The following is a 142,925-nucleotide window of genomic DNA, read 5'->3' as shown; positions in this document are numbered from 1 at the left end:
CTCCTGCTGTCACCCCACCCCCATGTGCTAGGATTACAAGCATGTGCTACCCTGCTCAGTTTATGTGGTGGTGGGGAATCAAACTCAGGATTTGTGTGAGCTAGAAAAGCACTCTGACAACTAGCTTACATCCCCAGGCCTTGTCCAACCCTCTTGAAAACAAGCTTTTCAACACCTATGACTTTTAAGTGTCTGGTTTTACATTACCATCATTTAAACGCACACAAAACTTTTGGCATATCTCAAAATTCCTCTGAGAATCAGAGAACCGAACTTACCAGAGCACAAGCATCTTCATCCTTACTCTCATGAAAATCGATGGCTGTTAATAAAGAATCATTTTTCTCACTGCTTTCTTGGTTAATGAGCATGTCTGCATAGTTGGGCTGAGGAAAGATAATGTGGCTTGTCCGGGAGCCTGAAGTGAGGGAGACTTCATGAGAATAGGTTTGCAGAAAAGCTTGCACCCCGTCAATGCCCACAAAATGTGAGGGAGGTGCAGGGGCCAATCCACCTCTGGAGCCCTGGAACTGGCGAGACTTCTGCCAGCGCTGAAGTCTGAGGGCCAGGAGGACAATGACAAAAGACGAGGAAGACACAGGAGACCACAGCCACTGCCACCACCAGGTGGAGCGTGAGATCAGAGTCCTCTGGGGCCCCAGGGGTCCTGATGCTGCTCAAGTCAGCCAGCACTTCAGGGATGCTGTCAGCCACCACCACCGTGAGCGTCACAGTGGCGGAGAGAGGCGGCTGGCCGTGGTCCTGCACTGCCATCACCAGGTCTGTTTGAGGGCATCCCTGTCCAGCAGGGCCCGAGCAGTGCGCACCTCGCCCGTGTGCAGCCCTACGGAGAAGAGCCCTGGCTCGCTGGCCTTGAGCAGGCGGTAGGAGAGCCAGGCGTTCTGTCCCGAGTCTCTGTCCACCGCCACCACCTTGGTCACCAGGTAACCGGGCTCTGCAGAGCGGGGAGCCAGTTCCACGCCAGTGGAGCCATCAGTGGGGAGGGTGGGGTACAGGATCTCAGGGGTGTTGTCATTCTGGTCCAACACAAACAGGCTTAGCGACACATTGCTGCTGAGTGGAGGGTTCCCACTGTCGCTGGCAATAACCAATAACTGCAGGTCTTGGATCTTCTCAAAGTCAAAAGACTGTAGCGCATACAGGACGCCAGTGTCTGAGTTGATGGAGACGTAAGCGGACAAAGGCACTCCCTGTACGGTGTCCTCAGACACAGAGTAAGTGACCTGGGCATTTTCCTGGCTGTCGGGGTCATGTGCAGTCAAGGAGAAGATGGAAGCCCCTCTCAGGTTGTTCTCTGGGATGTAGGCTGTGTAGGAGGTGTGAGGAAAGCGAGGAGGGTTGTCATTGGTGTCCGCCACAATCAGGGCAATGTGCGTTTCAGTAGACAGAGGTGGAGTTCCTAGATCTGCAGCTATCACTGTGATATTGTAGAGTGAGACCTTTTCTCGGTCCAAATATTTCCATGTCACCAGTCTGTAATAGTTGTCTATTGACTTTTCTAATTTAAAAGGTAAGTTCTCGTGTGTGGAACAGACAACTTGGCCGTTCTTTCCAGAGTCTCGGTCATGCACGTTCAGGAAGGCAATCACTGTACCAGGAAGAGAATTTTCCAACACTGGGCTAAACAGAGATGTAATGGTCACTTCCGGCCGATTATCGTTTACATCTTCTACCATAATTATCACTTTGCTCCTCCCCAGAAGCGCCCCCACATCTTCGGCCTGAATCTCCATTTCATACAGTGAACATTCTTCATAGTCCAGAGTTTTCGCTACTGTCATTTCTCCGGTGTTTTCATGAAGATGGAATAACAAGGACTGTTTGTCATTAATTTTCTGGAATTTGTATGTCACTTTCCCATTGGCATCCTCATCCGGGTCGCTAGCTCTTACCGTGAGCAGCAGGGTGCCCGGGGCCACGTTCTCAAGGACTTTCACGCGGTAAACCGGTTGGTCGAAAACAGGGGCATTGTCGTTTGTATCCAACACTGTGACCTGGATGAGCGCTGTGCTGGAGCGGCGAGGGTCGCCGCCATCAGAGGCCGTGAGGACCAGGTGGTGAATGGGCTCTTCCTCTCGGTCCAGGGTGCGCTCCAGCACCAGCTCTGGGTTTATAGCCCGTGGTCTCCCCTTTGCATGTCCAGAGAGAAGTGTTTGTTGGGGCTGAGCTGGTAACTCTGGAGGGAGTTCATGCCCACATCTGGATCAACAGCCTTTGGGAGTGGATACCGTGTTCCAGGGGCAGCGATTTCATTAATTTTCACTTCCACATCTTCAACATGGAACTTCGGATTATTATCGTTAATATCAACTATTTCGATTTCTACCCCAAAGAGTTTTCCTTTGTCCTCAACTAGAATGTTAATATTTACAAGACAGGGCGCGCTCTGAGCGCACAGCTCCTCCCGGTCTATCCTCCCTGCGGTGACCAAGCTGCCGCTCCGCGGGTTCAGGGAGAAAAGCTGCGACCTACCTCTGGAGACGATGCGGACCCCGCCCTCCGCCAGCTCGCGCGACTCCAGTCCTAGGTCCTTGGAGATGTTACCCACGACCGTGCCTTTGTCTGTCTCTTCTGGCACCGAGTAGCGAATCTGTCCTAGCCCGATCTGGCACAGCGTCCCCATCAGCGTACACAATAGGACCAGCCCGCCGCGCCGGTGTTGATTCTTGGAAGCGGCCATTGTTCATTCGCGAAAGAACCCCTTCAGTCTTCACAGGGCATAGGCGGCTGGTTTACCTTTCTTTGGTTGTGGTGATGGAAACAGTAATCTTATGGAAAGCTGGAGAGCCACAAATCTAGGGACGGAATTTCACCGCAGTCCCGCAGTTGGACTCTGGAATCTGCCAGTCTGATTTTGTCAGCGCTGAGAATTCGATGGCTTTTCCTGTGCATTGCTCTCCCAGCAGGTGAACAGCGGCGCTCAGAGTCCTAAATTGTTACTGCACTTAAATGCAGTTATTTAAGCCTTACAAGTTAGGCGCTTTTCATTACTTTTAAGTTTAAATTTGTTCCTAAATACATATTTTAGAAGAAGGTGCAAGTGTGTGTGCGCGCGAAAAGGTGTGGATATATTAATTATTAGATTTGTGGGTTAGCATTACATCAAATGACTGATTACTTTACATCAAAAGAACCTTCACTTCTAAAAGCAAACAGGGCAGTTTTAATTCCCATTGTTTTTTAGCTTTGTGCGAATGTTTTCATTGTATATGACTTAACTAAGAACTCTGTTTTTAGACTAAAACAGACCCATTAGAGATGATTATTTGGAGATTGTTTTTATCTGGTTTAAACTAACCATCGTAGTAGACTTCCACAGAGTTGGTGATTTTATCATTCCTTTCTAAATTCTATTTTAATTACACACCGATAAATTTTCAGATGAACGTTGTGAAATTTTAACAGGACAAACACTTTTACGATTCAAAAATTTTAAAACAGATTATACTGACTTGTTATTTTATTTAAATCACTGATTTCTTCCTAGTTGAAAGATACTTGAAAGGAACAGATAAAGACAACAATTAAAAGTAAAACTCTATCCCTCCCTTTGGTGGGGTAGCTTTTTTGAGACAGAGTCTAACGATGTAGCTTTGATTGTCCTGGAACTCACTCTGTAGACAAAACAGAGCTCCATCTGCCTCTGCCTCCTGGTGCTGGGATTAAAAGTGTGTACCACCAAGCCTGGCAATAATTACATTTTAAACCAGATTACTGTTTAAGGGACACACACACACACACACACACACACACACACACACACACACGGTTTTCTCCACTACTATACCTTTCATCCAAAGAACAACAAAAAGTGAGGAACATATAATTTTCACAAGAAGCCAAACAGTAAACGCCACTACAAAACGCTTTCCATCAATAGTTTGAAGTGGTCAGTAACTGAAGCAGGTGCTACGGACTGCCCAGCAAGAGTGACCCGATGATGACCTTTTGTATACATTATTATTTTTTATATACACATCAGATTGGCAAGTTTGCCTGAAAGTTTAAAAACTTCAAGACTATTTCTCTCCTAGAGGTAGTCTAATTTGTGGAAGACCTCTACATATCTTGGTTTAGGAGCACAACGAAAAGACAGTGAATTTTCTGTGAGAGTCCATCCAGAGGGCTCAGCAGACAGAAGCACTTGCCTCCCAAGCCTTGTGACATGCGTTCTATCCTTGGAGGCCGAATGAGAGGTGGAAGGAAAGAGTGAAATCTACAAAGTTGTCCCCTGACCTGCACATCTACCCCCACACCATGTACATACAGACAATACTAGTCATTCTTAAATACTGTGTTGGAGCGTGTCAGGGAGGAACAGAGGGAAAGCATTATTCTTCTCTTTTTCTGTGGGGGAGTGCACTGAATGAGCATCAGTACAAAGAAACTCTCAAAAACCTATGCTTCAAGCAATGACAGTCTGCGTTTGACCTTCTGGGTTTTTAGTTGTTTGTTTAGAAAGGGTCTCATATAGCCAGGGCTGGCTTTGCCATTTCCCAAATGCTGGCATTATATACATGTATTATCAAACCTTTTGATCTTCTGATGAATACTGAGCCTCCTGCTAAGTAACTGACCACACATAATATATTGCACAAAATTACAAGGGACCATGTACATAAAGCTAAGCTTAAGAGATCTTATTTTGGGAGTCTCTGGTGGGAAAGGAATTAATCACAAGAAACAAAACAACAGATTATAGAAACTGTAGCAGATACATCAGTAGAAAATATTTTTTTGTTTTTTGTTTTCCTTAAGGATTATTTCAGTGACTTTTTTTTTGAGTATAGTATTTTGTTTGAATGTATGTCTGTGTACCACTTTCATGCCTTGTACCCTTGGAGACCAGAAGAGGGCATCATATCTCCATGTAACTGGAGTTACAGACAGTTGTGAGCCACCATGTGGGTTCTGGGATTTGAACCCAGGTCCTCTGAAAGAGCAGCCAATGTTCTTAACTGCTGGCCCTCAATGACCTTTTTGCTGTGGACTAATCCTTCTGTACACTGTGAATATGTATTACTCTCATTGGTTAATAAAGAGCTGACTGACTGGTAGCCAGGCAGGAAGTATAGGAGGGACAGTCACACTGAGAACGCTGGGAGGAAGAAGGGTGGAGTCAGAGGAGTTGCTGGCCAATGCAGAGAGGGAGCAGGAGATGAATGTGTCACACTAATAAAGGTACCCCAACATGGCAGAGAGTAAATAAGGAATATGGGTTAATTTAAAATGTAAGAGCTAGTTAGTAATAAGCCTCAGCTATTGACTGAGCATTTACAATTAATATAAGCCTCAGAGTGGTTATTTGGGAATAGGCTGCTGTGGGATTCTGCATGATGTGAATACATGTTGCTCTCATTGATTGGTAAATAAAACTGTTTTGATCTATATCTAGGCAGAAAAGGCAGGGCACAAAAGCCAAACTCAGATACAGGAAGAAGGAAGGGCAGAGTCAAGAGAGATGCCAGCCAGCTGCCAAGGAAGACAGACATATAGAAAATGAGGTAATAAGCCACGGATCACATGGCAAATCATAGAAAAGAAATATGGGTTAATTTAAATGTAAGAGCTAACTAGTATTAAACCTGAGTCATCAGCCAAACATTTATAATTAACATAAACTTCTGTGTGTTTATTTGGGACCAGGCAATCAGGACAGAAAGGCTCCACCTCCAGTTACAACAGGCAGATGGGATAAGAAACTTCCAATTACAACTTTCTTGTTTGTTTTGATTTTGGTTTTTCTAGACAGTGTTTCTCTGTGTAGCCCTGACTGTGCTGGGATTCACTCTGTAGGACTAGGCTGGCCTCAAACTCAGAGATCCACCTGCTCTGCGTCCCGAGTGCTGGGATTAAAGATGTGAACCACCACATCCAGCTCAATGACTGCTTTTATACTTACAGTATGTCCAAGCTACAATAAGTCTTCATCTTGTATTAAGCAACAGGAAGGAAATTCATGGAAAAATCTCATTAAATTCTAAGGAGAGTCAGTAGATTTTTCACACTGTAGTTAAGACCACCTACTGAACACCTGAGGTTGGTACATTATACTTACAAGGCACAGAAGTGCTCATACCTTATTATTTGAAGAATTATATGGTCACTGTTCAAGATTATTTATTTATTTAATGAGTATTGGTTTTATCTGCATGTGTGTCTGAGCATTGTGTGTGCCCGGTACCATCAGAGGCCAGAAGAGGGAGTCAGATCTCTTGAGACTCAAGTTATAGCCAACTATCAGCTGCTATGTGAGCGATGGGAATTAAACCTGGGTCCTCTGGAAGAGCAGCCAGTGCTCTTAACTGCTGAGTCTCTCTCTAGCCCCCATGAGCGCTTTTTTAACCCACTAAAACTTTTCATGGTGCTCTTAGGGACTGAGTCAGCATACTAGGCAGGTGCTCTAACATTTAACCACACCACTAACTCTTCACTGTTATTGCCTTAAGAACTGGCTCTATCTGGAAAGCATATATTTCCTGAGAATGCGGAGAACTGAGTACAAAGGAGTACCTTATGATCGCAGGAAACTCACCTGATGGGAGGTTGACTCACTGGAATTAAGTGGAAACAAGGCCCCCGCTGAATCTCCAAAAAGTATATCTTGTCCTGAATTCAACTGATCATTACATGTCAGGGAGTTAAATTCTGCCTTCCCCGTAGGTGGAGCACACAGGTTGTAGGAATACGACAAAGTACCATCACTGTAGTTGGGGGGAACCACAACTTCTGCCTGAAAGCAGCCCCAAGCCTTGCTGCTGGAGGAGTGTCGCAGTCGAAGTGCGATGGCTAGAATCACAGCCAGGAGGAAAAGCACAGAAATCAAGGCCAAGGCCACCACCAGGTAAAACTGAAGCTCGGCTTGAGGGTCAGGGGGCAGAGGATCATCGCTGAGGTCTGGCAGGACCTCCTGCAGGCTGTCAGCAAAGATCAGGTGCAGCGTGGCTGTAGCCGAGAGCGGTGGCTGTCCACCATCGCGCACAGCGACCAGAAGGCGCTGCCGCGCCGCATCCCTGTCGCCCAAGGCACGCGCTGTGCGCACCTCGCCAGTGCGCAGCCCCAGGCTGAAGAGCCCGGGATCGCTGGCCTGCAGCACGTGGTATGACAGCCAGGCGTTGTGTCCCGAGTCTGCGTCCACAGCCACCACCTTAGTGACCAGGTATCCGGGCTCGGCAGCGCGTGGCACCATGTCGAAGAGCGCGGAACCGTCGGGCTCGAGCGCGGGGTACAGCACGCGCGGCGCGTTGTCGTTGCGGTCGCCCACCAGCACGCGCATGCTCACGTTGGCGCTGAGCGCGGGCGAGCCCTGGTCGCGCGCCTGCAGAGTCAGCTGGAAGGAGCGCAGCTGCTCGTGGTCGAAGGCGCGCTGAGCGAACACCACTCCGCTCTGCGCGTTCACGGTCACGTAGGACCACAGCGATGTAGGCTCCAGGTCGCTGGCTATGATGGAGTAGGAGACGTGGCCGTTGGGCCCTAAATCTGGGTCCGAGGCGCTGACTTGAGCGATGGAGGCTCCAGGCGGATTGTTTTCCGAAACTTGGACCACATATGAAACCTTTGTGAAAACTGGAGCGTTATCGTTCACATCGCCAATACGCAAGATGACACTAGAGCTGGAAGAGAGGGGCGGGTCACCCTTGTCGGTGGCTCTGATAGTGATGTTGTATTCTGGGTTCTGCTCGCGGTCTAGAACCCCGTCCGTCACTAATTTATACGTGTTTCTAGAAGAAGTGAGTATTTTAAACGGAGCGCCGCCTTCTAATTTGCAGATAACTTCTCCATTGCGTCCAGAATCTTTGTCTCGCGTTTTAAACAGAGCGACGTGTGTTCCTGGTTCGGCGTCCTCCATTATGAGATCCGGTAGAGATTGGAATAACACTATAGGGACATGGTCGTTTTCATCCAAGACTTCTATCTCCACTGTACATTGTGCAATCATCCCCCCGCCATCCCTTGCTTCCAAAACAAGGGAATATTCTTTGACTTCTTCGAAGTCTAATGTATCCAGAGTGGTAATTTCCCCGGTATTAGAATCCAGGTTAAATTGGGTGATCTGGCCAGCTTCGCTAAAAGAGAACGTGATCTCGGAATTGACACCCTCGTCCTGGTCTGTGGCAGCCACCCTAAGAACCGTGGTTCCTGGGTGCACGTTTTCTGGAAGGCTCACCCTGTATATATCTTGGCTGAACACTGGAGGATTATCATTGGCATCAGTCACTAGGACTTGTATTTGCGCAGTGCTGTTGAGGGGTGGATGCCCAAAGTCCAAAGCAGTCAAGGTCAAGTGGTAGGATTTCTGCCTCTCCCGGTCTAGAGGTGTCTCCAATACCATTTCAGGGTATTTACTACCGTCGGACTTCTCTTTATTCACCAGTGAAAAATGATCATTGGGACTCAGCTGGTAATTCTGCAGAGAATTGGTTCCAATATCTGCATCATGGGCGGATCCTAAGATAAATCGTGTCCCTGGTTTTGTGGACTCACTTATTTGCAATTCAAAGGATGTGTGCGTGAATTTTGGCATGTGATCATTAATGTCCTCAAGCTCCACGTTCACATGATAAAAGTTCAACGGACTTTCAGCAACAGCCTCAACTTCCAGAACGCACACAGGCTTCTTCCCGCAAATCTGCTCCCTGTCCAGCCTGCTGCTCACTAGCAACTCCCCGCTGGTTGCGCTCACACTAAAGTAAGGCTTCTCAGAACTGACACGCAGCTTTCGCGTCGGTAGCTCCTGGACACTGAAGCCCAGGTCCTTGGCGAGGTTCCCCACTACAGAGCCGGTGGGCATTTCCTCGGGGATCTTGTAGCGGATCTGCTCAGAGAGCGCGGGGCAGAACAAAGACAGCAGGAAGGGAAGGAGCATTGGCCGCCTCTGCACCCGGCGCCTCTCGGCAGCGCCCTCCCGCATCCTTCTGGTTTCCCTTTGCTTGCTCACCAGTCTGGAGACGCCGGGTTACAAGGAAGCTCCGTGCTGCGGATATTCCGGGCTCCAAATGGACTCTTACGACAATTCTAGTCTACGAAACAATTCTTTTGCTTGGAAAAAGCGGTGTGAAGGATAAGGCGGAGAAAGGGCGACAGGAAAGCGCTCTGCGGCTGCGCGGGAAGTGGAGCTTCAGGCTCTCCAGTCTGTCCAACAGCGACACCCAAAGTCCACAGTAGGAAACTGCAGCCTCTGCTGTTTGAAGTTTTTAATCAGTAGTTTCCATATATTTAATAACATTCAAAACCTATTGTTGGAAACGCTTTTTAGCACAAATTTCCAGGTTTTTATCTCTAAAGTAATAATATCTGCTGACATAAGCGTACTTTAATCTTTAATACTCCACTAGTGAGCCAAACATGACTGTAACACAGTCTTGGCCTAAATAATCCCAGGGAGCAACAACATTGCATGTTTATTGAGCAGCAATAAGGTGGGATAATTTTCCTTCTTCCTTTTTTATTCCTAGTGTCTTATCTCCTTTTAAAGGCATATCTATTCTGATATACTTCATTACTTCATTTTCTAAGAGTGTCATTTCCTTTCTTCTTCTTCTTTTCTTCTTCTTCTTCTTCTTCTTCTTCTTCTTCTTCTTCTTCTTCTTCTTCTTCTCCTTCTTCTTCTTCTCCATTTCTTCATCCCCTATCCCTTTTTCTTCTTTTGAGATAGGGTCTGTCTACATAGTGTGGCTGTCCTGGAGATATGTCCGCCAGGCTGGCCTTGAATTACAGAGATCCACCTGCTTCTCCCTCCCAAATGTTGGGATTAAATGTGTTTTTCCAAAGGTGCAACTCGTACTCACCATCCAACTCATTTCGTTTTGAAAAATACTTGGAACAATTGCCTTACAGTAGTATTATGAGATCTTCACCTCCACTATCTCAGGTAGAGAAACGATACAGGCTGATCTGTTAGGCCACCCGTCTCCCATTACAGTTATTCTCATTATAAACTATAAAGTCAATATTCAAATCACCGAGGGAGCAGCAGTTTACCTTGTGATACGAAGGACTAAAGTCTGTAGAACACTAGTATTCCTTCCTATGCACTTGCTTTATATTTCAAGATAACTTCAGACCTGGAGGGGAACCTTCCTGGGAAACTTGCTTTTAATAGCTCCCTGAGTTTAGTGATGACTTCTCCTCTTTGTTTAAGAATGTATTTGAGAATCTAATATGTGTTGATTAGGCCAGTTTCTTCTCATTATACCTGGAAACCCTATTACACCAGTGTGTCTTTCTTCACAAAATGCGATATTGTTCTTTTTCTAAATGATTACACACTGGAACACCACAGGAGCGAAATATTCTCTCATACTACCAAAAATACAGAAAAAACTTTATAATTAGCACTCAGAGGGTCACAGTAGTCATTATTACCTTGTCACGTTCCTCTTACAGATAAGTGTAGTTTAGAAAACACTCTGTGAAAGAATATGGAAGTAGTCAATCCCCAAACTTATTATTTCTAATCTTTTGTCCCCCAGAAGAACGGATAAATGAAAGTGAATTTGATCTTGGGTTTGACAATTTGAGGTGGTTATTTTGTAGAACCAGCTTTCCCAGTATGTTCACAGACACTTCAGCTAGAGTACTACCAAAAGAATACGTTGGAGTTGTGTGTGAAGACATGCAGTTGTCCATTTTTCAAATAGAGTTACAACACTTGAAAAGATTCTGGGGTGGTAATAGAAGAGGCTGGCCTAGAGGCCTTGCTTCTGTCTCCTGAGTGTTGCAATCAAGGGAAACCACCACACCTACCCTGCGCTGTCCTCTTATGTGACATACTTCATCTATTTTGACTAATTAATTTTAGTGTGGTATTAGATACCATGTCTATTTTTGTACAGATCCTAGTGATGCTTTACACATTTCATTCTTTTGTGTGAACTGTGTATGGAGGTCAAAGCAACATATCAGGCATTGTTCCTCAGGAGCCATCCACCCTGTTTTTTGAGTCAGCATCTCTCACTGGGACTCGGGCTTCACCAGTTAGGTTAGGCTAGCCAGACTAATCCCAGAGATCTGCATGTCTCAGCCTCCCCAGCACTGGGTTAAAAATTAAACTCAGGTATTCATGCTTGTGCAGGAAGCATTTTACTGAGTAAAGGTATCCACCCAGCTGGACACATTTCATCCTTAAGCATCTATCTAATATTCTACAAGCAACCCAACTTTAGTAGATGAGCATGCTTTACATAGCTGAGCTTGCTTTTTTAAAAAATATTTATTTATTATGTATACAGTGTTCTGTCTGCATGTGTCCCTGCAGACCAGAAGAGGGCACCAGATATCATTACAGATGGCTGTGAGCCACCATGTGGTTGCTGGGAATTGAACTCAGGACCTTTGGAAGAACAGTCTGTGCTCTTAACCACTGAGCCATATCTCCAGCCTCCGCTGAGCTTGATTTTTAAGGCCACTAAGTTGAATTACATGGAGATAGAAGCAAAGCAGAGAAATGCTTCAGGTTGAAAAGACCATTAACACGCCTTTACAGATGTGAGTTCTAGGAAGAATCCCTGGAAAGTAGCCAAAGTGAAAGACTCAACAATTCATTTTCACTTAGATGACATTTGAGTTAAGAAAGTGAAGTGGGCCGGGCGGTGGTGGCGCACGCCTTTAATCCCAGCACTCGGGAGGCAGAGGCAGGCGGATCTTTGTGAGTTCGAGGCCAGCCTGGGCTACCAAGTGAGTTCCAGGAAAGGCGCAAAGCTACACAGAGAAACCCTGTCTCAAAAAACCAAAAAAAAAAAAAAAAAAAAAAGAAAGTGAAGTGGAAAGTCAGTAGACAGCACAAAAATGTGTTAGCCTACTTATTCACATTCTTGTCCACAGGGTTTAATTAAAAGATATCACAACCTGTGCTTCTTGCCAAAGTACAATCACTGAAACAAAATGGTAAACTTTCCTGCAACATTTTAATGGTTTTAAACCTACATTTTTGAAGTTCTTGTTTTTGCAAAATGATAGAAATATTTCACTCAAAATATAAGTCTTGTGGAAATAAAGATAAGGGAAGACGGACCTTTGGAGATGGCTCATGGATACATTGCTAGCCCTGCCTGAAAGCGTGAGTCACGGTTTGGATCCCAAGAACCCATGTAAGTACCAGGTAGGCATGGTGGCCCACCTGTGATCCTAGGACATGAGAGATGAAGACAGGGATCTCAGAGCAAGCCGACTAGCCACATGAGTCAGATTGGGCAGCTCTGGCTTTAAATAAGAGCCCCTCCCTCAACAGACAAGGTGGAAAGCAATAGAAGACAACATCTGGCATTGTGAGAACACCGCACACACAGGTACACAGAAGAAGTAAAGGCGAGAACTCACCTGCACACTTGGGGCTTCACCCTTACATTCTTGAAAATCTATGGATGTTAACAAAGAATCACTTTTCTCACAGCTGTCTTGGCTGATAAGTGTATCCACGTAGTTGGGCTGAGGGAAGATAATGTGGCTCTTTCGAGAGTCTGCCGTGAGTGAAACCTCATGGGAATATGTTTGTAGGAAAGCCTGAACCCCATCCAAACCTACGAAGTGCGAGGCAGGCATATCTTCCAGCCCACCACCCGAAGCCTGTAGCACGTGTGACTTGTGCCAGCGCCACAGTCTGAGAGCCAATAGCACAGTGACAAAGACAAGGAAAACACAGGAAACAGTGGCCACCGCCACCACCAGGTAGAGAGTGATGTCTGAATCATCAGGTTCGCTGGGGGTCCGGATGCTGCCTAGGTCTGCCAGAACATCAGGGATGCTGTTGGCCACAGCCACAGTGAGCGTCAGGGTGGCTGAGAGTGGGGGTTGGCCGTGGTCCTGGACAGCTACCACCAGACTCTGTTTAAGCGCATCTCTGTCCAGAAGGGCCCTCGCTGTGCGCACCTCACCCGTGTGTAGCCCTACCGAGAAGAGCCCTGGCTCGCTGGCTTTGAGCAGACGGTAGGACAGCCACGCATTTGGGCCCGAGTCTTTGTCCACAGCCACCACCTTGGTCACTAGGTATCCGGGCTCTGCTGAGCGGGGAGCCAGCTCCACCCCCGTGGAGCCATCAGTGGGGAGGGTGGGGTACAGGATCTCAGGGGCGTTGTCATTCTTGTCCAGCACAAAGAGGTTCAATGACACATTACTGCTGAGAGGCGGGTCCCCGCTGTCGCGTGCAGTCACTCTGAGTTGTAGATTCCGAAACTGCTCATAGTCGAAGGATCCGAGCGCATATAGCACACCAGTGTCAGAGTTGATGGAGACATAGGAAGACACTGGTACCCCCTGGATGGTGTCCTCAGCTAAAGCATAAGTGACTTGGGCATTCTTGTCACTGTCGGGGTCTTGAGCAGTCACTGAGAAGATGGAGGAGCCTCTCGGGTTGTTCTCGGGGATGTAGATGGAGTAAGAGGAATCTGAGAAGGTGGGTGGGTTGTCATTGGTGTCTGACACATGAATGGATATGTGAGTTTCTGTGGACAGAGGGGGAATTCCACCATCCGTGGCTTTCAGTGTGATGTTGTACATAGACGTCTTTTCCCGGTCCAGGTTTTGTGCGGTGACCAACCTGTAATAATTATCAATTGATCGTTCTAACTTAAAAGGCAGGTTTTCTGGAAAAGAGCAGGTCACCTCACCATTTTTTCCTGAGTCTTTGTCTTGGAGGTAGAAAAGAGCCACCACTGTCCCAGGGGGTGTATCTTCCGGGACTGGGCTGCTCACAGATGTGACAGTCACTCCTGGGGCATTGTCATTCACGTCCAAAATCGTGATCAGTACTTTTGCCTTGGTCAGACTACCAGCACCATCTTGAGCCTGAACTTCCAGTTCATAGAAGCTGGATTCTTCATAATCCAGACCTTTTAAAGTAGACAATTCTCCTGTAAGGGAGTCCAGTTGGAATATTTGTAGAAGTTCTGGAGTTATTTTCCGGAAAGAATATGTCACTTCCCCGTTGACTCCCTCATCCAAGTCGACAGCACTTACTGTGAGAAGTCTTGTGCCTACTGGCACGTTCTCAGGGACTGTCGCTTGATATCGGGGCAGAGAGAAGACTGGCGTGTGATCATTCACATCCACCACTGTCACGCGGATGCTGGCGGGTGCCAGATCGGGGTGGGTTCCCACCATCATAGGCTGTGAGAACCAGATGGTGAACATCCTCTTCTTCCCGATCAAGAACCTTCTCCAGCACCAGTTCCGGGTACTTAGTCCCATCGTCTCCACTTTGCACAACCAGGGAGAAGTGGCGATTGGGGCTGAGCTGATAATTCTGGAGGGAGTTCGTGCCCACGTCTGAATCTGTAGCCTCAGTTAGTGGAAACCGCATCCCAGGAGCTGCATTTTCCATTATTTTTACGTTTATTTCTTCTGTTAAGAATCTGGGAGCATTGTCATTAATATCCATTATTTCCACCTCTATAGGGTAAAGATTCATTTTGTCTTCTACCAAGATGTTAAAGCTTATGAGACACCTCGGGCTCTGGGCGCACAGCTCCTCCCGGTCTATCCTGCCTGCAGTGACCAAGCTGCCGCTTCGCGGGTTCAGAGAGAAAAGCTGGGTCTTACCTTTGGAGATGATGCGGACTCCGCGCTCCGCCAGCTCCCGAGGCTGCAGTCCCAGATCCTTGGTGATATTTCCCACAAAAGACCCTTTGTCTGTCTCTTCAGACACGGAGTAGAGAATCTGTCCTGCCCGGGCTTCCCACCAGGTCCCCAGGAGGATGGAGAGCAGCACGAATCCTCTGTAGTCCGCGCCCCTCTGCCCAGTCGCCATTGCTGTCCTGCGGATCTTGCTCAGACCCCAAGAGATCTCGGAATGGGCTTCAGGACCCAGTTGTGTCCGCCCGGACCCCCAGTGTGCGGAAGAGAAGCCGGGAATCCAGCTGAATAAAGGCCTGAGTCTGGCGCAGCTCGGAGGAGGGAGAGTATCTGTTTGTCCTCTCTTTGTGCTGTATGTAAACTCGGTGGTTCTGTGCTCTGGCACCACTTTCTCCTGGTTGGTGAACAGCGGCACGCAGAGTCCTTTCTAAGTTACTGCACCATCTTGAAGCAAAATGAACTGATTTTACATAAAGCTGCTTAATTCTTTAAACTTCTGTTTACTTAAATTTCTTCACTCCAGACACCACGAGCACACTTTAAAGATACATTTTAAGGTATAGACTATTTGATAATCCAAATACTTAAAAAAGTATCTTTCACGAAGCAACTTTGAAGTTACATTCTTGAGCACCAATTCACATTTTAGTCAGAAAATTAGGCGTTTGCAGGCAAACATGTAAAGGTTATTAAAATCTATACGGTAATTCTACACTGCAAATATATCTTTATATAATATTTTACATTCTCTGTGAAATTTTCTGTTGATGAACCATTTGTTTGGAGCTCTATTTAGTTGACTTCTTATTAAAAATGTAGGTACTTTACAACGACTCTCTGACAGTTTATTTTTTCCCCTTGACGACCGTCACCTCGACTGCTGTTTGATTAGGAATGGATGATTTATGCAGGTGATAAAACAGCCAGGTGATCTTGAGGATTTGTTTCCATGAGGATTCAAAACCCAATACATGGTCAAACTCTCTGACACTTAGCTTGGTATTAATTATTTGCATGGTAAGTTGATCAAAAAGTTTCCTTTAGTTCATGATTTCCCGATGTTTAATAGTTGATCAGCTCACATGAATAAATGACTGCTGTGGGAGTAGAATCTGATAGATTTTTCTACAGTGAAATGTTTTATTTGTTCAAATTATATGGCCGCAGGAAACTCAGGTGAAAGACTAAAATAAACAGGCATTTACCCATGAAATCCAGTTAGCTAGCTTTGGCAGTGTTGATGGATATTCAAGATGTAATTAAAATCACTCAAAATTGATGATACAGTAAAACAGCTCTGGTTCTCTCAGAGCTTATGAAACAAATAACCATATTTGTGTAGGAGGCTATTTAATTCACATGACTAATACACAGGATATAGATTGTTTACAATTAATACTGAATTAAAACAAAATCAAAGAATCATATTACCAATGTTCAAACGAACAGATTTGAAAAGTTATGATTGGAAACAAACACTTCCATAATAACTACAAACAGGTAAATGGCACGTTATTGGCTTAGGAAGACATGTACTACTCCTATCTTCTTATTTAAAACACAAACAGTCAAGTATGGTGGGAGTCTAGCATTTGGGGGTGGATGGAGGCAGGAGGATCACAAGTTTAAGGCCAGCCTGGGCACACAGGGAGTTCTAGATCTTGTCTAAAAAATTAATCTAATGTTTTGTTTTTCTTCTTCTCTCTTTCCCTGTCCATTTTCTTTTCTTTTTTCTCTTCCCTCTCTTCTTCCCTCCCTCTTCCTTCCTTGTAGTAGTGTTTAAACCAAGGGCATCAGGTAAGCAAGGCAAGCTCATTGCTACTTAGCTCTGTCGTACTGAAGACTGATGTGGGTGTTTTGTGCATTGCTGGAAATACTGTAGCACAGAGCTGGATTTCAGCCTCTTAACTTCATTATGTCAGCATCAGGTTACAAAGGAGAGCATCGTACATTTTCAATACATATTCTAAGATAGGTTTTTATTACACATGAACACCAAATTCAGTTATATGATAGTCAGCCTGTTCTACTGTTGGATCATGAAATCTTCTAACTCAGGATTGGGAAAAATTAATTGTTCGACAACTTATCAAATTATCAAAGCTTCTGAATTTTATTAATTCCTTGGCTATCAATTTTACCCCCTACTCTTTTGAGGCAGTTTCTCACTATGTAGCACAGGCTAGCTTCAGACTTCTCCCACTTCAGTCTCCTAAGTTCTGGAACTAAGATGTGCATCACCACACCTACCTAATCATCATCAGCTTACTTTTGAAGAGCGCCAATCGTAGACTCTCCCACCTCATTAGGAGTCCCTTTCTTGTTATTCCTGTTAGAATAACTTTGACAATGAAAAGATTCACCATCTTCTGCTTGGTAATCCATAACATTATTTGTATCTTTGGCCATAAACAGTAAACCAACTCCTCTAAATGATAATCCCCATTTTCTTCAAACACTTAGATACAAAGTTCTTTTGTATTAAATATAGAGTTCCTACATGACAGAAGCTTATTTTCTTTAAATGCTAAATTATGTAAATTTTCATTGTATCTGTTAAGCCTTTGTCCTCCAATTCATCAGTCAGTCTGTATTTTTAGAGGTATTTCCCGTAAGTGATTTTATATTAAAACTCATTTTCATTATTAAATACTATCAAGTACCTAATACACACATGCCACTGTAATTTACTTAACAATTCAACAATTATAATAATGGTGATGTCAACACTTGTCTACTATACTAATTTACTGATGGAGAAAGAGTCCACAAAGTTGTTTTATTTCATCTTCCAGAATTGTGTGAGGTAGATAAAGCAAGGTTTAAAATTTTAGTTTCAATTGGAAGACCATAGAGATTTTCATTGGCTCAAACAAGTGACAAATGGTTCTAAGCATATCATTCAGTTGTGGTGTTTTTTTTTTTGTTGTTTGGTTTTTTGAGACAGGGTTTCTCTGTGTAGTTTTGGTGCCTGTCCTGGATCTCGCTCTGTAGACCAGGCTGGCTTCAAACTCACAGAGATCCGCCTGCCACATTAAAGGCATGCACCATCATTACCCAGCTTATTCAGTTTTTTAAGCACCAAAGATTAGGTAGTCCCCTCCACAGGCACCAGTGATTTTTAAATTTAATTCATAAGAAGTAAAAAGGACTGTTTCTTTGCTACCATCGAAGTGGCAGCAGCCAAAATGAAGTCCAGTACATTTGTGACCTCTGACCGAAGCAAGAACCATACAGGGGTTTTCAATGGCCCTGACAACATTTGGAAGGTTATGTGTTTTCCTCTTTTCAAAGATCTGAGACAAACATGTGATATTCAAACTATGCCCTGTGAAAGAATGAGACTATAAAGGATGGCAGATCAGCAAAGCAATCCAGCTTTGAAAGTAGTCTATACTCAACCTGTACAGCAGGAATCGGTTTATCACCAAGCCAAAATTAGTCAACGCTCACAAAAAAAATTCTGGAACAGAAAGCCAACTCCCACTAAGTAGTACAGTAAAAGGCAAATATGGGAAGAAACAGCCAAGATTCAGAGATAAAGAATGTGCACATAACTTTCACTAAGAACTGGCAAAAGTTGGTAGAGTGCTTGCATAGCATGCACAAAGCCCTGGGTTTGATTTTCAGCACTGTGTAAACCAGGTGTGGTAGTGCACACCCCTGAAGCAGAGGCAGGAGGATTAGAAGTTCAAGGTCAGCTAAGTGAGGACAGTCTGGGACACAGGAAACCTTGTCTTAAAAAAAGGAAAATGACTCTCCAGTGACACATCTCCAATCTCCATCATATTGGAAGACATCTGCAATTATTATGTAATACTGAGGGAAAATAAAAGGCTAAGATCTTAATTGGACATAGTAGATTCTTTAATTCCATTTTCAGCTTAGAATAGAAATTGTTTAACTGTCCTATAATAGGAAAAACCCTTGAGAATGAGATGTACAAAATCAATGATACAGAAAAAAGGAGCAAACAAGTCTAGAGTATGAAATAAAAGCTTTTCCCAATGAAAATCAAGAAGAGACCGAGCTCTGCTGATAAAAATGGAGAACATCAGAATTATATTATTTTAGTTGCATTTTCATTGCTGTGATGAAAACATCTTAAATTCATTTGAAATGGAGAACGATTTGGTTTTGACTCAGAGGTTCAGAGTTTCGTTCACTGTACCCTAGCTCTGTTGCTTTGAGGTTGCGGTGAGGCTGAACATCACAGTAGGAACATGTGGTAGAGCAAGGCTGTTCACCTTGTGGTATCAGTACACACAAGTCCAGGGGTAATATTTACACCCTTCAAGGATGTATCTCCAAGAAATGAGCTTTCTCCTACTGGGGACCCCCCACCCTTGAGAGCTTCCATCACTTCCCAATAGTCCACCCAATTATGAACCCATCAGTGGATCAATCCATTGATGAGATCAGGATCCTTACAATGCAATACCTTTCCAAAAGCTCAAGTCTGACTACTTTTATTGGAGAGCAAGCCTTGGATCTCTGGGAGACAATTCATAAGCAAACAATGACAAATATCATTCATTGCAAAAGAGAAAAGACTTCACCGCTGTTTAAAGAGAAAATTACAATTTCCTGTTTCTTTTTTTTAAAAAAAATAAAAGCAATAAACTTACCTGATCAAGAGAGTCTTCCTCTTTGCAAAAAGTTAAATCTTCCTGTGTCAGTAAGGGCTCATTTTTCTCACAGCCCTCCTGACTGATGAGTGTGTGGGCATAGTTGGGCTGGGGAAAGATCAGATGGCTCTTCCTTGAGTCTGCTGTGAGGGAGACCTCATGGGAATAGGTCTGCAGAAAAGCCTGCACCCCGTCAATACCCACAAAGTGTGAAGTGGACAGATTTGACACACCTTTCCTTGTGGCCTTCAGCAATCTTGACTTATGCCAGTGCCACAGCCTGAGTACTAGCAGCCCCATGACAAAAGCAAGAAAGATGCAAGAGACGGTGGCCACGGCCACCACCAGGTAGACGGTAAGGCTTGAATCATCAGATTTGTGTGGAAGATCAAGGCTGCCCAAATCAGCCAGGATGTCAGGAATGCTGCTGGCCACAGCCACAGTGAGTGTCACAGTAGCTGAGAGAGGAGGCTGGCCGTGGTCCTGCACAGACACCACCAGACTTTGCTTGAGTGCATCTCTGTCCAGCAGGGCTCGAGCAGTGCGCACCTCACCTGTGTGCAGCCCCACTGAGAAGAGCCCTGGCTCGCTGGCCTTGAGCAGGCGGTAGGACAGCCAGGCATTCTGTCCCGAGTCTTTGTCCACTGCCACCACCTTGGTTACCAGGTAACCAGGCTCTGCAGAGCGGGGAGCCAGTTCCACACCAGTGGAGCCATCAGTGGGGAGGGCAGGGTAGAGGATTTCAGGTACGTTGTCATTCTGGTCCAGCACAAACAAGTTTAGTGACACATTGCTGCTGAGTGGGGGTGTCCCTCTGTCGCTGGCCGACACCAGTAGATTCAGTTCTCTAAACTGTTCATAGTCAAAGGAACACAGTGCATACAGGACACCGGTGTTGGAGTTGATAGAGAGGAAGGAGGACAGAGCTGCGCCCTGGAGGGTTTCTTTGGTCAGAGAGTAGATGATTTCGGCATTCTCTTCACTGTCGGGGTCCACAGCGTTCAAAGAGAAGATGGAGATGCCCTTGGGGTTATTCTCAGGGACATAAACCGAGTAGGACGATCGGGAGAAGACTGGTGGGTTGTCATTAATGTCTGCCACATCTAAGGAGATGAGCCTCGCGGTAGACAGAGGTGGCGCTCCTCTGTCCGTGGCTGTCACAGTGATGTTATAGGAGGACACCTGTTCCCGATCCAGTTCTGCATTCGTCACTAATCGAAAATAATTGTCTAATGATTCTTCCAATTTAAATGGGAGACTTTCTGCGATAGAACATGTTACCAGGCCATTCTGTTCAGAGTCTTTATCGTAAACTTGAAAAAGAGCAACCACCGTCCCCGGAGGTGCGTTCTCAGCAATTGCTCGGCTACCAGATGTAACGACCACTTCTGGAGCGTTGTCGTTCACATCCAAGATGGTTATTAAAACTTTTGCTCTGTCTTGAAGACCTGGCTGATCCCGGGCTTCAACATCCAGCTCATAAAATTTCGAATCCTCATAGTCTAGAGTCTCAGAGGTGGAAATTTCTCCAGTTAAACGATCTAAGCAGAAAATCTGCGAGATCTCTTCTGTGATCTTCACAAAGGAGTATGTTATTTCTGCATGGACTCCTTCATCCTGGTCTGTGGCATTAACTGTTAACACCCGTGAACCCACTGGCAGGTTTTCAGGAACACTCACACGATAGACAGGCTGAGTAAATACTGGAGCATTGTCGTTCGCATCTACGACAGTTACCAGAATTCGTGCCATGCCTGTTCGGACAGGGTCACCACCGTCCATGGCAGTGAGGATCAGATGGTGAACCGCTTCTCCCTCCCTGTCCAGGGTGTGCTCCAACACCAGCTCCGGGTACTTGGGCCCATGGGCTTGGCTTTGCACATGTACTGAGAAATGACTACTACCGCTGAGCTTGAAGCTCTGAACGGAGTTCACTCCCACATCAGGGTCATAGACATCCATTAGTAGAAAACGAGAGGATGGAGCTGCATTTTCGGGAATTTTCACTTCCAAGTCTTCCTTTAAGAATCGCGGTGCATTGTCATTAATGTCTACTATTTCCACTTCCACGGGATACAGACTTAGTTTATCCTCCACAAGGACGTTAAAGCTCACCAGGCAGGGCGTGCTCTGAGCGCACAGCTCCTCCCGGTCTATCCTCCCTGCAGTGACCAAGCTGCCGCTTCGCGGGTTCAGAGAGAAAAGCTGCGACCTACCTCTGGAGACGATGCGGATCCCGCGCTCCGCCAGCTCGCGGGGCTCCAGCCCCAGGTCCTTGGCGATGCTGCCCACGAAGGAGCCTTTGTCCAGTTCCTCGGGAATAGAGTAGCGAATCTGCCCAGCTTCGGAACCCCACAACCACCACAGGAGATTGAAAAACAGAAGCAGCTCGCCGCAGGGCGGGCGCCTCTGCAGAGCCGCCATGACTAGCTTGTTAAAGACTTCCCAGCGATTACTGGTAGGACGAACAGCTCCGCCCCACTTTGTAATGCAGAGGTAAAGGCCAGAGGTAAAAAAACCAGAGGTAAAGGCACTTAAATGAACAGAGACCAGTTGAGAACCATTTCAGGTTAGAATTTCTGCACAGCGTTTGGTATCTCTACAGGACACAACCCAGTTCCCACTGATTTTCTTGCTCGGGTTAGGGAACAGCGACACTTAGAGTCTTAAGTTCATACTGCACCCGTTTTGTGACACTGGTAGAGGATTTTATTTCTGTTAAATATGCAGGTATGACATTTATATTTCTCTCTATAAGAGAGTGAATAAAACAGAAGAATCATATATTCAATTTCAAATGATCTTAAGTGTTCCCTGAAAAATACTCACTTATTATTATTATTATTATTATTATTATTATTATTATTTTGTGTGTGTGTGGAAGTATTTCTTAGAATCTTGTAGAATAGAAATGGTATCACACTTTTCTGGAAGTCTTGAATCATCACCTGCATTTGCCCATTTTCAGTAAGGCCATTGATAACTACAAACTCATTCTGAAAGTATCTACTACAGTGTCAGGAAGTAGAAGAGCTGCCGTTTTTAGATGTCATTGTCTGTTTCCATTAATACTTAAAGAACGGCTGTAACAGAGGCTACATTTGTGTATGCTTTTTAAAAAATGCAAAGGAAGTGAAAATGTGTAGGCTACATAAAACATTTTTATTGTAAAGTCAAAGTCAATAATTCTTCTCTCTCTCTCTCTCTCTTTAGACAGGGCTTGTTTGTGTAGCCCTGATTGTCCTGGAACTCACTTTGTAGCATAGACTGGCCTCAAACTCAGAGATCAACCTGTTTCTGCATCCTGAATGCTGGGATTAAAGGTATGCACCACCACTGCCTGCCAATAAATTTTTATTTGAGGGACTCCATGTGTAATTTCTTCACTGTCCATTGAGGTCACCAAAGTTCAAGACTTCTGAAAACTCCCCTTCTCAAGAAAGATGCTTAATCCAGTTATGATATCAGCCCCAAATTCTTTTATCTCTCCTTGAATTAAAGACATGTACTCAGGACAACTTAAACATTCTCCGCCAGAGCATCTCTGGCAATTTCTTCAAACAACTCACTTTTAGAACCTCTCACATGCTGACACTTCACATCTGTTAAGAACAAATTCAGATCATATTCATTCCCATCGCCTCAGAATATTGACCTGTATTTGGATATGCCAGGGCTACATTGAAACGAACATCCATTCACAGGTATTTTTAACACAGACCTCATGTTCAAGACACGCCTCATTATCCATGCCAGCATCTCTTTGAGTTGTTTTGCATGTCATATTCCTTCTTGGATGTATCAAACTCATATCGACAATGAGTCTTTGGTTGAAAATGAGGACTTATTTTTGCGCCTGTCTTCCATGCTACATAAACATTTTAATACATTTATTTATTTTATTGTACACAGGATATTTGTGATTGACTGCAGGTAAAGTAAGTGGATCATTTAATTGTATAGAGTCCTGTTTAATTCAGGAGATAGTGTCTGGGGTTGGGAATTGTGGTTTGAATGAGAATGCCCCCCATAGGCTCATATATTTCATTGCTTAGGGAGCGGCACTGTTTGAAAGGATTAAGAGCCGTGGCCTTGGAGTAGTTGTCTTGTTTAAGGAACTATGTCACTGGGGGTGGGCTTTGGGGTTTCAAAAGGCCAAGCCAGTTCTAGAGTCTGTCTCTTCCTGCTGCCTGCTGGATCCAGATGTATAATCTAGCTATTCCTCTACTACCATGCTTGTCTGCATGCTGCCGTGCTCCCCACCAGAACAATGGACTAAACCTCTGAAACTGTAACCAAGCCCAATTAAATGCTTTCTTTTATAAGAGTTGCCACAGTCATGGTATCTCTTCACAGCAATAGAACAATTACCAAGACAGGAATATAATCCAGTGTTAGCATGCTTCTTTAGGCATTTTTTAGGCCACAGAGAGTTATTATTAATTATGAAAGCTTGGCCTTAGCTTAGGCTTGTTTCTGACTAGCTCTTATAGCTTAAATTAACTCATTTCTACTAATCTATGTGCTGTCATGTGGCTCATAGCTTTTTACCTCTCCTCCTGAAGGTCTTGCTGCCTCTGCTTTTGGCTGGCAACTCTGCCTTTCTTCTTCCCTGAAACCTCTCTGGCCCCAGAAGTCTTGCCTAATCCCTTCCTGCCTAGCTACTGGCCATTCATTTCTTTATTAAATCAATCACAATGACATATCTTCACACAGTGTAAAGGAATATTCTGCAACATTCCCCCTTTTTGTTTTAAAAAGGAAAGGTTTTAACTCTAACATAATAAAACTATAAGCAATAAGAAGAATTATCAGGTTAGAATTACATTTACAATGTCCAGTCCATTTGTATTTGGCAAATTTAGAGAAAATACTCCAGTATCTATCCTCTCTTGATGAGTCCAAAGTTTTATACCTAATTTACTTTCTATCATGACTAATGGAAATTGTAACTATAACTATCTAGTCTTCAACTAATCAAAGACCTGAGAAGGATATAATATTACCTGAGTAAACAGGAAGTGCAGAACAAGTAACTTTCAAAACTAAGAAATGACAGAGACATCTGGCTGCCTGGACAGTCACCCAAGGTTCCTCTGTAATGTTAGGGTTTCTATCTTTGGTCTAAAGGCCTAGAATATCTGACAGACTTTTTTGAAAAGCAGGAAGTTTTGAAGGACTGTCTTACTTTGTCTTGGCAAAGTTATACAGTTGCCTTGTTTTGTGTCCTGCTTGTCCAAAATTGGACAGCATAGTGTCAGCAGTCAAGGCAAGGGTAGTTTCTTGCCTAAATGGCTAGCTTTTACCACAAAGAAGGCAAACTCCATATGAAGGTTCTTCAATGATCATCATCCTTTTTTTGAAGTAGATTGGTGCTGCCAGGGGCACACATGTCTCACTGTCATGAAAAGCCTTATGTTATTATAACATTTTAAATGCCATATTCTCTAGGTCTTTGGAGTATTTGAAGACCACCTATCTATCTAAAATATATCTCCATATAACCTTGAAAACATATCTAACAGGACTATAAGTTTGATTGTTATAGATGACTATTAACCTGTATTTATTATCCTAAATAGCTTTCAAGGACTAGAAATTTACATTACTTTTTAAAATGAGCTGCATAGGTACAATACCTTAAACAAGAATAGAAACATATATACAGTATAACAAAAATAACCTTAAATTTGTATCAATATACAAAAATCCATACCAATGTAAAATATTTGAGACTAGTGGTTGTTCAAAAGTAGACTCAACAATCCATCTTTATCCTATCATTTCTATGCTACATTCCCACCTTTTCCTTTCAGAAAGAGATCCTTGAATCTAATCTCTTTTGTTCAGCCTTTTTCCTGACCATAACCAATAACAACTTGTAACCAACCCTCCCAAATGATGAAAAACATCCATATCCCATCGAATGACCAAAACCCTTACACCCCACCTCTTGGGAATGTGGACATCATGTTCTCTAGACTGCTTCCTGTTGTCTGGAGGTGATGGAATCTTTAGGGAACTCTGAGAACACTGAGATAATGGTGAAGTCCTGGAAACACTAGCCATAACATTTGCTGTCCATTCTCTGAGCAACGAGAAAGCACAAGGATTATCTGGAGCCCTGGCTAGAATAGTCTGTGAGGTTAGACCATCTCAGCCAGCAGCCTTGAAGCTGTTCTGAATACAGAACTCTGAGGGAACTGAAACAGAGGCACTCTGAGAGGCTGGATCACCTGGGCCACCCATTTTTTTTATTGGTGTCTGGTCCCCTTGCTCTGAAAACACACAAACTTTTAAAGATAATAACATACATATCTGCATTAACACAATTATGGACTACATATTGTACACAATCCAGCCAAAGATTATTTTTTTTGTTTTATGTTTGATCAGGTACATCATTTTTCTTGTAGTTTTTGTAGGTATATTTCTTCATATCTATAGTCAAGATCTTTTAGGTGCTCCCCCCCCAATCAAACCTGATTCTCTTTAACCTTGAATGAATCCACAACCTTTCATTTCTTGTGGAAGCAAAATCATAACCTCTTCCCCAACACAATACATTTTTTGAATTCCATTTTAAAGTTAAAGTATCTAGGCTGGTTAATTCAGCAGTCCCTCCTACAATCCCATGTCTCTCAGTATTTATTGTTCACTCATCAGTATAGAACTGGTGGCTGGCTCCAGCCCATAAGCAGCAGCCAGTAGCTTTATCTCTGTATGCTCCTCCAAATCATGACATGGAGACTTATTAATTATAAAAGCTTGGCCTTAGCTTAGGCTTGTTTCTAACTAGCTCTTATAACTCAAATTAACCCATTTTGATTAATCTAGGTGCTGTCACATGACTCATGGCTTTTACCTCTCCTCCTGCATGTCTTGCTTCCTCTGCTTCTGGCTGGTGACTGCCATTCTTCTTCCCAGAGACCTCTCTGTCCCCAGAAGTCCTGCCTAACCTCATCTTGCCTAGCTGTTGACCATTCAGCGCTTTATTAAACCAATCACAGGGACACATCTCCACACAGTGTAAAGGAGTTTTCCACAACAAAACACTAATAAAGGAGTAGATAATATGTCATAATGATAGTGTGATATATTACTTTGTTGAAATGATTTTTATTGCATTGTTTTAGAATTAACAAAATTTTAGGACCATTAGGAGACTTTCTACAAAAGAGCAGTTGCAACACAGATAAGCTTACAAAGGATTTCCTTACTGCATGCTCCACACCCAGAAAAATTAGTAAAACACAACAGAATCAAGGAGTACTTAATCTGCAGTATTTTTTCTCTAAGTTAATGAGTTCCCTTCTAGTTACACATGGGAAATATCTGAACAAACCATTTGCAAGTTGATTGAATCAAAATCACATTTGGATTGCTGTAACTGGCTGGCATTTTCAACCCCAAAGGCTTCAATTTTGTGGTAGAACATCTTCGGGTTTTGGACTGAGAAAATTAAACTCAGTATCTGAAGAATGTTAGGCAGTCCATCCAACACACTGTATGATAAATTCCCTTATCATAGTTGGGGAAAAGGAAAACTATGCAGTCTTGGAGCAGAGCTCAAGCTCAAACCAGACTCCAGTGTTATGCCTATAGGAAAGTCACAGACGCAGGGCAATAGCCACAACCATGCAAAGAGGAAGAACACAAAGATCAAGGCCAAGACTACTACCAGGTAAAGCTGGAGCTTGTCGAGGGGTCAGAGGGGAATGGGTGAGCACTAAGGTCCAGAGATATCTCTTGCAAGTTGTCTACAAAGATTACACACAGTGTATAAGGGACTGAACAGGGTAGCTGACCTTCATTTTCTTATTAGAGTCAGAAATTGGTGATGGACTTCATCTTGTCATTCAAACTATGCCCAGTACAACTTCTCCCATGAGCAACTCTAGGCTAAAGAGTCCCACAAGGCAGGAGAGGCAGGCATTGTGTTCAGAGATCATGTCTATAACCACTGCTTTGATAATCAGGTAACCAGACTTTCTGATGGGCAGTATAATGTAGAAGAGCCCAGGATTGTTGTGCCCTAGCACAGGGTACAGCCTATGTTGGATGCTGTCACTGAGGTGGCCCACCAGCATGCACATGCCCACCTTGACATTGGGGACTGGAGAATCCTGAATGTGGGACTTCAGTGTTAGCTTCAAAGAGTGTAGCTTCTTGTGGTTGTACAAGCCCCACTTGGGGCATATGGGACAATAACCTTAGCTCTAGGTCACTGGCCAAGATGGAGTAGGCTACATGGTCAATAAGCCCAAATCAGGATGTGAAGGACTTACTTGCACAATGGAGGCTCTAGAAGGGGTTGTTCTCAGTTATATGTGCCATATATGAGGTTTTGTGGAAAACTGAGTGTTGACACTGATGTTTGAAATTTACAGAATGAAGTCTGTGCTGGAAGAATGGAACAGATTGTTTTTGTCCATTGTGATAATGACCCTATACTCTGGAGTCTGCTTCTGGTCGAAGACTCCATTTGTTACCTACCTATATAGGTGTGTTGAATCTTGGACTATTATAAGTGGAATTTTCCTTTTATTCAGCACAGGATTTCCCCATTATATTTTGCAACATATAGTGTGACTTCCACCATCATTTGCTTGTACCCCAATTATGTAGCTCTTCATTCCTTCAAAGGCCAACTATGCATCAGTGGTGAGTTTCTCCCTTTACTGTTCACCTTGAACGTTGTCTAACTGCCCTATCAGCACTGATAAAGAAGCAGAGGATCTGTTCACTGCTGCTCTTGTCATCACTGTTGGTACCTAGGAGTTAGCAAAGGGGTTCTCTGAGACACTGATCTTACATAAGTCTGGGTTAAACATTGGGAGAATGTTATCCTTTTCATCTACCATCATGCCCTGATCTGCGTGGTGGAGCATCTGGGTGACCTGCTCCTGTCCACAGTGGTGAAGAGCAGGTAGTGGCCGGAATGTCCAACTCTGTTCAGGAACACTTCCTGTACGAGTAACATCTGCCATCTGGGTTCTCTTTTTGAAAAAAAGTGAAATGTGATCAGGGCTGAGGCAGTGTGTGGCAGTTTGAATGAGAATGAACTCCACAGGCTCATGTATGAATGCTTGGGAAGTTGGTAGAATTGTTTGGAAAGGATTAGGAGGTGTAGCCTTATTGAGAGGTGTGTGCTGTGGAATAATCCTCTTGTACAATGTAAAGATTTGTCACTCAAACTGATTTAAAAAAATGCTGATTGTCCAGTAGCCAGGCAGGAAGCATAGGTGGGGCGACCAAACCAAGAATGCTGGGAAGAGGAAGGGTGGAGTCAGGAGTCACCAGCCAGACACAGAGGAAGCAAGATGAGAATGCTATACTGAGAAAAAGAACCAAGCCACTTGGCTAAACATAAATAAGAGTTATTGGTTAATTTAAGTGTAAGAGCTAGTTAGTAATAAGCCTGAGCTATCAGCTGAGTATTTACAATTAATATAAGCCTCTGTGTGGTAATTTGGGAAGCAGCTGCTGGGTATTTGGGAACAGGCAAGAAGGAGAGAAATGTATGCCTACAGGTGTGGCCTTGTTGGAGGAGGTGTGTCACTGGGGATGGGCTTCAAGGTTTCAAAAGTACATGTCATTCTCAGCTCTCTCTCTCTCTCTCTCTCTCTCTCTCTCTCTCTCTCTCTTTGCCTCATAGTTGTTATCTCAACATGAAATTCTCAGCTATTACACCAGTGCCATGCTGGCCTGCCAGCCTGCTGGCCTGCTGCTGTGCTCTCACCATGATAGTCATGGACTCACCTCTGAAATTATAAAACTCCAATAAGCTCTTGCCTCTATAAGTTGTCTTGGTCATGGAGTCTCTTCATAGCAATAGAAAAGTAACTAAGACAGGCAGAACTATCACAACGGACTGACCCCAATATCCGATATCAGTATCTTGCAAGGGTTCTAGGACAAAGGTAGGCCCAGGTAGTTCCAGTTTGATAATTTCCAGCTCGGTGTTACTTCTGCTAATGGCAGTTGGTTTTTGTTAATATCCTTGATCAGCGCACTTATATTATAAAAGTTTAACAGCTTCCCACCAATCATTTTGAATTCCAATACACAGGTCGACTTCTGACCACAAGTCTACTCATTATATAGTTCAGGCTGACCTGGAACTAGAACCTGATATAGTCTCAAGTTGGCCTAGAATTTGCCATCTTCCTCTTGCCTCAGTCTTCTCAGTGATAAGATTACAGGCAGGTATAAAATATTATCTTTCTCATCTTCCTCCCAAAAAGTAAGCAAAAAACATTGATAGTTTCTAAAAATAAAACTGTATAGTAAGAAGAAAGAGCTTATCTTTTCCTGTTTCCAAGTACTTATATTTAATTAAGCAAGTAAGATTTAAAATGAATTTACCAGAACTTGAGGGTAAGACCATACTGCTGAAGATGTCACATACTTGAGTTGTAGGAGATGACAAAAACCAAGCTGGTACCCACCTGGAAGCTTCATCCCTACTGGCTAGTTGTGAAATGGAAGTGCTGGAAGGTTCTATGCACACTATCCGGGAGAAAAGTCATCAGCATCCTTCGCCAGCTATGAACCCCGTAAGCTACAATAACAACTTGCCTAGCAAGAGAATATCACTGATGCAACAGTGGCATGAATGTTATGGGAGACACCAACAACTTCCTGGTTGAATTTAAAACCTGCTCACAAGAAAGAACTCATTTTCGGTACCACTAACTAAGCCAAAACTCTATGGCTGGCTAAAGTCATTCATGCTAACAGGACGTAGTAATTATGAGCCCTTAACTATTTATCTTTATACTCATATATTAGTTCCTCTCTCAGTCTTCATCAGAGAAGCTTCTTTTTGTAGTAAATAGTGAATAACACAGTCACCCATAATGGTTAACAAGCAGAGATTAAGAGACTGTGGAGAGTTCAGCTATAAATGGAATGTCTACACTACATCCCCTCCCTCCAAAGCTCAGAAGTCACCACAGAAGAGGATATAGAAAGAATGTAATAGATGCAGTAGACATCTGTAACAAAAAAGTATTTGTTGGGCATGATAGTCATGAGACACATGAACTCACAGCAGCCAGCTGAACAGCATGCACAAGACCTTCACAAGATCAAGCCAACCAAAATACTGTCATGGATGAGGAGGAGCTCAAGAAGTCTCATTCTTATCTGACTCCTGAGTTTTTATTAATAATAGAACAATTTAGATAAATGCCTTGACTGATGGTTCTTGGGGGAAAGAGAATTTTTGGGGGGGATGTGGGTTCTGAGATGCTACCCATTCTCCAGTAGATTACTTTGTATACACATACATTACAGGCAGTACTAAATGGACTCTATGGAGTTATTTTTAAAAAGATCACATAAAGTTAGGAGGGAAAAGTGGGGGTGATTAGAAGAGGAATTGGAAGGGGAAGAATGGGGGTTTTGATCAAAACTCATATGTTTATATGAATTCTCATGCAATAAAAAATAATTCACAAATAGTATTGTTCATCACCTCATTACAATTGTCCTCAATGGTGTTTTTACCAAGTAGATTATCAATGGTAAATTGTCTGAGCTTGGGAGGTGAGATATGAATCCTTATAACTGAATATATGAAAGAAAGATATTAATGTAGATTTTTCCTTGGTCCCCAGTTTAGCATATAATCACTTAAACACTTAAACAGAGTCTATCACATAATTCTGACTGTTTTGGAACTCATTGTGTAGATGAGGCCTTGAACTCACAGAGATCTGCCTGCCTCTGCTTCCTGAGTACAGGGATTAAAGGTGTGCACCATAAGGCCCAGATCATATAAGCATTTCTAACAGACATTCTTTGATAGTCAATAAACATGCTGTTTCAATAGTCATGACATGTGTCTTACAGTTTTTTTTCTGAGACAGGGTTTCTCTGTATATTCCTGGATGCCCTGGAACTCACTCTGCAGACCAAGCTGGTCCCAAACTCAGAGATCTTCCTGTCTCTGCCTCCAGAGTGCTGGAATTAAAAGTGTGCACTCCCCAGCTAGTGTCTTATAGTTTTAATTAAATTTCCAAACTAGAAAACCTACATGAATAAAAATATCTCTAACTTATGTAATATATTGTTATTTTAAAACCTGTCAGGTGTACAGCAACACAATCCCAGTTTATAACACAAAGCATTAGAGCATCTCAGATTGTTCATTATGCCCAGGATTCTAGACATTCACTGCCATTTTTACCAGTATCATTATTATTTTGGTGGTGGTATGCAGAGGCTAGAGGTTGATGTCAGATGTTGTTTTCTATCACTCTCTTATTTTTGAGACAGGGTCTTTCATCGAACCTAGTGCTCAATGATTGGTCAGTCTGACTGGACAACAAGTCCCAGGGATCTCCCTGTCTCCACCACTCCCACTTCCCCAGCATTGCGGTTATAGACACATACCCAGCTTTTTTGTTTGTACATCAGTTCTGTGGATGGGTTCTTTTAAAATTATTTATTTTTATCTTATGGGTATAGGTGTATTATCTGCCTGTATGTGTACCAGGTGCATGCCTGGAACCTGTGGAAGCCAGAGGAGGGTGCCAGATGCCCTGAAACTGTAAAGTTATAGACAGCCTTGAGCTGCCAAATGGGTGCTGGAAACCCAACTGGGGTCCTCTGCAAGAGCACAAGTGCTCTTAACTGCTCAGCCATCTCCTCTACCTCAGCATCTGTACTTTCCAAACATTAAAATAAAATCACTGAAACAAGACTTTCAAAACACATACAAGCAAAGTGCCTTCCCACTACTGTGTGAGTACCACATTCTTATGGGAAAGGAATCTTTCCTAACACACATACAACTAATACTTAAAAGATTATAATGTATGCAGGGTACATATACTTACAGTGTATAGAACAAGCATTTTATAATGTAACATCTATTAGTTGTTTATAGAGATTTAAAGGATGTTTCTCCATTGCACAAAGCTTATTTCAGGATACACAACCAGATATAAAATTTTTCTTTAAAAGTAGTGGAAAGGGGGATAGGGAGATAAGCTCAGTCAAGGAAGTGCTTGATTTGCAACTGTGAGGAGTTTGCTAAAAAGCTGGCATGCTGGAAAGTGCTTGCAATTCCAGTACTGGGGAGGTGGAGACAGGAGATATCTGGGGACTCCTGGACAAATAACTAGCACACTTGGTGAGCTTCAGGCCAATGAGAGATCCTGTCTCAATAATAAGGTGGATGGCACCTGAAGAACAACACCTGAAGTTGTCCTTGACCTCCACAAGCATTTGCACACACACACACACACACACACACACACACACACACACACTCACACACACACACACACTGGAAAGGCATATTTCTGTGAAGACATCAATGACACCTTGAATATGTTGGGATAATCTTTTTGTACACTGTATGAAGATGTGTCTGTTTAATCTCACCTGCCTAAGGCACCTTCTGATTGGTTTAATAAAGAGCTGAATGACCAATAGCTAGGCAGGAGAGGATAGGTGGAGCTTCTGGAGAAATATAGGAACTCAGTCAGAGGTGTGGGAGATTCGCCAGCCAAATGCAGAGGAAGTCAAGCCATGTGGCAGAACATAGATTAATGTCTTAAGAGCTAGTTGGGAATGAGCCTAAGATACGGTCAAGCTTTCATAATTAATAAAAAGTCTCCATGTCATTATTGGGGAGCTGGTTGTCCAAAGAAAGGCCAGTGACATGCACAGTTTTTTCTCTTAGTTTTCAAATGCATTAGTTCTTCAGCAAGTCTGCTGTTCATACTGTTATCTGTTCTATAACAGTTAATACTGCTATCAGAAGAATGTAAATATGTAGATACCCTGTATATCTTTTAAATGTTTAAAAAATATCGATCAAGTGTTTCTGGGTTTTAAGTGTGTTAATAAACCTTTCATGAGTCTGAAATAACAACTCATAACCCCACCACTAATATCTATTTTAATTTTTAACATTCATTTCTAATTGAAAGTTCAGTTAGCAAAGGGTATATGAAAAGGTGCAGAAAATGAATTGAGTAGCTTATTCCCTTAAACGATCCATGCTCCTGTGAATGGAGACTCATAAACAAGAGTTTCTTTTAAGAAAAGTCTATTAACCTAAAACAAGGTCATCCCTAAGAAATGAATTTTAAAATGTAAAGCATTCTTAAGTCATGTTGATCTTCTTGAATACAATTCTGATACTCTTGTAACAAATCAGATTTGCATTTACACATGGGAGTGTGTAAACATTCTGAGAGATGTTGATTTTGATAAGTGAATTGGCAGAAACCAGCAGATGCCAGGGGCATGAATCTTTCATACTGGTTGAAAATAGCACATATAACTCTTTGGACACTTTAACATATGTCACAGAATATAACAGAATTCTATGGTTATTTCTCACTGGTTTATTCTCCCAATGAAGACACATATGCAATAATTACATGGATTAGTTAACACAGACTCTTCTAATTTTAGAATATTGTGATTTTATCATAAATCTAATCTACTCTTTCTTTTTTCTTCTTCCTTTTTTTCTTTCTTTCTTTCTTTCTTTCTTTCTTTCTTTTTCTTTCTTTCTTTCTTTCTTTCTTTCTTTCTTTCTTTCTTTCTTTCTTTCTTTCTTTCTTTCTTTTGAGATGAGGTTTCATTGTGTAGCCTTGGCTGTCCTGGAACTCGCTCTGTACACCAGGCTTGCCTCCAACTCACAGAGGTCTGCCTATCTCTGCCTCTCAATGCTGGGATTAAACACATGCTCCACCACCATCCAGCCTAATCTACATTTCTGGTAGGAATTGAGCTAATGTTTTTCTTAGTGACTACTGATTTGTTGAAGTACTGTAGATTCTTATATACATGTATACTAAAATATAAAGCACATATAATATCCTCTACTGTCTTGTTACTGTTATATTGCTGTGAAGAGACACAATGACCAAGGTAACTCTTATAAAAGAAAGCATTTTTTTGAGACAGTTTCTCTGTGTAGCCCTGGCTGTCCTGGAACTTACAAAGTAGACCAGTCTGGTCTCAAACTCAGAGATCTACCTGCCTCTGTCTCCCAAGTGCTGGTATTAAAGGCATGTGCTATCACTGTCTGGCTAAAATAAAGCATTTAATTGGGGGTGGCTTGCTTACAGTTTTAGAATTTTAGACCATGATCATCATGATAGAAAGTACACAGGTATAGTGCTGGAAGAGTAGCTGAGAGCTCTACATCCTGATCGAGAGAGAGAGAGAGAGAGAGAGAGAGAGAGAGAGAGAGAGAGAGAGAGAGAGCTTGGTGTGGGCTTTTGAAACTTCAAAGCCCACCCCCAGTGACAAACCTACTCCAACAAAGCCACACCTCTTATTCCTTCTCAAACAGTTCCATTCTCTGGTGATGAAGACTCAAATATGTGAACCTCTGAGGGCCATTTTCATTCAAGCCACCACCCCTACAAAACTTGCCCACTAACGGTGTGTAGACAAATATCCCAAAGGGAACAATACACATAGACAATTTGAACTAATATAACTCTTCTAGTAACAAAATAGGTACCCTTAAACTAGCAACATTTTAAAGGGAAGTGATTACGTTTATGGATTTCCTTTAAGGTGAGTCTACTGTTATCAGTTAGTTTTTGTAAAATGTCCACACACCAAGAAAAGATATTCAGTCCCAAATATAATTTGAAAAAGTATCCATTACTGGACAAAATTGAGTAAAACTCCAATACTGCAAACGATGATCCACTATATAACTGTCTGATTTTGACTCTACCAGAAAAATGAGTGAGAAGATAAATGAAGGAAATACTTTGGTTCTTAGCGAAAGAGAAAACTGACCTGAACAGCTCCAGGCTCTCCCTTGTTTTCGTGAATATTATCCGGTATCAGGAGAGGCTCACTCTTTTCACAGCTCTCTTCACTAATGAGCCTGTCGGCATAATTGGGCTGGGGGAAGATCAGGTGGCTGTTTTTGGAGTCTGTAGTGAGGGAGATTTCATGGGAATAGGTCTGCAGGTAAGCCTGTATCCCATCCATGCCCACAAAATGAGAGGCGGGCATGCTGGCCAATCTGCCTGTGGAAGTCTGAAGCAGGTGTGACATGTGCCAGTGCCTAAGCCTGAGGGCCAACAGCACAGTAACAAATCCTAGGAAGACACAGGACACCACTGCCACTGATATCACCAGGTAGAGTGTGAGGTCTGAGTCCTGGGGCTCTGTAGGAGTGTTGCTGCTGCCTAAGTCAGTCAGTACGTCCGGGATGCTATCCCCTACAGCGATAGTAAGGGTGACGGTGGCTGAGAGAGGGGGCTGGCCGTGGTCCTGGACAGCCACCACCAGGCTCTGCTTGAGGGCGTCTCTATCCGAGAGAGTCCTTGCCGTGCACACCTCCCCTGTGTGAAGGCCAATGGAGAAGAGTCCTGGCTCACTGGCCTTGAGCAGGCGGTAGGACAGCCAGGCGTTCTGTCCGGAGTCTCTGTCCACTGCCACTACTTTGGTTACCAAGTATCCAGGCTCTGCAGAGCGGGGCGCCAGTTCCACCCCAGTGGAACCATCAGTGGGAACAGCTGGGTACAGGATCTCAGGGACGTTGTCGTTCTGGTCCAGCACAAACAAGCTCAGGGACACATTGCTGCTGAGTGGAGGGTTCCCGCTGTCCTTAGCTGTCACCAGTAGCTGCAGGTCTCTCAAGTGCTCATAGTCAAAGGACTGCAAGGCGTACAGGACACCAGTGTCCGAGTTAATGGAGACGTAGGAGGACACGGGAGCTTCCTGAAACGTATATTCAGCCAGGGAGTAAGTGACCCGGGCGTTATCACCACTGTCAGCGTCATAGGCAGTCACCGAGAAAATGGAGACACCTCTGGGGTTATTTTCGGAGATGGAAGTGGAATAGGAGGAACGAGAGAAGGTGGGCGGGTTGTCGTTTATGTCTGCTACTCTCAGAGAGATGTGGTTTTCTGTAGACAGGGGAGGCGTCCCATGGTCAGTGACGGTTACCGTGATGTTGTAATCCGAAGTCTCTTCTCTATCCAGTGCTCTTGTTGTTAATAGGTGATAGTAATTATCAACTGACTTTTCCAGTCGGAAGGGCAAGTTCTTGGGAATAGAACACGAAATCTCTCCATTCTCCCCAGAATCAGCATCGTGTACGCTAAAGAGTGCAATTATGGTTCCGGGTAGGCAGTCTTCAGAAACGGAACTGGTGAGGGAGGTGAGTATCACTTCTGGGGCATTGTCATTCACGTCCTGGACTGTGACCAGCACCTTAGCGCTGGCAAGAAGAGCGCCTCCGTCTTGGGCTACCACCTCCATGAGATAGAATCTGGATTCTTCATAGTCCAGAGATTGAATAGTTGAGATTTCCCCCAGGTTAGAATCGAGTTGGAAAGTCTCGGAAATTTTGTCTTCTTCGTTGCGAAAAGAGAAGGTCAATTTCGCGTTGATTCCCTCGTCGGCATCCGTGGCGGTGAGGGTGAGGAGTCGAGCGCCCACAGGTGTGTTCTCTGGGACACTCACTCTATATTCGCTTTGAGTGAACAGGGGTGCGTTATCGTTTGCGTCGAGGACGGTCACGCTGATGCGGACCGTGCTAGAATGTACTGGGTTTCCGCCGTCCAACGCTGTGAGGACCAGGTCGTGAGTGGACTCTTTCTCACGGTCCAGGGGCTGTTCCAACACCAGCTCTGGATGCTTTTGCCCATCAGATCCGCTCTTCACGTCCAGAGAGAAGTGCGGGTTGGAGCTGAGCTGGTAGCCCTGGAGGGAATTCACACCCACATCCCCATCTCTCGCGAAGGGGAGCACTAACCGTGTTCCTGCAGCCGCGTTTTCATTAACTTTTACTTTTAACTCCTCATCGCGGAACCGGGGGAAGTTATCATTAATATCAAGGATTTCCACTTCTACTCCATAAATTTTCATCTTATTCTCAACCAAGATGTTAAAGCTGAGGAGACAGGGCGCGCTCTGGGCGCACAGCTCCTCCCGGTCTATCCTCCCTGCGGTGACCAAGCTGCCACCTCGCGGGCTCAGCGAGAAAAGCTGCGACCTACCTCTGGAGACGATGCGGACCCCGCGCTCCGCCAGCTCGCGGGGCTCCAGCCCCAGGTCCTTGGAGATGTTGCCCACGAAGGAGCCTTTGTCCAGCTCCTCCCGTACCGAGTAGCGGATCTGCCCCTTTCCTGGCGCGCACAGCGTCCCTAGCAGCATGAAGAACTTCAGCAGGTCGCTGCAGCTCCAGCGCCTTGGTGGATCCGCCATTGTCTTTTCTTCCTTCCCTTTCCTCTTAGTCCTGGTTTACCTGCTGGTTCCTTGTTTTTCTAAAGCTGATGAGAGCAGGAGTTGAGATGGGTTGCTTTCCCCAGCAGCTTGTCTGGTCTCTGTTTAGTGCGGAGGAAGCTGGGAACTGGTCGCTTCTATGGCTGCTTCTTTCCCAGTCTGGTGAACAGCGACGCTCAGAGTCCTAACCAGTTACTACACCAATTCTATTTTTAATTCTCCTTGGTTCAGTGATTATTTTCATTTCCAAGGTTTTTGCTGTGTATTTAATATATTATTGTGTAGCAGTGTTTATATTTAATTTTTAATTCTGACAATAAACCCTCCACAACCTAAATCAATATAATTAGTTTTATTTTACTTCTCCAGAGAAGTCTGATTTTATGTACCACTGAGTCCTTATGTTTTACCCACATCGAATCTGTTTAACCAAGAAATTGAAATTTTTACCTTTGCTGATGTCCAGGCTTCATTTTTTTAAAAATCAGGATAAGTTTATGAAAATCTGCCTAAAATTCCCTTAGTGTGCCAGGGAAACAAACCCAGCTCTCAATGTGTCTTTGCAGAATGGCCTATATTTGCTGTCACATGCAGAAAAATAGACAGTGTACTTGTGAAGTTTTTGAGAACGTCTCCAAATTTCCAACCTAAGGCTATAAGATCTCCACTGTCTCAAGACAGTTGGGTTACCTGCATTACTTATGTCTTCCCATTACTATATTCACAATACTTGTAGACATTTCACTGGGACAAGATCTTGGTAGCAGCTGGTATATAGTGATCGTGAGAGATGGGGCTTCATTTAGCTCTCATGGGGGGGAAACATAGGTATCTGGTTAGCAGTAGCCAGTGGCCTATTTGTTTTTAGGCAGATATTTAATGTCATCACTCTTAAGAATAACAGATGAAAAGAAAAGCCATGGCAGAAAATGAGAGACAGTTCAGAGAGCCCCTCCTGTGGGAAAAACAAATAGTTACCTAATAACTCATCAACAGGAAAAGATTTTAGTTGATACCTGTAATTTTTTTATTTGTTATTCGAGAGGGTTGATACCTACACTTTTACAATCTAGGGCTTGAGACATGGTTCAGTTGGTAGACTGCTTGCTGTGAAGGTATGAGACCCCACATTTGATCCTTAGTAACACCAATAAGGAAACACATGAGTAAATGAGCAAACAATCCAAACCATACCATTTCAGATCTTTTTGTAGAAATCGACACAAGGACAGGTTGCAAACTTGTCCTCACTGTGCATTTTTCTTTTTTTTTTTTCTTTCTTTCTTTCCTTTTTTTTTTTTTTTTTTTGGTTTTTCAAGACAGGGTTTCTCTGAGTAGCTTTGGAGCCTGTCCTGGATCTCGCTCTGTAGACCAGGTTGGCCTCGAACTCACAGAGATCCACCTGCCTCTGCCTCCCAAGTGCTGGGATTAAAGTCATACGCCACCACCACCTGCATTTTTTTCTTAAGAGCAAGTTATTCATGAAGATGCGCTCTCACATTTATTAACAGAATTCACATGTCCTAATGAACACTTCAAGCTTCATACTTTGCCCATCCTTTAAAAAGAAACTTGGGGACAGCTGGGAAGATGGCTTAGTAGTTAAGAACACTGGCTGCTCTTCCAGAGAACCTGGGTTTGATTCCCAGCACCCACACGTTGGTTCACAACCATCTGCAACTCCAGTTCGAGTGGATCCAGGATTCTTCTAGCCTCTGTGCGTACCAGGTGCACAGACGTACATGTAGGCAAAACACCCATACACATAAAATAAAAGCAAAACTTAGAAAAAGCTTCCAGGAAACCCAAGACAATTTGCTTGTAAGACATTCACAATGTTTGCCAACAAGTCAGTTGAACAGTACCCTACCCACCATGCTTTGTTGATAACAAGCCACCACCCTGGGTGATGTGTTTCTTTCATATTCAGTTTTCACAAACTAGTAAGATGAGGACCATGTTTACTCTGAATCACTACAAATCTAAGAGGAAGCAGAATCAAAATTTGAGTATTAGAGATCTGACATGGAAAGAACCTCTCAGATTTCCAATAGCGATGAGTTTTGCAGGGTGGAGAGGAATGTAGAGGTGAAGAAAAAGATGTATCTCACGCTGTGAACATTTGTAATTACAGGCAAGTAAACTGCACATCCAAGGTAGAAACCCTTCTGTAAGCTGTGATTTGGATAAGGTTAACGCACTTAAGGCAGAACATCGTTCAAAGCTGATTAAGTCACAAGACAATGAATTAGGCAACGGAACCACCCAAACCACTTAGTGATTTATTAAAAAACACTGAAACCAAAACAAAACAAAACAAAAACAAAAACACTGAAACCCTAAGTAGAAAGACGAATTAAATTGAAGCTCACCTTTGAGGCAGAATCTGAGACAAAAGGAACCTCAGTGTCTCCGAGAGTATCTGGTATCCAAGAAGTGTCGTCACAGAGGAGGTCCTGAGGGGCTACTTCCGGAGTCACATTGAGAAAATTAAACTCTGTCTTAGCTGACTGTGAGGCAACGCACACATTGTAGGAATAAGGCAATGTCCCCTCAGTATAACTGGGGAGGACTCCAGTGGCAGGGTTGGAGCTGAGACCAGGCTGAAAGCAACCCCAGGCAGCTGAGCTGGAGGAGCTGCGCAGGCGCAGGGCTATAGCCAGAATCACCGCCAGAAGGAAGAGTACTGAGATCAGGGCCAAGGCCACCACCAGGTAAAACTGAAGCTCACTCTGGGGGTCAGATGGCAGAGGGTCATCGCTGAGGTCTGGCAAGATCTCCTGCAGGCTGTCAGCAAAGATCAGGTGCAGCGTGGCTGTAGCCGAGAGCGGTGGCTGTCCACCATCGCGCACAGCGACCAGAAGGCGCTGCCGCGCTGCGTCCCTGTCGCCCAAGGCACGCGCTGTGCGCACCTCGCCAGTGCGCAGCCCCAGGCTGAAGAGCCCGGGATCGCTGGCCTGCAGCACGTGGTACGACAGCCAGGCGTTGTGTCCCGAGTCTGCGTCCACAGCCACCACCTTAGTGACCAGGTATCCGGGTTCGGCAGCGCGCGGTACCATGTCGAAGAGCGCGGAACCGTCGGGTTCCAGCGCGGGGTACAGCACGCGCGGCGCGTTGTCGTTGCGGTCGCCCACCAGCACGCGCATGCTCACGTTGGCGCTGAGCGCGGGCGAGCCCTGGTCGCGCGCCTGCAGAGTCAGCTGGAAGGAGCGCAGCTGCTCGTGGTCGAAGGCGCGCTGAGCGAACACCACTCCGCTGTCCTGGTTCACAGAAACGAAAGAGGATAGTGCCTTTGGCTCTAGGTCGCTGGCTATGATGGAGTAGGAGATGTGACCATTGGATCCCAAATCGGGATCAGAGGCGCTGACTTGAGCGATGGAGGCTCCAGGTGGGTTGTTCTCAGCCACGTGGACCAGGTAGGAGGCCTGGTGGAAAACAGGTGCATTGTCGTTGACGTCTGAGACATGGAGGGTGATGATTACGTTGGAGGAGAGCGGCGGCTTACCCCTGTCGGTAGCTACGATGGTGACGTTATATTCTGGAATCTCTTCCCGGTCTAGAGTTCTGTCTGTCACTAGCTTGTAATAATTCTTCGAAGACGATTTCAATACAAACTCTGCATTTCCCAAGACGTTGCAGTAAACGTCTCCATTTCCTCCGGAGTCTTTGTCCCTTGTTTTTATCAAGGCAACGACTGTTCCTAGTGGAGAATCTTCCGGTAGGGGGGTAAATACTGAAGTCACAATTATTTCGGGTGCACAATCATTCTCATCCAGAATTTCCACTTGGATACGGCAATGGGATGCTAGGTCTCCAGGATCTTTTGCTTCGACATTCAGGGAGTAACTCTTAGTAGTCTCAAAATCCAAACTACTCTTTGTTGTGATTTCTCCGTTTGCTTGTCTAAGTTGAAAAAACGTTCCACTTGTTCATCCACATTGTGAAAAGAGTAAGTGATCTCTGCGTTGACACCCTCGTCTTGGTCAGTGGCTGTCACCTGAAGCACGGAGAAGCCTGGGGGCACATCCTCCCGAAGGGTGACCCTGTACACGTCCTGACTGAACACTGGAGGGTTATCATTGACGTCTGTGACTTGGATTCGGATCTGGACAGTGCCACTTCGGGGAGGATCCCCTCCATCCACAGCAGTGAGGACCAGTTGGTGAAAATTATGCTCTTCTCTGTCCAGAAAACGTTTTAGAATCAACTCAGGATATTTACATCCATCTGAACTCTCATTCTCTGTGACTTCAAAGTATTCATTGTCACCGAGGTAGTATTTTTGCAGCGAATTAGAACCAGCATCTGAATCGAGGGCTGGATCCAATGGAAATGCTTTCCCTGGTCTGGTGGACTCCCCAATGTTTAAATCCACCTCGCTCTGTTTGAACTGAGGGGCGTTGTCATTTATATCTTGAAGAATTACAGCTACATGGAAAATATTTAATGGCTTCTCAGCGACAATATCGAATTCCAGAACACACAGAGGCTGCTTCCCACAAACCTGCTCTCTGTCTATTCTGTCACCCACAAGTAAATCCCCGCTCTCTGGGTTTACAGTAAAATATTCCTTCTCTGCGCTGACCCTCAGCTTCCGGGTGGATAGATCCTGGACACCCAGCCCCAGATCCTTGGCGAGGTTTCCTACCATCGAGTTCTTGGCCAGCTCCTCGGGAATGGAGTAGCGGATCTGATCCGGGAGAGCTCCGCGGAACAATGGCAGAAGGAAGGGCGACAGTACCTGCAGCCACCGGGCCATTCCGCTCCCAGAGCCCCGCCTCATCCTCCTAGCTCGCGCTGCCGCTGTGCTCCTTAGTCGGTGCGGGTAAGCCCTCCCTTAGTGGCCGAATCCGGCTAGGGCCACTTTTCTTTGGGCTGTTTGCTGTATCCTAATGTGCACCGGTTGCTCCTCTAAGGTTGGTTTGCACAGGAAGTTACTCTCCTAGTCTCCCAAACGCGTCTGGGAAATGGTCTTTCTCTTCTTTTGACCTACAGCGACGCCCAGAGGTCTTCTCAAAAATTGCACTGAAGTTTGCAAACGTTTGAATTTTTGTTGTTGCTGGTTTAGATTTATGGTGTATTTATTTGTTTTAAATTTGGTAATATATTGAAATTGTTCCAAACTCAGAAGCTACATATGGTATGGGTCCTTATTATCATCTATGAGTCGTGTAGCACATCTCTCATTCTCAAGTGGAATGAGTTCTGTTTCTTGTTACGCTTGTTAGCACAGCCGACCTTTAAATAAACGTTGTCCCCGTCCCTCCTCTTATTCAAATGGAAACATTACACCATAACGTTCTCCTTCTCACTTCTTTCATCCAGTAATAAACCCACACATGCACCCCCCGGACTTTCAGTCAAATATTTTGTTTCATAGGAGTACATAAAGCTCTGCATTTATTTCTCATGGAGTAGTCCACTACATGGAGAAACAGTAACTTGTCCAATCAGAAATTGTATTTTCTTAAGGAAGCCCAGTACTCATTTATACAAAAATATTTTTCTATTATAGCTTGTGATAGCAAGTTATAAATATTTACTGTTCACCAAATCATTGACATGTATCACTCTGGCTGAATATATTCTTGATGCCAATATCTGAGTGTGTTTTACCCAATTTTAGGCCAACCGAACAAACACATCTGAGTTATATTTTATCACCATAGCGTTTGGAATAATGTGTCCCCAGATAGTCTCACCCAGTATTCATTTGTATCTCTTTCCATGCCCAGGATCAGCTTGTTAACATGTAATCTTATTCCTACCTAGTCTGTGTATTGTACACAGCTTCTCATAAACACAAAGTCACATAGCATCAACTCTCCTTTCTGAATCACAGTATTGAGCCATATCCAACAATCCTACTATGACCCCATTTATAGAAACCCAATGAATTTGTGTATAGATTTTCATTTATTCTGGATTAATTCATAGAACTATAAGAAAACTTGGGAAATAAAAGTGTTGCATATCTCTGACACACAAAATACTTTGTCACGTCAGGGGATAGTTTTTGTCATCCCAGGTCACATAGTGGTAAATCTTCCAAGAATAATTTCAGGGATTCTGACAGATGAGAATGAGATCAATTGACTAAGCAGTAAGAATAATATCAGTCCAGAATCCAAGTCACCCAACCTTACCTGATGAAAACCAGAAAGATTTAAGCAAATTCTGTTTTGCTGGGACTTAATGGTGATGTCATAACAGGGAAATTAGAAATTATGAAAATTACTCTTACAATTTATTTGCATGAATGAAATAAAATGGTCAATATTTTTGGGCAATAGCCAAGTTGTATCAAAGGAACCAGATACTCTGGTGTACTTCGTATCAGCAACAACAAAATATCTGAGTTGGGCATCGTGGCACACACCTGTAATCCTAGCATTTAAAGAGGATTGTGAATTGCAGGTCATTTGGATAGTCTGTATAGTGAGTTAAAGGCCAGCGTAAGCTAGACAGTCAGAATTTGCTTAAAAAAATGTTTGAAATATATCAGTCCACAAAGAAGTTAATGTCATAGCTAAAGGTTAAATATTTTCCTCACTACACATAAATTGTTGTTGTGGGATAGTCCTTTACACTGTGTGAAAATGTGTCACTCTGATTGGTCTAATAAAGAGCTGAATGGCCATGGCTAGGCAGGAAGAGGTTGGGTGGGACTTCTGGGGACAGAGAGGTCTCGGACAGGAAGAAAGGCAGGGTCACCAGCTGGATGCAGAGAAGGCAGGACACACAGGAGGAGATGGAAAAGCCGTGAGCCACATGATAGCACATACATGAATAGAAATGAATTAAGTTATAAGAGCTGGTTAGAAACAAGCCTAAGCTAAGGCCAAGCTTTCATAATTAATAAGAAGTCTCTCTGTGTCATTATTTGGGAGCTGGCTGTTGAGACAGAGAAAGACTCGCTACAAATTGTCATTGTATAATTATAATAGAAAAAAATTCTTTCAAGGAAGGGGAAGTAAACACCAAACAAAGAATAATTGAATGTAATAAGGGGAAATTAAAAAATTCAGGTTATGGCATGTAAATTGGCTCAGTGGCTAAAAGCATTGGGCACACACCTTTCCATCTGAATTTGATCTCTTGGACCCACATAGTGGAAGGAGAGAACTGATTCCCCAAAGTTGCCCTCCAACATATAGATACACACACAAAATAAGTGAAACTGTAGTTAAAATGCTTTAAAATATTCAAGTGAGATTTCCCCATTAACGTAATGAGAAAAGTGATGAAAATAGAAATTTGTGCAATTTCCTTCTATTCACAAGTCAATTCTAGCCTTCAAATGTACATAGAAAAATGACATTTAAAATTTGAATGGTTTAGAGGTAGAAAATTAAGGATTTTTTTTTGGTTTTTTCAAAAGGGTTTCTCTATGTAGCCCTGGCTGTCCTGGAACTCACGCTGTAGACCTGGATAGCTTCAAACTCACAGAGATCTGCATGCCTCTGCCTCTCCGAATGTTGGGATTAAAGGTGTGTGCCACCACCGCCCAGCTAAATTAAGGAATTCTTATCAAAATCACTACTGAATGAAGACTATGAAGGATAAATAATAGATAATCATGGTTTGGGATATAACTCAGTAACATAGGACTTGCCTATATGCCCAAAGCCTGTATTCAACTGCCAAAATTACAAAAAAAAAAAAAAAGGTTATTTTATTAGTCAACAAATGACTTTTGATGTGGTGACTACCATTAATCGTTATCCCTTTTAAAGCAAAGGGCTGTTAATAAAGAAGTGTATATGTTTGATACAACACACATACAACTGGAGGCACTTTATGAAACGCCTTGCCTGTGGTTTAGTAAGGTAAGACCCATTACAGGCGTGACTCACTCACCTGAGGAAGGCTGGAGTCTCCTTTTATTTCAAGCAAGTCTTGAGATACCAGGAGAGGATCGCTCTTCCACAGCTCTCCTGGCTGATGAGTGTGTCTGCATAATTGGGCTGCGGGAAGATCAGGTGGCTCTTCCCAGAGTCTGCTGTGAGGGAGACCTCATGAGAGTAGGTCTGTAGGAAAGCTTGTACACCGTCTACACCCACGAAGTGTGATGCAGGCATGGAGGACAACCCACTACCTGCAGCCCGAAGCAGGCGAGTTGCCTGCCAGTGACGGAGCTTGTGTATCAGCAGCACAATGACAAAGGCCAAGAAGACACAAGAGACCACAGCCACAGCGACCACCAGGTACAGTGTGATGTCTGCATCTTCCTGGTCAATGTGAGTGTTAATGCTGCCCAGATCTGCCAGGAATGTCTGGAATGTTATCTGCCACAGCTATGGTGAGCGTGACCGTGGCGGAGAGAGGGGGATGGCCGTGGTCCTGCACAGACACCACCAGACTCTGTTTGAGGGCATCCCTGTCCAGCAGGGCCCGTGCAGTACGCACCTCACCAGTGTGCAGCCCCACCGAGAAGAGCCCTGGCTCGCTGGCCTTGAGCAGGCGGTAGGACAGCCAGGCATTCTGTCCTGAGTCTCTGTCCACCGCCACCACCTTTGTCACCAGATATCCAGGCTCTGCAGAACGAGGCGTCAGCTCCACACCAGTAGAACCATCAGTGGGGAGGGTGGGGTACAGGATCTCAGGGGTGTTGTCGTTCTGGTCCAACACAAACAAGCTCAGGGACACGTTGCTGCTGAGTGGAGGGTTCCCACTGTCCCTGGCGCTCACGAGTAGCTTCAGGTCTTGAAACTGCTCATAATCAAAGGAACGCAGTGCATAGAGGACACCAGTGTTAGAGTTGATGGAGACGTAGGAGGACAGAGGTGCCCCCTGGACAGTGTCCTCGGACAGAGAGTAGATTACCTGGGCATTCTCACCACTGTCTGGGTCCTGGGCTGTTATGGATAAGATGGAGGCTCCTCTAGGGTTGTTTTCTGGAATGTAGGCAGCATAGGAGGCCTGGGTGAAGGTGGGTGGGTTGTCATTGATGTCCACCACTTGCAGTGAGATATAAGTCTCTGTAGACAGCGGTGGGGTTCCCTGGTCGGTGGCGGTTATGGTGATGTTATATTCGGAGACTTCTTCCCTGTCCAGAGGTCTGTGTATCAACAGCCGATAATAATTTCCATAGGTTTTTTCAAGCCTGAATGGAAGATTATCTGGAATATAACAAGTGACAAGGCCATTCTCTCCGGAGTCACTGTCATGCACATTGAAAAGTGCAATCACTGTGCCTGGGGAGGAAGCTTCTTGGACAGAGCTGGTGAGAGAGGTAACGGTGACTTCTGGAGCGTTGTCATTTACATCCAGAACTGTCACCAGTACCTTACTTCTGGCTCGGAGACCAGGCCCGTCGTGGGCTTCTACGTCAACGTCATAGAATCCCGAGTCCTCATAATCCAGCTCCCCCAACATTGTTATGTCCCCACTCAGAGAATTCAACTGGAAGAGCTGGGATATTTTGTCTCTTACGTTCCGGAAGGAATACGTCACTTCTCCATTAGCTCCTTCATCTGGGTCAGTAGCTTTTATGGTGAGTAGCCGGGTGCCTACGGGCAAATTCTCCTTCACACTAACGTGGTACTCTGGCTGAGTGAACACAGGAACATTGTCATTGGTGTCCACCAGGGTTATCTGAATTGTGGCAGTACCAGAGCGAACCGGGTCGCCTCCATCGAAGGCGGTTAGAACCAGGTGATGAACTGCTTCTTCCTCGCGATCTAAGGCGTTCTCCAGCACCAGCTCCGGGTACTTAATCCCATCCGCCCCACTTTGCACGTCCAGGGAGAAGTGACCATTAGAGCTGAGCTGGTAACCCTGCAAGGCGTTCACCCCTATATCCGGATCAAAAGCTTCAGGAAGAGGAAATCTTGTCCCAAGAATTTCATTTTCAGCGACTTTTATTTCCCTCTGCTGCGCTCCAAAGCTGGGGGCATTATCATTAACATCGATAATTTCCACCTCTACAGCAAGAATCCTCACTTTATCCTCTAGGAGAATCTCCAGATTTGCGGTACACTTTGGGGATCTGTCACAGAGCCCTTCCCTGTCGATCCTCTCTGCTGTCACCAAGCTGCCGCTTCGCGGGTTCAGAGCAAAGAGCTGGGTCTTACCTCTGGAGACGATGCGGACTCCGCGTTCTGTCAGCTTCCCGGGCTCCAGCCCAGGTCCTTGGCTAGGTTGCCCACCACAGAGCCCCTTTCCAGCTCCTCTGGCACAGAGTACCGGATCTGTTCCGCGCGGATGTCGCACAGGGATCCAAGGAAAATGCAGATCCAGACTAGTCCCCTGCGGTCTGCTCCGTAAGGAGCCGCCATTGCAGTCCGGCCGGCCGCACAGAGTCCTGAGCTTGGGCGTTGAGCCTGTCTGTGCAGGCCTGAGGAGCCCCACAATCTTTGGGTTTCAAGATAATGTACTTGTACCTTTGGACGCTGGCGCTCCGGGGAGTCCAGATTGATGCTTTTCTTAAGACCAAAGCCAGTCCTTTGTGCTCCGGAAACCTTGCTCTTATTTAAAATACCTGATTTTCACCCCTGAGTGGTGAACAGCGACACCCAGAGTACTAAACTGTTATTGCAACTAATTCTTGATAAAAACATCACATACTTTTTCCTTTCCTAATCCTCCTTTTCTAAAGGAGCATAAAGGTCAAAATCAAGTTGTTTAATTTGCAACAAAAATACAGGAATTATCCAAAACTTCCTATGTGTCAAACTAAGTTAATTTATTATAGAATAATATAGTGATTTTGGGGAAAGGATTGTTTTCTACCTCTTTTTAGTTGTTGCATTGTTTATCTCCCTACATCATTTTCCGTACTTTGTATTGTATGAGGGTCACATTCGTTCCTCCAGGGATGGATGTGACAAGCGGAGGGACAATGGAGCCTGGAGGTCCAGCTCTAGATACAACCTATGCAGAAACCAATTTCCTCACATGAGTTCACCCTCTGGATTCTGGGATAATTTTCCAATTCCACTGTAAGAAAGGTGTTGGCTGCTCAGGAGATAATCTTCCCCTTGTGCAAATGGGTTTAGCGAAGAGATTCTAGGTGTGGGGTAAAATAGCTAATGTGTACAGGACATTCTAGGCATACACTGTATCACCAATGTCATATTCACAGTGTGCCCTCAATCTTTACAACAACCTTCATAGCCTGAAACATTTGCAATATTTAATGAGTCAATTACCAATACAAATCAAGCTCAAATAATGGGCAAACAAATATTAAAATAAATGATAGCACCAAAGCAGAAAACTTAAGCTGAAGATATTTCAGGCCAGGCACGGTGGCACACACCTTTGATCTCAGCACTTGGGAAGCAGAGGCAGGTGGTTCTCTGTGAGTTTCAGGCCAGCCTAATCTATGTAGTGAGTTCCAAGATAGCCAGAGCTTTGTAAAGAGACTCTGTCTCACCCCCGCAGAAGATATTTAGGTTTTTTTCTCATATAAGACACATCCAGTGGTCCCATTTTACCATCATCAAGTCTATTATTTTTTACCCACTGTTTTAAATTGCTTTACCACTGATTTCAGAAACAGTCAATGAAAGAAACTATTTTAATAGTTGTGGATACATCACTATCATCACATATTTCACACCTTTCTTGGGAAATCTGAGAAATTTTGAGACAAATCAAAAAGTCATCACTACTTAAACTATTTATTGTTTTACAATTAGCACGTGCAAACAACCAAACTTTTAAGGAGTCATAAAATCCTATTTGTGGGGACCCACAGAGATCCCAGCTTGTGGCTTGTTTTCATCTTGACTCGAGGTCAGAGAGTCCGAGCTTGTTTTCCCCTGCAAGGTGGCATGATAGGATGTTTTGGCCAAAGGTGTGGTTACCAGGTATCTTATATCTCAAGGCCTATTTACAGGATGCTTTGCCATAAAGCGTGGTCACCAGATGTCTTGAGTACTAAGGAGGTGCTTACACTTAACTGTATTTTGTACCTTGAACCCTGATGTCCTTGAAAGGAGGAGATCTTTTTGCCCTCCTTGCTTTTGGGTATAAAAAGGCTGTGAGTAATAAACCCAGGGTCTGTGGTATTGACTCAAGAGCCCTCCTGAAGCTATCTTGTGTCTTTGTCTTTTCCTTCACCCATGTCTATATTTCATAGCTATTATTTCCCAGTTCCACACTTCCCGCTTCAGAATTGTTCAACAGGTTGAGTGGGACTCGATACCTATTAATTATGCAGAATTAAAAATCCTTAGTCTTTGAAAGAGTAGGTTAATTTTTTTTTTGTTTTTGCAATCCTTAACAGATTTATTAAGTGCTCAGGACTTGGAGATTAAAATGATGTCTCAGGCTGGGTGGTGGTAGTGCACACCTTTAATCCCAGCACTAGGGAGGCAGAGGTAGGAGGATCTCTGTGAGTTTGAGGCCAACCTGGGCTACAGAGCAAGTTCCAGGAAAGGCTCCAAAGCTACACAGAGAAACCCTGTCTCAAAAAACAAAACAAAACAAAACAAAAATGATGTCTTGAAAAGAACCGAAAATATGCATAAAATGTCAAAATGTTTGCAGATTCGACTCACAGGAATTATATTAAAATAACAGGAAAGATATGATGTTTCATAAATAGATCATCACAGTCCTTACTACAGTGGTGACAGAGTAGAACGAGCATAAAATAAATGACTAGACAATAGTCAAAAGATCCGTGGAGGGGTCAACACGATGGTTCAGGTGGTAAAAGCTCTTACAGGCAAGTCCGACAATCTGATGAGTTTGATCCTGGGGTTCCATGGGTGAGAGGAACAAACTGACCCCCATATTGTCCTTTAAGCTCCACATGCTTGCCATGGCACATGTGTGCCTCACTCCCCACAAGTAAGTGTTAAAAAGAGAAATTTGGGTGAGATTTTAAGTGAGAATAATATTGGCCCAAAGTTAGTGATTCAAATACAAAATGTGGTACTCTTTGGTACTCGTGGTAAGACAATAAGGGCTAACAGACTTACTTACAGATGTGTTGAAATGAAAAGTTGTTCAAGTGAGAAAAGGTAATTGGTGAAGATGACCATAAACTTTAATTTAGGCAGAAAGAAATACCAATATGCTTATGAAAAGTTAAAGATTATTTTTTTTTAAAAAAAAGCAGCCTCACAAATCAAGTAAGAAAGGGAACTAATGTTATTAAGGATGTTGACCTATAGGAAACAGTCTGCAGCAAGATTTGCTAGTTACGCAGAAACAACCAATAGTAAGGACTGGAACTGGTAATCAGGTCATTTCCAAGATGACCAGGTAACCAAAAACTAATCTTTATGTATCCACAACGCTTCTCTCAATAAATAGCCCCCAAACTATGAAAAAAGACCCAAACTGATTAATTTGTGCACGACCAAGAAGCAAATACAAGAAATAATATTTAAGTAGCTCGGCAGAAACTTACCTGAAGAGAAGAAGAGTCGTACGAGATTTTAGGATCTTCATTATTGCCACATACAGCCACAGAAGGATCATCACACAGGAGATCCTGAGGGGGAGCAACCTCTGGTGCCACGTGGAGAAAATTAAATCCCGCTGTAGTCGTAGAATGCGAGGCAACACATAGATTATAAGAATAGGGCAATGTCCCCTCGCTGCAGTTGGGAGGAACCACAGCTTGAGACTTCCAGCTGAGACCAGGCTGAAAGCAGCCCCAGCCAGCTGACCTGGAGGAGCTGCGCAGGCGCAGGGCTATAGCCAGAATCACCGCCAGAAGGAAGAGTACTGAGATCAGGGCCAAGGCCACCACCAGGTAAAACTGAAGCTCACTCTGGGGGTCAGAGGGCAGAGGGTCATCACTGAGGTCTGGCAGGACCTCCTGCAGGCTGTCAGCAAAGATCAAGTGCAGCGTGGCTGTAGCCGAGAGCGGTGGCTGTCCACCATCGCGCACAGCGACCAGAAGGCGCTGCCTCGCAGCGTCCCTGTCGCCCAAGGCACGCGCTGTGCGCACCTCGCCAGTGCGCAGCCCCAGGCTGAAGAGCCCGGGATCGCTGGCCTGCAGCACATGGTATGACAGCCAGGCGTTGTGTCCCGAGTCTGCGTCCACAGCCACCACCTTAGTGACCAGGTATCCGGGTTCGGCGGCGCGCGGTACCATGTCGAAGAGCGCAGAACCGTCGGGCTCGAGCGCGGGGTACAGCACGCGCGGCGCGTTGTCGTTGCGGTCGCCCACCAGCACGCGCATGCTCACGTTGGCGCTGAGCGCGGGCGAGCCCTGGTCGCGCGCCTGCAGAGTCAGCTGGAAGGAGCGCAGCTGCTCGTGGTCGAAGGCGCGCTGAGCGAACACCACTCCGCTGTCCTGGTTCACGGAAACGAAAGAGGATAGTGCCTTTGGCTCTAGGTCGCTGGCTATGATGGAGTAGGAGATGTGACCATTGGATCCCAAATCGGGATCAGAGGCGCTGACTTGAGCGATGGAGGCTCCAGGTGGGTTGTTTTCAGCCACGTGGACCAGGTAGGAGGCCTGGTGGAAAACCGGTGCATTGTCGTTGATGTCTGTGATGTGCACAGTCACACGTGTCTTGGATGAAAGGGATGGCTTGCCACTGTCGGTAGCTGTGATAGTGATGTTGTACTCTGAGGTCTGTTCCCGGTTTAGGGCCCTGTCTATCACCAGCTTGTAATAATTCTTGGAGGTGGGTTGTAATTTGAAGGGAAGTTCTTCCTGAATACGGCATGCCACCAGACCATTTTGTCCAGAATCCTTGTCTCGAACTTTAATGAGGGCTATTACTGTTCCAAGGGCTGAGTCCTCCGGAACTTGGTTAGAAAAGGACATGAATGTCACCTCTGGGGCGTTGTCATTCTCGTCAAGAATTTCAATCTCCACATTACAGTGAGCTGTGTGCACCCCTCCGTCCCTGGCTTCTACACCCAACATGTATCTGCTCTTTTCTTCAAAATCCAGTGTCCCGTTAGTTGTGATAGCTCCAGTATTTGGGTTGAGACTGAAGATGAGGTTAGTACTTGCCGGGCCATTAAGGAAGGCATAGGTGATCTCTCCATTAACACCCTCATCCTGATCTGTGGCTCTCACTTGCAGCACGAAGGTTCCCCGGGGCATGTTTTCATGGAGGCTAGCTTTGTAAATGTCCTGGCTGAACACTGGAGCATTATCATTGGCGTCGGTGACTTTGATCCAGATCTGGGTGGTACTGCTTAGGGGTGGGTCTCCGCCATCGATGGCGGTCAGGATTAAGTGATGGGAGCTCTGATGCTCCCTGTCTAGAAGTTTTTCCAGCAGTAATTCTGGGTATTTACTTCCATCCGGACTTTCCTTCGTTGACAAGGAGAAGTGTGGATTGGGGCTGATAGTGTACATCTTCAGTGAGTTGCCTCCCACGTCTGCATCTCGTGCAGAGTCCAGAGGGAATTTTACTCCTGGTAAGGCAGACTCACAGATCTCCAATTCAATGCTTTTCCCAAAGAAATGTGGTGCATTATCATTAATATCTTGGATGGCAACAATTACGTGGAAAATATTCATCGGGTTTTCAGTAACCGATTCAAATTCTAGTGCACACTCAGGTTTCTTCCCGCAAATCTTCTCTCTGTCTATCCTGCCACTCACCAACAAATCCCCACCCTCTGCACTAACGCTGAAATAATCCTCTGCACTAACTCTCAGGTTTCGAGCTGGCAGTTCCTGGACACTGAGCCCCAGATCCTGGGCGAGGTTCCCCACCAGGGAGCCCTTGGCCAGCTCCTCCGGAATGGAGTAGAGGATAGGCTGGGAGATGGCGCCCCAGAACAAAGGCATCAGAAAGTGAAGCAGTACCTGATTTGCCATCGTTTCAACGCCTCTGGGGTTGCTCTGCCGTTCTGAGCTCGCAGGGAAGCTTCTTTTCGAGGTTTTAAAGAAGACAGTCTGTGCCCTAGATGTTTGTGATTTTAAGGCAGGATTTGTCAGGCGCTTCAAGGGTGCACAGGAGCCGGACGTACGTTCTCATAGGTGCAGGAAAAAGCAGGCAAAGCCCTAGCTGGACCCTGCGGAACAGGGAACCTTTCTCTTCTCTTTGGTCAACAGCGGCGCCTAGAGGTTGTCTTGTAAAACTGCGTATCGTGCAGCTATGTATCCCCAGAGCTCTTGTTTGGACTTTTAATTTGCTTGAAGGAACCAGGTATCCACATTTTCCTTTAGTTTTGTTATTTTCTTGTTTATTATCATTTCATGAATGTTTCATCGTTATTTATTCATATTTTCCACTTCACAAGACGTACTTTTTTCCTTTTTCCAGTTTTGGAGAAAAATGCTACCAATGACTTCACTGTATGGCACTACTAAACTCAGGCCTGACTGTTGTATCCAATAAGTGAGTGCATTTTTACCCTCATTAACCAGTGGACTCTGATCTTTACCTTTCTGCAAGTTTATTGAAGTAACTTCTTTATTTGGTATTTTAATTTCTCTGTGTATTTTATCAATTCAGCAAAACTTTTCAGAGATAGTCTTTGCAAAAGAGAGGAGAGTGTCGCCAGAGATTTTTTAATGCACTGATAGTCTTTGCAAAGCATACTGTTTTCAGTTAAGTACACGGAGCCTGATAGACTATTAAAGGTACCAATGTAGCGTTTGGGGCTTTTATAATGGTGAATCTTGTGTAAGCCACGTTTATTTTTATGAAACAAATTCTTTCTAAATATGCAATACTCTATAGACTGAATTCTTACCGTCAACCAGTTTAATACCATTAATCAATAACATGTTATTGACTGCTAGTAACTCTTGGTGAGACACTGACAGTCTTTAAGCAGTTAATGTTATTATTTACACTTTATTATATTTATTTATTTTGTGTTTAGGTGTATGTGTATATACATGTGCACTCATGTGGAGGTCAGAGGACAATATACTGGAGTTGGTTTTCTCCTTCCATCATGTAGGTTTCCAGGATGGAACTCAGGTTGTCAGGGTTGGAAGCAAGAAGCCTTACTTTTCCTAAGCACTCCATTTTAGAACTTGATCCTGTATTTGGGTAACTCAAATAAGCAAATCCCTTTATTTCTAATGTACCAACAAATCAGATGACAATGTCTTAAATGCCCCTCTTAAATTTCACATGTTAGAACCCCAATATCCCAATCCATGGTATAAAGATGTCTGGAGGCAGGATCTTTAGGAAATGCTTGAGACAGGAGGGCTTTGCCTTTATTGGTGAATCAATGATTGGTTACTGGATTATCATATAAGTGGCTTTTTTTTTTTTGTAAAAATAGCAGTCTCTGAGACACTTGCTTTGTTTTGTCATGTGATGTCCCTGATATGTGATTCCCCTGTCATGTGATGACCCTGAAAGAAAAATCTCCAAGTGGATGCCGAGCAGATGAGAATGCCATGTTCTTGGAGTTCTTAGCTCCCAACAACCAGATAAATAAATCTTTATTTTAAAGATAAATTTCCAAGTCTCAAGTATTTTCTTACAGCAGCAAAAATTAATGGAAAGGTGTCAGCTCACTGATTTATTTTACTGTTTTGAAGTGCTCAAACATCTCCAGTAGAAATGCAACATTATATTTTCCTAAGATCTTCTTCTTCTTTTCTCTACTTCCTGCCTTTATACTCCTCTCCACAAGATTCCATCACATATATAGATCTTGAATGAGAATATAGTTTTATATGCTTACAGATACTGTCTTCAGTCTCTGTTGACTCACACATTTCTTTCTTTTTTTTTTTTTAATATTTATTATGTATACAGCATGTATGACTGCAGGTCAGAAGAGGGCACCAGATCTCATTACAGATGGTTTGAGCTCCATGTGGTTGCTGGAATTGAATCAGGGCCTCTGGAAGAACAGTCAGTGCTCTTAACCTCTGAGCCATCTCTCCAGCCCAACTCACACATTTCAGTTATATTTTCTAACATATTAGGGGAAAATTTGTTCCTTGAGATGCAATAAAGTACATTTTGTTTCATTTTTGGATAACCCTCTTTTGTAGCTATAGGAGTAAAATAATTTCATAGATTTGAGAACGGATCCACAACTTTGATCAGAGAAAGTTCCAGAACACACTCAGGATTCCCATTTCACTGTTGTAATGGATGGTCTGGGGGATCTCTTGCAGAAACAGAGAAATATTTTCCTGCTAGTTTGAAATAATATTTTTGTGTTGGCATATATTCATTGTATGTGAAACTGGGTTTCACAGGTCACTTTTATACAAACATATATTGTACACTGGGCATATGCGCCTGTACCCCACCCCATAGCCTCCTTTTTCTCTCCACTTCCCTCCTGCTAGTCCACTTTTCCTAGCAGTTTCACTTTTACTTTTACTCCACACACACACACACACACACACACACACACACACACACACCATTTTATGTATCTCTATAAAACTTAGGATCCACGAATGAGAGAAGACATGGTATTTGTCATTCTGAGATTGACTTAATTATCTTAATATTAATTAATGAAACTTAATTATCTACAGTTGGATTCAATCTCCTGCAAATAACAAAGCTTCATTTTTCTTTATGGCTGAAAAATTCCATTGTGTATACATATATATCACATTTTCTTTATTCATTCCTCTATTGATAGACATCTAGGTTACTTAGTCAGTGTGAACAATTTTGCAATTAACATTGATGTGCAAGTATCTCTGTGATATGTTGAATTAAAGTGCTTTGGGTAAATATCCAGAAATAATACAGCTACATCCCAGGTTTAAAAAAAATCTTAAAGGGTGATAAATGCCATGACTCATAGTGGTTTAGGTGAATGAGCTTTCCACCTTTAGACACAAAGATGAAATCAACACAAACAGGCACATATACATTTTAGGCACAAGGGTTTAATCATCTGACTAATCTCTACTTTTCCTGTTGAGACAGTTTTTGCTAAGTTGCCCAGGTTGGTCTTGAACTCAAGGCTTGAGTGATCTCACCTCCATAGTTTCTAGGTAGCTGCAACTACAAGCATACTGCTATACCAGTTTCCTTCATTTCTTATTCTATGAGTTTATGTCCTTGAGATGTAAAGACTGGCCACGTGGTGGTAGCACATGCCTTCAATCTCAGCACTGTGGAGGCAAAGGTAGGAGGATTTTTGTGAGTTCAAGCCCAGCCTGGTCTACAAAGTGAGTTCCAGGACAGCCAGAGCTGTTACATAGAGAAACCCTGTCTCAAAAAACAAAACAAAACAAACAAATAATGTAAAGACTGGTGTGACTTGGGAAGGTTCAGAAAAGATTTTCTGAGAGCATAAAATACTTTGTATGTATCCTTTCCCGCCACTCGTTTGTGTCATTCCGGGCAGGACAGTGGGCAGGAGTGACAAAGTTCAAACCACTGGGGTTCATAGTGTGAGAGGGCAGGCTGAGGTACAGCTCAGGAGTCCAGCAGATGATCAACATGTGCCAAGATCATGGGTTCTACCCCAGCCATTGAACCATGAGAATGAAATTGTGAAAGACCCATCTGTCACAGGTGTATGGGCCACTTTTGGATCAACTACAAGGCTTTTCTCTCTTTGTGGCTACTCAAGGACATAGGTAGAAGGAGCGACTGTCATTTCAAAGGGTAAGGGAGAGAGCTGGAATTCTCACAATCGCTCTTAGAGTTGCCTCCGGAAGTTACTACTTCCAATTAGCTACTGCCAATACAACGTACTAGCTACCTCGGCCCACTCAGCCATAACAAGGCCGGGAAGTACAACTTCCTCACAGGCAAGTGGGACACAGGTAGGGGAAACAGAGTGTACAATTTCATTGTTGCTGTATTTCTCAAATAAATGTGTCTTAAGGTTTTATACCACACCGGCATGGATGTTCATAACACTCAAAGAAATAAACTCACCTCAAGCAGGTTGGGGCCTTCTTTGGTTTCAAGTAAATCTTGAGATGTTATAAGAGGCTCGCTTTTCCCACAGCTCTCCTGGCTGATGAGCGTGTCTGCGTAGTTGGGCTGCGGGAAGATCAGGTGACTCTTCCTAGAGCCTGCGGTGAGGGAAACTTCCTGGGAATAGGTCTGCAGGAAAGCTTGCACCCCATCCAGACCCACAAAGTGAGAGGCTGGTATGCCAGCCAATCCATTTCCTGAAGCCTGGAGCAGGCGCGATGAGTGCCAGCGCCGCAGCCTGAGGGCCAGCAGCACGATGACAAAGGCCAGGAAGATACAGGAGACCACGGCCACCGCCACCACCAGGTAGAGCGTGAGGTCTGAATCTTTGGGGTTAGCAGGGGCGTGGATGCTTTCCAGGTCCCCCAGGATGTCAGGAATGCTGTCAGCCACTGCTACGGTGAGTGTGACCGTGGCGGAGAGAGGAGGCTGGCCGTGGTCCTGCACAGACACCACCAGGCTCTGCTTGAGGGCATCTCTGTCCAGCAGGGCCCGCGCGGTGCGTACTTCACCCGTGTGCAGCCCCACTGAGAAGAGCCCTGGCTCGCTGGCCTTGAGCAGGCGGTAGGACAGCCAGGCATTCTGTCCTGAGTCTTTGTCCACCGCCACCACTTTGGTCACGAGGTATCCAGGATCTGCAGAGCGGGGCGCCAACTCAACACCAGTGGAGCCATCTACTGGGAGGGCGGGGTAAAGGATTTCAGGCATGTTGTCATTCTGGTCCAGCACAAACAGACTCAGTGTCGTGTTACTGCTGAGTGGAGGGTTCCCGCTGTCGCTAGCTGTCACCTGCAACTGCAGGTCTCTAAATTGCTCATAATCAAAGGAGCAAAGGGCATACAGGACACCGGTATTGGAGTTGATGGAGACGTAGGATGACAGTGGCACCCCCTGAAGCGTGTCCTCAGCCAGCGAGTACGTGATTTGTGCGTTCTTGTCCGTGTCCGGGTCTAGTGCTGTAACGGAGAAGATGGAGGCTCCCCTAGGATTGTTTTCTGGAATATAGGCTGAATAGGAGGCGTGTGTGAAGGTAGGAGGGTTGTCGTTGATGTCTGATACATGCAGAGTGATATGAGTTTCGGTGGACAGCGGTGGGTTCCCCCCATCGGTGGCTCTTAGACTGATATTGTATTGAGACACCTGTTCACGATCCAGAGATTTGGCTGTCACTAAGCGGTAGTATTGGTCTATTGATTTTTCTAGAGTAAAAGGCAGGTTTCCTCGGACAAAAACCGTGACGTGCCCATTCTGGCCAGAATCTCGGTCATGCACATTGATAAGAGCGATTTCTCTTCCGGCAGGGGCTTCTTCTGGACTGAGCCCGCGAGGGAAGTGACTGAAACTTCTGGGGCATTGTCATTCACATCCAGAACCGTGACAAGAATCTTGGCTCTTGAAAAAAGACCTGGTCCATCTTGTGCTTCAATTTTGATTTCATAGAACACAGCATCCTCATAATCGAGACTTTTTAATATTGATATATCTCCGGTCACTGAATTGAGATGGAAAACCTGAGCAATTTTCCCAGGCATTTTATCTAGAATATAGGACACTTGAGCGTTGAATCCCTCATCAGGATCAGTGGCATTCACTGTGATCAGTCGGGTGCCTACCGGCACATTTTCCAGAACACTGACATGGTACTCTGGCTTAGTAAACACAGGTGGGTTGTCATTTGCATCCAAGACTATCACCTTGATGCACAACTTGCCGGTGTGGACAGGGTCTCCACCGTCAGAGGCAATGAGATCAAGCTGATGAACTGCCTTTTTCTCACGATCTAAGGCTCGCTCCAGCACTAGCTCTGGGTACTTGGCGTCATCGGTGACACTGTTCACAGCCAAGGAGAAGTAGTCATTGGGGCTGAGCTTATAGTTCTGCAGAGAGTTCATACCCACATCTGGGTCAAATGCAGTTTTAAGTGGAAATTGAGTTCCAGGAACTGTTAATTCACCAATTTTTATTTCCAATTCCTCCGTTGGAAAACTAGGTGCATTATCATTAATATCGCTGATCTCGACTTCTACCTCAAATATTTTAAGCTTATCCTCCACAAGGATGTTAAAGCTCACCAGGCAGGGCGTGCTCTGGGCGCACAGCTCCTCCCGGTCTATCCTCCCTGCGGTGACCAAGCTGCCGCTTCGCAGGTTCAGAGAGAAAAGCTGCGACCTACCTCTGGAGACGATGCGGACCCCGCGCTCTGCCAGCTCGCGGGGCTCCAGCCCCAGGTCCTTGGAGATGTTGCCCACGAAGGAGCCTTTGTCCAGCTCCTCTGCACGAGTAGCGGATCTGCCTGACGCCAGCCGCACACAGCGTCCCCAGGAGCGCGCACAGCAAAGCCAGGGCTCCGGCGGTTCCTGGTCCCAGGCGGATCATTTCCTTTCTTGTTTATTTTCCCCTCTGAATTCCCACGATGGGTGCCAGTCTTACACCCTCAAGGAGTTAATTCTTTCATGGACTTAATTCACACACCACAGAGCTGGTTGACGATGTGGTGAGCTTGGTAGCAGCTTCTCTCTTCTCAGACTCTTCTTGGCGTTTCTTTGCAGCAGGGAAATGGTGGGCTGCGCTTCAGCGTCGTCTTTTCTTCTTGTATGGTCAACAGCGACACCCAGAGGCCTAATCGTTCACTGCACACTCCCAGGTAAACCCAAGTTACCCTTTGTTCTGAACTTCTTCAGTCTGTTTCATTGGAGGCATGACTAGTACTGATTTCACATAACTGAACAGATATTTGTTAAAGGATGTGGCTTCAAGTTATCTTTCTTTGGGATGCCTCACTCTAACCTTAACTCCACCAATATTGCTTTAAGTGTGATTGCCGTCTCCCAAAGGTTCAGTTTAATACCTACACAGAAACATCAGCATACTTACGGATTGTAATTCTTGAAGTTGGTATTTGATACCCTGACATATTAGTTTTAATAATTTTCACTTAACTGATTCATCAAACACATGATTTGGGTGTCAGACATTTTTTTTTTTTTAAAAAAAGATTTAATGTGGAATATATAGACACAACCAGTTCTGTCACAGAGTTTACGAGGGTGGAAAACCACTTGGGACTTATCATACACTGAAATAACTACCACACCGAGAGAGGCCGAGGAGGATGGGAAGGTCTACAACCTGGCTGTGGAGTTTAGAGAAGGCCTTATTGAGAAGCATGAGAAGAGTGGGCCAGGGGAAAGGCTTGGGTGTGAGAGAAATTACAGACCTCAGGCTACAGAAGACATTCACCTTGCCCAAGTGCAGAGGTCTGGTGGCGCACGCCTTTAATCCTGGCACTTGAGAGGCAGAGGAGGGCGGACCTCTGTGAGTTTGAGGGCAGCCTGGTCTACAGAGTGAGTTACAGGCCAGCTAGGGTTACACAGTAAGGTCTTGTCTCAAAACAAAACAAATAGAAATGAAATTTAAAAAATGTCATTTTAATCATGATGCACTGCATATATGTCCATAAGGTATTTATTCTTAGAGTTACTACCTCTTTAAAAGGAACTCTGTTTTTAATTTTTTCTGTTCATACTTTATTATTTACTTAAAAGTAAAGATATCATGACACACTATTCCAAAGTGAATTTGGATTTTATCTCATAGAGACTTATGCTGTACTAACAGACACATGGAATACACTGCCCCCAATTTTCTATCAGACACTCTTAGATGTAAGAAGGACCCCAAACATCATAGGAGATGTGAAATTACCCAGTACGAGTGTCAATTAGTACTCAATATTTCCAAATAAAAACAAACTGATTCTTACTATTAGCACACCCATTGTTATTAAGTATATGATCAACACACTAATACCAACACAGGAGGAATGGAGAAGGAAAACCAAGTGTTTTTGAATGGAACATTTTTGGCATTTGATGAATAGGAAACTTGGAGAAAACAGCAATTGTATGATACTACAGCTTTTAAATCCCTTCTATCTTTTCTGTGAGCAAAGTATACCGAGGATAAGAATTATTTTTCAAGATCAAAAAGTCAATATGATTTCCAGATATGAGAAACATGAAGTTTCGGTGAAGAGAAACCTGCTTTCTGTTCCTTTACCAATTTGTCATCAAGAGCACAATGAGCTCCAAAGGAGCACGGAGATACCTCCAGAGACTGTTGTTTGCAGCTACGCAGAGACACCATGGCATACGGAAACTCCATAAGGAACCTAGGGACGGAGGCGAGACTCATTGGCAAGGCATGTGCAAAATGAGGCCTCGGTTTGTTTCCGTATACAGCACTTATACACAAAGACACCTGGGCTCAAGATGTAGGTCGGTGTGAGAGTGCCTACTTATGGTATGCAAGGCCATGAGCTTGGTCCCTAGCACTGAAAAATGTGTGCTTCTGTAATTTTTTTTTTTTGTCTTTGAGACAGGGTCTCACTTTGTAGCCTTGGTTGTCCCAGAGCTTGCTATGGAGACAAGGCTGACTTAGATCTCACGGAAATCTGCCTGTCTCTGCCTCCCAAGCACAGTGGTTAGAGGTGTGTGCCACCGTGCCTAGATAAAATTTCTTCATTAAAAACAGGTATGGGTATGCAAATTAAGGAAAATGGGCAACTTCTCCGAAAATCTGAAGGAGAAATATTAAGATCAAGTGAGAAAGAATCAACCAAGATGTTTTATGATTCACACACAGATCCAAATATAAGCAGACCTTACATTTTAAAGAAGAGTCTTCAATTAATACAAAATCCCATGTATGCATTGCATATAGCCCCCACACATTATATAATACATACATTGCCGTGTTGGGAACCCACCTCAAGGCCCAGTGAATACTAGGCAGGTACAGTACAACTGATCACCAGCCCTAACGTTTCTGTTTTTAAAAAGAATCATTGATTCATGTACATGAAATGGTTGTCCCACAGATGGAAAAGTTAAGAAACCAGCCCAGTTTCTAACAGTATTCTTTTGATGATCTAAATGTTACCATTAACTACTAATCCATGATTTTTGTTCATTCCATAATGATTTTTAACTTTCCTTATAGCCCATGAGCACTAAAAACTACCTAGGAATAGTTCACCTGGATTCACTTAAACTTAAATATATCTTCAAGGAAACACGGGTATAAAACACACATATTAAACACCCGGGGCAACTAAATAAATAGGTAAAATTTAGCAAAACAATGTGAGTATATTGCAAAACAATTACCTGAGGACTTTCTTCTCTTTTATCATCAAGTAGAGACTGAGGTGCTGAAAGGAAATCAGCTTTTTCACAGCTCTCCTGGCTGATGAGAGTATCTGCATAGTTTGGTTGAGGAAGATGATGTGGCTTTTCCCTGAGTCTGCAGTGAGTGAGACTTCATGGGAATAGGTCTGCAGGAAAGCGCGTACCCCATCCACGCCCACAAAGTGTGAGGCAGGGATGCCCCCTAATCCATCTCTTGAAGCCTGAAGCATTCGGGACATATGCCAGCGCCGCAGCCTGAGCGCCAGCAGCACAATGACAAAGGCCAGGAAGACACAGGAGACCACAGCCACCGCCACCACCAGGTAGAGTGTAAGTTCGGAATCATCAGAGTTGGCGGGGGTCCTGATGCTGCCCAGGTCAGCCAGGACCTCAGGGATGTTGTCAGCTATTGCTATGGTGAGTGTGACCGTGGCGGAGAGAGGAGGCTGGCCGTGGTCCTGAACAGACACCACCAGGCTCTGCTTGAGGGCATCTCTGTCCAGCAGGGCCCGCGCAGTGCGCACCTCGCCCGTGTGCAGCCCCACCGAGAAGAGCCCTGGCTCGCTGGCCTTGAGCAGGCGGTAGGACAGCCAGGCATTCTGTCCTGAGTCTTTGTCTACTGCCACCACTTTGGTTACCAGATAGCCAGGGTCTGCAGATCGGGGTGCTAGTTCCACACCAGTGGACCCGTCTGTGGGGAAGGCAGGATAAAGGATCTCAGGCATGTTGTCATTCTGGTCCAGCAAGTACAGGCTCAAGGACACATTGCTACTCAGTGGAGGGTTCCCGCTGTCCACTGCTATCACCCGCAGCTGCAAGTCTTGGAACTGCTCGTAGTCAAAGGAGCGGAGAGCATAGAGGACTCCAGTGTCAGAGTTGATGGAGATGTAGGAGGACAGGGGTGCCCCTTGGAAGGTATCTTCAGCTAAAGAGTAGGTCACATGGGCATTGTCATTACTGTCAGGGTCATAGGCCAGCACTGAGAAGATGGAGGTGCCTCTGGGATTGTTTTCAGAAATGTAGGCGGAGTAGGACCCCCGGGAAAAGGAGGGCGGGTTGTCGTTGATATCTGCCACCTGCAGTAGAAGGTGGGCATCTGTGGACAGAGATGGGTTCCCTCCATCTTTAGCACTTAGAGTGATGTTGTAAAAGGAGAACTCTTCCCTGTCAAGGGCGCTGGTTGTAACCAGTCGGTAGTAATCGTCCACCGAGCGTTCTAACTTGAAAGGAATCCTCTCAGGAAGTGAACACGTGACAACGGCATTCTGCCCAGAATCCCTATCGTGCACATTGAAAAGTGCTATTACCGTTCCCGGAGGAGAGTCTTCAGGAACAGAAGCAGTGGCGGATGTCATGTAAAATTCCGGAGCATTGTCATTGACATCGAGAACAGTGACAACAACCTTCGTCCTGGTCAGAAGGCCTGGGCCATCCTGAGCTTCGATATCGATTTCATGGAATTTAGCATTCTCATAATCCAGACTTTTTGTGATTGTTATATCGCCAGATGTTGACTTTAGCTCAAATACATCTGCAGTTTCTCCAGGGGCTTGCTCCTGAAAATAAGTCACTTGAGCGTTGTATCCCTCATCAGGGTCAGTGGCTGTCACTGTGAGTATCCGGGTACCTACAGGCATATTCTCAGGAACGCTCACACGGTATTCCGGCTGTGTAAAAACAGGAGCGTTGTCGTTCACATCCAGGACCTTCACGCGGATACGGCAGGTGCCGGATCGCACTGGATTGCCCCCGTCCAAGGCGACAAGAACAAGATGGTGAACTGCCTCTTCCTCGCGGTCCAAGGCACGCTCCAGCACCAGCTCTGGGTACTTGTTTCCATCAGCCCCAGTTCGCACATCCAGGAGAAGTGGTCATTTGAGTTGAGTTCATACTTCTGGAGGCTGTTCTCGCCCACATCCGCATCATGTGCACTCTTAAGAGGAATCCTGAATCCTGGTGTAGTCGTTTCACTGATTTTTAGTTCCGGCTCCTCTACTCCAAAGCGAGGTGCATTGTCATTAACATCTGTTACCTCCACCTCTACGGAATAAATAGTCAATTTATCTTCCAGTAGGAGGTTAAAATTCATCAGACAGGGCGCGCTCTGGGCGCAAAGCTCTTCCCGGTCTATCCTGCCTGCGGTGACCAAGCTGCCGCTTCGCGGGTTCAGAGCAAAGAGCTGTGACCTACCTCTGGAGACGATGCGGACCCCTCGTTCTGCCAGAGCCTGGGGCTCCAGCCCCAAGTCCTTGGCGATGCTGCCCACGAAGGAGCCCTTGTCGATCTCCTCTGGCACGGAGTAGCGGATCTGTCCAGCTCTGGCCTCCCACAGGGCGGCCCAAAGGGCGCACAGCAGGACCAGCATTCTGCACCGGGGCAGCTTCTGCAGCGTCGCCATTGCCCCTCTGCAGCCGAGTTTCCTCCGAACCAGCCTCCAGCACCGTGAGGGAGTCCAGTCCTTATCCCCCAGGGTCTGGGACGACCAGTATTCACCAGTCCCAGGTCACCGAGGAGAGAGAACTAACGGGCGGCTGGGTTGAATTTCCTTGCATCCTCTGACCGGAAGCTGCGGACAAACCGCCAGCCCTTTGTGTTGTGCCAGCCCTTCAGTGGGATTGGTTGGCTGTCTTTTACTCCTTAGGTGGTCAACAGCGACGCTCAGAGGCCTAGCGGGTTTCTGCACTCGCGCAGGCAAACCCATTTCATGCTCGCCTGTGGCTATAAGTTGGTCTCAAGAACGACTTTCACACTAAGATCTAGTATCATTTACAGTAGAAGTATTTAAAGGGAGGGACGTTTTCAGAACTAATAAGAATGGTTAAATACATGTAACCTGAGAGCGGCTGCTGTGAAAGTATTGAAGAAGGTTTAAGGCTTAAACCGAGTGCTGCTGGCCTTGGCACGTCGCGCTATCTCCCTCCTTTTTCTTACCTATGCTCAGACAAAAAGATCAACATTCAAACACTGGCTACATTTTCTTATAAGGCACGTTTGTGAATTCTGTGCTCAGTTGCTTAGCATTCAACTCCAACACTTGGTATTTAAATTGTTGATCATCAGACATTAAACAGCACGTGCTCATGACACAAGGTTTGATGGAATCTTAGTTGGAAACCAGTCCTCAGGAACTTTTTAGGGTGGCGAAGATGTGGGAAAGTGAAGAGGATATTATTAAAGAGTATCGTGCTGAATTTTGTGAAAAGCACTGAGCCCTGGGGACACGCAGAAGAAGGGGACCCAACTTGCATTTGAGAGTGAAAAATGACCTTTCCTGAATGCTACTTCGTTTGAACCCTGACAGATAGAATGGATCAAGAAGAGGCTGGAATAGTATTGCAGAAACTGAGAACCAGTGCTTGGAGCTGGGAGACAGCCAGGAACACCATGGAAATTGAAGGTGGCTGGAGTGACCAAAGCTTGGGCAGACAAGGTACTTTACATTAAGAATCTGTCATTCAATGTTGCTTTAGATTGTTAAGCACTCTTTCCCTTTCTGTATTTATTGTTGCCCGGATGATGCCATGGATGTCTTCTTACTCCTGTTTGGCTTATATATGCAAACATATTTATATGTAATGTATTTATTTTAAAATGCACTTTGAAATATTTCAAGCATAGAGACCACTATAGAAAAAAATATAACCAAACTTGATGTACATACCAGTAGGCTTTATTTAATTTTAACATCTTATCATATTTAAACGAGATTAATATTTAGACTTTTTTCTTTTGAATAATTTCAGAATTACAGAATAGTTGCAAGAAATAGTACAAACAAATCTCATATATAGCAGTCCCTTGGTAGCTGAGGGGGCTTGGTTCTGTGTCTGAAGATGCTGGAGTCCCTGGTGTAAAATGATGTAGGATTCAGCCGGGCGGTGGTGGCACACCTTTAATCCCAGCACTCGGAGGCAGAGGCAGGTGGATCTCTGTGAGTTCAAGGCCAGCCTGGGCTACCAAGTGAGTTTCAGGAAAGGTGCAAAGCCACACAGAGAAACCCTGTCTCAAAAAACCAAAAAATAAAAATAAAAAAAAGAAAAGAAAATAAAGAAAATGATGTAGGATCCACAAATCATCTGGGTACATCCTTCTGGGTAATTTGTCATCTCACAATTATACATACCAAGATAACATAAATAGATGATGTACATGTTTAGGAACTATGTTAAGTTTTCCAAATACTTTCAATTTGTAATGTAGATGTAGGTTCACACTGTTGGACTTCTTTCTACACTTTACATACAAAGTTCACTGTATTCTCTGTCCACATTATCCCCAAATGTTAACATTTTATTTTCATGCCCCCCTATTGATTCCATGTAAATTGTGTACATGATGTCCCTTTACTATTTTTGGATTGATTCCTTCATTACCAAACTATAAAATCAACTTGGCATTGATGCAGTTTCATTGTCTAGCCTATAGCTCTTACCAATAATTTGCCAGTTGCTACAATGTCTTTTCATAGCAAAATAAAATATTTTTTCAGGCCCTGGATTCAGCCCAGGATCTTACGTTGTACTTCACAAAGCTTCTGCAGTGGGTAGAATTTGAGCAGTTCACCAGGCTTTGCATTTCATGACTCTGGACTAGAAGATCTGGCCAGTTCTACTGCAAAGCATTCCCCTTGGTGTGTTAGATCCTGCCTCCTCAGGTTCAGACCGTGCAGTGTTGGTGGGAAGACACAGGGACGACATTATCCCCTTCTCAGTGCATTTTCTTGGGAGCTGCATGGTGTCTTTGTCCCAGTACTGTTTTTGTTAACTTTAATCACTGGTAACATTCTAGAAATTTTCTAGTTATTTGTAGTTTTCTCTATTATACGTTTGCTGTTTACTGATTAATAATTAACTTGTACAATCCTTTTTTTTTCTTTCCTTCCATCTTCTTCCTTTCTTGATTTGTGGTATCTTATGGCTTCTTTAAGTAGTAAGTTTTTTTTTTTTTTGAAATTAATGAATATGAGACTTCCAACTTTCTTTTCAAGATTGTTTTGTCTGTTTGGAAAGGGTCCCTTGAGATTCCATATGAATTTTATGGTGGGATTTTTCATTTCTCCCCCAAATCCCATTATTAGAGTTTTTATATGGATTTCAATGAATATGTAGATTGTTTTAATTAGTTCTGTACGTTTCTATTTCTTTTATTTTGCATTTTTAACTGTTATTATGTGTGTAGAGGGAAAGCCTATGGAGGCTGAAGAGGGCATCAGATCTGCTGAAGTTGAAGCCACAGGCAGCTGAGAACCTCTTGAGACTCTCTGTTTGTTTGATTTATGCTTTCTTTGGTAATTATGTTAAAATCAGGTATTATTTTTCAAAGCTGTGCTTTTAGGTGATGGGAGTTCATAATTTCCTACCTGTTTGACAACATTTTCTTTTTCATAATCATGACCAAGTCATTTCTGAAATGAATTTCTTAAACACTACATCTAGTGCTTCTTGCCTTAAATATGACTTTGCTTTTGTATTATGCTTTCTTTTGTGCATGTGTGCACATGAATCCATAATTTCAATACTTCAGTATGAGTTTAAGAATCTATGTTGTCAGCAGAATATAGATTAAAAAACCAACCAATTCATTAATCTGTCTTTAAATTATAAAACCTATGAAAATGCAGAGCTGAAATAATTTATTAGTTGAGAGCGTAATTTGGTACCCAAGAAGAAAATGAAAATCCAGAAGACATAAAGCAAAGTGAAATTCCCTTAAAATCCACCAGAGAAGAAACAGACTACTTTAAAAATGGCAACTTGATGACAGAAAATGTCTCATTTGTAATAATCACAAGTTCTAGGAAGACAATGTATTTTGAAATCTAGGCTTATATATTTAAGTAGAAGACTGTTTTTTTTTTTTTAAATGTTCTCGCCTACTCTACTTCCTTACTGTTTTTCTCTCCTGAGTCCTCCCTTGACACAGGGTCTCAGGTAGCCCAGAATAGCTTCAAACTGGATATGTAGCTAAGGCTGGCCCCTCTTGCCTCAGCTTCTTAAGCACTGGGATTATAAGCACGTGCCACTGTGCCTACCTTCTATTGGTTCTAAAATTATTTATTATGGTGGTGGTTCATATTTGCAATCCCAGCACTCAGAAAACTCAGACAAGAAAATAACAAGTTAGAGGTCAGCCTAGGCAAGCCTCAGTCCAACTGATGAGTATAGTGAGAGCATGTTCAAAAATATTGCTCAGGTTCCAGGCAATAACGAGGTCTTTAAAAGTGCTTCAAGGCTGTGTGGCAGTGTTAATCTGGATAACACAGCCCAATGAGCAGACGTACTGTTCACTGTATGTTCATCTCCCTTCGTCTTCAGCTAGCAACAAAGTGTAAGCATAGGAACTGGCAGGGAAGATACCATGCAAGTCCTGGCTTTTACTAACTAATGGTTCTCATTGCTTATGTTGGTTTCAATCAATAGGGCAACCCCAGACCACTTATCTAGAATGAAGTAGTTTTGTCTGTATAACACTGCTGGCCTTCAATCCCTGTTTAAAAAGCTTCAGACTGACCCATCACTTCCTGGTTTAGCTCGTGTCCAGTTAGATATTTATATTTTACTTGTACTTTATTATTCTAATGCTTTCCTGTTTCATGTACCTGTCCACTTTAATAGAGCAGAGTAGGTCTAACATGAATTTACCCTCCCACAATACATTTCCTTTCTTTGAGACAGGGCCTCACTATGTAACCTTGTTGGCCTGTAACTCACTATGTAGACCAGGCTGGCCTTGAACTCAGAGAGATCTGCCGACTTGTCTCTTGAGTGCTGAGATGAAAGGCGTGTGCCACCACACCAGACTCCCACAATACACTTCTTATGAATCATCAATACACACTAATGCGGAATATGTCTTCATTTTGTAATTTTCACCACAAGTGTGTGTGTGTGTGTGTGTGTGTGTGTGTGTGTGTGTGTGTGTAGGGAAGCTTTAAAACTGTTTCTCAAGTTGAAAGACAAAATTTCTGTCCATTACCCTCCATTTCATAAGTTACTTAAAGATATATTTTAAAACATACATAAAATATCTCTTAATGAGAGATTATATAACTAAGATGTTTAGCAACAAAATCACAACCTGTCTAGATTATTATCATTTTATATTAACACAAGTAAAATGATGACTTTTGATGATTTTCACCACTATCACTTCTGGATAAGTTGATAGTCAACTCAGACAATTAAATGATTTAGCGAGACATAAGTGAGAAATAGAAGACAAATTTGTTTCTGATGCAGTTCTATTTCCCAAAGGAGACAGGCCTTACCACTCGCTCTTTATCCTCACCCCTCACAGTATGACTAAGGGCTCCTTCCCAAGGTGGGAGGTTCCACTCCCCACCCTTTTCTGAGACAGAGTACTGGGATTTTAGGCATGTTCACCACCCCTGGAATGCCAATAGAAATCTAAAAGGGTAGGCCACTGTGTTGTGACAACATGCCCGAGATCCCAGCACTCCAGTAGTCTGAGGCAGGAGGATTATAAATTTAAAATCATGCTGGGCTACAAAGTGAGTTCAAGGCCAGCTCAGGTATCTTATCAAGACCTTGTCTCAGCTGGGCGGTGGTGGTGCACGCCTTTAATCCCAGCACTCAGGAGGCAGAGGCAGGCAGATCTTTGTGAGTTCCAGGCCAGCCTGGTCTACAGAGCGAGATCCAGGACAGGCTCCAAAACTACACAGAGAAACCCTGTCTCGAAATAAAACAAACAAACAAACAAAAAGACCTTGTCTCAAAATGGTAGCACTCACCCAGCATGCATAAGCCCTTAGGTTTAATCTCCAGTGGCATAAAACAAAAATAAAAACACCCAACCACTACTGGGGTATAATGGAATATACTGTTCATAGAAAACAGTGCAAGCAAGTATGTACAGACATGAATTACTTCCATCGATATAGCTTATAAGGTCATTACAAGTTTACCTGAGAAAATATTTCCTCTTTATCTTCAAGCAGAGACTGGGGTGCAGACAGAAATTCCCTTTTCTCACAGCTCTCTTGGCTGATGAGCGTATCTGCGTAGTTGGGCTGCGGGAAGATCAGGTGGCTCTTTCGAGAGTCAGCGGTGAGTGAGATCTCGCGGGAATAGGTCTGTAGAAAGGCGTGTACCCCATCAACACCTACGAAGTTGGAGGCAGGAATGTCCGTCAATCCGTTGGCTGCAGTCTGGAGCAAGCGTGAGGAGTACCAGTGTCGCAGCTTGAGCATCAAGAGCATGATGACAAAGGCCAGGAAGATGCAGGAGACCACGGCCACTGCCACTACCAGGTAGAGCGTGAGATCTGAATCCTGGGGATCGACAGCCGTCCCAGTGCTGCCCAGGTCAGCCAGGAGTTCAGGGATGCTGTCAGCTACTGCTATGGTGAATGTGACTGTGGCGAGAGAGGAGGCTGGCCGTGGTCCTGCACAGACACCACCAGGCTCTGCTTCAGAGCATCTCTGTCCAGCAAGGCCCGTGTAGTGCGCACCTCGCCCGTGTGCAGCCCCACTGAGAAGAGCCCTGGCTCGCTGGCCTTGAGCAGCCGGTAGGACAACCAGGCGTTCTGTCCCGAGTCTTTATCCACTGCCACCACCTTCGTCACCAGATAACCGGGTTCGGCAGATCGAGGTGCTAGTTCCACGCCAGTGGACCCATCTTTGGGGAGGACAGGGTACAGGATTTCCGGGGCATTGTCATTTTGATCTATCATGAACAGACTCAGAGACACATTGCTTGTGAGTTGTGGGTCCCCGCTGTCCCGCGCCATCACCCTTAGCTGCAAATCTCGGAACTGCTCATAGTCAAAGGACCGCAATGCATAGACAACTCCAGTGTCAGAGTTGATGGAGAAGTAAGAAGACAAAGGCACTCCCTGAATAGTGTCTTCCACCAGGGAGTAAGTCACGAGTGCGTTCTCATTGTGGTCAGCATCCCAGGCCTTCACTGAGAAGATGGAAGCCCCTCTGGGGTTATTTTCAGGGATGTAAACAGAGTAGGAGTCCTGTTCAAAAACTGGAGGGTTGTCATTGATATCTGTCACTCGCAGTGAGATGTGAGCTTGGGTAGATAGGGGCGGAGTGCCCTGATCTGTTGCTGTTATTGTGATGTTGTGCCCAGAGCTTTGTTCTCTGTCCAGTGTTCTTTCTGTTACCAAGCGGTAATAATTGTCGACTAACTTTTCCAGTTTAAAGGGTAGGTTTCCAGGAATAGAACATGTGGTGTGACCATTGTTACCAGCGTCTTGGTCGTGCACACTGATAAGAGCAATTACGGTCCCAGGAGGAAAGTTTTCTGGCACTTGGGTGGCGACAGAGGTGATTCCAACTTCTGGGGCATTATCATTAACATCCACCACAGTGACCAGCACCTTAGCCCTAGCCATGAGTCCAGCACCATCCTGAGCTTGAATTTCCATCGGATAAACTTTGTATTCTTCAAAATCCAGTGGTTCTTTATTTGTTAATTCTCCTGTGTAAGAATCCAACTGAAATTTCCGGACCACACTGTGGTCTACGTTGTGAAAGGAGTATGTTACTTTGCCATTAGCTCCCTCATCCGGGTCAGTAGCATTCACCTGGAGCAGCCGAGTGCCTAATGGGACGTTCTCAGGGACACTCACGTGGTACTCTGCCTGAGTAAATGATGGTGGGTTGTCGTTCACATCCACCACCTGAACACGAATTTGCAGAGTTCCCGAGTGTACTGGGTTACCCCCATCAGAGGCGGTGAGGACAAGGTAGTGGGTAGCTTCTTTTTCTCTGTCTAAAGGGCTCTGCAGTACCATCTCTGGCTGGTGTGGTCCTTCAGGTCCCTGTTGCACATCCAGGATGAAGTGAGGGTTGGCGCTTAGCTGGTAGCTATGAAGTGAGTTTATACCCACATCAAGGTCTTGTCCAAGAGGCAGAGGGATCCTGGTACCTGGAGTCGTTATTTCACTCATTTTTAATTCCAACTCTTCTAACTGGAATTGAGGGGTGTTGTCATTAATGTCAACTATCTCTACTTCGATAGGGAAAAGCTTCATTTCATCCTCCACAAGGATGTTAAAGCTCACGAGACAGGGCGCGCTCTGGGCGCACAGCTCCTCCCGGTCTATCCTGCCTGCAGTGACCAAGCTGCCGCTTCGCGGGTTCAGGGAGAAAAGCTGCGACCTACCTCTGGAGACGATGCGGATCCCGCGCTCCGCCAGCTCGCGGGGCTCCAGCCCCAGGTCCTTGGCGATGCTGCCCACGAAGGAGCCTTTGTCAGTTTCTTCTGGCACAGAGTAGCGGATGTTTCCAGCCCCGGCTTCCAATAGTAGCTCCAGAGAAAGGCACAGCAGCATCAGCCGGCTGCAGCCGGTTAGCTTCTCTGGAATCGCCATTGCTCTCTTCTGGCTTCCCACTTTTCTCTCAATCTGTTATCAAGGGTATTGTTTTTCTGTTTTTCCAGGGTCTTCTCTACCTCAGTATTTAAAATAATGACAGCAGAGAGATATCCAGAGATACGCTGAGCAGTCTCAGGCAGACATTTTCAGTGTGGCATGATGGAGTACAAAGTCACACGTTTACATTTTTTTTTTTTTAAGTTGGGCGGGTAGTATGGAGCATGTATCCCTCAGGTTGGTGAACAGCGGCGCCCAGAGTCCTATCAAGTTACTGCACTTCTTGGAAATGTAATCAGGTATCCTTCCTTAAGTCCTGGTTTACTGTTAGGGAAAGAATTAATTTTTTTTTTAACAACAGTATGTATGTATGCATACTGTTGTAAACAGTATGTATGTATGCATACAGTGTTCATTTCCTTATAGATATGTTGTTAAATTGCATTGTGCCGGAGAATCCGGTGGTCCGAATTATCTGCTTTCCCTGTGTGCTATTAAAGAAATAAAAGAACTCTAACCACAAAGAGAATATCAGCCTTCCATTTATTCTGTTGTATAGTTTGACAATTTGATAATTTTTCAGGCCACAAAGAGAAGTTTGGAGGATGAAAAAACATTAAAGGGGGAGAAATCAACTTTCAGACTTCAAGGTAGAGCTTCAGGATCTGGACCACTCCACTTTCCTTCCACTTTGGTTTGAATATTTTCAGAACCTTGGGATTTTTGAAGACTGCATTAAAACATATCCTTATTCCTCTTTTTTTTTTCTGAAGCAGCTATGTTAAAAAAGATTTAAAATTCCCCCAAAGGTAATATATTTTGAATAGAATAAAATTGGGGTCTTGGAATCTCACTAAAATATCACATGGATATATAATTTAGACTTCAAATTCAAAAGACAGAGAAGTTGTGATATTATTCTTCACAGATGAAAGAAGCCACGTCTCTATTTTCAGGGAGGCTGTAGGGATAACAGTTGTCCTATAATCATGCATTATATTCTCCAAGACGAGGTGGCCTTCTTTAACAGCAGTATCTTCTAACTAGGATGATGAGGATGTCACTTTCCTTTTACACATGGTTTGGAGATGGCCTGGCAGCTGCGTAGGGAGGCCACATGGACTCGTTTCAGGCTGGCTGGTGCGCTTCTGCAGCAGCCATGGAGCCCAACATCTGGTCCTTTCACATGAAGAGAAGAATGGAACACCAGTGGTATGGCCAGGGTCAAAGTAGGCAAAGATATGTTATCCACCGAGTTGGCAGAAATGGAGAGCAGCTCCTGAGAAGTGCCTTCTAAGAACAGCAAGACAGCCTTCTCTGCTACCAGATCCTGGCAGAAGGGAGTTCTTGGAAAGCTCAGAGTTCTTTAGAGCCTGGAGTAGAGCTGGAATATTTAGAATGGCGAACAAAGCAGAAGATGCAGTCAACAAACTGACACATGAGATGAATGAATTGGATCTTAGTTTGAAGAAAAGCAGGAACAATTTGAGGATACGGAGGAGTAACTTCTCAACTTCACGCTAGTTCTGAGACTTGGTTTGTTTCAGAAAAGAACTTCCAGCTAGCACTCTTCCTTCTGCCAAATGTGCTGTGGTGGTAGATTCATCTCAGAACTAGTCTGCTTTATCCTGAGCGTCGTCTCAGCTTTCAGATCAGCTACAGCAAGGGCAAGCTTTGGCTGACTTTCATACATTCTGAACTACTAAGTGACTACATTCAGTGAAAGATATGCTTGTTGGCTAAGTGAAATGCTGGCAGATATGGGAAGTTATTATTATTTTGTTCAAACATGAAATGGGAAACTGGTGATTGATAGCAAACCAATTTAAACACAACAACCTGAAAGTGAATGGAAGAGTGAGAGGTGGAAGCACGATTTTGAACAGATTCCAAAACAATTAGAAGAGAGGTGTGAAGATCCGAGAAGGGACAATTGAAGACGCTGTTACCACCAAGTACTTGGAATCATTAGTTCGCCCACAGTAGTGGCTGAGAGGATAGCGGGAGTCACTCCTTCCAAAGCCAGCGGTGCAGCCTTACGGTAAGACTATTCCTCTGAAGTCACTGCTTTTGTTCCGGTTATGATGAAGTCCATAGGAAATCATTTAAAACCACATGAATAAACCAGCATGCACTGTACAAATTACACACGTACATATATACACATATTTCCTGTCATTTTATCATGTTCTAAGCCCTGACCCACATATCACAGTGGCATGACACTCCGTGATGCTCTGCTGAAATACTTACAATATGACAAGAAGTGCATTCCAAGGTCAGAACATTTACAGTTTTTGTTTGTTTTGTAGTGATTAACCCTATTAAAAGAGGAAATTATCAGTGCATTGATTAATGTTCACTTATACACTCCTGTACAGGAATTATGGCTTTGGTATTACAGCAATAAAATGGTATTTTCTGTGAAGCATTAGTATAAATTATTTGGATATATAAATATATTAGGGATCTTTTCATTGTGGAGAAGTATTTTCTTGTAAATATATGTTAATTTTATGATTTCTTAGGTATTGTATGTCGTAAAGGCTGAACTTTGGATGGAGGTGTAGCTCAGTTGTTAGAATGCTTGCCTAGCATGCTTGAAGCCCCGGGTTCAGTTCACAGCAATGCAGAATCCAGGAGTGGTGTGCATTCTTGGAATCCTAGTGGGAAGTTAGTGTCGAGAGGATAAGAAGTTGGAAGTCATCCTTGGCTTACACAGTGGGTTTGAGGTCAGCCTGGGATATAGGAGGTTTTTCAGATAAAAAAACAAAATAAAGAAAAGGAAAAAAGCTGAATTCTTACATTAATAAATGACTAAATGAAACTTACAAATTTTCTTGTGCAATAATCATAACTTAAACAAATTGACCTGTTGGTTGTCTTCAGTAAAGAAAAATATTTGTCTTTGCTTAAAGGATAAGTCCCATAGATTTTGATGATGTCCCATTGTGATCTTTAAAATCTAAGACTTTACAAATATTTAATGTGTCCCTTGATAAAGATGGTTTCTAACTACAAGTGTCTCAAGTTAGAGTAATTTATTTTTCCTTATCTGAGAGGAATATGGTATTGGCACTCTAGAGTTTGGCATTTAAGGAACAATTGAGACAGATGCTGGCAGCCAACTAGATAATGATAGCCATGGAAGACTCAGAAAACGAGGAAATAAAGGAAGGACTTAACAGCCAAATGAATCGTCCGTAGAGGGACAATTTCTGTTCTTATACAACTAAATACACAGTTTCTCAGACTCTCAAAGACAAGTATATGGACCTCAAGAGTAGTAATTGAGTGATGCAGTAAATCTCCTTCATTATCACAAGGAAGGAACTCTTTAATACAAAATAAGACTCTTCAGAACATGTTAGTATATGCAAACTTCTTCCAAAAGGAATTGTGAATTAAAGAGGCACAATAAAGCACTCATAAAAATAAGCAGTAAGAGCGGGTGGTGGTGGTGCATGGCTTTAATCCCAGCACTCGGAGGTAGAGGCTGGTGAATCTTTGTGAGTTCGAGGCCAGCTTGGTCTACAGAGAGAGTTCCAGGACAGCTAGAGCTACACACAGAGAAACTCTGTCTTGAAAAACAAACAAACAAACAAACAAACAAACAAAATCAGTAACCTTGTAGTGCTTCCCACCCCCACCAACAAAAGACAAGCAGCAGCAACTTATAAAAGGCTGTACATACTAAATGAAAATATTCAGACTCACATTATATATTTGACTCCAATATAAAATTTATGGCTTCACTGTTGGCACTACAGGCAATGTCCATGTGAAAGATATTTCTGGAACTAATCTGAAGAAACTAAGATTTTATGATAGGTGAAACCATGCACAGACTATATTAACAGGTGACGTCCCTAGTGTTGGAGCTAGAACATTATTACAGGCCCAGGATGACAGCTAGAATCCCTTTGAGGAGGCAGAGAACAAAAACTAAGGCAAGACTTCCAAGACTGAACCTCCATCTGCCTGACAGTGCTATGCTGGGTACACTGGTCTGGCAGCAACTCCCAAACACTCATGGTAGGGACCAGGTACAGTGTAGTGACTGCCCGCCACATAGGCCCTGGTAGGTTCTGTCTCTGAGTCCTCAGGGAGCAGTGTTGTTCACACTTAGCTGTATGAGCCCCTAGGTTGAAGAACCACGCTAGCTGTGTGAAATGTAGGATAAGAGAGTTGGCTCTTGTGCTTCAAGCTGGCGCCCACTTTTGTCAGGAGGCAGACAGGCTCCATAGTGTGCACTGCAGTGCCTTACCTAGTTGAAGCTCTCGGCAAAGCACCCTCCTTGTATCTCTGTGACAGTCACCCACCATCGCAGGGAGGCTAGGATGGCATTGAGCCAGCCAAACCCTGGTTATCATGCTGAGGATCGATTTAAAGGCAGTCTCCCAGATTACGACACAACTCTTGATGACATTTCTTGGTGCCAGGTCAGGATGAAGCAGGAATTATGAAAGACTCCAAGCTCTGCTCAGAAGTGTTCAAGTATTCAGTGGGGGCTTGGGGTGAGTGTTCCCAGTCCCTCAGCACAAGGCACAACGGTACATATCTGTAATCCAGCATTCAGGAGGCAGAGACAGATGGATTATAAATTCAAGGCTGGCCTGTGCTACACAGCAGGACCACGTCTCGAAGAAAAATAAGGGATCAGGATATGGCTCAGTATGTAACACTTGCCTAGACTAGAAAAGGCCCCAACTTCAAACCTCAGCACCACAAAAAGAAACGGGGGAAAATAAAAACAATGGCTTGTCTGGGAAGAAGAACCACTTTGATTTCTTTTTTGTTTTGACAGCATTTCACTTTGTAGTCCAGGCTGACCTTAGATTCTCCGTCTTCTTGCTCTGCCTCCTGGGTGCTGAGGTGACAGGTATGCACCATCCCTCGGGGCAAGCCGAGCATTTTTGTTGGTGAAAATGCTTGAGTCATGCTTGTGCTGCAAAAAAGGGATGGCTCGTCCCTGTGAAGGCACCGATGGCAAGACTGGACTGTAGAGTCTGCTCCCAGTTAGGATTCCATCTGTCGCTAGGTGACAATTCTATAGCGATTCTTGGAGGGGCAACTGTCAGTTCCTTCTGCAACGATTTCACCTCTCCATTTGAGCAGAGCTCTCAGTTTGCTGTTTGGTTATTAATAGCAGTTCTTACCTACGGATGCCTGGCTGACGACTCTGTCGTTCTTGACCTCCACTTCAACTGGGACTTTGAGTCTTTAGACTACCAACAATCTTCTATCCCATGCGGTTACTGCCTTTTTTTTTTTTTTTTTTTTTTTTTTTTTTTTTTTTTTTAAATCAAAATCAGGCATTGCTGTAATCTGGGGGCAGTAGATCTATTGTGTATGAATTGTGAGATTGTGTAGAAATAACAGGAGAACTCTACCTTAAGGATGTCAATGAGGATTACCTGGAATGCGACGTAGGCGAGGACCGGCTCTTCTGCAAGATGGCTGGGCTGCACAGCTGTGTGTTTCATCGTCCAAGGCCTGACAGCGTCTCTAAGGCTTCATTTGGTCTAGAGCTGTCCTGCCCCGTGAACCTCACCGAGGCGTGGCAGTCCTGCTCCTCTGGTCTAGGGTTTCTTTAGCAGCAGTTCCCAATATTTACTGCTGTAGTGCTCTCCATTTCTGGAGTCAGACGAGACGGTTACCCGAAGTTATGTGACACCTTTGTAGAGCTATTCTCAGGGTCCGAATTTTTGAACGCCGTTATTAAGATGCTCTCCAGAATTTCCAAAACGGTCTGTGCCGTTGTCATTTAAGTCCAGGATGATTCTGCCTATGTGATTTTCGGTAGGTTTAATCTTCAAATTCGAGCGGCTTACATAACTTCGTTGGAGGATCTGCTGCCTCGACCCAGTCATTCTCACGCTGATCTCTGCTGTCTTGGCTAGATGGAGTCGTTCTCAGCACTCACCCCCGGATTCTCCACACTTAAACACTCAGCCTTCTCTCCGAATCACGCAGCGCGGTTGGTTCGTAAGTTCTCCGAGCAGAACAAAGACATCAGGAAGGGAGGCGGCGCTTCCTGCGCTCTGCGCGCCTGCCCCGTGGGCGACTTCCTATCCACGCAGCCGTTGAGACGTGAGTTCACGCGCGGTAGTTGCTCTCAGCTTCCCAGGAAGGAAAAGGCAACGCCTCACTCGGAGCCATTAAATATCCTGATGGTGATGACCAGAATACTGCAATCAGAGAGCAGGAGAAAGGGCGACGAGAACCTAGAGGTTCAAACAGAGCGCAGGGAGGCCGTGCATTTTTTCGGATGTGTTTGCGAGAGCCCGCGGGGATGACTGGGTCAGAATGGCCACTGACTGCACGACAGCGGCACCCAGAGGCTCAGCGTGGTACCTATCGCAAATTGCTTCTGAAATTCCTCAGAAGAAGCCACTTTGCTTCATTTCCCGGACTTGTTTTAGAATATCAGCTATGTTAATGTGAAGAGTATAAATTGTAGTTTTTGGCAAAATATTAATAAAATTGCCTTTTCACAAAATTTAAGCGAAGTAATCTAATCTATTACATTTGGACTTAAGAAGCCTCATTCAATTTTTCCTCGATTTTTTTTTTTTTTCCGGTGCTGAGGATCAAGGCCTGGACCTTGCGCTTGGCTAGGCAAGCGGTGTACATACCGCCCTTGGCAATCATTTTTGAAGATGATACACTGATGAAATATTTTTCTTTTGAAAATAAAAAGGGTCGGGGGTGGAGGCACTAATCGCCAGGCATGGCGGGGCACACCTGTAATCCCAACACTCAGGAGGTAGGAAACCAACCACAAGTTAGAAATCAGCCAGGTCTACATGGAGAGTTCTAAGCTAGCCAGGGTGACATAAAGAGGCATTATCTCAAAAAAAAAAAAAAAGTTCTCTTTACTAGAGAAATCATCCACTGTTAAAAGATCTATCACAAAATGTAATTCCGAGTTGGGGAGATAGCTCAGTGTATAAAACAGCCTGCCGGGCAGACAGACACGAGGACCTTAGTCTAAATATGTGGCAGCCATGTAAAAAGCTGACGGCCACGCTGGCTCCTGCAACCTCAGTGCTGTGCCGGGTGGAGACAGGAGATAACGGGAGGAGGGGGCTTGCTGCCCGACAGTGTAGCCCTAGTTTCTGCGACAGATCCTGACTCAGGGTGCAACAGAGAGAGCAATAGGATAGGATAGGCCACAACTCCTCTAGCCTTCAGGTATGTGCACCGGCAGGTGAAGGTCTTCAAGCTCCCCTCTCTCTCTCTTTCTCTCTCTCTCTCTCTCTCTCTCTCTCTCTCTCACACACACACACACACACACGAAATAAAATAAAATAATAAATTCTTACTGTAAATTCAAATACAAAATTTTCAGTATAAAACATTAAAAACACAAAAATTAAAATAACCTAGAATTGCATTAACTTAAAATTTTGCCTTTGATGTCTATTCCAATGCTTCCAACATACATACACTTTTAAAATTCCCCCAAATAATCTAAGCTATTTCATGAGTATTATTAGTTACTCATACCCCTTTTTAAAAATATATAGTTTGGATGTCAACTATCAATATACCCTGTGAGAGACCCCCACCCCAGTTCCCCCTAAGGCTCGGAGAGCTGAGGAAAGGGACATCTTAAAATAGCCAGAACCAAGTCAGTTCCCCATTCCCAGACAGGGTGAAGTCAGAAGTTTTAAAAGTACAAAATCCTACTGTCTAGTGGTAACTAACCATGAGATGCCCCCCTCCCCCAAGATAACATGACCAGATTTTGGAGATGGGCTGTAAAACTGACAGAGCAAAAAAAAAAAAAAAAAAAAAAAAAAAAAAAAGTTCAAGCTCAGGAAAACTGGACCAATCAAGGGTGGACCCATACTAACCCCCTCCTCTCTGAAGAATTTTGTGGTTTCTGCCTTTAAAAGCTGTGGGGCATTTACCCACCACCCCCACAGTTCCCCAGAGTTTTCTTGAGTGCAATCAGCAGGAAATATTAGATAGAAGGATTTATTGTGGAGAATCTTGTGGAGATAAACAGATAGAAAATAAAGGATAGCCTCGAGAGGGCCTGGAACCTATTCCAACGGGCCCCGACTATCTCTGGCCCAGGGTTTTTATAGAGACGCCAAGGGGTGGAGCAAAAGACCTCCTCCCCCAGCACAGCCAAGTGCAGACCATCTCAGACACCTGCACTCAGGCCCATGATCCTGATCATCCTCTATTTGGACCTGCTGGGTAAAGCCACGAGGAACCCGAGAACGGGCTCCCACAAAAAGCTAACCTCCCCAAGAAAGAGGAACTCTCCTCCGTGCCTCGATTAGCCGGGCGCTGCAGACAAGGGCTCCTTGCTAGCTTGTATTGCACTGAGAAGTAAACCTTGCTATTGCAGTCTGGACATCTTTGGTCTACGGTGGTTTCTTTGGTTTCTTTCCTAATCTGGGCACAACACCCTATTGTGGGGTATCCACCAGAAAAGACTACTTGGACATGGGTTTAAGCCATAGAAAGTCTTTGCTAGCTGGCCAGCCACTACACTGGGTGTTTGGGATCTCAGTGTATCCCCAAGACTTTCTCAGGATGAGTTTTTAAGCACAAAAAATCACATCACATACTTCAGTTAAGAAGAACAGTTAGCCAGAAGTGGAACTACAGAAGCCAAAAAGCAAGGTTAGTACATTTGGAGACTCTCTCAGAACTATGATGTTGGTGGATTAGGTCTTTGTTTTCATTCTGGCAGGTTGACTGCCTATGTGCTGAGTTTTATGGCCTGAGCGGTACTCCCATCATGGAGTCAGTTGTGCTAAGGTCTGGTCATCTACTAAGGTCTAAGGCTCTGTTACATACCCAAAGGAAGATGAACCCGTTCACAATGTGTAGGTGCTGATAAATCTAAACCAATAATGAGAACCTTATTTTTAAAAAACAATTCTTAGGATTATAGACTTAAAATGATAACTTTAGGGTAGTTTCTCAATTTTGATACTATTTCAAGCCAGATAAATCTTTTTTTTTTTTTTTTTTTTTTTTTTTTTTTTTTTTTTTTTGAAACAGGGTTTCTTTGTGTAGCCCATTAGACCAGGCTGGCTTCAAATTCACAGAAATCTGCCTGCCTCTGCCTCCCAAGTCCTGGGAATAAAGGCGTGTGCCGCCGCCACCACCCAGCTGCACAGATAATTCTCTATTATGTGAGTGTGTGGGAGGACAACTGCTCTGTGCCACGTTTAACATTATCTCCAGTCTCCTCTCACTATTACTTTCACAACTGTGACAACCGAAATGTCTGGACATTAATGAAGATCACCTCCTTCCAACCACTTTCAGAAACATAGGTTTACTCTGTTTACAAGTAGAGTACTTACTGCTCAGCCAAGGATAGGTAGATGACCACATTAGTCAAATGAAATCAAAAGGCAGACTTTCCCTTGAGTTCAAGCCCAAGAACCACAACAAATGTGACTGACTAAACAACTAAACCAACTAGTTAGTGAGATTACTGATCTCGATATTCAACTTGATTGCATCTGGAATCCAATGACACCTAAGCTGCGGGGGACTTTCTTGAGACATTTTTTGGATTAGATTATCTGGGGCAGGAAGGCTCACTCTAAGTTTGGGCAGCACCTTCAGGTGACAGCACAGATAAAGTGATGTGGAAGAAGGAAACTTCCTGACTTCTTGCCCTCACTCTTAAGGGCAAGTCTGGCCTCTCTGGTATGAGACAGGCTTTGTTAGATTACCCGAACCACATCCTGCAATCCAATCTAATAACCCCCCCCTTCTCTCTCTCTCTCTCACTCTCTCTCTCTCTCTCTCTCTCTCTCTCTCTCTCTCTCACACACACACACACACACACACACACACACACACACACACACACACACACAATCAGTTCTGTTCCTTTGTTCCTTTAAAGAACACTACTCTCTCAACTCATGGACAAGGGTGGAAGTTCTCCACTAACTGCTGGAAGGTAACTAGTGACCAAAGCCTGTGGACATTTACAAGTACAGGGATCAGAGCTGAAAGAACAGCAGAAAAGGCACAGATTCTTCAGAATCAGAAGAGAAAAACAATCTGTATAATAGTGTATGCAGAGGCAACTGTATCGTACTTCAAGATCTGAACTGTTCAATCAGTAATCCTCAGCCACATATGGCGACTGAGCACTTGATGTATGGCTGGTGTAAACTGGGATGTGTTGTAAGTGTAAAACACACCCTAGATTTTGAAGATTTAATTCAAAGTAAGAATGTAAAGCATGTCATTAAAATTTTTTACATTGTGACTTACTATACTTATATTTTAGAAACATGGCTTGGTTATTTTCACTTGCTTCTAAGGATTTAAAATCACATCTATGGCTTCCATCTGTAGCCACATCGTTTGTTTGTTTGTTTATTTATTTATTTATTTATTTATTTATTTATTTATAATACAGAAAGCATCCTACTTGGTGTAGGAACTGCTGTATGCCTTTAGTTAACTTGCTTTCTAACTTTTAAATATATGGTGGATTTAACAATACTTATGTTTTCTTTTGGGTTGAATCTTTGCCATTTCCTCACTGTGGTGGCTATTTTTGGTTGTCAACTTGACTACATCTGGAATTAACTAAAACCCAAACAGGGAGGGGCACTCCATGAGGGATGTTTTGGGCTTAATTTGAAGTGGGAAGACCCACTTCTAATATGGACTTTTGAGGTAGGAAGACACACCTTTAATCTGGGCCACACCTTCTGCTGGTAGCCTATATAAGTATAGGAAGAAGGAAGCATTTGCCCTTTGCCTGCTTGCTTTCTTCTGCTGGCAAGTCCATTCCTTCACTGGCATTAGAGCCTACTTCTTCAGGATTCCAGCATCTACTGAAAACAAGCCGACATTCAGCCTTATGGACTGAGCAACTGCTGGATTCTTGAATCTTTTGTTCACAGACAGCTGTTGTTGGATTAGCTGAACCACAACCTGTAAGTCATTCTATTAAGTCCCCTTTATATATATAGGAGAGATATAGAGATTTATTCTATAAATTTTGTTACCCTAGAGAACCCTAATACACTCACCCCTAAAAATTTTAATCACAAAATACAGACAGATGTTCTCTCATTACTTACAGATTTTTTTTTAACTTCTAAAGTATAAGTATCCACCTATAAGGAATTCTAAAGTTTTTAAAGGAAATTTTCAAATAATATGGGATTAGCAATTGCTTGTTATTCTCTTTAATCACAGAAAGGAAGCCCTGGGAAAGCCTGTTACTACTAGGGAATTAACTGCTTTCTTCAGATCTTTGTTTCACCAGCATTACAAATATAGGACGGAACAATCACACAAGTGTGATTTTTTTTTTTGCATTCAGAATTTTTCCCATGTATCCATGAGATTTAGGGGAAAGAAATTTAGAATTTTAAAGACATTAAGTTAATGGTAATGTGGTAAAGTCTTAAGGTCAATAAAGAGCAGCATTAAGAAAACATGTGAACTCAAAAGCAGATAATACATTTCAGGACTGAAGGAGGCAGATGCTATAGGAAACCTTTAAATAAGCCAGTTATCCCTGGCAGTTTAACTAAAATATGCCCAAATTTTGGCCAATGAAAAACCTAATGAATTTATTTCAAGTCATATTTTGTGACAAGAATATTTGACCATTATAAAACTCACAGGGAATGAATTGAAAGTAGTATTTGGGTTCTTTTTCTGTATAACCATGGTCTCAATTTCTATGGTTAGGTAAAGCACTGTCCAGAGGTCAGCATGTTAAACTCTTACATCTATAGATACAAGTATAATTAAGAGTTAATAGAAACTTTTCACTAGAAAAAGGGTGAACAGGTTATATTGGTATGATACTTTGAATGCGGATGGCTCCTCTAGGCACATATATTTGAGTGCTTTGTTTCCAGTTGCTTGAACTCTTTGGGAAGGATTAGGAGGCATGGTCATATTGGAGTAGGTGTGTCACTGGGGACAGGCTTTGAGGTTTCAAAAGCCCATGCCAATCTCGGTTACTTTATTCCTCTTGCTCGTGGATCAGGACGTAAGCTCTCAGCTATCACTCCAGCGCCATGCCGCCCTGCTTGCTGCCCTGCTCTCTACCATGGTTGTCATGGATTCAGCCTCAGGAAATGTAAGACCCAATAAGTTTCTTCTATAAGTTGACTTAGTCATGGTATCTGAGCACAGCAATAGAAAAGTAACTAAGACAACTAGAGATTATAGATAAACCAGATATTATTCTTCAAACACATTACAAAACAAAGAAAACTAATGTACCTCAACGGGCATGATGTTTCTTAAAATTTGCATAGAAATGGGTACAGGCCATTTTAATTTCCTCTCATGATAACATATGATAGTTTACTTAAAAATATTCAAACTCAGTGTGTTAGATTTTTAGTTCCCCACTTCATTATTTTGTTTTTTCGAGACAGGTTTTCTCTGTGTATGTTTCTTTCGAGACAGGGTTTCTCCTGGCTGTCCTGGAACACACTCTATAAAACAGGCTGGCCTCGAATTCACAGAGAAGGTCTGCCTCTGCCTCCAAAGTAGTGGGATTAAAGGTGTGTACCACCACCCCTTGTAGCTTTTAGTCCCTGTACTAGGTGGTTTTGTGTGTCAACCTGACACAAGCTAGAGTTATCACAGGAAAGAGCCTCAGCTGAGGAAATGCCTCCTTGAGACTCAGCTGTCAGGCATTTTCTCATTTAGTGATCAGTGGGGGCAGGCCCAGCCCATGGTGGGTGGTGTCATCCCTGAGCTTCTGGTCCTGGGTTCTATAAGAAGGTGGGCCGAGCAAGCCAGGGGAAACAAGCCATCAGCTCCTGCTTCCGGGATCCTGCCCTGTTTTGAGTTCTTGTCCTGACTTCCTTCAGTGATAAACAGCAATTCTGAAGTGTAAGCCAAATAAGCCCTTTCCTCCCCCAACTTGCTCTTTGGTCATGGCATTTCATCACAGCAATAGAACCCTTAAAACAAGGCCCGGGCAGTGGTGGCACACGCCTTTAATCTCAGGAGGCAGAGCAAGGTGGAACTCTGTGAGTTCGAGGCCAACCTGGTCCACAGAGCGAGTTCCAGGACAGGCATCAAAATTACACAGAGAAACCCTGTCTCAAAAAACACACAAACAAAAAATACCTTTGATAAGGTATCTGTCATGAACAACTTAGCAGAAGAAAAGCTTTCTTTTGCCTCCTGTTATCAGTGTCCTCAGTCACAGGCTGCCTGGCTCTATGTTTCTGGACCTCATGCCAGAAGGTCATGTGACAGCAAAGGTGTCCAGATCATAGTGGACAAGAAGCAAAAAGAGATGAAGCTAGGGTAAGAGATACCTTCCACAAGGCACGTCCCAACTGTCCTTTGTTCTTCAACTAGACCCCACCACCAACTTTCCACTGCATTCCAATAATTTCATATTATCCAGCAAGGGATTAACACATTGATTAGATCAGAGTCCTCAGGTTTCAACCATTTCCTCAAAGCCCATCAACTGGCAACCAAAATACCAGTGCCATTTGGGAGGACACTTGATACTCAAACAAGACACACTGTCAGCAGACCTTCCCACTTTACAACAATCAACTTGCACTTACCTAAGGAGGTGCTATGCAATAAACGGCTCTTTCACATTTTAAGGTGACAACGAAGTTTTTATTTCATAAAATTTTTTTATAGGATTTAGACTACATTTTATTTAAAATAGGTCAACAATTTTATTCAGTTATGTTCCCCCCTTTTTGGTTGTTGTTTATTTTTAGACAGGGTCCAGCTATGTAGTCCTGACTGGCTTGGAACTTGCTATGTAGACCAGGCTGCTCTCCAACTCACAGAGACTTACCTGCCTCTGCCTCATGAGTGCTGGGATTAAAGGTGCTGATCCCCAAGCCTGGCTCCTGTGTTCTTGTATTAGGCACTGGAACACAATGAACAAGAAAAATCTTTCTACCATGAAGTCAATTAAGTATATAAAAAATAAAGTGAACTTTGGAAATGCTAATCACATTTTTTTTTTTCTGAGACAGGGTTTCTCTGTGTGGCTTTGTGCCTTTCATGGATCTCACTCTGTAGACCAGGTTGGCCTTGAACTCACAGAAATCTGCTTGCCTCTGCCTCCCAAGTGCTGGTATTAAAGGCGTGTGCCACCACCGCCAGGTGGCTAATCACATTTTAAGAGGGTAGTTTTAATTTAAATATGATTAGCATAAAAGATATAAATCACAATGACTTTGATGCAGTGTCAAAGAGATTAAGCTAAAGCAATAAGTGAAAATGGATATCAAGAAATGGAATCAGCCATGTGTGATGGAACACTTCTTTGATCTCAGGAGGCAGAGGAAGGTAGATTTGAGTGAGGTTGAGGCCAGGCAGGGTTGCATAGTGAGACCCTGTCTCAAACAAACAAACAAACAAACAAAAAACAAAAAATAAAAAACAAAAACCCAACCAACCAACGAACCAAAAAACAGTAGGAACCATCATTTATTCCAAAGTCCTGTACCACATGCTGATGAATGCCTGACTGTCCATAGTACAAACATCTCAAAGCAGTAAGACAATAAAGAAGTGAAACAAATTCTAAAATAATTAAAAATTTACTTGCCAGTAAGAGCCAGGACATATGCTGGATATGGTGGCTTTATTCCAGCACTTAGAAGATTGAGGCAGAAGGATTGCTAGGAGTTCAAGGTTCCACCTAGGCAGGGCCTCAGAGACAGTGTGTCAAAAAATAATAGTAATAAAAAAGAAAAGATGCCGGGCGGTGGTTGGTGCACGCCTTTAATACCAGCACTCGGGAGGCAAAGGCAGGCGGATCTCTGTGAGTTCGAGGCCAGCCTGGTCTACAAAGAGAGTTCCAGGAAAGGCGCAAAGCTACACAGAGAAACTCTGTCTCGAAAAACCAAAAGAAAAAAAAAAAAAGGCTTCCATATTACACTTCAATTTTAACAGGCCCCCAGACCTTAGCACAACTGACTCCATGATAGCAATACTATTCAGGCCATAAAACTCAGCATAAAGACAGTGCTACCTGCCAAAACGAAAACAAAGACCTAATCCACCAATGTCCATAGTTCTGGGAGAGTCTCCAAAAATGTACTAACCTTGCCTTTTGGTTTCTGTAGTTCCACGTCTGGCTAACTGTTCTTGTTAAATGAAGTATGTAAAATCAGGACATAGTTTTTGTGCTTAAAAGCTTCCTATGAGAAAGACTTGGGACTACATTCAGATCCCAAACACCCAATGTAGTGGCTGGCCAGCTAATAAAGACTTTCTATTGGCTTAAGCCCACGTCCAAGAAGTCTTCTCTGGTGGATACCCCACAACACAATCAGGCCATTTGTGTTTCCGACAATTCTGTTCTAAATTAATCCGTGTCATCTTAAAAGCGTTTTTTTACATGACATATTAACAAAAGGAATCAAATCACCCTTGGTCCTCTGGAGCCCCACAAAATACAAATGAACCCAAAGGCTTAGTTCCCCTCAAGTCATCTTCATAATCAACACGGTTTTACACTTAGCGTTATATAGTGATCAGAAATACTGTCTCACTCCGTTGGTTTGGGTACTTTACATTGTAGTTTGTGACTAGTTCCCAAAGCCTGAAGAGGAGGCAGACTGGGTACGCCCTGGGAAACAAAGATGCTTTCAGCAAGGACGCCCTTATCTCCGAAAATTCTCGTTAGACTAGACACTGTCCCGCCCCACGACTCCACAAAAGTGCTGCCTTAGGTAGCAAACTTAGGACTTTCTCCTTGGAATCCTTAACTTTCACTTGCAAGCCAAGGCTTTTCTGAAAACAGTTAAGCGTCTAAGCCTGTACAGAGCAAGTTCTCGCGAGAGGAAAACGTAATCGCGAGACTGCGCCTGCGCGCGCCGTGACGCTAGTACTTCCGGTAGTCTGCGCCGCGCGTCTACTTCCGGTTAGTGGCGGAGCGCTTTGGATCTGGCGTGTTTTCCGCGTGCGGGGGAGTGGAGCGGAGAGCCGGGTCGGTCAGCTCCGGAGCCCGGTGTGTTTCGAGTGGCGAGCCGGCGACGTTTCGCGCCGCGGGACCCGAGCCGTTTCGTTGGTAGCGCGCAGCTCGCCGTGCGGGGCGGCCGAAAGCGCGGAGAAACCGAAAGGCAGACGCGCCGCCCCCGGCCGCTCCCCGCCGCCCCCGGCCGCTCCCCGCCGCTTTGCTCCGACCGCCCAAAGCTGTTTATAATCGCCGGTGGACTGTAAGTACCCGAGGCGAAGAGAGCTCACTGCACCCCGCTTTTTAAATAGCTCACTGGAGAGAATGTGTGGACTGATTGGGACTGTCTGCCAGACTTAACGTCTGTTCCTAAAATCCCTCCCCAGGCTCGGCCGTTTCCTTTGCTGTTTGTTTTGTGCAGCAGCGGAATCTGGAGCCGCCCACTTGGTGTTGCATCTAGTAGACGGGTGAATTTAACGGGGAAAATGCCAGAGGGGCAGCATGTTTAGAGATAAGAATGGAGGCTTAAGTAAAAAACTAAGACAAAATAGACACTAGCTGGTGAGAGACCCCCACCCCGGTTCCCCCTAAGGCCCGGAGAGCTGAGGAAAGGAACATCTTAAAATAGCCAGAACTCTTATATTTTTGGTTGTGAGCCTAGCCTTTAACGCCTGAGCCATCTCTCCCGGGCGGTGGTGGCGCACGCCTTTAATCCCAGCACTCGGGAGGCAGAGGCAGGCGGATCTCTGTGAGTTCGAGGCCAGCCTGGACTACCAAGTGAGTTCCAGGAAAGGCGCAAAGCTACACAGAGAAACCCTGTCTCGAAAAAAAAAAAAAAAAAAAAAATAGCCAGAACCAAGTCAGTTCCCATTCCCAGACAGGGTGAAGTCAGAAGTTTTTTTTTTTTTGTTTTTGTTTTTTTTGTTTTTTCGAGACAGGGTTTCTCTGCGTAGTTTTGCGCCTTTCCTGGAGCTCACTTGGTAGCCCAGGCTGGCCTCGAACTCACAGAGATCCGCCTGCTCTGCCTCCCGAGTGCTGGGATTAAAGGCGTGCGCCACCACCGCCCGGCCTTTTGAAGTCAGAAGTTTTAAAAGTACAAAATCAGACTGTCTGGTGGTAGCTAACCACGAGACGCCCCCTTCCCCTGAGATAATATGACCAAATTTTGGAGATGGGCTGTAAAACTCCTGACAGAGCAAAAAATAAGATAAAAGTCCAAACTCAGGAAAACTGGACCAATCAAGGGTGGACCCGTACTAACCCCCTCCTCTCTGAAGAATTTTGTGGTTTTTTGCCTTCAAAAGCTAATCTCCCCAAGAAAGAGGAACTCTCCTCCCTGCCTCGCTGCGCCAGGCACTGCGGACAAGGGTTCCTTGCTGGCTCGTATTGCGCCAAGAAGTAAACCTTGCTATTGCATTCTGGATATATCTGGTCTCCTGGTGGTCTCTTTGGGGGTCCTTATCTGGGCATAACACTGGCTGTTCACTTAGTTGCTATTTTCCTTAGAATTCGTTAAGAATTTAAAATTATACTAACAATAGTGCCCTTTTTAACTGTTTTAGGAGCTGAAACTTTTTGAGTGCAGCAAGTATTTATTGGAGGAATAACTCACCAGGAATTAAAGATGAGTAAGAGCAAAGATGATGCGCCTCATGAACTAGAGAGCCAGTTTATCTTACGACTGCCCCCGGAATATGCCTCTACTGTGAGGAGGGCAGTGCAGTCTGGACATGTCAACCTGAAAGACAGACTGACCATTGAGTTACACCCTGATGGGCGTCATGGAATTGTCAGAGTGGATCGTGTTCCATTGGCCTCAAAGTTGGTAGATTTGCCGTGTGTTATGGAAAGCTTGAAAACCATTGATAAAAAAACATTTTACAAGACAGCAGATATCTGTCAGATGCTCGTATCCACAGTAGATGGTGACCTATACCCTCCTGTGGAGGAGCCAGTTGCCACTGCTGATCCCAAAGCAAGCAAGAAAAAAGATAAGGATAAAGAGAAAAAATTTGTTTGGAACCATGGAATTACTCTACCTCTAAAAAACGTCAGAAAGAGAAGGTTCCGGAAGACAGCCAAGAAGAAGTATATCGAATCTCCGGATGTGGAAAAGGAAGTGAAGCGGTTACTGAGTACAGATGCAGAAGCGGTCAGCACTCGTTGGGAGATAATTGCCGAAGATGAAACAAAGGAGACAGAGAATCAAGGCCTTGATATCTCTTCTCCAGGAATGTCTGGCCACAGGCAGGGCCACGACTCACTGGAACATGATGAACTTCGAGAGATATTCAATGACCTCAGCAGCAGCAGTGAAGATGAAGAAGATGTAAACATTATTGACACCGAGGAAGATCTGGAGAGACAGCTACAAGACAAGCTCAATGAATCAGATGAACAGCACCAAGAAAATGAAGGAACCAATCAATTGGTTATGGGAATTCAGAAACAGATTGATAACATGAAAGGCAAGCTTCAAGAGACCCAAGACAGGGCAAAGCGCCAGGAGGACCTCATCATGAAAGTAGAAAACCTGGCTCTCAAGAACAGGTTTCAGGCTGTTCTGGATGAACTCAAACAAAAGGAAGACAGGGAGAAAGAGCAGCTTAGCTCTTTGCAAGAAGAGCTAGACTCTCTTCTAGAGAAGTGAGAATGTTGATTTCAGTCCTTAGACCTGTCAGCTTGGGAAAAATTGTTTTTCATAATAAGATCTCAAAATTGTTCTTATTCCTTATAATGCTAGGAGTTTTGTTGAATTTTGTTGGTTGTTTTCAGAAACGCTGTGCCAGGTTTTCATTCTTTAGGAAGTAGGATTACATAGGCTGACGTAAGGAGGTTTTAAGTAAGATTAGTGAAATGAACAGTTAGCTTTAATCACTTTACTATAGGACTTTATTACTATTTGTCTCATTTCCAGAAGTGTTTATTCCTGTTCATTGGTGCTAAGATCAGTAAGAAGCTAGCCTACAGGCAGTGAAGTTAGTTCATTTTATTATTATTTTTTAATTTTTTTTTAAGTACACGTATACAGTAGCTATTTTATTAGCTACTCAGCAAGTTTCCATGTATAGAAATGAAAGTTATTTCATAAAGTTGTTTCTTGCACAATAAAAGCTACTAATGTTCACATTATAATGTTTACCTTGTTCTATGAATAGTGAGAGTTGAGGTGGATTCATGGAGTTTAATGACTGAATGGTGTGGTCATGTTTTGTAGATAAAGATACATGCTGTTCTTTTGTATTTTCAGAAAAAGGAATACACAGGGTAAGGAAATGGAGAAATTCATCTTTGCATTATATTAAGGTTCAAAGCCACCTGGAGGTTTGAGAACACTGGGGTCCAGAGCTGCCTTAAACTATCCTAGTTTTCATTAAGCACTAAGGTTGTCTGTGTAAAGTACAGGAATCAGCAAAACAATGGTTATCAGATAAACCATTCTGCCTGTTTAGATTAAGATCACATTCCTAACTATTGCCAATTTAATTGCTATAGTTATTTAATAGACGGATGCACGTTCCTGTTATTAATATTTCCCATTATGAAAGGCTGTATTCTGGCCTGGTATTTTAAATTTTCATACATATATTTTTCACTTTCTCTGAAGCATTTAATATTTCACAATTGAGAGGGGTATTTTAGAAAAAAGTCAGACTGATAAGGAACATAGTTAAAATTAGTTTGTGTCAGATTGGTTTGTAAAACTTCAGTTTGAAAATACTTCATAGGCCGGGCGGTGGTGGTGCACGCCTTTAATCCCAGCACTCAGGAGGCAGAGGCAGGTGGATCTCTGTGATCTCGAGGCCAGCCTGGTCTCCAAAGCGAGTTCCAGGAAAGGCAAAGCTACTCACAGAAACCCTGTCTTGAAAAACCGAAAAAAAAAAAAAAAAAAAAAAAGAAAGAAAGAAAAAAGAAAATACTTAATAAAACAATTTTCTATTTGTCAGGATTTATTAGTGGTAAAGTGTAGAAAAATCAATTATTTAGACTTCAAGTCCAGCATCAAATTTCTTTTCTTTTTTCTTTTTGGTTTTTTGAGACAGGGTTTCTCTGTGTAACTTTGGTGCCTTTCCTGGATCTGCTCTGTAGGCTACACTGGCCTTGAACTTACAGAGATTTTCTTGGTTCTGCCTCCTGAGTGCTGGGATTAAAGGTGTGCACCACCACCACCACCACCACCACCACCACCACCACCACCACCACCACCACCACCTGGCCAGGATCAAATTTCTTGATACTTAAATTTCCCTCACATCTGGTCATTTATCCTTTACTAAAACATTTTCAGAAGCTCATGTCTGCAGTGCAGATGAAGAAGGATTTAATATCTGGCTTTAGAGTCTTCCTTTTTTTTTTTTTTTTTTTCTCAAGAGTGTTTCTCCGTGTTTCCTGTCTTGGAACTTGCTCTGTAGACCAGGCTGGCTTCGAATTCACAGAGATCGTCTGCCTCTGCCTCCCAAAGGCTGGGATTAAAGGCATTTTGCCATAGAGTATTTTTTAAGGTCAGAAAATAATGTTTTCTTAATGAAGTGGTAGGTGAAAAATTCTAAGTATAGCTATTTTTTTTTTTTTTTTTTTTTATACCATGCCTAAAGAGTTGACTGAGAAGATTGAGTATTTGACCACTTTTTACTAAAATCTAGATACAGGTAAGGCTTGAAGGCCATCAGTGTTTGAAAGGAAGGATGCTGGATGCACATTTTTTTTTTTATTATTAACAAAATACTCCACTGGTGTGGTTCCAGTTAAATTATTAGCTCTACTTGGATTCTCAGATCTATACTTTGAGTCTGATATGAACTTCAGCTTTAATATATTCAACTGTGTCCTGGAAATACTTAAAAGCAGCCCCCTGGCAAGCCGAGTATGTGTGTTTAAAACGGAAGTCACTCCACCCCTCTCATGGAGAACTTGCCCTTCTGTTTTGCTTCTGCCAGCTGCCACAGCTGCTGAAGCCCCAAACTAGAGCCTTGACAGCTCTACATCACAGCATGCCTGTGTTTCCCTATGGATCAGTGATTTTGTTATGTGATTTTTGGGCATTATAATTTGAGCATAATCTGTTTGCTTCAATTTTCTTACCTTTGAAATGGAAGTGGTATTACCAGCCTCACGGGGCTATTGGGTTAGTGACTTAAATCATACAGACGTACTTAGAACAAAATACTTGGAATATGGTGAGTGAACAGTGAACAGAAAAACATTCCCATTCACTAGACTGGATCATACTAGTTAAACTGTCTCTTGAATTAAAGAGGAATTGAAATGATAGTAGAGCGTTTACAAAGAAACTTTTTTTTTTTTTGACTCACTGTGTAGCCTAGGCTGACCTTGAACTCAATTCTCCTGTCACTGTCAAGTGCTGGGATTACAGGTGTGTATGACCAGGCCTGGCTTAGGAAATAGCTGTTTTAATTAGGGTTTGATTCAGATTCCACAAAGGTTCTAAATCAAAGCTTATAGTTTGGAAAGTTTGCTTCAAATATCTGCAACATAAAAGCTGACTCAGCTTATTACTGTAGCTTTATTGTTTGTTTCTGGGCACCTTTGTATTCATATTAAAAAGTGGCATAGTGAATGATAATCTGCCACATAAATATTAAAAGCTAAAGACTTAAGAGTGGGATCCAAATCCTGCATTATTGTGAAAGAGTCACTTTTCTCATGCATCTCTTGGCTAAAAAGTATGGTATGGAGCTGAACATTTTTCAGGGTTTCTGGGTTTATGAACAAGTGCTTTTTTTCCTGTGTGTGTGTGTGTGTGTGTGTGTGTGTGTGTGTGTGTGTGTGTGTGTATGGGCCTTGGGAATGCTAAGCAATCACTATATCACTGAACTGCATAAAGGTCTTGCCCCCATGAACAAATTTTGAAGACCTTTAAAAGAAATAATGCTTTAAAATATTAAGATTCCCTATAAAAAAGTAATTTAGAGATTCTACAAAAAAGCAGCACCCTCCCATACCAACTTCCTAGAATAATTTACATTAACATTTTAAGATGTATTATCCCATACCTTTATTTGATGTGTTTATAACGGATTACATTTATGTAGTTTTTTAGTGCAAAAGTTACAGTTTTGTTATATAGACCCTTTAGAAACTTGCCTAAAAATATGAGTAAGCTTACTAATGTGTGAATCAGTATCTTCACAATAGAGTTTCTAATGTTATCCACTACTGATTGTTACTAGCTGTAAAGATAGGAACTCATTAAAATCTGTATTCAGGGCTGTGGTACCTATCCTATGAAGTCAGGTAACTTCCCCCATCTCACAGAGAACAGAAAGTTTATTTTTCTGTATAAATTGAACCAATGAAGGCCCCATCTCAAAACAGGCACACATTAAGTGTAAATGAGGTGAATGGCAGTTGAAAAGGAATTCAAGTGCAAGCCTATATGTATTTGCTATAGAGACCCTGTTAAATCAGTGTTTAGGCATATACACACAGTTGATATTAGATGATTAGGAGCTGGAGAGATGGCTGATGGGTAAGAGTATTTGGTGCTCTTGCAGAGGACCCAGGTTGGGTTCCCAGCACCCAGGTGCTGGCTTACAACCAATTGAAGTCCAGTTCCAGGGGATCCAACCCTCTTCTGACGTTCGTGGGCACTAGACACTCAGCGGTGCACATACATGCAGTCAAAACATTCATAAATCTTTAAAGAAAGATGATTGTCTCTAAAGAAAAGTTATCTCAGAGAAAAGAATTCCTAATGTCAGCAGTTGGACATTCTCCAAAGAAAAGGCCAGGTTATCTACTGGGGAAAAAAAGCCTGTCTCTTACTTACCATGCACAATCTGATCTTTAATGTATCACTTTTTGTTTTTCAGACAGGGTCTCTATATAGCTAGCCCAGGCTGTTTTGGAACTGGCTCTATATACCAGACTGGCCTTGGACTCAGATCTGCCTGTCTCTCCCTGGGATTACCCGGGTAAAAGCATCACTTTTAAATACAGTTCGGGAAAGCTAAATGAAAGAAACTTTTCAGTACACAGTTTGACCCCAGATCTGGTCTCACCTCCAAAATCGTTTTGTACAACTCAGATTCCCACCTCTCCTGCTCCCGAAGAGGAGAGAAGAGCATTTGGCTAGAGATGTTTTGTTTTGTGCCATGGACTCAAATGTAACAGTTCCCAAGTATTTTATCTTCTTGATTATTTATTCATTTTTTTGAGGCAGAGTTTCGCTATGTGTCCCCTACTGGCTTCGAACTCACAAAACCTGCCTCTGCTTCTTAATGCTGGAGTTAAAGGTGTGGTCCCCCATGCATGTCCTGTCTTCTCTATTTTAAATCTCTTTTTCGGTAGGGTGTGCCCATTAAATCCAGACTAGATTAACTGAGAGCAACCCCTGGTGTCATTTTGTGTGGTAAGAAACGGGGAAATTTGGCCCCCAAAGGGGGAAGCGTAGTCCACCCAGCTATGCACCCGCTCTACCACTGACCTACACCCCCAGCTCCAGCGAAGAGTTTCTTTGTACGTATTTATGGAGAAGTGTCCCTGAAGCATTCTGCCTCTGCCCACGCGGACAGCGGGCACTCGTGGATGCACGTGGCCGGGGGGTTATTCCCAAGCGGCTGGGGAGTGCAGCGGTCCGCGGCTTTGGGTTGAGTGGCCTCGGCTGGGAGACGGAGAGACAGAGCCTGCAGCAGCCAGCCGTGGGAGCCCACGGTCACTTGCCTTCTGATGACACCCACGGAGGGGCGGACGAACATGAAATCCATCCTGCCGTCCAAGCCGCCATAGACCTCATTGCGGGCGGCGCTGGGGGCTCAGCGTGTGTGCTGACAGGGCAGCCCTTTGACACCATCAAAGTGAAGATGCAGACATTCCCCAACATGTACAAAGGCCTCGCCGACTGCTTCCTAAGGACCTATAACCAAGTGGGCTTCCGGGGTTTATACAGGGGAACCAGTCCTGCACTGCTAGCCTACGTTGCCCAGAGCTCTATCCTATTCATGTGCTATGGCTTCTGCCAACAGTTTGTCAGGAAAGTGGCCGGAGTGGATCAGAGCGCAGAGCTGAACGACTTCCAGACTGCCACGGCTGGGTCACTGGCCTCCGCTTTTGCTGCGCTGGCCCTCTGCCCCACTGAACTTGTGAAGTGCCGGCTGCAGACCATGTATGAAATGAAGATGTCAGGGAAGATAGCACAAAGCTATAGCACAATTTGGGCTATGGTTAAGAGTATCTTCATGAAGGATGGTCTCTTAGGCTTCTATCGTGGACTTCCCACCACTCTATTTCAGGAAATACCTGGCTATTTCTTCTACTTTGGGGGCTATGAACTCGGTCGATCATTTCTTGCCGCGGGAAGACCAAAGGAGGAACTAGGCCCTGTCTCTTTGATGTTAAGTGGAGGCTTTGCCGGGATCTGCCTCTGGCTTATCATATTCCCAGTGGACTGTATTAAATCCAGAATCCAGGTTCTTTCTATGTCTGGGCATCGAGTAGGATTAATCAGAACCTTTTTAAGTGTTGTGAGAAATGAAGGAATATTAACCTTGTATTCTGGAATGAAAGCCACTCTGATTCGAGCTATCCCTTCCAATGCTGCTCTGTTTTTGGTCTATGAATACAGCAGGAAGATGATGATGAACATTGCAGAAGAATACTGAAGTGTTTTGATGAAACCCTTGTCTAAGCACATGAGTGTGAGGACCACGGCTCTAGATATCAAAGAGTTCAAGACCAACATGGAGTTGTCTTTGACTGGGAATTTTGGGTTTGTCCTCCCTTCCTCCAAATCTCAAACTTGGTGGAGAAATCTTGATATCCTATGGTTTCTTTTCACAAGCATACTGAAATAGAAAAATCACTGCTTTTGCTGGTGGTGGGATCTGCAGGGTGAACCCAAGAGTCTATGTACTTCAAGGTTATCGGGGCTGCTTCATAAACCTATGTAACATCTTGAATGGTCATGTGTTGTAAGTGAAACCTAGTTTGGTTCCCTGTTTAGTGTCAAGTATCACCACAACATCTAGAGTTGATCGTTTTTCATGATTATAGGTATTGCTTAATCCATTCAAGATGTGGTTGTAGTTTAAAATCTGTTTAATATGCACCACACTAGGCTGTTAAAGTTTTAAAGTCTTTATGTGACAACCGAAACATTCATGTTGATTTATGAGAAGAGAATGTACCTGTGTATCAGCATGGCTTCCACAATCTTGAGTAAAATTTCAGAGTAGGCATCCATCCTGGATTTTCTACTCCAGTCTTAGATAGTGTGGATTTCACTTTCAAAGTATGGTTACTATTCTACACCCCAATAGTATTGTTAGGTGGGGCCTTGTGTATTAGGCCTTTGGGAAGTGGTGTGGCCTTTGCTGGCACCCCTTCCCTCTCTTTTCCAAAGAAGCCAGGTGTTAGATTGAGGAAAGAGATAAAGGCATGGGGCTGTGAAACCGTGCTTAGATGAGCCATGTAGATCAGTGGTCTCCACCTGTGGGTCCCTTGACCCTTGTGGGGGGTGTTGAACAACCCTCTCACAGGGGTTGCATATCAGATATTTATATTACGATTCATAACAGTACCAAAATTACAGTTAGGAAGTAGCAACAAAAATAATTTTTATGGTTTGGGGTCACCATGACCTGAAGAACTGTATTAAAGAGTTGCAGCATTAGGAAGGCTGAGAACCACTGATGTAGATGAAGAGAGTTCTAATTTGCTCTCAGTCTCTGGGTTCTGGCCTGGGCAGGAGTTCAGTGTTGTATTGGCTCATTTAGGGATTGTTGATTCACTTTAGGTCATTCACTGTTCTCTGTACCATCTCCCATTCTTCCAGTAAACAGAAAGTACAAAAACCAAGAAAAGGTTTTGTTCTATTTGGTGACAGAGTGAGAGTCCCCATGGGTGATGCTATCTCTTAGCCAGGACTAGTGTGCACTTTGTGCTATCGTTCCATAGTAAACAATGTGAAAGAGGTGATTCACATTTGAAGGTCACCTTGGCTCCATAACTATTTGCAGTAATTTCAGTGTCACAGCTTTCTAAATGTGGTGCTGGTGGTCAGTGAACTTTAATGACTAGATGTCACAATATAAAACAATGAACCATAAGATAAGTGGTTTTACTAAACTACATGTATGCATTTAAGCACAGACAGTATCTCCCAACAAAACCCCCAAATATACCAAAACAAGATGAAAGCCTCCCTCCCCCAAATCATAACTCAACTTACTCCAGTAGACTTGGAATTAAAAAGCTTGTTCCCAGGCCATATGCTTTTAGAAAGTCATTTTTTTTTTTTTTTGCTTTTTTTTTAAGACAGGGATTCTTTGAGTAGTCCTGGAACTTACTCTGTAGACCAGGCTGGCCTCAAACTCAGAGATCTTCCTGCCTCTGCCCACCCCCTCTCAAGTGTCAGGATTAAAGGCATGTACCACCACTGCCTGGCTTAGAAAGTCATTCTTTATACCACTAAAGTAAGTTCATCTTTCTGTGTTGCTACAAGACCAACAGGGTCTTTTCAATAACAGGTGTTAAATACCTATAAAGCTGAAAGAAGGTGAGGTACCAGTCTCAACAATCATCTGTTTCCTGTGCCAGGCCTCTAACTTCCTTTTTAAAACCCACTAAGCAATTATGGTAACTCCAAACTCTAGTTCCAGAAGCAAGATCCAGAGATATGAGACACTGACAACTAAGGGCTGCTGGGAAGAGTTGGCCAAAAGTTTTGCTCAATATTATGCCTAGTCTGCTAGAAGTAGAGAACTGAATTCCACAGTCTGTCCTCTGACCTTTGCATGTAGTTCATTGGATGAGCAGTGTTGCATTTATGTGCATAGACAGACAGACAGACAGACAGACACACACACACACACACACACACACACACAAAATAAGTGTTTAAAATGTGTAAAAAAACTAAATAAGTAAATGTGTGAAAAACACTGACTACTTTCAAAGTGTTTCCCTGATAACTACTCTCGTGTATTAGTCGTGAATCTCTTGGGTCATCATCCTTTCCAACATTTGGCTTTTACATTTCCCCAAATGGCTGTGTATTCCGATTTTCATCTGTATTTCCATGATTATACCAAAAATGTTGGACATCGGTCAAGAGGGTGCCTGAGCTGACTTACTCTGATGATTGGATGGCTGAACACCCTAACTGTCATGATAGAACCCTCACCCAGTGACTGATGGAAGCAGATGCAGAGATCCATGGCCAAGCCCCAGGCAGAGCTCCAGGAGTCTAATCGACGAGAGAGAGAGGAGGGATCATATGAGCAAGCGATATTGCAAGAGACCATGATTGGAAAGAGTACAGAAACAACTAGCCAAACTAGTGGAAACACATGAACTGTGAACCAATGGCTGAGGAGCCCCCATGGACCTGGACTAGGCCCTCTGGATAAGTGAGACGGTTGTTTGGCTTGAACTGTTTAAGAGGCCCCTAGGCAGTGAGACTGGGACCTGTCCTTAGTGCATGAGCTGGCTTTTTGGAACCTGGTGCCCATGGTGGGACACTTTGCTCAACCTTGGTGCAGGGAGGAGGGGTTGGACCTGCCTCAGCTGAGTGTACCAGGCTCTGCTGACTCCCCAGAGGAGACCTTGCCTTGGAGGGGGTGGGAATGGGGGGTGGGTTGGGGGGAGGTCTGAGGGGTGGGAGTGGGCAGAGGGAGGACAGGGGAATCCGTGGCTGATATGTAAAATTAAATTAATTATAAAATAAAATAATAAATCTCTTTGAGGAACAAAGTAAGCTAAATACATGTCAGATGTGACTATATTGAAACTCTTTGTAAAGTCCATAAAGATAGAATCTATAGGATGACTGAGAAAAAGAAATTTATGATATGGGTCTGAGGAAGGATCTGGTACTGGAAAAGTCTCTAGCAACTCAAGCAGGATCTAAAGTAGAAACCATGGAGCGGTGCTGCTTACTGGATTGCTCCCCATGGCTTGTTTAGCTTCCTTCCTTCCTTCCTTCCTTCCTTCCTTCCTTCCTTCCTTCCTTCCTTCCTTCCTTCCTTCCTTCCTCCCTCCCTCCCTCCCTCCCTCCCTTCCTCCCTTCCTTTCTTTTCTTTTCTTTATTTTTTTTTGAGACAGGGTTTCTCTGTGTAGTTTTGGTGTCTGTCCTGGATTTCACTCTGTAGACCAGGCTGGCCTCGAACACACAGAGATCCTCCTGACTCTGCCTCCTGAGTGCTGGGATTAAAGGCATGCGGCACGGCCACCTGGCTAGCTTGCTTTCTTACACAACACATCTGCCGAAGGGTGACATTGACCCCAGTGGGCTGGGCCCTTCCACATCAGTCATTAATTAAGAAAATGTCCCACAGACTTGCCTACAAGCAATCTGGTAGAGGCATTTTCTCAGTAGAGTTCCTCTTCCCAGATGACTCTAGCATGTTCAAGTTGACAAAAAAAAACTACCAAGACAACTGACCCCTTGTCAACTTGACATACTAATACAACACTATTAAACAGCCTTTCATTTCTTGTTTATTCTCAAGATTTCATATTAATATCAATATCACAATATAAAACACTCCAACTTTTTTTTTTTTGGTTTTTCGAGACAGGGTTTCTCTGTGTAGCTTTGCGCCTTTCCTGGGACTCACTTGGTAGCCCAGGCTGGCCTCGAACTCACCGAGATCCGCCTGGCTCTGCCTCCTGAGTGCTGGGATTAAAGGCGTGTGCCACCACCGCCCAGCTAAAACACTCCAACTTTTAAAAGCCCCACAATCTTTAAAAATTCAAATACTCTGAAAGTTTAGTCTCTGGGCTGGAGAGATGGTGCAATGTTTAAATGCACTTGAAGAGGTCCTGGGCTCAGTTCTTAATACATCAATGATGTCTCACAACTGTCTGTAACTCCAGTTCCAGAGGATCCAACATCTCCTCTGGCCTCATATGGTTCATATACACACGCTCAGGCATGCACTTATACAGATAATGAAATAAATAAATATTTAAAAAGTTCAACCTTTATAACATCTAATGTCTCTCAATAGTGGGTTCCTGTAAAATTAAAAAGTTAAATAATACTTTCCTCCTACAAGAGGGAAGAACCAGGGTATAGCTGTAAGTTTTCTCTGGTCCCACCAGGCCCCTTGGTCTCGCAGCTACTTATAAAATAATCATTCAGAGGCTTAATATTAATTACCAATAGTATGGCCTATGGCAGGCTTCTTGATAGCTAGCTCATATCTTAAATTAACCCATTTTTATTATCTATAAGTTGCCAGGTGGCCATGGCATTACCGGTCTGCTGGCTTCTTGCTCCTTGGGCAGCAGGCTGGCATCTCTCTCTTTACTCTCCTTTCTCCTTTTCCTATCTTTCTTGGATTTTCCTACCTGGCTCCATCCTGCTCTGCCATAGGCCGGTGCAGCTTTATTTATTAACCAATCAGAGCAACACATATTCACAGCGTACAGAAAGACATTCCATAGCACTTCCCCTTTCCTGTCTAATCAAAAAGGAAGGTTTTAACTTTAACATAGTAAAATTATATATAACAAACCAGTTATCCACGCCTTTAATCCCAGCACTCGGGGAGGCAGAGCCAGGCGGATCTCTGTGAGTTCGAGGCCAGCCTGGGCTACCAAGTGAGCTCCAGGAAAGGCGCAAAGCTACACAGAGAAACCCTGTCTCGAAAAACCAAAATAAAAAAAAAAAAGAATACAAACCAGTTATCAAGCAAGAATTATAGTTATAATATCTAGTCTTTATATTTGGCAAAATTAAAAAATATTCTATCATCTATTATATTTTTGTGAGTTTAAAGTTTTATATGTAGCATGAATCTTATAAGTTCTTATTAATAAAAACAAACCCAAGGCCAGTTATTGGGGTGAATGCTGGAAGATCAGAGAAGCAGAACAAGCCACAGCTACCTCACCTCGCCAGTTCCTCAGCTGATCCTGTTTCCTCAGACTGGAAACCTCTGAGTCCTCATCCAGAATGAATCTCAGCTGAACGGTTGCTCAAAAGCCTAAAAGCTTAACCAGCTAAATGCTTCTAGTTTCTGATCTTTACGCCTTATATATCTTTCTGCTTTCTGCCATCACTCCCTGGGATTAAAGGCTCACTTCTTGGGATTAAAGGCGTTTGTCACCATGCCTGGCTGTTTCCAATGTGTCCTTGAACTCACAGAGATCCAGACAAATTTCTGCCTTTGGAATGCTAGGATTAAAGGTGTGTGCTACCACTGCCTATCCTCTATGTTTAATATTGTGGCAGTCCTGTTCTCTGACCCCAGATAAGTTTATTAGCATGCACAATATTTCAGGGAACACAATACCACCACAAGATCTAATTTATCTTTTATCATGAGTAAAGAAAGCTATAATTATAACTATTTTGTCTTCAACTCCATCAAAGACCCCAGAAGGATATAATATTACCTAAGTAAACAGGAAGTACATTGTAAGCAACTTCCAAAAATCTAGAATGACAGAGACACCTGGCTGCCTGGACAGTCACCCAAAGTTCCTCTGCAATCTTCGGGAACCCATCTTCAGCCCATAGGCCTAGAGTTTCTCAGTTGCTTCTCCCTGTGTCCTGCAGAATGTCTGGTAATCTGCTCTGCAAAGCAGGAACCTGAAGGACCACCTCACCTTGTTTTGGCAAAATTTAGTGGTAATTTTTCCATCGGTCCTGCATGTCTAGTTGATCCAACATTTTGCTAAGCAGTCCAGGCAAGAACAGCTTCTTACCCAAATGGCTAACTTTTGCCATAAGGAAAGCAAACTCCATATGGAGTTTCTTCGACACCCATCATTTTTTTTTTTGAAGTAAGTCGGTGCTGCCAGGAGCAGATGTGTTTCATTATCCAGAAAATTTAAGTTTTAAAAACATTTTAAATGCCATACTCTGTAGGTTATTGAAGTGTTTGAAGATTACCTACCTAATTGAAATACATCTATGTATACCTAGAAAACTTAACTAACATGACTATAAGTATGATTATCATAGATGACTAATTATTAATTTATATTTATTAGTTATACATTACAATTTCAAATTAGTTGCATAAAAATAGTACTTTAAACAAGAGTGAAAATATATATACAGTATAACAAAATTAACTTTAAAGTTGTATTAATAAACTAAAATACATAGCAATGTAAAAAATTTTAAACAAGTTGTTGTTCTTTAAAAGTAGAGTCAATAATCTACCCTTTTCATCCTATCATATCTACACCAGGGCACAGTTAGAATCAAAGCAAAGCAAAACCAAACTCCAATATGTAATAGCTTAATTGCCTGATGTCTGAGACTCATGATCTGGGTTCCAAAGGACTCATGCAGTTTCACTTCTCCAGCTCTGCCATCCACATCACACGTATCTTGTCTTATAGACTCAGCCAGCTCTTCTCTGCATTTGCTTCTGTCTTTGACTGTCATTTCATGGTCTTGCTATCTCCAATATTATGAAGTCTCCATTACAACCTTACTAATAGCTTCTCTGAGCTGTCTTCAGGAACTTCTTTCCATGACCCCTTTCATCCTGGGGTTTCTACTGCAACTGATGCTTTACTTTCACTAATATTCTCTCATTATACCAAGGTTCAGCTGATTCCCATGATCTATTAAAAACAGTACCATGTGGGAGATTTTACACACCACCAAATTCAGTTGCGAGCATGAGATGCAGCCTTGGCTCCCTCTAGATCACAGTTCTGGGTGCTAACCCTAAGGAAATAATTCCCAGATTGCAGCTCAATGATACTGGTATCTTCTTTTGTCTCATGCAGTAAAGCTATTTTTTTGTACAAGAAAAGTAACATGAAGTTAATAATGGTGAAGGCAATCTGATGTAGAAAACCCATCTAGCTGCCGACTCTGACTTAAGATGTTTCAAGCTCCTGCAATCTTTATTTAGACAAACCAATGGAAATAAAATCGGGATTTTACCTAGCTTCTCATGGCTTATATATTTCACTTTCTTAAAGATTTATCTATGCAATAGAAGGCAGATTTTCTTTTTAAATAATAAAATGTAATAAGATAAAAAAAACTTAACACATTGGAATTGGACAAAACAAACAGAAGGAAAAGAGCCCAAAGGAAAGCACAAGAATCAGAGACCAACACACTTGTTCACATGCTCAGAAATCCCATAAGAACCCTAAACTGGAAGCCATAATATACATATGCAGAGGACCTGGTAAGGACCCATGCAGGCCCCGGGCATGCTGCTTCAGTCTCCGTGAGTTTACATGAGCTTTGATCACGTTGATTTAGAGAGTTTTGTTCTCTTGGTGCCCTACATTCCCTCTGGCTCTTAAACTCTTTGTGTGTTCTTTTCTTCAGGGTACCCTGAGCATTGAGGGGAGGGATTTGACATGATGATGGAGACATCATATTTAGATCTGAGTGTTCCAAGACCTCTCATCCTCTGCATAATGTCTGGCTGTGGGTCTTTGTATTCATTTCCACCTGCTGCAGGAGGAAGCTTCTTTGATGATGGATGAGCAAGGCACTGATCTATGAATATAACAGAATGTCAGTAGGACTCATTTTATTGCTACAAAACTCTCTTTTAAATTTTGGTGAAATGTTTTATAGATGTCTGTTAGGTCCATTTGAGTCATAACATCTGTTAGTTCCCTTATTTCTCTGTTAAGTTTCTATCTGGAAGACTTGTCTATTGGTGAGAGTCGAATGTTGAAGTCTCCCACTGTAAGTGTGTGTGGTTTGATGTGTGATTTAAGTTTTAGTAATGTTTCTTTTACAAATGTGGGTGCCCTTGTATTTGGAGCATAGATGTTCAGAATTGAAACTTCATCTTGATGGATTTTTTTCCGTGATGAATAAGAAATGTCCTTTTCCATCTCTTTTAATTAATTTTACTTTGAAGTCTATTTTTGTTAGATATTAGGATAACTACACCAGGTTGTTTCTTAGATCCATTTGATTTACTCTGAGGTAATGTCTGCCTTTGAAGTTGAGGTGTGGTTCTTGTATGCAGCAGAAGGATTAATCCTGTTTGCATACCTATTCTGTTAGCCTGTGTCCTTTTATAGGTGAATTGAGCCCATTGATACTAAGAGATATTAATTAGCTGGCATTTTAGAGCCCACTACCTATGGTGGGACATCTTGCACAGCCTTGATGCAAGGCAAGAGGCTTGGACCTGCTTTTACTGAATGTACCAGGGTCTGCTGACTCCCCATGGGAGGCCATACCTTGTTTGAGGAGGGAATGGGGGTTGTTTTGGGGGGATTGCTGAAGGAACAGGAGGAGGGAAGAGAGGGGGATCTGTGGTTGGTATGTAAAATGAATAAAAATTCCTTAATAAAAAGATATATTAATGATCAGTAATTGTTAATTCCTGTTATTTTTTGGTGGTAGTGTGTGTATTTCCCTTCTTTGGGATTTGCTGATATGAGATTATCTATTGTCTGTGTTTTCATGAATGCAGCTAACTCCCTTGGGTTGGACTTTTTTTCCTAGTACTTTCTGTAGGGATTGATTTGTGGATAGGTAGTGTTCAAATCTTGTTTTGTCATGGAATATCTTGCTTTCTCTGACTATGGTGATTGAAAGTTTTGCTGGGTATAATATTCTGGGCTGGCATCCATGGTCTCTTAGTGTCAGTAAATGTCTGTCCAGGATTTCTGGGTTTCAGAGTCTCCATTGAGAAGTCAGGTGTAATTTTGATAGATCTGCTTTTATATCTTACTTTTTACTTTGCAGCTCTTAATAGTCTTTCTTTTCTGTATGTTTGGTGTTTTGATTATTATGTGGGGAGGGGACTTTTTTGGTGCAGTCTATTTGGTGTTCTGTAAGCTTCTTATACCTTCATAGGCATGTCCTTCTTTAGGTTGGGAAACATTTCTTCTGTAATTTGTTGAATATATTCTCTGTGCCTTTGAGTTGGAATTTTTCTCTTTCTATTCCTATTATTCTTAGGTTTGGTCTTTTCATGGTGTCCAAGATTTCCTCGATGTTTTGTGTTAAGAATTTGTTGGATTTAACGTTTTCTTTGAGCTATGAATCACCTGCAACAATTGGAAGAAGAATAAACACCTGTTCCTATAGGTACCCCAACCCAAATGGGTAAAAGGTAGTGTTAAAATACATTCAACAACATTAAGTGTAATATGGCACCACCAGAACCTAGTGGTTCTACAACAGCAAGACCTGAACATCCCAACACAGATGAAGCAGAAGAAAATGACCTTAAAAGTAACTATGAAGGTGAGAGAGGTCCTTAAAGAGGAAATGAAAAATTCCCTCTAAAGAAATGGAGGAAAAGTAAAACAAAAAACATTGGAACAAATCAATAAATCACTGAAATAAATAAATAGAAACAAATCTATTTCCTTTATCATTTTCCAATGCCTGAAATTCTCTTCCATCTCTTGTATTCTGTTGGCGATTCTTGCATCTGTAGTTCCCATTCATTTACCCAGATTTTCCATTTCCTGAATTCCCTCTGTGGGACCAGCTCAAGAGAAAGAAGTATGATATAGTCAACAAAGTTGAAATGAATTAGAGATCTGAAGAGCATTTTGACATTAGACACGGAGATGCAGAGTTTGGAGTTTGCTCAGCTGGTTTTAGGTCTCGCTTTGGTTCAGTATTTCCTTATTATGCTCCCTTCCCTGCATTTTGGAATGATAATGTATATCCTGTGCCATTATATTTTGGAAGTATGTGATCTGCTTTTTGATTTTGATTTTACAGGGGATTGCAGTTAAGATATTGCATGACTTTCAGAAGGGACTTCAAACTTCAGAGTTTTAAGTAAGTTTGAAACTGTTATAGACTACAGGGACTTTTGAAATTGGACTGAGTGCATTCTTTACATTATGATATGGCTACAAGCCTTTGGGGGCCAGGGAGTAGAATGTGGTGGTTTGAAAGAAATGGCCCCCAAAGGGAATGGCATCATTAGTAGGTATGGCTTTGTTGGAGTAAGTATAGCCTTGTTGGAGGAAGTGTGTCACTGTGGAGGCGGGCTTTGAGGTCTCATATGCTCAAGATACCATTCAGTGTCTCAGACCACTTCTTGTTGCCTACAAATCAAGATGCAGGACTTTCAGCTACTTCTCCAGAACAATGTCTGCCTTCATGCCACCATGTTGCACCATGATGGTAAAGGACTAAACCTCTGAAAAATGTAGCCACCTCAATGAAATGTTTTTCCTTTATAAGATTTGCCATGGTCATGGTGTCTTTTCACAGCAATAGAAACCCTAAAATACTAGATATCAATTAACCCAAATACTAGATAACAAATAACCCAATTTTAAAATGTAGTGCAGTTCTAAGCAGAGAATTCTCAAAAGAGGGCACTCAAGTGGTTGAGAAATACTTAAAAGAAATGTTCACCATCCTTAGTCACCAGGGAAATGCAAATCACAACTACTTTGAGATTTTATCTTATACCCATCAGAATAGCTAAAATGAATAAAACAAGCAACAGCTCATGCTGGCATGGATGTGGAGTAAGAGGAACACTCATCCATTGCTGGTGGGAGTGCAAACTCATACAGCTATTGTGGAAATCAGTGTGGTGGCTCCTCAGGAAGATGGGAATCAATCTACCTCAAGGCCCAGCTATACCACTCTTGGGCATTGCCTTATTTAGTGTTTCTATTGCTGTGAAGAGACTATCACCACAGCAACTCTTATAAAGGAAAACATTCAATTGGGCATGGCTTATAGGTTCAGAGGTTCAGCCTATTGTCATGGTGGGAAGCATGGTGGCCCACAGACAGACATGGTGCTAGAGAAGAAGCCAAGAGTTCTACAGCTGGATTGGTAGGCAACAGTAAGAGAAAGAGAGACACTGGGCCTGGTTTGAGCATTTGAGACCTCAAAGCCCATAGCCAGTGACACACTTTATCCAACAAGGGCATACCTCCACATAGTGCCATTGCCTGGTGACCAAGCATTTTAAATCTATGAGTCTATGGGGGGCTTTTCCTATTCAAACCACCACAGGAATATACCCAAAGGATGCTTAATCCCACCACAGATATTGGTGTTTTCTTAATCACACCTGGTTTTCCAGCCCCAGCTGATCAGCACCAATTACCACAGTTAAAGCAAAGATTTCACTTCCACAGATTTTATTTCCAAGACAGGGTTTCTCTGTTGTAACAGCCCTGGCTGTACTTTAACTCACTCTCTAGGATAGGCTAGACTTGAACTGACAGAGTTCCACCTGCCTCTGCCTCCCAAGTGCTGGGATTAAAGGCATGCGCCACCATACCAAGCTCACTTCCACAGATTCTTAATCCAAAATATCACATGAATGGCCCTGATAGTCTTTGCTTCCCTCTGAAACCCCACGAGCCAGGCCTCCATTATCTGCCTGTCTTTCTGCATTGTTATCCATGCTTCCATAGCAGCTCCCTAAGCTCAATGACTTCTAGCCCATTAGTTTGAATAATCCTATGAGCATTTTCCTCATACTAAATTTTACACTCCAGAAGGAAAGTAGGTGTTCTGCATAAGCCACATGTTATAGAAATCACCCTTTTCAGTTAGAGACTGGTGGGGGGGAACACATTCAGAATCTGAGTTTCAATGCCATCTAGAAGTTGCAGACTCAGGCCCAATATGTTACGTATTCTATGCACATTCTACTACTTGGCCCCTTGAAAATGTGTCTTTATGACATTATTACCAGTAGAACCTCATACAGCATGAGGAGACCAACATGCACCACTGACTTTAGTTATTCCCACCATTGGTTCTATATTTGTCAAGTTAAAACAAATCCCAGTAACTGTGGAGATCGGTCTTAGAAAAACAGGTGTAGTTTTCCTCAAGTTTTGAACTAAGATTTTGAACCTTGTCTAAGCCATCCACATAGGCACTACTCTGGTCAGTAAATTGAAGCTGATTTGAATACCTTGTATGCTGAGCTAGGGTCATGAAACTAAAGGTTTCTGACTTAATTGCTGTGAAGAGACACCATGATTAAAACAGGTTATAAAAGAAAGCATTTAATTGAGGGCTTGCTTACAGTTTCAGAGGGTATCTTAGTTAGGGTTTCTACTGCTATGATAAAACATCATAACCAAAAGCAACTTGGTGAGGAAAGGGTTATTTGACCCATGTTTCCACATTACTGTTTATCTTTGAAGGAAACCAGAACAGGAACCTGGAGGAAGGAGCTGAAGCAGAGGCCATGGAGGAGTGTTGCTTACTGTCTTGCTCCACAAGGATTGCTCAGCCTGCATTCACAATGGACTGGGCCCTCCCCCATCAATCATTAATTAAGAAAATGCCATACAGGCTTGTCTACAGCCAGATCTTATGAAGGCATTTTCTTAATCGAGGTTTGCACCTCTAAAATGACTCTAGCTTGTGCCAAGTTGATACAAAAATCAGCCAGCACAATTGACCTCTTGTCATCTTGAAACACAAACACATAATTTCTTAAGCGAGCCTCTCCTTTCTTTTGTCCCTAATATCTCATATTAATAATATACTATAAAACATATTACAAACTTTAAAAGTCCCACATTCTTTACAAATTTAAATGCTTTAAAAGTTCAATCTCTTTATAAATCCAAAGTCTCTAAAAAACTACAAATTCTCTTCCAAATTTTCAACTCTTTCAACGGTGCTCTCCTGCAAAATAAAAAAAAAATAAGTAAATACTTTCTTATTTCAAGAAGAAAGAACCAAGTCACAGTCACAATAAAACTAAACTCATAGCAAAACCAAACTCCAACTGGGTAAAAAACTCAATGTTCAATGTTTGGGATTCACTCAAGATTTCCTAGGATCCTCCAAACGACTTGGGTCACTTCTCTGGTTCTGTCCTCTGCAGCATGCACGGCATGCCTTCTAGGCTCTGGCTGGCTCTACTCCACCTCTGCTGCTCTTCTTGGTGGTCATTCCATGGTACTGGCATTTCCAAAATGCTGTGGCCTCTTGCAACGGGGCTGCACTTCCACCAATTTCCTTCTCCCTGGCTGTCTTCAGAAACCCCAGACCTGCCACACCGTGCCAGTCCTTAGTGGCTCTCCATGACCCTTTTATGACTTCAAAACAGTACCATCTGGGTGACTTTTACATTATCAAGTTTGGCTGAGAACACAAGGTACAACCATGGCCACCTCTGGACCACAGCTTCTGTGTACTGACCCTCAGGAGACACTTCCCACAAGACTTCTTCATCACAGCTCAGTCTTCATGCCCCAGCTGACCAGCATCCATTGTCCAGCAAAGCCCACCTCCAGTGACACACCTCCTCCAACAAGGCCATACCTCCTAATCCTTCCTAAACAATCTATCAACTGGGAATCAAACATTCAAACATATGACTGTATGGGGGCCATTCTCTTTCAACCTGCCACAGCTCCTAAATAAGAAATTCAGCCAGGCGGTGTTGGCGCACACCTTTAATCCCAGCACTTGGGAGGCAGAGGCAGGCAGATCTTTGTAAATTCAAGGCCAGTTTGGTCTACAGAGCGAGATCCAGGAAAGGTGCAAAGCTATACAGAGAAACCCTGTCTCGAAAAACCAGAGAGAGAGAGAGAGAGAGAGAGAGAGAGAGAGAGAGAGAGAGAGAGAGAGAGAGAGAGATTCAACTCTAGAGGGTACACATGGACTTCTAGAACCACTTTAAAATAGTTTAAGAAGGACACATGCAGAGGCTGAACAGATGATTCAGTCAGTAAGGTACAAGCCTGAGGACCTGAGTTTGGATCCCCAGCAATGTGTGGGCATGGAAGCATAGGTTTCTAATCCTAGTGCTATGGGTTGGGTGGGGTAGAGATGGGTGGGTCCCTGGAGCCCTTTAGTCAGTTAGTGAACACCAAGGTCAACGAGAGACCTTGTCTTAAAATATAAGACAGAAAGTAATAAATACCTGAGGTGGACTCCTGGCCTACACACACACACACACACACACACACACACACACACACACACACACACACAGGCACACGCACACTCACATGCACACGCACACGCACACGCACACACACACATCCATTAGTCAGGTCATAAGGCTGTAAAGGTTCCTACTATGGCCTCACACTATAAAAACACTTCAAGTTTCTCAGCTATGTATTGGTTTGAAAAAAAGTTCCCAAAGCTGCCAGTTCCAAACAGTTTTGCTCAGAACGATATCAAATAAACTTTCTCAAGTGTGTGCCTCTGAAAGTGTCCCTCAGCTGTCTCATTATCAGCACTTGCTCGTGTGAAGGTAGAGGGAGCAGTCTTTTGGACCTAGGGTGTTTGAAAAGAAACACTGACAGTTTGGAAGAAGCAGACAAAGCTTCCAATAACACAAAGATCCCTGTGAGACCCAGGGCAGCTTGGCTACACTGCTGCCATGACAGGCTCAATAGCAGCCAGTCAGAGAGGCCTGAGTTTCAGTTTACTGTAAGGCAACACCCTGTTCCAGAAAAAGCCATAAACTGGCACCATCCTGGAATGGGGGCCAATTAGCATTCCAATTCCAATACCTAAAATTCCAACCTAAGGGAAAAGTACCTGATATTCCAAACATTTCCGACCATTACAGATAAGATCACCAGATCTCCCTTAGCCCCACACACACACCTATCCCCTTTTGCCAAGATACTCCTAGATGAATGTCAGCCAACCAGGGTCCTGAACTCTAGAAATTCCCTTACTCCAACCTCTGCTGTGATAAAACCCTACCCTGACCTGGCTTGGGGCTCTCTGCTTTTACTGCTGCATTGGACAGATGGAGAGCCCAAGCTTGAGTGTAAATAAAGGCTCTTTGCTTTTACATATGGATTCAGTTTCTGTGGTGATCTTTCAGGGGTCCCTATGATCTGGGTATAACAACAATCACTAATTCTCTAGTCCATGTCTTTAACTCCCCAAGTTGCAGATATGTTTAAATAAATCAATGTGTCACAATCTTATGCACCAAATTAAAAATATCCACCAGAAGCTCATGGTTTGAACATTTTGGGGATCTCTATGACCTTCACAGCCAGCAGAAAGATGATCCCAGGGAGACTATAAGGAAATTTGGCTCAACACAACTCAGTAGCTGGTGTTGATTCAAACTTCTAGAGTCTGACTCTGAGTAGTTTATTTTAGGCATGTTTAAGCACAGTACAATTTAGTGAAAACTTATTCTGGTGATAATTAACTCAATCCTTCATTCACAACATAAGCATATGTAAATCTCTTTGAGGAACAAAGTAAGCTAAATACAGGTCAGATGTGACTATACTGAAACTCTTTGTAAAGTCCATAAAGATAGAATCTATAGATTGACTGAGAAAAAGAAATTTATGATAAGGATCTAAGAAAGGACCTGGTACCCGGAAGAGTCTCTAGTCCCACAGGTACAGAAAAGGTCACTGGGTTATTAAACATGTCTCTTCCTCTTCTGGGAAGATAACAGAATATTCATTCCTTCCCTGGAAGGAACAGCCAATCCTGTATGCTTAACTAAATTGCAGGTTCCCCTAGTGCTTATCTGTGAGCAGAAAGACCTCCATGTCACCTACAGAATTCCCAGCTATTCAGGTGTGAGACCAAAATGAGCCATCTTAGAAATAAGACCAAAATGCTTTCACCCTAAAATTAAGGCCTAAGATTTCTCCTTTTGAGAACAGGCCAGAAGTTACTGAGACCAGTCAGTTCAGATTCCAGAAACCAGGAAGTGTAAAAATACAGAGTCACAAGATAGTCAGGAGGTAATGGCTGCCAGACTATGGAATGTCCTCTCCCTGGCCCTAGGCAACTGCTTGACCATAGAATGTCCCAACCCTAGTTTCCATAGTGACTGTGTAATCACCAGATGCCCCCATCTGGGGGCAGCCAATGAAAAATGGTGGCGGGCAACCACTCCCTTAGAAGTAATTTCTAGAAGTCCCTAGAAGCGAGCCAATCAGAATTGTATCCATACTAGCACCCCTAAATGATGTAACCTTGTGACTTTTCCCTTTAAAAACTGAGCTTGCAGACAGGTGGGCACTTCCTCCAGCCTCCACTGCGTTGGATGTATTGGACGAAGTCCCTGCCTAGGCTTGTATTGCTTTTGGATATCCAGAATTAAACCTTGCTTTTGCATTCCGGCATGCTCGTCTTTGGTGGTCTCTCTGGGGGTCACGATCTGGGCACAACACAGGGAGGTTGAGTCCTTTAAGATGTATGATTTGTGAAAGCAGGTCAATCAGAGCCACTCTTTGGAGGTTGTACCATGGCTCCTGGTCCTGACTTATTTTTGCTTCCTGTTCCATTGTCATGTGAAGAGGCTCTGTCACTACCCAATGGCATGTATTGCACAGCTACACTGTCTTCTCTGCTAGCACCCTCTGAAACCGTAAGCCAAAATATATTTTCACTCCTGTAAGTTGTCTCTCTCAGTTATTATGGTAAAAATCTGAAAAACAGTAATAAATTCACCTTTATAGTTTCCCATAATATACAGTAGTAATCACACTTTAATCTCAGAGATTTTGTTTGGAAAGATTGTATACAGGAGAGAGAAAACTGTTTTCAAAGAAAAGCAGTATATGACTTCACAAGAAAGAAATACATTGAGTCATGATAACACCCAGAATTACCAAAGTGGTTTTATGTAATCTCTGCTGTGGTTTAGATGTGAAATTATGTTTTGAAAGGCTCATATGTTAGTTTATTTCCCAGGGGATGGGATGTGAGAAGAGGTTGAACTATGAGAACTCTGACTAAATCAGTGTATTTATCCATGGATGGATTTGTGGTGTGCATGGCATTATCAGGAGGTGGCGAAATACTAAGATGCAAGGGCCTAGTGAGAAGAGTTGGTCACTGCAGGTATGACCTAGAAGCCTGCACCTTATTTTTTCTTCTTTCTAACTACTGTGAAGGGACAGAGTTTGTGCTATGCCACACCCTCCTACAGCCATGATGCTGTGTCTTACTCTAGGCCCATATGGACAATGCTAACCAGATTCAGTCTGAAACTTCAAAAACAAATTATTCCTCCTTTTAATATGTTTTATTTTCAGATATCTTGCCAAGGCAACAGAAACGTGACTAGCAGACACTTGACACCAGGAGAGGGATGTTGCAGGTAGTATATTTGAGTGGTTCAGAAGTCTTTGGAACTATATTTTCAGCAGGAATTTGAAAAATTGGGAGAAGCAGGCTAGGAAAAAAACCTAGAATGTTGTGGATGGACTTAATGGGTGATGCTCAGATCTCAGATGGAAATGAGTTGTCTGTTGGGAAATAGACTAGAGGTCATTTATGTTGTATTCTGACAAAAAAATACTCTACATTTTCTCTATGCCTGAAACTTTGTGTGAGGCCAGGTTTAAACTGATAGACTAATTAATCTGGCAGAGGAAATTCCAGCACAGAATAGCATTAAGGTTGTCACCTAGGTATTGCTGGGTGCTTTTAGCCAGATTGATAGTGAGAACCAGAAGCTAACCATACCAGGAAAGTGAAACATCTCTCAAGGACAGTTGCAGGAAGGGAAGAATCATCCCGGGAGAGAAGCCATGCAATCAGCAGCCATCAAAACTAAAAAGAGGGGCTACTCAAACCCACTAGAGTTTGTGGTAGTTTGAATAATAATGGCTCCCACAGGCTCGTATATTTGAATGCTTAGTCATCAGGGTGTGGCAGTACTTAGAAGGATTAGGAGGTGTGGCCTTGTGGGAGGTGTGGACTTACTGAAGGAATGTTACTGGGGGTGGGCTTTGAGGTTTCAGAAGCCCAAGCCAGGCCCAGTGGCTCTCTCTTCCTACTGCTTGTGTGCTTAACATTTGTGGGAGCCCACAACTGATTCAGTGAATCTGAAGTCTATTCTGAGTCAATAGAGTTCAGGCTTGTTTGCTCCAGGGCTGTGAGAAAGTCCTGAGTAGCCCATGGGACAGAATACACTATCTAGCTATACGCAGGCTGCCAATGGCAGCTGGAGGTGCATCGAGATAGAAATTGAAACTGCCTGCTTCTTGACCCAAGGAAAGGATAGACAGTGGTTTGAATGCCTGTGCTGTGCATTGTTCTACCTCTGTCCCTCAAGACTGTATATAAGTTGACTGTAAAATAAACTCAGGCACTGTTTGGCACTGACTGGCAGTCCTCATTGAGACTCTGTGTTCTGTCTTCTTTCTTCATTGTCTCTACAATCTGCATGCCTCCACCCAGATACCCAGTTGACTCATCAGCAGGCTCCAACAGGTCGTGCCTGGCTGTGGGGGCTGAGCATGGAGGATTCTGTGACAGACACCGCAGGAGAAAAAGGAGTGCATCGTGCGACTCAGAAAAAAAAGTGGAAGCTGTGGTAAGTACAACTCAAGAGTAAAAGTGATCAGTGTAAATAAAAAAGATGTGCGGTAAAAAATTCAAGACTAAGTGTAAAAAAATAAGTGTGGGCCAAGGAAATAGAAAACAGCTGTTTGTACATTTACGTAAAGATATCTTAAAGGCCAGAGGTACCAAAGTAGGACATCAGCACTGTGTAAATTTTTAGAATTTGTAGAAAAGATTTGTCCTTGGTTTCCTGAGTGGGGTACCTTGGATGCAGGTGTGTTGGATTTAAGATACAGCAGTATTATGATAGGTATGGTCCAGAAAAAATCCCAATAGATACCTTTAGTCTTTGGACACTTACTAGGCACAGCTTAGACCTCCATCTTGAAAGGCAGGTAGTGTTTCCTGAAGTAAGCAAAACTGAAACTAAACCTTCTGCTCTGCCAGAGGGAGCACTTTATGCGGATGCTTTTACAAAGTTATCTAATGATGATGACCAGTTAGATTTTGGCAATGAGGCAGAATTAGAGGAAGAGGCTGCTAAGTATTATAATGAAGATTCTCCCCTACCTCAAGATTCTACCCCTCCTCCACTTCTGACTATGAATGGTTCCTCTGGAAAGATTAAATGGGTCACTACCGCAAACTCTTAGCCAGGTGTCTCACTTTAAGATCTGTTCATCGCCTGATGGTGAATGTAAATGTGAGTGCTCTTTGTCTTGGTCTGTGTTCTCACTGTTACTGTATTACTCTTCTGTTCCATGTGTTTAAGGGGACTGGGTCCCCCTGACTTAACTGGGATAAGCAGGTAGCTCCTGCCAGGTGGCTGCTTGTGTATTGCAAAAGAAGCCATCTGTTAGACTGTTCTCCCTAACTGCGAGGGAGGCAGTCATCTCAGTGCTGGTGTACCGGTACTTGGTTGTTGGTGTAAGTGTTACTTGTTTCTGTCTACTAACCTCCCTCATTTTGCTGGAAGAGAAGGAGAGAGAGGCGTGGCAAGGGCTGCCTCCCTCCTCTTGCTATCAGGCCTGCAGCACAGGCAGAGCTGGTCTTAGCCAGCAGGAGAGGCCTGCAGCCAGCCACCAGCTCTCACAGAGGTTGAGGGCGCATGTTCTTGGAGCAGGAAGGGCAGAGATGGGCGAAGTGGCAGGAGGTTTACTGCCTACAAATGACAAACTGAACAAATACCGAAAAGAGAATCTGGGGTTAATTGTTAATTACTATAGTCAGAGGAGTTAACAAAAACTTTTTTTTTCCAGGAACACTGGCAGCCAAGGACACACTCTGTGCCATTGTCCCTCTCCTTTCCTTCCTAAGCCAAGTTCTTCTTTACTGTAATAACTTCAAGGTCTCTTCTGCTGGCCAGCAGATTCCCAACTTAACCCTTCTCTGTCCTGATACTGCTTGAAATATGTTAAATTACCAGCCTGCATACTTTGAAAAGCTTCGACTTTAGAATAAAAGTCAAAGATACATTATGTTTGGAAAAAATATGCATTTGCTTCCACAGGAAAAGAAAAAAATACATGGATTTTGGTCATTTGAGTTCAACGAGTTACAAATACTTTTCATTATTTAAGAGAATTGATTACAAATTATTATTGGTTAAGATAAGAAAAACTGCTGCTAATCTCAAATGTTTCACATTGGATACAGGTTTTTATATATTAATGCAAATATAAGTTTTTATGATATATGCATATATTTATATGTTTCTACTTTTGTTTGAAATGTTATACCTATGCAATGTTTTAAACTGCTGGGAAGAAACTACAAGAATAAGGACTTTGATGGAAATTTGCATGTTGTCTGAAAGGCAAGAGAAGGCAAAAGACTGAAATAATGAAAGGAAAGGGAAAAAAAAACAAAAAGAAATTTGTCTATGCCTGGCTGATCCAGAAGAACAAACATAGGGAAAGGCCTGACCTGAAGGTACATGGGAAGTTTTAGAAGGCCAGAGGGGATGTGAACTCTGCTGAATTTGAAGGGAAACTATAAGATATACTGGGGACTTAACCATATTATTTTAAATCTGGTTGGTTTTCTTCATTTTAAGAAATAGCTGATGATTATGTCTTTTCAATATTTTAGGACATGTGTTATACCCTAAGGAATTAAAGCCTCAGAAATTAGAAATAAGAAAAGATGGGTTAAAAACATTGGATGATTTTTAAAAGTTATTAGGAGATATTCAATGGTTCCAATCTTATTTAAAAATATCTACTTGTGATTTAGAACCTTTGAGTGATGTCTAAAAGGAGATAGTGATCCTAATTCACCAAGACAGTTAACTGAAGAAGGAAGACAGGTTCTTTCACAGGTTGAGAACACTATTCAGTATCAACAAGTACATTATATTGATTATGATCAACCTTGGCAAGCATATATCCTGCCCACTACATTTACTCCTACAGTAGTATTACGGCAAAATGGTCCTCTTTTATGGTTATATCTTCCAGCTTTGCCAGTTAAAGTATTATATCCATATTATGAAGCTGTAGCATGTTTAGTGCAAAAGAGTCAAGTTGAATCTAGAAGATACTTTGACAAAGAGCTTGAGATTATTGGTGTGCCATTTACTTGACAACAAATTGATTGGCTGTTTCAAAATAATGATTCTTGCACAATTGCTTTTGCTCAATTTTTAGGTCAAACTGGTAATCATTATCTTGCTGATCAATTAATACAGTTTGCTCAGATGCATTCTTTTATTTTTCCTAAAGTAGTAATGCAAACTCCAGTGAAAGATGCTGCTTTGGTTTTTACTGATGGTTCATCTAATAAGAAAGCAGCTTATGTGATTAATGGTAAATGATATGTATGTAGTTCAAAACTATTCCTGCCTTAGTTCAAGTGGTTGAATTGAGAGCTGTTGCAATGGTCTTTCAAGTATTTAAAGATAATTCACTTAATTAATTAATTAATTAATTAATTATTTTTGTTTTTTTGAGACAGGGTTTCTCTGTGTAGCTTTGGAGCCTTTCCTGGAACTCACTCTGTAGCCCATGCTGGCCTCAAACTCCCAGAGATCCACCTGCCTCTGCCTCCTGAGTGCTGGGATTAAAGGTGTGTGCCATCACCACCCAGCTTCATTTAATTTATATACAGATAATCATTATATTTATAGAGCTCTTCAAGTTATAGAAACTGTTTCTTATATTAAAACTACTAATGAGCAAATAAACATGCTATTTCAACAAGTTCAGGATGCCATTCATTTAAGAACATTGTCGTATTTTGTGGGACATATTAGAGCACATTCAAAGCTTCCTGGTTCATTGGCTGAAGGTAATGCTTTAGCTGATAAATTTACTCAGTTGATCGCTTTATCTCAAGTTGAGTTTGCTCAGCAATCACATCCTTTGCATCATCAAAATAGTAAAAGCTTAAGAAAACAATTTGGTTTAACAAGAGAAACTGCTCATCAAATTGTTAAAAAATGTGCTATGTGTCCACAATATCTGCTTGTACCTCATTTTGGGGTAAATCTTCCAGGTCTTCTTCCTAATGATTTGTGGCAAATGGATGTTACTCATATTACAGAATTTGGAAAATTGAAATATGTGCATGCAACAATTGATGCTTATTTAGGGTTTTTTTTTTTTTTTTTTTTTTTTTGGTTTTTCGAGACAGGGTTTCTCTGTGTAGCTTTGCGCCTTTCCTGGAACTCACTTGGTAGCCCAGGCTGGCCTCGAACTCACAGAGATCCGCCTGGCTCTGCCTCCCGAGTGCTGGGATTAAAGGCGTGCGCCACCACCGCCCGGCTTATTTAGGGTTTTTAATGGCTATTGCTCAAACTGGTGAAGCTACCAAGCATGTAACATTTCATTGCTTTAAATGTTTCTCCTATATGGGGATACCAAAAGTTATTAAAACTGATAATATATCTGGATATGTTAGCAAAACCTATTATCAGTTTTGTTCTTAGTAGCAAATTGAGCATGAAACAAGTATTCCTTATAATCCTTAAGGACAAAGTATCATTGAAAGAGCTCATGGTAGCCTCAAAATACATCTTCAAAAATTGAAAAAGGGGGAATTATACACTAAGTCATCACATAATGTATTGAATCATGCCTTATTTGTTTAAAATTTTTAAAATGTGGGTGCTGATGGAAAATATGCAGCTGATCGATTTTGACATGAAGGCACCACCATAAAATTTGCTCAAGTCAAAAGGAAAGATTGATGTACTGGTTTATGAAGGCTCTGATCCTGTTTTACTATGTGGACAATTGCATGTTTGTTTTTTTTTCATTGTTGCTCATTGGTTGCCTAAACATCTGATGTGGTGTATGAAACAGAGAGATGCTGATCCTGATATTGCTCATGACCATCCAGAGATGCCAGAGTGAGACCTATTGGGCCTATGTTCCTGATCCACCAATTTTACACCCTGCAACTTGGGAAGGAAAAGAAACTGTGGTTGCAGTTAATGATGCTAGGCTTTTAGATCAACCTACCACCCAAGTGTAGCATGAATCTTAAAGGATCTTATTAATGAAATCAAATCTGAGGCCAGTTATTGGGGTGAATGCTGGAAGATCAGAGAAGCAGAACAAGCCACAGCTACCTCACCTCGCCAGTTCCTCAGCTGATCCTGTTTCCTCAGACTGGAAGCCTCTGAGTCCTCATCCAGAATGAATCTCAGCTGAACTGCTGCTCAAAAGCCTAAAGGCTTAACCAGCCAAAAGCTTCTAGTTTCTGGTCTTCATGCCTTATATACATCACTCCCTGGGATTAAAGGCTCACTTCTTGGGATTAAAGGCATTTGTCACCATGCCTGGCTGTTTCCAATGTGTCCTTGAACTCACAGAGATCCAGACAAATTTCTGCCTTTGGAATGCTAGGATTAAAGGTGTGTGCTACCACTGCCTCTCCTCTATGTTTAATATTGTGACTGTTCTCTTCTCTGACCCCAGATAAGTTTATTAGTGTGCACAATGTTTTGGGGAACACAATACCACCACACCCAAGAGTTTCAGATTGCTCGTAATTTTTCTTATATTGGGTATGGTAAAGGATTCCTGTATGTTTTGCAAAAAAATATTACTTTGAAGGGATGTCTTGGAATATTTCCAAAGTGAGTATTGGGACATGATAAACAATGTACACATTATACAAAGTTATTGCTTCCTCAAAGTAATTGGGTAAATAATACTTCACCCCCTCAATGTTTTTCTCCATGCACAAAAGAAATGTGAGAGTCTAACAAAACTGCTATGGAGACGATGTACTGACATTGTTTCTTTAAAGTATAACATCACAGGGACACAGCAGTATATTCTTGATTGGTCTGGAAATCAGGATGATTATGGTGAATCTTATCCTGTGTCTACAGCAGAATCTTGGGACCAAGGACTGTAAGCTGGAATTTGGTATTCCAGTTCTGGATCTCCACAAACTTATGTTTGGAAATTTGCTGCCACCATGGGAAATCTGTTTGTCCTTTGAAAGGTATTGTTTTAGCTTGTGTTAAAGTGCCCTTTTGTTCTTTTTGTTGGTGAAGCAAATATTTTTATGAATGGTTCTATGTTTAATGTATTATGTCTTAATTGTATTTTAACTAATTGTATTTCTCAAATAAATAATCATACTTGTGTAATAGTGTTAAAACAACCTTCTTTTGTAATATTGTCAGTATGTATGAGTGATTCATGGTTTGAGGATAAAAGTTTACAAGTGATTGAAGAAATCAAAAAAGCTTTAAGTAGACAGAAGCCTGTTGCTGGATTAGTTATAGCAAGAATTGCAGCTCTTTTTTTTTTTTTTTTTAACTATGCTTGATAGTACTACTATTGCTTCAGTGGCTTTGTTGCAATTCATTCAGACAGCAGGGTTTGTTAATCAATTTTCTATGAATGTTTCTATGACATTAAAGACTTAAGAAGATATAGATGTGAAAATAGGACATAAATTAAATGCTTTGTATGAGGTGGCACAATTTCTGAGAGATGAGCTCCAAAGCCCGAAAACTAGAGTACGAAATGTCATGCTAATTATGAATGGATTTGTGTTACATCTTCTGTGTATAATGAAAGTTCTGTTGGATGGGAAAGAGTTAAGGCACATCTTAAAGGAATTTGGCATAATTCTAATGAATCCTTAAATTTGGCTAAATAACATCAAGAGATTATAGAAATGAAAAAAGCTAAATTGGACTTTGGTGCAGTTAGAACAGCTGAAGATATTTTAGAACAACTCAAAAAGGCTATTCCATCATGGTCATCATTTACTTCATTCTTAAGTAGTGTTGTAGCTATTGGAGCATGTGTCTTAGTAGGCATAATCTGTTTGCCTTTGATTTTCAAGCTGATTATGAACTTCTTATGGAGATTGGGCTCAGAATTCCACAGAGTAAAACTCTGCACATTCCCCCTGATTTATGATACCAGAGGTTGTTGCCAAAGATGAGTAAGTTTTCTTTGCCTCCTTTCAACCTAAGACAGGACATGAATGATGGAATTCATGCTCCCATGATGCCTAAGACTGGAGTGTGGTAAGGAACCACCTAAGATGGGCACAGTCATCTGAGAGACTCAGTGGAGTCTTAAATAAATAAAAAAGGAGGAATTGTGGGAGCCCAAAACTGACTCAGTTTCCCAGCTTGAATATGAAGTCTATTCTGAGTCAATAGAGTTCAAGCTTGCTTATTACAGGGTCATGAGAAAGTCCTGATTATCCCATGGGAAAGAATATACTATTTAGTTGTATTCAGGCTGCTGACACCAGCTGGAGGCACATCAAGATAGAAAATGAAACTACCTGCTCCTTGACTCAAGGGCAAGATACATAGTGGTTGAATGCCTGTGCTGTTCATTGTTCTACTTCTGTCCTTCAAGACTGTATATAAGTTGACTGTGAAATAAACTCAGGCACTGTTTGGCATTGACTGGCAATCCTCTTGACTCTGTTCTGTCTTCTTCATTGTCTCTACAATCTGCATGCCTCCACCCAGATTCCCAGTTGATGTGTTGGCAGGCTCCAACAAACATTTCAGGTTCTCCTAGTGCTTACCTGTGAGCACAAAGACCTCCATGCCTCCTACAGAACGCCTGTTCCCCAGCTGTTTAGGGAAGCTGTGAGCCCTTTAAGGTGTGTGACTTCTAGGCAGGTCAATAGGAGCCTGATGCAGATCTGGGTGCAGAACTCTCAACTACTTCTTCAGCATCATGGCTGCCTGCATGCCACCATGCTCCCTAACATTATGAGAATGGACTCTGAAACTGTAAGTAAGCCTCCATTAAATGCTTTCCTTCATAAGAGTTGCCATGGCCATGGTGCCTCTTCATACCAATAGAACACTGGCTAAGACAGAAGTTTATACCAGGGAGTGGGATATTGCTGTGATATGCCTGACTATGCTTCTTGTTGGCAGAATGCAGACTTTGGGACTTTGGATTAGGAAAGTAGTTAAACACTTTAAGTGGGCTTAATGGGCCATATTAGTAGAAGCATGGAAGACAGCGGTGCTGAGAGCCATGTAGATTTTGATGGTCTGACTCAAGAAGTTTTAGAGAAGAATATTATTAAATGGCCTAGAGACTGTTATTGTGATTTTTTTTTGGTGAAGAATTTGGCTGCTTTTTGCCCTTGCCCAAAAAAATCTGCTTGAGGCGAAATTGAGTAGTTTTGGATTAATGGTGCTGAAAGAAGGGAATTCTAGACAGCCTAATACTGACTCTGTCCTGTGGTTATTAATGGTCACTACTCTGTAGGTTTATAATGAAAAGAAACAAGATGAGGGGCTGGAGAGATGGCTCAGAAGTTATGAGCACTGGCTGCTCTTCCAGAGGACCTGAGTTCAATTAACAGCAACTACATGGTGGCTCACAACCACTGTAATGAGATCTGGTGCCCTCTTCTGACCTGCAGTCATACATGTTGTATACACAATAAATAAATCTTAAAAAAAAAAAACAAGATGAGAAAGGAAAAATACAAAATGTATAGTTTGAGGAGAAAAGGAAGTGTAATGGAGCTTAGTCCAGTGCTCAAGGAGTTAAAAAAAGTTTAAAGAAAAGCCGGAGGCTAAGTGAAATAAAGGGAGTGGTGGCCTCAGGGAAAGACCCTACCCTGCTAAGCCTCCAACTTGTGAAAAGGAATTAAAGATTGAGCTTTTTTATTGTATGAGAAAAGAATATTTTCAATAAAAGGAAAAAATGAGGAAAAAAAGAGTTTCTGTGGTCATGGTATCTCTTCATAGCAATAGAACACTGACTAAGACAGAGTTCATATCATACTATGACATGCTATGGATGTCATACACAGAGATATAGAACTTCATGTTTACTCTGCTGGATTTTAGTCTTGCTTTCATTAAATTCTATAATTTTAATGAGAATGGTTCCCATAGGCTCATATATTTAAATGCTTGGTCCCCACTTATTGAAACTGTTTGGGAAGGAGTAGGAGGCATGGCCTTATCAGAGTAGGTATAGTCTTATTGGAGGAGGCATGTCACTGAAGTTGAGCTTTGAGGTTTCAATAGCCAATGCTGGGCCTAGTGTTTGTTTCTCTCTGCCTACTGGCTGCAGATCAGTATGTAAAGCTCTCAGCTACTGCTCCAGCCAGTACCATGCCTACCTCCTTCCCAACATGATTATCATTGATTGACCCTCTGAAACTGTAAGGAGCCCTTAGTATAATGGTTCTTTCTAGAAGTTGCCTTAGTCACGGTGATTCTTCACAGCAATCAAACAGTAACAAAAACAAATTACTTTTGGCTATTTTTCCATTTCTTCCCTTTGGAATATGTACTTATCTCAACATGATGCCCAAACCCATAACTTTCTTTTTGTTTCTATAGATGTTGTGGCTTGAATTATGAAACGTCTCCCTAAATAAATAGGTTCACTTGTTTAAACTGGTTCTTAGCTGGCAGCACTGTTTGGGAAGACTGTGAATTCTTTAGGAGGTGGAGCCTTGCTGGAGGAAGTGAGTCACCAGGAGTGGGCCCTGACATGTTATAGCTCAGCTCTACTACACTATTCATGTTCTGGTTCATGTAGGTGGGTGCAATGTGATCAGCCAGCCTCTGCTCCTGCCATGATGATGCCTTTTCTGCTTGTTGCCATGTCTTCCCTGACACAACAGATTGTATCCTTCTGGAGCTGTGTGATGATTTGAGTGAGATATCCCCCATAATGTTAGGCATTTGGATATTTGATATCCCATTGGTAGCACTGTTTGTGTAGGATTAGGGGCTTATGAGGCATGCTCTTAGGGGAGGAAGTATGTCACTGGAGGTGTTTTTAAAATATATATATACACTTTGCATGTACATCTGCACACCAGAAGATGGCATAAGGCAGCTGTGAGCTGCCATGTGGATGCTGGTAATTGAACTCCAGACCCTTTGAAGAGCAGTGAGTGCTCTTAACAACTGAGCCATCTCTCTAGCCCCTGGAGGTGGGTTTTGAGAGTTTAAAGACTAGCACAATTTCATGTTCTTTCTCTCTATTGCCTGCTTACAGTTAGAGAAGTTAGCTCTCTGCTGTTCTTGTTGTCATGTCTGCTGCCTGTTGCATACCTTCCCTCTTCCATCATGAACTCTTTATCCTCTGGACCTGTAAGTCCAAATAACCTATAAATTGTCTTGGTTATGATGTTTTATCATGCAATAGGAAAATGACTAATGAAAACTGTAAACACAAATGAGCCCTTTGTCCCATAAGTTGCATTTGTCAGGGCTTTGTATCACAGCGACAGGAAAAAAAAAACTAAGATAGGTGTGCAAGCGGTTAGCTTTGGTAGATGAGACTCAGAACTTGGAGCTTCAGGGACTCTTGGAGATGGACTAAATGCATTGTGTTATTATGAGGTGAGATGAGCCTTTTTTGGAGTCAGGATGGGGTGTTACTGTGCTTTAAAAAATACCCTGCTACTATCTACCTACCTACCTACCTATCTATCTATCTATCTATCTATCTATCTATCTATCTATCTATCTATCATCTATCATCTATCTGTTTATTTATTTTATGTGTATGGGTGTTTTTCCTGTACAACACTTATATGTCTGGTGCCCACAGAGGTGAAGAGAGTTGTTGGATCCCCTGGAACTGGAGTTACAAATGATTGTGAGCTGCCATTTGTGTGCTAGGAATTGAATCTGGATCTTTTGGAAGAGCAGTCAGCACTCTTTTTTCTTGGCAGGGCTTGAGACAGGAATTCTCTGTGTAACAGCCCTGGCTGTCCTGGAACTTGCTCTGTAGACCAGGCTGGCCTTGAACTCACAGAGATCATCCTGCCTCTGTCTCCTAAGTGCTGGGATTACCAACATGTACCACCACCACCTGGCGATTTCCTCCTCCTCCTCCTCTTCTTCTTGTCTTTAAATATATTTAAATTTATTTGTTATTTTACATATTAGTTGCAGTTTCCTCTCCTTCCTCTCCTCCTATTCCTTCACCCAACATCCCCTCTTGCTCTCCCCCACAATCCCACCCTCTGTTTCTGTTAAGAAAGTGACAGGCCTCCAATGGGTATCAACAAAGCATAGAATATCAAGTTGTGGTAGGACTAAGCTCCTCTTCTTGTATTAAGGCTGGGCAAGGCAACCCAGTATGAGGAATAAGTTTCTAAGAGCCATCCAAAACTTAAGGGACAGTTCCTGTTCCCACTGCTAGAAGTACCACAAATAGGCCCAGCTACACAATTGTCTCACATATATAGTTGGCCTAGCTAGGCTCCTGACTGTTAGTCCAGACTCTGAGCTCCTATGAGCCCAGGTTGGTTGTTTTTATAGGTTCCCTTATGATGTCCTTGACCCACCTGGCTCATATAATCTTTCCTCCCTCTCTTCAGCAAGATTCCTGATCTCAACCCGATGCTTGGCTGTGGGTCTATGGCCCTGTTTCCATCAGTTACTGGGTGAAGTCTCTCTGATGACAATTGAGGTAGTCACCAATCTATGAATATAGCAGTATGAGTATACCAATCTATGAGTATATCATTAGGCATCATTACATTGTCATTATTTTCTTCAGTCATGTTTGGCTCTATCCTAGGTCTCTGAGCCATCCAGCCTCTAGTCCTGGCACTCCAGGCAGTGTCAGTGGTGGGATCACTCTTATGGTATGGGTCTGAGGATGGACCAGTCACTGGTTGGTCACTTCTGCAATCTCCATGCCAACCTTACTACCCCATCTCCCTGCCCACATACTATATGCAAGACAGACTAGACTGTAGGTCACAGGTTGTATGGCTGGGCTGGCTTCCCAATCCCTCCACTGGAAGTCCTGTCTGATCACAGGAGATGGTCAGTTCAAGCTACATGTCCACCATTGCTAGGATTCTTAGTTGGGGTTATCTTTGTAGATTCCTGGGAGTTTCCCTTGCATCAGGTTTCTGCCTGACCCTGAAATCCCTCCTCCCCTTCCAGTCATCTCTTTATGGTGATAGTTTGTTCGTGCTTTCACAAATAAAGCTTTACTGGAGACCAGAGTGCAGAGCTAGCCACTAGAGGCCAGGTAGTGGTGGTACACACCTTTAATCCCAGCATTTAGGAGGAGGAAACAGGAAGTGATTTGGCTGGTAGAGAGAGGAAGTGATAAGGCAGAGTGGAGACAGGAGCTCCACCCTTTCAGGCTGAGGATTTGGCAGAGGTAAGAAGTTTCTCTAGTGGCTGGCTCCTTTACTGATCTTTCAGCATTTACCTCAATATCTGGCTCCATGTTTTTATTATTAATACCAATTAGGATTTTTGCTACATCTGGTATCTAACCCGTGGGGCACAAATTCACTAAAAAGCTACCAGCACAGGCTGAATCTGCACACAGTTGGCGTCACTACTCTGCTGGCTAAGTTTCTGTTGCAGCCCATCTGCAGCAAACTCCATAGGCTTTGGGCTCCAAAAGCTGCAAGAGTTAGCTGCTTTTTTATGTTCCCTGTGCAGACAGACATCTTGCTCTTTGGCTTCTTCTCTCTCATGGGTTGTGGGACTTTCCTAGACCCCCTCCTTAGGCTGCTACCACACTAGGTAGCTACCTTGAAACCTGCTCGGGCTTCTACCATTCTATGCAGAAGCAGTCAGTCTGAATCATCAGCATCGACAGATTTGGTGAGACAATGGAGAATTCTTAAATGGAGGAATTAGTTAAAAGAGAGCTTTTTCCACATTAAAATATGAGAAACACTATTACAATGGAGGGAGTTAGGTCTCTATATGATTACATGATGCACGGTTTGAAAAATAGAATAATTAGATGAGAGTCTATTTAATTTAGATGGGATTTACATAATGTCAGTATAAATATTATCTGTTTTATCATTTAAAAAGTTGGTTAATATGAATGCCAAAATAAAAGTTTTAGAAAAACTTATTAAAGCAGATCATAGAGATATTTAGACCCAAACAGGGGAATTTAAAGGAGAACCAATCTTAGCATTGCATTATAAAGTTAGAGAGGTACAGCTTAAGATTTTCAAACAGCAAACCTTAATTTATCCAGTGATCTTACAGGAACTGCCAAATGATAGATATCCCTAAGGCTATGTATCAGGGATTATGGGGGTCCAGCCCCTCAATAGTCCCTCCCAGGGTCTAGGAAGAATCTACAACCAGCTGATAATTAATCTTTGATGAAAAGAAATGAATCTGTGTACACAAAACTCCTTAGTTCATACACTTTATTATTCTGTGATAGTTCTCTCTCTACACAGCTTCTATTCTGCTCTCATGTCTAGCTCCTTTCTTGTCTGATTTCTCTCTATATTTATCTAGTGTCCCCTCTAGGTTCTATCTTAATTCCTTCATCTAGTTCTGACCCTTCTAGGTTCTCATCCACCTAGTTCTTTCTCCTATCAGCTCCTCTCTCATCTCCTTTTCTCTCATCTGGCTCTTCCTCATCTTGTTCTTCCCCATCTGGCTCTTCCTCATCTCCCATCTCATTCCTCTAGTACTTTCTTCTAGCCCTTCAGTCTAGTTCTTCCCCATCTCAGTTTGTTACTCTCAAGTTCTTACCCATCTAGTTCTTCCATTCTCTTTTCTCTTCTTCATGCTGTTCTCTCTCTGTCTACAGAAAATACCTGCCTTTTCTTTCCTTGGGCATGTGGTTCCCTGCCTCCTCGGGAATGTTGTTTTATCTCTCACCTTGATATGTAAAAACCTCTTTTGTTCTCAAAGTGCTCTGGAGAACCACTAGGCCTCCTCAAGGCCAGGGGATGATCTGAGCTTCATTAGCACAGGAAACAAAGCCATGAGTCTCCCGCCAGGTTGTCTCCTAAGCTCAGCAGGGCAGTAAGTAACTTAGTAGGTTCAGCAGGTCAGGGAGCTGAACTGTTACCAGTTGGTCTGGGAACATAAGGATTGCATAGCAGAAGACAGGTGAAATATTAAAGGCTGGGTAACACCAAATATTCATAATAAATGGCTTGCCTTTTGACAGACCATTGGCTGGTCAAAGTTCAGCTTTAATACATAGCTGAATCTCTATGATATTTTCTTGCGGCCCACAAGAGCTATGTAAGAACTTAATGTACTCCTGTGCAAATGTTAGATTTGAGGAGATTTAAGGAAGTGATAGTCTCATATGGCATGCATTCAACTTTTGTGAAACAGATGTTAAATTTGTGGTCAACTTGTAATTGAATTATCCCTCAAGACTGGAGAGGTTTGGTTAAAGCAGTCTTGGAGGATGGTCCTCAATTACAATGGAGCACCTGGTAGAAAGATGAGGCTAAGTTCATTGAACAATGAAGTGGGGCTAGATGTATGGAAATCTCGCAAGACAAACTTCTTGGAGAGGGAGATTATGCTAATGTGCAAAGGCAATCTCTGTATGATGACCACACCCTGGGTTTATGCCAAGCAGCAGCCTTGAATGCTTGGGACAGAATTGAAGGAGTAGGAAATAAAATTGAATCATTTACAAAAGTTATGCAGGGCCCCAAAGAAACCTTTGCTGATTTCTTATAAAGATTGACTTCATGTTTTTCCATTCGTTTGGCTATTTGTCCCTGTGCTTTATCCAACCTTGGTTTCAACAATTCTCGCTCATATAAACCCTCCTCTTTCTCGGTGAACTATGAACCAAAGGCTGAGGGGCCCCCAACTGGATCAGGCCCTCTGAATAGGTGAGACAGTTGATTGGCTTGATCTGTTTGGGAGGCATCTAGGCAGTGGTACCAGGTCCTGGGCTCGTTGCATGAGTTAGCTGTTTGAAACCTGGGACTTACGCAGGGACACTTGGCTCAATCTGGGAGGAGGGGACTGGACCTGCCTGGACTGAGTCTACCAGGTCGATCTCAGTCCTGGGGGAGGCTTTGCCCTGGAGGAGATGGGAATGGGGGGTGGGCTGGGGGGAAGGGGAGGGTGCAGGAAGGGGGAGAACAAGGGAATCTGTGGCTATTATGTAGAACTGAATGACATTGTAAAATAAAATAAAATTAAATTAAAAAAAGATTGACTTCAGCAGTAAATAGAATGAAGTAAATATTCAGAAGCTAGACAAATAATAATTGAGTCTCTGGCTTTTGAAAATGCTAATGCACAATTCAATAGGGTAATTAGGCTGTTAAAGGAAAGATCAGCACCTTTAGAGGAATGGATCTGAGATACAGTCAATATTGAACCTCATAACCATTATGATGCTTGGGTAGGAGAAGTGATTTACAGAGGTTTGAAGAAAAATCAAAATGTCAAGTGTTCCAATTGTGGTAAAGAAGGTCACCTAAAAAGGGATTGTAAATGGGGCATTCCTAGAAACAATGTTTTTTCTAAGAATAATCCCAAAAAAATGTCCCTCCCTTCTGTAGTATGCAGAAGGTGTGGCAAAGGCAGACATTGGACTAATGAATGTAGATCAACAAAGGACAGTCAAGATAACCCTTTGCCATTGGAAAATGCCTTGAGGGGCTTCTTGCAGGCCCCCATGTCAGAACTGGTTCAGTCCCTCCTGTAATCATGGAGGGAACTGCTTCTCAGAGCTATTAAAGAACCTAATACCTATTGTTAAAAAAACCAATACTGCTCTGAATGATAGAACAGCTATAGAAGAGAGAACAAAAAATTCAGGAGAAACCATAAATCAAAACTGATAAAGATTAGATTTGAACAAGAGAGACCTCTTGATTAGAAGAGATGATAGTTCATGATAGGTCATTAATCAGCATGACCATTCAAACTAAACTAACTTATATGGCTAACAAATGCTTTTCATTTGATCAGCAGATATAACTTGCCCAAAGAGAACCTCCCCAAAGTTAGTAGGGCAGGGTTTTGTTTTTGTCTTTCAGGAGAATGAAAGAATCCAGTTAAGGAAATCTGAAGAATACTGGACAAATTAGACATGTGAAGAAAAAGGGCAAACCATCAAAAAAGAATGTCCCAAGAAAAAGAATAATTTGTTCTATTGATATATCACATTTTCAATAGGATAAAATTTTATAAATCTTCCCAAATGTTTGTTTCTTCTTTTCTCTACAGACACATAATGCAAATGGTCTTTTTGTAGTTCCAGTCTAGTTAAAAATTAAAGCTGGCTTTGGAGTTGGAGTGTGGCTCTCTCCTTCTCTATACCCAAGCATGCTTGTTAAAAGGAAAATCCAAAATCTCTGTCTTATATCAGAAGAGCCACCTAATGTGGGACAGAAGAAAATCCAAATTTAGGGTCTATTTTATTGCCACTATTCTCATAATCCTTTGGTTTTATTTTGACTCTTTAACAGCTTTTCTTAAGGTATAAATATTATCTCAAAATTTATAAGATTAATATATATTTTTAAAACTTTTTGTCATGATATTAACAGTCATATAGTGTACTAACTAATTCTGGAAAAAGGCTTTATCTAGCTTTCTGTACATGATTTTAGGTTTGAGTCTCTATCAGGTAACTAGGAATTAAGTTTTTGTACTCTGGATGTATATAACAAATATTGATTCTTTAATCTCCTTGAGATGTGTTGCATATGACATTTGAAATGTTTAAGTTTTCTGCAACAAACCATGACCATGCCTAACAGTGACCTTTGAAGTTTCCAAAAGGATGATGGGGCCCCACAACAATTTCACCAGGAGTAAGATAACACCATTAAGTTGACAAACAATACCTAAAGATCAGTTTTGGACTACAAACTGCTCAGGACAATCTTGAGGTGGCTCAGTGATATGAGCCAGCCTCACAGACTACTCCAGCCAGGACTTGAGACAAGCCCTGCACTTTCCCATTATGCAGAGACTGGACAACAAATGATACAGCTACCTCTCCCAGGACTTAAATTAATCCAAATTTTTCTTTTCAGGATCCCCTAAAGATGCTGCTGCCCCCAGACAGCAGGAAGTAAATTTAAGAATGTGATACCCATATTCCCAAGAGGTGGGGTGGGTAGCTTTTGGTGATTCAATGGGTTATGGATATCTGTCATTGTTTAGGGTGGTTGGTTACAAGTTGTTATTGGTAATGGTTAGGAAAAAAGCTGAACAAAGGAGTTTAGGTTCAGGGTCCTTGTTTTGAAAAGAAAAAATAAGGGGGATACAGAAATGATAGGATAAAAGGGTAGATTGTTGAATCTACTTTTAAAAAGCAACTACTAGCTTTAAATATTATACATTGATATGGATCTGTTGCGGTAACGCCCGCGTTACCGATAACCGTTCACCTTGCCTGAGCGAAGGGCTGCGGATTAAAAAATAGAGACAAAAGACAGCGGGTCATCCGTACGATTGGATGTCGAATGCCGTTTATTGAAAGAGGGAAGAAACCTTAAATACGTACAGGCTTACAGCACAAATGGAGGAACCCCCGGAGGGCAGAAGTTCGCTGTCAATGGTCCACATTCCAGACTCAATGTTCTATATTCTTGCATCTAAGTAGTTAACTGCCCAAAATGCAGGATACACAACAAGGAACTTCCCTTAAGCATTCAGAAGGGTGGATACCGGTAGGGAATCCGAATAGGGAGGACATCTGATCAAGGTCAAGCAAGCAAGGCTGCAGCCACTCCCAGTCGGGGGCTGGGGCCAGGGCCCATGACGCCCACAGTTCCCCCTTTTTATTAAATGAGCTTCTGACTTAGGTTGCGTGGGACCAGCAGACCACCTTACCCGTCATAGAGACACTTGCCCAGGCCACACAAGTGTTCTGTCTTAGGTTGGTGGCAGCCCCCCAAGCATTACCCGTCTCTGAATACTCATTATCATACAGACTCAACCATGTGAGCTGTAGAGTGACTGCTGCCAAAGATCTCAAAGTGGCACTGGGCTTGCAATCTGTGTGACACAGAAAAGACCAACAGAAGTCCGAACCCACCCATAGCCAGGAGGCTAAAGGCAATTGAACCATTCCCTTCTTAAATGAGCCTTACTGCAAATTGGAGTCCTTGAAAGGTGGTATCCCATAAGCAAATGGAACTTGAGTTTTAATAATTTTTTACAACTTACAAAGCCAATTATAATGTATAAAAGTGGAATTAAATTTGTCATGCCCAATAAGAAGAAAGATTAACTAACTGTGGTAGCTACTTTTGCTGCCAGGGTCTCCATTGTGCTAGCTGTAGTAACCAAATATGAAATAGCAATCCCAGAAACAATAGCAGCAGTGGCCACCACTGCTATAACAGCAACAACGGCAACAGCGATGTCAGAGTCTCTTCTGGAGCGTGTGAGCATCATCTGTGTCTAGCTGCCACGGTCCACTGGCATGGACACGGCTCCAGGAACACGAACCACCAAGGCCCATTATTCTTGATCCCAGCACTACTTAGGCTGGCAGGTCTGCAAGAGAACAACTGAGAAACAAAGAAAACAGAAAACAAAAACAGCAAACAAGGAGCAGAACTAATGGCCTCAATAATGGCTACATTCAGGCTCACAAATTTTGAGGTATCTTCAAAAAGGCTAGATGAATTTCAGGAGGCAAATAAATGTTGCACAGAGCCATTCCTGAAAAGTAGGTACTACACCAGCTTGAGGGGGGTCGCAAAATGCGAAAAAGGCTTAGCTGGTATGCTACTGTTTACAACTGAAGTTCATTGACCTTCAGAGTTATCCTTAATCTCCAAGGTGTGGTACATTCTCAATGTTTTTTGAAAAAAGTTACCATACATTACCTTCTGAGGAATCCAACCACATGGCTACAGTTCCTAGGCTAGAATAATGTTTGCCAAGGCTGGCCGTATTGGGCTCTCAATCCCCATTGGCATCAGAAGGGGAGAGTTTTTTACGAAGGCCCAATAGGTCTCTGCCATGCTGGGATTCAGCAGCAGCCACAGGACGCACACAGCGTTCAGGAACCCACAGAGGAACTTCATTGTCCTGTGGAAAGACACAAACAGATCCCCGGGCCCACACCAACACCGGATCGGGTCCCCTCCAAGTGCCAGTAGAAAGATCTTTCCATTGCACCAGAGGATGATTTGCAACAGGAGCCCTCCAGTGCTTATCTGCAGCAGATACTCCAGCAGAATCCACCGATAAAAAATTTAAAATATATAAAACTAGGGAAAGAATAGAATGTGGAGAGGAAAGATGAGCCCCTAACTCCCCCTTTTTTACTTTAGCAATATAAGTTTTTAAGGTACGATGGCAGCGTTCTACTATAGCCTGTCCTTGAGGATTATAAGGAATACCAGTCTTATTAACAATAGAAAAATCTTGGCAGAGTTTTGAAAATCCCGTACTACTGTAGGCGGGACCATTATCAGTTTTTATGCATTTTGGCATTCCCATGTAAGCAAAAGCATGAAGACAATGATTCTTTACACAAATACAATAAGGGAGAATTAAGATCTATATACTGCACGTGAGCCTGTTTTAGGGCCTCTTGTACACGTTGTAGGGCTACACGTCCTTTAGCTGTTAATTTACGGGGAGATGAAGGGTCAGGGTCGCCCTTTAAGACATCATACAAGGGGCGAAGCTGACCTGTTGGAATTTAAAGTGGGCCGAAGCCATTGAATATCTCCCAGAAAGGTTTGGAAATCATTAAGTGTGCGTAGCTGATCCATACGCAGAGTAATCTTTTGTGGGCATATGCCCGTGCGTAACAATTCATGACCTAAATAATGATAGGGAAAAGATACCTGTACCTTTTCTGGGGCTATCTGTAAGTTAGCCAAGCTAAGAACCTCTTGTAAATAAGAAAAGGCATCAAAAACAAATTTTTTATCTTTAGCAGCCATTAATATATCATCCATATAGTGAATTATATAAACATCTGGAAAAGCTTTTCGAACTGGAGCTAGGGCCAAAGACACATAAATTTGACATATAGTAGGGCTGTTGGCCATTCCTTGAGGCAATACCACCCATTGATATCTCTGATAAGGTTCCTTAAGATTTTCTGAAGGAACACTGAAAGCAAAGCGAGGACTGTCCTCAGGATGTAAAGGTATGGTGAAGAAACAATCCCTCAAGTCAACCACAATTAAATGCCAATGTTTAGGAATAGCCACAGGGGCAGGCAAGCCAGGCTGTGTTGCTCCCATGAGAAGCATGGTTTTATTTACAGCTCTAAGATCCTGTAACAGCCTCCATTTTCCTGATTTCTTTTTAATAACAAATATAGGTGAGTTCCAAGGTGAAGTGGAAGGAATGATATGTCCAGCATCTAACTGCTCCTTAACCAATGCATACGCAGCCTTCAATTTTTCCTTAGCAAGGGGCCACTGCTCCACCCATACAGGGTCATCACTCTTCCAAGTGATTTTTATCGGTTGTATTATTGAAGGCTGCTGTGCAGTGACCCCTATGGAAAAGATCCTAATCCTCTAGTATCGCCAGGACCCCTAGTGACACAGTTTTTGTCTGCCACAGGTTGTGGGCCTCCTTGAAACATTTTTTCTAAGCCTCTGCCCGGGCAGTAGCCCTGACTCTTTAGCATCTGTTGTACAGGCTGTGTAGTAAGCACTGCTCCAATAACGTCTAACACATCCCGTCCCCACAAGTTCACTGGAATATCAGGTAGCACAAAGGGTTGAAAAGTTCCTGCATGACCTTCCTCATCCTTCTAATTTAAAAGTAGCCTGTTCTGCAATGGCGTCTGAGCTGTGCTGATACCTCGTAGGTTAGAGGTAGAATTTTTAAGGGGCCAATTGGGATCTCAGGATTCTTGTGAAATTATAGATATATCCAGCACCAGAATCCAATAATCTTTCAATCTCAATCCCACATAATTTTATTTTTAATTTAGGCTGCTTATCATTGATAACTGTTTGCCAAAACACCCTTTTCCCTGTATTTCCAAAGCCTCCAGTTCTATATATCGGCACCATTTTGAATTTAAAATAAAGCAATAATAATTGAGCAATTCTATCACCAGCTTTTGTTTCCATGGTCCTTTTTACATATGCCAATTATAAAAGCATTAAATATAATCTCTATAGGATTTGAAGAGGTAAACTTTAGGTAATACTCTTTAGTATTTTTATAAAATCTTAAAAAGAGGATCCTTTCTTATAGATTTGAAGTAACACATTAACATAAATAGCCAATTATTAACAACGTGGACCAAACAATTTATCTCTATTTTATTTACTGGAAAAATAATTTTGTAACCTTTTTATCAGTAAGAGATTATCATTTATGGGTTTATCTTAGCAACATTATTTAATAAGCTAACAACCCAAACCATTTCAGGTGTTATATTTTTATAGAATTAAACCAAGAATTTCTAGAAAGCAACTTAAATTGCAGAGCCAAATTTTCAGTAATGATCAACAGACAAGACCATACCTAATATATAGTTCAAAATTATGAATTTTGTTTCTCTAGTTTATCTACCATGAAAATCCAAACATTCATCCAAACATTTATCAAGACAATCAAAAGAACAGAACATCCTTTATTCAAACAGCATTGACTTAGCATTCAATGTCCTGACCGAAACCATTTTTTACCAGAAGTTAGGCCCGGTTTAAACTTTTAGTGCTAGTCCCGTCCCAGCCCCAGCTCGCTGGCTCTGCCCAGTGCTCAGGCTCTATTGTTAGCGCCTGCCTGGGCCGCACTCCATCACGGCTCTGCCTCCCACTGGCGCGTACCTGTTTTGGGCTATCTCCTGCGCCTTTGTCCGCCATAGCCACTGGGCACGCCCCGCACACACAAACTCACGTTTAAACTTCCTACTCCCATGAAGGGACTACCTAATAACGAGTTATTCCCACCATAAGGGAAAACAGAAAAACATTTCCCATGAAGGGATCCTAAATATTGAATTATTCCCACTCTGAGGGAAAAATAAAAAACATTTGAAACAAAATTATGCAAACAGACAGCAAAACTTTAAGCTCTGGGCTCGCTTGCTGTTCAGCCAGCAGCAATGAGGCCTACCTGCCGATTCTTTGTAATTCAGATGCTGCCGCTCTGCACTGGCGGGAAGAAAGAGCTCAGAGTTTCAGCTATCCTGAAAACTCTACAACTGGAAAAAGTCTTTACATTTTCCATTACCACTGGGAAGAGGCTTCTCTCTTTCCTTTATCCTTCCTCTACAGGGCCCAAACCTTTAGGCCTAGTTTCAAAAATTTTCCCCTTTTTACTGGGAAAATTCTTTTTTCTTGATTAAAACTTTTTCACTCTTTACTAACAGGAAATTTCCTTTCCTCCCTCTTCTCTATTGGGAAGATTTCCTTTTTCATTTAAAATCTTTAGCTGTCTTGCCCTTTCTTAACTTTGGTGCCTTCCTGCTTCAACAGTCCAATTAACTGACTGTGAGCTACCTGCACCCATTTCAACATTTCAATCCACTCTTACCTGTAAAATGCCGGCCGGCCTTCCAAGAGTGTCCGTCAGCTGGTCCTCCTTACTCAGAATCTCGGTGGGAACCTCCATTTGTTGCGGTAACGCCCGCGTTACCGATAACCGTTCACCTTGCCTGAGCGAAGGGCTGCGGATTAAAAAATAGAGACAAAAGACAGCGGGTCATCCGTACGATTGGATGTCGAATGCCGTTTATTGAAAGAGGGAAGAAACCTTAAATACGTACAGGCTTACAGCACAAATGGAGGAACCCCCGGAGGGCAGAAGTTCGCTGTCAATGGTCCACATTCCAGACTCAATGTTCTATATTCTTGCATCTAAGTAGTTAACTGCCCAAAATGCAGGATACACAACAAGGAACTTCCCTTAAGCATTCAGAAGGGTGGATACCGGTAGGGAATCCGAATAGGGAGGACATCTGATCAAGGTCAAGCAAGCAAGGCTGCAGCCACTCCCAGTCGGGGGCTGGGGGCCAGGGCCCATGACGCCCACATGGATCTTTGTATATTGATGCAAAAATTAAGATTATTTTTGTTAAAGAATACTGTACATATGTTTCTAATCTTGTTCAAGGTATTGTACCTATACAGCTCATTTAATAATGTAATGCAAATTTCTAGTTCTTGAAAGTTATTATTACAAAATAATTAGGATATAAAGAAACACAAGTTAGTAATCATTACAATCAAACTTGTCGTCATATTAGGTATATTTTCAAGGTCAAAGAGAGATATATTTTAGATAGACAGGTCATATTCAAATACTTCAGAGATCTATAGAATATGACATTTAAGGTGTTTTAATAACATAGGTTCTTTTTTTTTTTATGACAGAGAGACATGTCTGCTTCTGGCAGCACCAATCTACTTCAGAGAAGATCATGGGCATTGAAGAAATTCCATATGGAGCTTACTTTCTTTGTGGCAAAAGTTAGTCACTGGGCAAGAAAATGCCCTTGCCTTGACTGCTGACAGTAAGGTGTCCAGATGGGACAAGCAGGACGTAAAAGAAAGGACTGGTGAACTTTGCCAAGACAAATTAGGGAATCCCTTCAGAAAATTCTGCTTCACAGATAAGTCTGTCAGATATTAGGCCTGTAGGCCAAAGATGGATGCCCCAATGTTACAGAGGAAGCTTGTGTGACTGTCCAGGTAGCCAGATGTTTCTGTTATTTCTCACATTTTTGGAAGTGCTTATTTGTACTTCCTGCTTGCTCAGGGAGTATTATTTCTTTCTCAGGTCTCTGATGGAGTTGAAGACTTTATAGTTATAGTTATAGTTATGTTTTCCTTGTTCCAGATTCAGAAAAGAAACTCACTAAAGAGATGTAAAATGTATAAGGTTAATGCATTAAAAGACAATTTTGGTAATGCAAGTTAAAATAGAAAATGAATTAGGTACAATCTTTTGGACTCACCAAAACAGGATAGATAATGGAGTATTTTCTCTGAGTTGGTCAAATGTTTATGGACAAAGACATTGTTGATGTATTTATTGCTTGTGTATATTATATATAGTCATTGGACTTACTTAGTTTTTCTTACATTAGTTATAACCTTTTTAAAATTTTAGACAAAAAGGGTAAATGTGGTGATATTTTGTTTGTTCTCTCACAGATAAACCTTGCCTGGGGTTCAGAGTGCAGAGCCAGTCACTAGAGGCCAGGCAGTGGTGGCACACTGGGCCCTCCTTGTTATGCATAGCCTCTCTGGGCCTGTGGGTTGTAGCATGGTTATTCTTTACAGCTAATGTCCTGGGTGAGTACATACCATTTTTGCCTTTCTGGGTATGGGTTATCTCATCCAGGTTGACTTTTTTTCTAGTTCTATCCATGCCTTTAAATTACATGATGTCCTTGTTTTTAACAGCTGAGTAATACTCCATTGTGTAAATGAACCACATTTTCCTTATCCATTATTCAGCTGAGGGGCATCTAGGTTGTTTCCAGTTTCTGGCTATTACGAATAAAGCTGCTATGAAAATTGTTTAGCAAGGTCTTTGTGGTATGATTGAGCATCCTTGGGTATATGCCAAAGAGTGATATAGCTGGGTCTTGAGTTTCATGAGGTCCCATTTATTAGTTATCGAACTTAGTGTCTGTGCACTGATGTTCTATTCAGGAAGCTATCTCCTGTGCCGATGCATTCAAGGTTTTTTCCCACTTTTTCTTCTGTCAGGTCCAGTATAACCGGAGTTATGTTGAGGTCTTTGATCCATTTGGACTTGAGTTTCATACAGGATCATAGGTATGGATCTATTTGCATTCTTCTACATGCCAACATCCATTTTTGCCAGTATCATTTGTTGTATATGCTTTTTCCCCCATTGTATAACTTTGGCTTCTTTGTCAAAAATCAAGTATCCACAGATATGTGGATTTACATCTGGATCATTGATTTGATTCCATTGATCCACCCTGTCTGTTTTTATATCAATACTATGCTGTTTTTATTATGATAGCTCTGTAGTAGAGCTTGAAATCAGGGATGGCAATACCTCCAGAAGTTTTTTTTATTATACAGGATTGTTTTAGCTATTTCAGGTTTTTTTTTTAATATAAGTTGAGTATTGTTCTCTCAATGTCTGTAAAGAATTGTGTTGCAATTTTTATGGGTATTGCATTGAATATGTAGATTGCTTTTGGTAAGATGACCATTTTTACTATGTTAATCCTACTGATCCATGAGCATGGGAGATCTTTCCATCTTCTGATATCTTCTCCAATTTCTTTCCTCAAAGATTTGAAGTTCTTTTCATACAGGTCTTTCACTGGCTTGGCTAAAGTTACACCAATATATTTCATATTATTTGTGGCTATTGTAAATGGTGTTGTTTCTCTGAATTCTTTCTTAGCCTATTAATCATTTTTATATAAGAGGGTTACTGATGTTTTTGAGTTTTCCTTGTATCCAGCTACTTCACTGAAGATATTTATCAGCTGTAGAAATTCCCTGGTAGAATTTTTGGGGTTGTTTATGTATACTATCATATCATCTGCAAGTAATGATACTTTGACTTCTTTTTTAATTTGTATCCCCTTGATCTCCTTTCCTATTTCTCTAGCTAGAACTTTGAGTACTATATGAATAGACATGGAGAAAGTGAACATCCTTGTTTGCCTGATCTTGATTTAATTTTGGTATGTGGTATATACCAAGACATTTGTTCATTTCTTTTAGGTTTTCTAATTTTGTGCAGTACAGGTTTTTGAAATATGACCTAATGATTTTATGGATTTTCTCTTTGTCTGCTATTATATCTCCCTTTTTGTTAATTTGGATATTCTGTCTCTACTTTTTAGTTAGTTTGGATAAGGGTTTGTTCATCTTGTTGATTTTCTCAAAGAATCAACTCTTGGTTTCATTAATTCTTTGTGTTACTATCTTTTTTCCATTTTATTGATTTCAGCCCTTAGTTTGATTACTTCTTGTTGTCTACTCCCCTTGGGTGTGTTTGTTTCTTTTTGTTCTAGAGCTTTCAGGTATTCTGTTAAGTTGCTACTTTGAGATTTCTTCAAATTCTTCACGAAGGCATTTAGCTCTATGAACTTTCCTCCTAGGACCACTTTCATCGTGTCCCATAAGTTTCCGTATGTTGTGCATTGATTTTTATTGAATCCTATGAAGTGTTTAATTTCTTTATTTTTTTCCTTGACCCAGTGGTAACTCAGTTGAGAGTTGTTTACTTTCTATGAGTTCCTAGGCTTTCTGTAGTTGGTGTTGTTGTTGAACTCCAACTTTAATCCATGGTGGTCTGATAACATATAGGGGTCATTCCTATTTTTTTTATATATATATTGAGACTTGCTTTATGACCAAATATGTGGTCCATTTTGGAGAAGGTTCCATGAGGGTCTGAGAAGAAGGTATATTCTTTTGTGTTTGGGTTAAATGTTCTGTATACATCTGTTAGGTCCATTTGTGTCATAACATCTGTTAGTTCCATTATTTCTCTGTCTAGTTTCTGTCTGGATGACCTGTCCATTGGTGAGAGTGGGGTGTTGAAGTCTCCCACTATTACTGTGTGGGGCTTTATGTATGATTTAAACTTTAGTAATGTTTCTTTTATAAATGTGGGTGTCCTTGTATTTGGGGCATAGATATTCAGAATTGAGACATCATCTTGGTGGATTTTTTCCTTTGATGAATATGAAATGTCTTCCATCTCTTTTGTTTAAAGTCTATTTTGTTAGATATTAGGATAGCTACACCAGCTTTCTTCTTAGGTCCATATGATTGGAAAATCTTTTTCCAATACTACTCTAAGGTAATGTCTCTCTTTTATACTGAATTGTGTTTCTTGTGTGGATTCTGTTTTCATACCCATTCTGCTAGCCTATGTCTTTTTATTGGCAAACTGAGTCCATTGATATTGAGAGATATTAATAATCAGTGGTTGTTAATTCCTGTTATTTTTGTTGTTGGTGGTGGTGGTGATGGTTGTGTGTATATTTGTGTATGTGTGGTGGTAGTGTGTGTGTGTGTGTGTGTGTGTGTGTGTGTGTGTGTGTGTGTTTTCCTTCTTTGGGTTTTGTTGGTTTGAGATTATCTATTGTCTTTCATGGGTGTAGCCAATTTCCTTGGGTTGGAGTTTTCCTTTTAGTACCTTCTAGGGGGCTTGACTTATGGATAGATATTGTTTAAATTTGACTTTGTGAAATATCTTGTTTTCTCCATTTATGATTAGTAGTATGGGTTGGCATCCATGGTCTCTTAGAGTCGGCAAGATGTCTATCCAGGCCCGTCTGGCTTTTAGAGTCTCCACTGAGAAGTCAGGAATAATTCAAATAATTCTGCCTTTATATGTTACTTGGCCTTTTTCACTCACAGTCTTTTAATATTCTTTATTCTGCATGATTAGTGTTTTGATTATTATATGGCAAGGGAACTTTTTTTTCTGGTCCAGTCTATTTGGTGTTCTATAAGCTTCTTGTACATTTATAGGTATTTCCTTTAGGTTGGGAAACTTTTCTTCTATGAATATATTTTCTGGACCTTTGAGCTTAGAAGTTTCTTCTTCTTCTATTCTTATTATTCTTAGGTTTAGTCTTTTTATAGTGTCCAAGATTTCCTGGATTTTTTTTTTTTTTTGGTTTTTCGAGACAGGGTTTCTCTGTGTAGCTTTGCGCCTTTTCCTGGAACTCACTTGGTAGCCCAGGCTGGCCTCGAACTCACAGAGATCCGCCTGGCTCTGCCTCCCGAGTGCTGGGATTAAAGGCGTGCGCCACCACCGCCCGGCTTTTGATTTCCTGGATTTTTGTGTGAGGGATTTTTTTTTTTCCGCTTATAGAGTTTATTAGAAACAAAGGACAGAAAGTGCAGGCCTGTGGGAGAGAC

General features: G+C 42.8%; 13 protein-coding genes across 13 annotated transcripts in view; 2 read left to right on the top strand and 11 right to left on the bottom strand.

Moving 5' to 3' along the window:
* Positions 1–3,603, bottom strand: part of LOC114687124 (protocadherin gamma-A8-like) — a 3,786-nt gene extending 183 nt beyond the window's left edge. The window contains 4 exon segments of the mRNA XM_028861824.2: positions 1–584; positions 586–782; positions 785–2,134; positions 2,137–3,603. The exon segment at positions 1–584 is cut by the window's left edge and continues 183 nt beyond it. Of these exon segments, the coding sequence (XP_028717657.1) occupies positions 261–584; positions 586–782; positions 785–2,134; positions 2,137–2,701 (2,436 nt within the window). The 5' untranslated portion in view covers positions 2,702–3,603 and the 3' untranslated portion in view covers positions 1–260.
* Positions 3,604–5,830: 2,227 nt separating this feature from the next.
* LOC114687121 (protocadherin gamma-B4-like) lies at positions 5,831–9,607 on the bottom strand. The gene has a single exon (XM_028861822.1). It carries the CDS (start codon positions 8,930–8,932, stop codon positions 6,536–6,538), a length of 2,397 nt encoding a protein of 798 aa, XP_028717655.1. The 5' UTR covers positions 8,933–9,607; the 3' UTR covers positions 5,831–6,535.
* Positions 9,608–11,777: 2,170 nt separating this feature from the next.
* Positions 11,778–17,515, bottom strand: LOC114687119 (protocadherin gamma-A7-like). The gene is given in 2 exon segments (XM_028861820.2): positions 11,778–14,082; positions 14,084–17,515. Coding segments are annotated over 2 exon segments (2,520 nt in total). The 5' UTR covers positions 14,765–17,515; the 3' UTR covers positions 11,778–12,243.
* A 1,209-nt stretch (positions 17,516–18,724) lies between these two features.
* Positions 18,725–22,038, bottom strand: LOC114687120 (protocadherin gamma-A6-like). The gene has a single exon (XM_028861821.2). It carries the CDS (start codon positions 21,639–21,641, stop codon positions 19,167–19,169), a length of 2,475 nt encoding a protein of 824 aa, XP_028717654.1. The 5' UTR covers positions 21,642–22,038; the 3' UTR covers positions 18,725–19,166.
* A 12,453-nt stretch (positions 22,039–34,491) lies between these two features.
* Pcdhga5 (protocadherin gamma subfamily A, 5) lies at positions 34,492–38,743 on the bottom strand. Its single transcript, XM_028861847.2, has one exon. The coding sequence runs from the start codon at positions 37,428–37,430 to the stop codon at positions 34,986–34,988; it is 2,445 nt and encodes an 814-aa protein (XP_028717680.1). The 5' UTR covers positions 37,431–38,743; the 3' UTR covers positions 34,492–34,985.
* A 421-nt stretch (positions 38,744–39,164) lies between these two features.
* Positions 39,165–44,305, bottom strand: LOC114687148 (protocadherin gamma-B2-like). The gene is given in 2 exon segments (XM_028861846.1): positions 39,165–41,343; positions 41,346–44,305. Coding segments are annotated over 2 exon segments (2,442 nt in total). The 5' UTR covers positions 42,232–44,305; the 3' UTR covers positions 39,165–39,787.
* Positions 44,306–44,898: 593 nt separating this feature from the next.
* On the bottom strand, positions 44,899–48,763 carry LOC114687150 (protocadherin gamma-A4-like). Its single transcript, XM_028861848.1, is given in 4 exon segments — positions 44,899–45,376; positions 45,379–45,718; positions 45,720–47,575; positions 47,578–48,763. Coding segments are annotated over 4 exon segments (2,436 nt in total). The 5' UTR covers positions 47,729–48,763; the 3' UTR covers positions 44,899–45,287.
* A 1,106-nt stretch (positions 48,764–49,869) lies between these two features.
* On the bottom strand, positions 49,870–54,241 carry LOC114687153 (protocadherin gamma-B1-like). The gene has a single exon (XM_028861850.2). It carries the CDS (start codon positions 53,200–53,202, stop codon positions 50,794–50,796), a length of 2,409 nt encoding a protein of 802 aa, XP_028717683.1. The 5' UTR covers positions 53,203–54,241; the 3' UTR covers positions 49,870–50,793.
* A 2,275-nt stretch (positions 54,242–56,516) lies between these two features.
* Positions 56,517–60,579, bottom strand: LOC114687151 (protocadherin gamma-A3-like). The gene is given in 3 exon segments (XM_028861849.2): positions 56,517–58,548; positions 58,551–59,536; positions 59,538–60,579. Coding segments are annotated over 3 exon segments (2,433 nt in total). The 5' UTR covers positions 59,636–60,579; the 3' UTR covers positions 56,517–57,199.
* Positions 60,580–61,614: 1,035 nt separating this feature from the next.
* On the bottom strand, positions 61,615–66,031 carry LOC114687146 (protocadherin gamma-A2-like). Its single transcript, XM_028861844.2, is given in 3 exon segments — positions 61,615–62,540; positions 62,543–64,312; positions 64,315–66,031. Coding segments are annotated over 3 exon segments (2,550 nt in total). The 5' UTR covers positions 64,847–66,031; the 3' UTR covers positions 61,615–62,292.
* Positions 66,032–70,186: 4,155 nt separating this feature from the next.
* On the bottom strand, positions 70,187–75,425 carry LOC114687147 (protocadherin gamma-A1-like). The gene is given in 2 exon segments (XM_028861845.2): positions 70,187–70,830; positions 70,833–75,425. Coding segments are annotated over 2 exon segments (2,430 nt in total). The 5' UTR covers positions 72,793–75,425; the 3' UTR covers positions 70,187–70,360.
* Positions 75,426–88,668: 13,243 nt separating this feature from the next.
* Taf7 (TATA-box binding protein associated factor 7) lies at positions 88,669–91,852 on the top strand. Its single transcript, XM_028861833.2, has 2 exons — positions 88,669–88,982; positions 90,283–91,852. Exon 2 carries the CDS (start codon positions 90,345–90,347, stop codon positions 91,368–91,370), a length of 1,026 nt encoding a protein of 341 aa, XP_028717666.1. The 5' UTR covers positions 88,669–88,982; positions 90,283–90,344; the 3' UTR covers positions 91,371–91,852.
* Positions 91,853–96,134: 4,282 nt separating this feature from the next.
* Positions 96,135–98,250, top strand: LOC114687145 (mitochondrial ornithine transporter 2-like). Its single transcript, XM_028861843.2, has one exon. The coding sequence runs from the start codon at positions 96,544–96,546 to the stop codon at positions 97,339–97,341; it is 798 nt and encodes a 265-aa protein (XP_028717676.1). The 5' UTR covers positions 96,135–96,543; the 3' UTR covers positions 97,342–98,250.
* The last annotated feature ends 44,675 nt before the right edge of the window (positions 98,251–142,925 follow it).

Source organism: Peromyscus leucopus, chromosome 19 (assembly GCF_004664715.2).
Source record: "Peromyscus leucopus breed LL Stock chromosome 19, UCI_PerLeu_2.1, whole genome shotgun sequence".
Taxonomy (NCBI): Eukaryota; Metazoa; Chordata; class Mammalia; order Rodentia; family Cricetidae; genus Peromyscus; species Peromyscus leucopus.
This window is presented reverse-complemented; position numbering and strand designations above follow the sequence as displayed.

What these genes read in the sequence shown, in the direction of transcription:
- LOC114687153 (XM_028861850.2), bottom strand. Translation starts at nt 53,202, where the DNA reads ATGGCAAATCAGGTACTGCTTCACTTTCTGATGCCTTTGTTCTGGGGC.
- LOC114687145 (XM_028861843.2), top strand. Translation starts at nt 96,544, where the DNA reads ATGCAGACATTCCCCAACATGTACAAAGGCCTCGCCGACTGCTTCCTA.
- LOC114687121 (XM_028861822.1), bottom strand. Translation starts at nt 8,932, where the DNA reads ATGCGGGAGGGCGCTGCCGAGAGGCGCCGGGTGCAGAGGCGGCCAATG.
- LOC114687120 (XM_028861821.2), bottom strand. Translation starts at nt 21,641, where the DNA reads ATGGCGGCTCTGCAGAGGCGCCCGCCCTGCGGCGAGCTGCTTCTGTTT.
- Pcdhga5 (XM_028861847.2), bottom strand. Translation starts at nt 37,430, where the DNA reads ATGGCGGATCCACCAAGGCGCTGGAGCTGCAGCGACCTGCTGAAGTTC.
- Taf7 (XM_028861833.2), top strand. Translation starts at nt 90,345, where the DNA reads ATGAGTAAGAGCAAAGATGATGCGCCTCATGAACTAGAGAGCCAGTTT.